The 144,179-nt window shown below is 42.6% G+C and overlaps 1 protein-coding gene and 2 non-coding genes across 3 annotated transcripts; 1 reads left to right on the top strand and 2 right to left on the bottom strand.

Annotated features, from left to right (window-relative positions):
* Window positions 1–65,311: 65,311 nt before the first annotated feature.
* LOC124554188 (poly [ADP-ribose] polymerase tankyrase-1-like) lies at window positions 65,312–126,649 on the bottom strand. Its single transcript, XM_047128260.1, has 3 exons — window positions 126,526–126,649; window positions 71,263–71,830; window positions 65,312–65,888 (listed from the first exon to the last, which is right to left on the bottom strand). Exons 2-3 carry the CDS (start codon window positions 71,817–71,819, stop codon window positions 65,387–65,389), a joined length of 1,059 nt encoding a protein of 352 aa, XP_046984216.1. The 5' UTR covers window positions 71,820–71,830; window positions 126,526–126,649; the 3' UTR covers window positions 65,312–65,386.
* On the bottom strand, window positions 77,885–77,959 carry Trnas-cga. The gene has a single exon. It is a non-coding gene; the product is annotated as a tRNA-Ser (tRNA).
* Trnas-cga lies at window positions 95,793–95,867 on the top strand. The gene has a single exon. It is a non-coding gene; the product is annotated as a tRNA-Ser (tRNA).
* Window positions 126,650–144,179: the final 17,530 nt, after the last annotated feature.

The following is a 144,179-nucleotide window of genomic DNA, read 5'->3' as shown; positions in this document are numbered from 1 at the left end:
TTGCATAGGATAGAGTAGCATGTAGAGCTGCACCAAACCGTCTCTGGACTGAAGACCACAACAACAACAACAAATAAAAACAGTAAGGAAGTTTCGAACATAGGGTTCAAACTCGAGAGCGAGCGACCGTAACCATTGTGTCACCATATCAACTGAGGTTATCGCGCGCTTGAAGACATGCAAATTATGCAGGAAACTTTGACCGTCGTTTTGTCAGAAACGCGCGAGTCTGTAGATAAGCCGAGACACTTGTTTGCTTATTTCGACTTCTCTTGCTCCGTAAGAGATTTGAGGAAAACCGAACTGTGGCACTTGCTAGTTTCTACTCGATAGTTTAATACATTCATCTACGTACGCACCTGCTGCAATACTTACTTCACCGAAACAGTAGTCCGTGAAATCAAAGTCCTCAGTCAGTACGCGACGCAGGTGATCTTCACTATCGACACTTCTGCAATCGACTGCGAAGGGAAAAAAATAATACGAAGGTAATCCGAAAAGTAAGGTCTCCTATTTTCTTATAAGTACATAGACCCGTTTATTTCTACAATGGTTTACATCAGTTTACAGCTTGAACATTTAGCTGTTTTCGACATAATCACCATTTCTGTAGATGCATTTTTGTAGACTGTGGCACTTTTTGTATGCCCATGTCATACCAGCTAGCCCCCATGCTGTTCAGAAAGTTATGACCTCTATTTTCACCTCGTTTGAATCGCTTTCCGGCCAAATGTTCTTTTAACCTAGGCAACAGGTGATAGTCACTGGGCGCCAAGTCAGCACTATAGGGTGGTGGGTGATTACGTTCCACTGAAACTGTTCCAGGAGAGCAACGGTTTGCCGAGCGATGTGTGGGCGAGCGTTGTCATGGAGAATGCGTACGCCCCTACTCAACATTCCCCTTCTCCGGTTCTGAATTGCCCGTTTGAGTTTTCTCAGGGTCTCAGAGTACTTGTCAGCATTAAGAGGGGTAGGACGTCAAACGGGCCGACTTGGAGCAGCAGAGGCATCACAGGAGATTTTAATTTCCACTGTCTAAACTTTTACAAATAAATTCATACAACATTGTCAGCATCACCAGGAAGGATTCAGGACTCACACTCATTGCAGTGGAAGTTCGAAAACATAGCAAAATAATTTTTTTTACGTGTGAAATTTCATCATTTTTTCACTTACTAATGGCTGCGTTTGTTGATATAGGTACACTTTTCTTCATAAGTTAGAGAGATTCTTCGATTAATTTTGCACAGCATACATACCATACCTACAGGTGTATGAAACTGTAGAATTTATTTAATTTATGAAAAAACGAATGAGCTGTTGTATTTTAAATTTCATGTTTAAAAAAAACACAAATTTTTGTGTTAATTACTTCAATTTTTACCACAGTTTTTAATAGATTTGGAAAATTCTAGAGTTTCATACACCTTTAAGTACGGTTTGTATGCTGTGCAAAAATGCATCGAAGAATCTGTCTTATTTATGAAGAAAAGTGTACCAATAGCAACAAACGCTGCCATTAGTAAGTGAAAAAATTATGAAATTTCACATGTAAAAAAAATTATTTCGTTATGTTTTACAACTTCCACTGCTAAGAGTGTGAATTCTGAATCCTTCCTGGTCATGCTGAGAAAGTATTATAAATTTATTTGTAAAAGTATAGATATATAGATATTAAGATATTAGGGTATGCAGATGATCTAAACATCATTAGCGATAGGAAAGAATCTGTAACAGCAAATGCGAATGCGTTAATCAAGGCTAGTGAAGATGTAGGTCTAAGGATAAGTGAAGACAAAACTAAATACCTGGTTACTACTAGAATGCCAACAGCAGTAGATCAGGAAATGTTAAGAGTTGGAGACATGCAGTTTGAAAAAGTGAACACATTTTAGTATTTAGGCGTGGACATCACTTCGAAAAATGAGATTGAATCCGAACTGAAGAAGAGATTACGGGCGGAAAATGCGTGCTACCTCTCACTGAATAGATTACTTTCATCACGGATATTGTCTAGGAATTTAAAGATTCGAATACACAAAACTATTATTCTACCAGTTATGCTGTATGGGTGTGAGAGTTGGTCTCTCACTGTGCAAAATGAAAAGCCGTTTCGAGTATTTGAAAACAAAATTTTGAGGAAAATTTTCGAGGCAAAAAGGGATGACATTAGCGGAGAGTGGCCAGAACTGCATAACAAAGAGGTTTATGAACTCTATTGAAGCCCTGACATAATCAGTATTATTAAATCACGTAGGCTGCGATGGGCGGGTCACGTAGCTCGAATGGATAAGGGCAGGGCAGCGCGCAGAGTACTGGTACGGCACCTAGAGGGAAAACGTCCTGTGGGGGGACCGAGGCGTAGATGGGAGGACAATGTGAAGGCTGATTTGAGGAGACTAGGGTATTGACGGTGAATGGAAGGAAATAGCCCAAGACAGGGACAGATGGCGAAAATACGTTGCTGCGGTAATGGACTCTCGAGTCTGCTATGACCAGTGGTAAGTAAGTAAGTAAGTAAGTAAAAGAATAGACAGTGGAAATTGAAATGTCCTGTGGTGCCTCTCCTGCTCCAAGTCGGCCCGTGTGACGTCCCCCCCCCCCCCCCCTACCCCTTAATTGTAGCCCCAGCGATTCAGCTCCGACGACGAGGTGAAAGAAGAGGTTCATAACTTTCTGAACAGCATGGCGGCGAGCTGGTATGACATGGGCATACAAAAACTGCCACAGCGTCTACAAAAATGCAGCGACAGAAATGGTGATTATGCCGAAATTAAATGTTCAAGCTGTAAACTGATGTAAACCATTGTAGAAATAAACAGATCTATGTACTTACAGATTATTCTCGTAGAAAGAGCACTGAAAGACCTGAGTCGAAACAAGGTCCCGGGAGTAGACAACATTCCATTAGAAGTACTGACGGCCTTGGGAGAGCCAGTCATGACAAAACTCTACCATCTGGTGAGCAAGATGTATGAGACAGGCGAAATATCCTCAGACTTCAAGAAGAATATAATAATTCCAATCCCAAAGAAAGCAGATGTTGACAGATGTGAAAATTACCGAACTATCAGTTTAATAAGTCACAGCTGCAAAATACTAATACGAATTCTTTACAGGCGAATGGAAAAACTAGTACAAGACGACCTCGGGGAAGATCAGTTTGGATTCCGTAGAAATGTTGGAACACGTGAGGCAATATTGACCTTACGACACATCTTAGAAGCTAGATTCAGGGAAGGCAAACCTACGTTTCTAGCATTTGTAGACTTAGAGAAAGCGTTTGACAATGTTGACTGGAATACTCTCTTTCGAATTCTGAATGTGGCAGGGGTAAAATACAGTGAGCGAAAGGCTATTTACAATTTTTACAGAAAGCAGACGGCAGTTTTAAGAGTCGAGGGGCATGAAAGGGAAGCAGTGGTTGGGAATGGAGTGGGACAGGGTTGTAGCCTCTCCCCGATGTTATTCAATCTGCATATTGAGTAAGCACTAAAGGAAACAAAAGAAAAATTCGGAGTAGGTATTAAAATCCATGGAGAAGTAATAAAAACTTTGACGTTTGCCGATAACATCGTAATTCTGTCAGAGACAGCAAAGGACTTGGAAGAGCAGTTGAACGGAATGGACAGTGTCTTGAAAGGCGGATATAAGATGAACATCAACAAAAGCAAAACGAGGATAATGGAACGTATTCGAATTAAGTCGGGTGATGCTGAGGGAATTACATTAGGAAATGAGACACTTAAAGTAGTAAAGGAGTTTTGCTATTTGGGGATGTAATGTCTCTTGCAGCGGACTCTCCGCGATATTTTCAGAAATTTTATAAATTATATAACTCAGTACATATCTCGAAATATCTCTTCTTATCTTACCGATTCTTAAACTTTGATATACGATGATTATCAATGCAAAGTAGTTTCAAGCCCTATTATTCCTTGGAGCGTCCATTTACTCCATGGAATAGCTTCTCTGCTATCTATGTTTTCTCTTATGAAAAGAATGATTGTGGGGAACGTCTGATTTACACTGGACGAACCTGCCGTTTTGTATGCTCAAATCATCCAGTTACTTCAAATAAACAGCCTAACACGGTCTTACCAGCAGATCTCCGGTCTTCCCCATGTGATCACCGAAAGTTAATAATTATTACAAATGTTTTCAGGCAATCGACTGACAATTTTCGTCGCACCGAGACTCCGAAATTGCTTCACTGCCATATGGAATTTAAGTTAAGCTCAATTTAATCAGGATAGAACAGTATTGAACTGTGTGAATGTGATAAGCCTGCTTTCTGAATGAAAATTCCCTTAACATACGCATGTTTTTACTATCCTGATAAGTGAAGCTAAATCAGGCCGGTGTGAGAGAGGTTTTTAAATTTTTTTAATACCACAAAAAAATTATTAAAGGGAGCAAAATAACTGATGATGGTCGAAGTAGAGAGGATATAAAATGTAGACTGGCAATGGCAAGGAAAGCGTTTCTGAAGAAGAGAAATTCGTTATCATCGAATATAGATTTAAGTGTCAGGAAGTCGTTTCTGAAAGTATTTGTATGGAGTGTAGCCATGTATGGAACTGAAACCTGGACGATAAATAGTTTGGACAAGAAGAGAATAGAAGCTTTCGAAATGTGGTGCTACAGAAGGATGCTGAAGATCAGATGGGTAGATCACATAACTAATGAGGTGATATTGATTAGGCTTGGGGAGAAGAGAAATTTGTGGCACAACTTGAGTAGAAGAAGGGATCGCTTGTTAGGACATATTCTGAAGCATCAAGGGATCACCAATTTAGTATTGGAGGGCAGCGTGGAGGGTAAAAATCGTAGAGGGAGACGAAGAGATGAATACAGTAAGCAGATTCAGAAGGATGTAGGTTGCAGTAGGTACTGGGAGATGAAGAAGCTTGCACAGACATCATCAACTTTTGTAGTCCTGTCTTCCTCAGTTGCGTGTAATATTACGGTATATTGATAATTTATACATATGGACCGTCTGATAGCAACTGAATAAAACACAATTTTAGTGCCATACGCGTTTCGCCTTTATTTTCTGTAAGGCATCATCAGTGGCAGGTTGCGTGGACAGTTTCTTACATATTACGCTCTTGTTGTATTTTCGGTGTTGTTCTTCTTCTTATGAACGCCAATTTGCGGTTTTTTCCACATTCCACAGCACTATGCACTGAACGCTTGTTTTAATGCAATGTTTTGGTTTCTTCCATGCGGCTTTTCGCGGATGATGCTGTAGTATACAGAGAAGTTGCAGAAACCAAAACATTGCATTAAAACAAGCGTTCAGTGCATAGTGCTGTGGAATGTGGAAAAACCCGCAAATTGGCGTTCATAAGAAGAAGAACAACACCAAAAATGCAACAAGAGCGTAATACGTAAGAAACTGTCCACGCAACCTGCCACTGATGATGCCTTACAGAAAATAAAGGCGAAACGCGTATGGCACTAAAATTATATTTTATTCAGTTGCTGTCAGACGGTCCATAAGTATAAATTATCAATATACCGTAAGCTTGCACAGGATAGAGTAGCATGGAGAGCTGCATCAAACCAGTCTCAGGACTGAAGACCACAACAACAACAACATACCGAAGAACCTTGCTTATTTTGCATGTCGCCCTTTGCTTGCGACACATCCATGTAACGGAAAGTTTAGTATTCTACTTGTTTATTTTGTGATAAAACTCATTAATACGATCTGCTTGTATTGTTGTCTAGTGATCCGAGAAAGCAGGTTTCCTAGACACGCCATATTTGACGATTAGGCGGGATTTAGCACTGTTCTTTTGGACACAATATATATAAATGGCCTAGTAGATAGTGTCGGAAGTTCCATGCGGCTTTTCGCGGATGATGCTGTAGTATACAGAGAAGTTGCAGCATTAGAAAGTTGCACCGAAATGCAGGAAGATCTGCAGCGGATAGGCACTTCGTGCAGGGAGTAGCAACTGACCCTTAACGTAGACAAATGTAATGTATTGGGAATACATAGAAAGAAGGATCCTTTATTGTATGATTATATGATAACGGAACAAACACTGGTAGCAGTTACTTCTGTAAAATATCTGGAAGTATGCGTACGGAACGATTTGAAGTGGAATGATCATATAAAATTGTTGGTAAGGCGGGTGCCAGGTTGAGATTCATTGGGAGAGTGCTTAGAAAATGTAGTCCATCAACAAAGGAGGTGGCTTACAAAACACTCGTTCGACCTATACTTGAGTATTGCTCATCAGTGTGGGATCCGTACCAGGTCGGGTTGACGGAGGAAATAGAGAAGATCCAAAGAATAGCGGCGCGTTTCGTCACAGGGTTATTTGGTAAGCGTGATAGCGTTACGGAGATGTTTAGCAAACTCAAGTGGCAGACTCTTCAAGAGAGGTGCTCTGCATCGCGGTGTAGCTTGCTGTCCAGGTTTCGAGAGGGTGCCGTTTGTGGATGAGGTATCGAATATATTTCTTCCCCGTACTTATACCTCCCGAGGAGATCACGAATGTAAAATTAGAGAGATTAGAGCGCGCACGGAGGCTTTCAGACAGTCGTTCTTCCCGCGAACTATATGCGAGTGGAACACGAGATGGAGGAAATTACAGTGGCACGCAAAGTGCCCTCCGCCACACACCGTTGGGTGGCTTGCGGAGTACAAATGTAGATGTAGATGTAGATGTAGACATGCCCGAAAGAACAGACAGCACGCACTGACAGACTTCCTCACAAACGGTAGAGTACGTACAGACAAGCCGAGACACATCATGTTAAACTTATTTTGGCTCCTCATATAATGAGCAACGGTGATAACATCAAGAGTGCAACGGGAATTCCACTGTTAAATGCAGCGGAGAGATCAGATAGGTGGAAAGAATACATTGAAAGCCTCTACGAGGGTGAAGATTTGTCTGATGTGACAGAAGAAGAAACAGGAGTCGATTTAGAAGAGATAGGGGTCCAGTATTAGAATCGGAATTTAAAAGAGCTTTGGAGGACTTACGGTCAAATAAGGCAGAAGGGATAAATAACATTCCATCAGAACTTCTAAAATCATTGGGGGAAGTGGCAACAAAACGACTATTCACGTTGGTGTGTAGAATATATGAGTCTGGCGATATACCATCTGACTTTCGGAAAAGCATCATCCACACAATTCCGAAGACGGCAAGAGCTGACAAGTGCGAGAATTATCGCACAATCAGCTTAACAGCTCATGCATCGAAGCTGCTTACAAGAATAATATACAGAAGAATGGAAAAGAAAATTGAGAATGCGCTAGGTGACAATCAGTTTGGCTTTAGGAAAAGTAAAGGGACGAGAGAGGCAATTCTGACGTTACGGCTAATAATGGAAGCAAGGCTAAAGAAAAATCAAGACACTTTCATAGGATTTGTCGACCTGGAAAAAGCGTTCGACAATATAAAATGGTGTAAGCTGTTCGAGATTCTGAAAAAAGTAGGGGCAAGCTATAGGGAGAGACGGGTCGTATACAATATGTACAACAACCAAGAGGGAATAATAAGAATGGACGATCAAGAACGAAGTGCTCGTATTAAGAAGGGTGTAAGACAAGGCTGTAGCCTTTCGCCCCTACTCTTCAATCTGTACATCGAGGAAGCAATGATGGAAATAAAGGAAAGGTTCAGGAGTGGAATTAAAATACAAGGTGAAAGGCTATCAATGATACGATTCGCTGATGACATTGCTATCCTGAGTGAAAGTGAAGAAGAATTAAATGATCTGCTGGACGGAATGAACAGTCTAATGAGTACACAGTATGGTTTGAGAGTAAATCGGAGAAAGACGAAGGTAATGAGAAGTAATAGAAATGAGAACAGCGAGAAACTTAACATCAGGATTGCCGGCCGCGGTGACCGAGCGGTTCTAGGCGCTTCAGTCCGAAACCGCGAGACTGCTGCGGTCGCAGGTTCGAATCCTGCCTCGGACATGGTTGTGTGTGACGTCCTTAGCTTAGTTAGGTTTAAGTAGTTCTAAGTTCTAGAGGACTGATGACGTTAGATGTTAAGTCCCATAGTGCTCAGAGCCATTTGAACCATTTTGAACATCAGGATTGATGGTCACGAAGTCGATGAAGTTAAGGAATTCTGCTACCTAGGCAGTAAAATAACCAATGACGGACGGAGCAAGGAGGACATCAAAAGCAGACTGGCCAAGAGAAGTCTACTAATATCAAATACCGGCCTTAATTTGAGGAAGAAATTTCTGAGGATGTACGTCTGGAGTACAGCATTGTATGGTAGTGAAACATGGACTGTGGGAAAACCGGAACAGAAGAGAATCGAAGCATTTGAGATGTGGTGCTATAGACGAATGTTGAAAATTAGGTGGACTGATAAGGTAAGGAATGAGGAGGTTCTACGCAGAATCGGAGAGGAAAGGAATATGTGGAAAACACCGATAAGGCGAAGGGACAGGATGATAGGACATCTGCTAAGACATGAGGGAATGACTGCCATGGTACTAGAGGGAGCTGTAGAGGGCAAAAACTGTAGAGGAAAACAGAGATTGGAATACGTCAAGCAAATAATTGAGGACATAGGTTGCAAGTGCTACTCTGAGATGAAGAGGTTAGCACAGGAAAGGAATTCGTGGCGGGCCGCATCAAACCAGTCAGTAGACTGATGACCAAAAAAAAAAATAATGAGCGAAGCTTCTGGGATATCAGATTGTGGCACCTGCCGTGCTCTCCTCGTAAGAACCGAGAAGCAAAGCTTCATTTACGCGAAACAACATTCCTGGAGGCGTGACAGTGGGTGTGTGCATTCTAGCGTTCCCTCGTGCGTGGTTGCAGCACCCCGCGTGTCGCCGCAGTGCGTCTTCCCTGGAGGAAACACTTGGCTCGCGTCGTGTGGCCGCAGCGAGCCCCGGCCACGCCCACCCGCAGTAATCGATGAGTGCGGCCGGCGCCGCCCACTAAACTCCAGCAGGTCAGCGCATGCGTCGCCTCGGCTACACACGTCCCGCCAAGGCCGCCGTCGCCTTCGCCACAGCCAGGCCGCGCCGGCCAGCGGAATCGATGCTGTATAAAAAGCCCGCCCCCACCATCTCTTTGTTGTTGTGGTCTTCAGTCCTGAGACTGCTTTGATGCAGCTCTCCATGCTACTCTATCCTGTGCAAGCCTCTTCATCTCCCAGTACCTACTGCAGCCTACATCCTTCTGAATCTGCTTAGTGTATTCATCTCTTGGCCTCCCTCTACGATTTTTACCCTCCACGCTGCCCTTCAATACCAAATTGGTGATCCCTTGATGCTTCAGAATATGTCCTAACAAGCGATCCCTTCTTCTAGTCAAGTTGTGCCACAACCTCCTCTTCTCCCCAGTTCTATTCAATACCTCCTCATTAGTTATCTGATCTACCCATCTAAAAATGGTTCAGATGGCTGTGAGCACTATGGGAGTTAACATCTGTGGTCATCAGTCCCCTAGAACTTAGAACTACTTAAACCTAACTAACCTAAGGAGATCACACACATCCATGCCCGAGGCAGGATTCGAACCTGCGACGTAGCGGTCGCGCGGTCCCAGACTAGCGCCTAGAACCGCTCGGCTACCCCGGCCGGCCTACCCATCTAATCTTCAGCATCCTTCTCCAGCACCACATTTCGAAAGCTTCTATTCTCTTCTTGTCTAAACTATTTATTGTCCACGTTTCACTTCCATACATGGCGACACTGCATAGAAATACCTTCAGAAACGACTTCCTGACACTTAAATCTATACTCGATGTTAACAGATTTCTCTTCTTCAGAAACGCTTTCCTTGCCATTGCCAGTCTACATTTCATATCCTCTCTACTTCGACCATCATCCGTTATTTTGCTCCCCAAATAGCAAAACTCGTTTATTACTTTAAGCGTCTCATTTCCTAATTTAATTCCTGCAGCATCACCCGACTTAATTCGACTACATTTCATTATCCTCGTTTCGCTTTTGTTGATGTTCATCTTAATCCGCTTTCAAGACACTTTCCATTCCGTTCAGCTGCTGTTCCACGTCCTCTGCTGTCTCTGACAGTATTACAATGTCATCGACGAACCTCAAAGTTTTTATTTCTTTTCCATGGATTTTAATTCCAACTCCGAATTTTTCTTTTGTTTCCTTTACTGCTTCGCTATAGACAATCCTAATACAAGCGAAGTAATAGAGTTGGCGCTTCTATTCAGGTCGCTAGCCTTGAAGCCTCTGTTCGACTGGCCCGTTGCTGTAGCGTTGTCGTCCTGGAGAGCTGTCGGTCAGCGAGCGACTGTCTGACACCTCCTTAAAGCCCCCTCTGTTCTATCGGTCCTCACTGGAATGCCGGCGCTTTGGCTTCACGCAGTAACAGACAGACACCGCGCATTCATACAACCGAATCGCCTCGATGGGCAACGAATCCACCACCTTCTGTGTTGACACACAATTCCTGTGGGAATTTCAAAGTCCCGAACACGGAGGACATGGACGCTGACTGCGGATAGGTGGGAAAGTGGATCGGCCAGGATATGTGTCGAGATAGTCCTCACAACTGCGATAAACAGTGTCTGGATGGCCGACTGGTTAACGCAGCTGCTTGGTAAGCAGGCGATACTGGGTTCCAATCGTAGACCCTACACACGTTTGCCCTCGTCGCCGCCGATTCCGCGTAATGTCCTGGTGCAGCTTATATCAGCAGTTTCCTTTCCTTTCCTCCCTCCCCCACCCATTTCAATTTACAGAGTATGTTAATGAGAAAATGACGGTCACAATTTTCGAAATTATTTTCGATGCCTCTTAGCACACGATAATGTCATTCGAAATTGTGGCACATTGGCCAGCATTCCGATCTCTTACTTTGGCCCATGTCTTAAACACTACTATTATGTTAATTCTTTTTTTTATTCCTTTCCTTTGCGCCCTAGTATCTGTGGTTCAGACACTGCCCATCCCTGTGAAACAATGCTCTGAGCAATAGCAACCTCCTGGGCTACACTCGTCAAGACTTTGCCTTCCTTCCAGTTTCCCAATGATTCCTCGCCATTTTAATCCATACGAATTCTGTCTCTGGGGCATATTGTAATGAAAAACACCACCACGGTGCACCGTAACTGCCCCCTGTGTGTCAGACACAGTCTCTTCCTATTCCTTCAAGTGCCTTGTATCGTGGGCCCATCTCGACTTGGCGCTATAGTCACACTGACATCACACCATGTGATGACCATTTGCCTGTGCATGACTGGAAGACATCTGGAAACATGCCCCCATACTTTCATTCGTTTCCAATGAGCAGTTACGTCACTTCATCTAAGGTGTCCTTGCATTCTTCTGAGCAGTGTAGTTCGTTCAAAGTAAATGATCAGTTTGGGATTAATTTAATCAGCGGTATCATACGTGTAATCCTATACCAGCTCTGTTCCAAAATGAAAGAAATCAAAATGTACAAAAATTTATTAACAACTTTAATAAAGTGAGTACACCCTCCTAGTACAAGGCTTCGGTTTTCAATCTTATTGTAATAATATTGTGGCATGTGAATTACTGTGTGCATAAAGAGGGAGAGGGAGAGAGAGGGACAAGAATAGTTTTCCTTTATTTTGCTTTTATATTGTCTTTTGGAGTCAAAGCTGTCATTGCAGGATGGCAGTAAGTTGACTATTTGAGTTTGAGTAGTCAAGACCAATAAATGAGACTTCACGAGAATAACTTTGTTGTGGCATATATTTTACACAGATTAGGGCTGTATCCTAAGATTCATTTCTACCATTTTGATAACATCATAGGTCAGTCAGAAAAGATCGGATTGGCAGGTTCGATATTCACCATAAATAAATTAAAAATATAACCATTCTAAACTCGAGGTTCCATTACCATGGTGGTATAAAAGTAATGGGAAGTTCTAGAATGGATGAAACCCAGTTCTGAAAAGTTAAATACTGCTTTAACTTTAGAAGCGAACTTTAAAAAAAAAATGTTCAAATGTGTGTGAAATTTATGGGACTTAACTGCTAAGGTCATCAGTCCCTAAGCTTACACACTACATAACCTGAATTATGCTAAGGACAAACACACACACCCATGCCCGAGGGAAGACTCGAACCTCCGCCGGGACCAGCCGCACAGTCCATGACTGCAGCGCCTAGACCGCTCGGCTAATCCCGCGCGGCGAACTTTAAAAGCTATGTATCACCTCTCACATCATGTGAAACTTGAGTTGATGTGCTGAATACTTTCTGTGACATTTCTAAACGTCAAAGCCACTTACACTGCATAAGTTAATGGAATATGTTTTTCAGTCAGTGTGTTTCGTGTAGTCAGTAGATGCATTAGAACATTCTCACCACTGATGCATTAGTACATGTGAAAACTGTTGCCTTCAGAAGTATTTCATGGTACAGTCTCTAAGCAGATAGATGTTACTACTGACTCTTGTAGACTGGAAGCCAAACGAAATTTTTACGTGTATTTTAGTTCCTACGGAAAGAGTGTCAGAGGAAGCCAACAGCAAACCATCTCCATTAGGATACGGCAGTGAGGGTCTCCCGCATCGTTCCCCTACGCTCTGTCAAGAGGCATGGGACTTCATTTCCATTTCCATGGAAAGAGTAGTGCCTCGCTATCCACCTTCCTGATACTTTGCATTAACTAAGATGGCAAACTAATGAATTCTTAACTTCCTAGGTAAGAGTAATGTCGTGTACAAAGGAATCAGTTACAAAAACTGTGTCCACTTGATTCTTGGGTATCATTTGTAAGTCAAGAACATTTACAAAATAAGATTAAATGAAAGATAAAAGATTCAAAGAAGTGCAGCACTATTCGTTGCATGTTTCTGTCTTTAGTTTCAAAATGCCACAAAAGTGATAAAAGAATACCAGCAGCAGTTCCGACTGAGGTAGTGGCTAACTCGAAAAAGAAAACTTACCGAGAGCTAGTTATAAAGTGATTGATCTTATGAAACTTTTATATTGTATGATTGAATGCAGAGATCATAGTGCATAAAAGTACTTACTACACTATATTAATTTTTTTTTCACCCTCGGTCCTGGTTTATTCGTTCAGCATGAAAGTGAAAGAAAAATTGTAGGAGGAGGTGAATTAAGAGGTAAACTTAAAAAGTATCTGTCTATACGGAATTAAACTACGATGTGTGTGATATGTTGTGTTGAATGTAGTTGGATGGACAACAAATATTGTAGCTGTGGTTTAGCAGCCTTCCCTTGTATTGGCTGTAATGATGAGAGACTGATAGTAACATAATGTGCCTCTAGCAAAAACTAAGGAGAAGAAGGCAAAATCCGTTTTTAGGCTTTACACTATATGGACTGAAGTATTATTATGAGTGGGTGAAATAATTTGGGCATATGTGCCTGGAGACTTTTTAGAAGTGGAGCGTCATATCACAACTGTTGTCATCTCAGGATGTGAGCAGTCGCCTAAATGGCGAGACTGTTGACAACTGCCACTTAGGCTAAGTCAGATGTCAAACTGTCATGATCACAATGCACATGCCTAAAGGCTAAAGTGATTACTCACAAATACAGGAAATAAAGGCTCTATTTCCGATTTTGGCAAAAATAAATTTATCAGGTGCAATCCTTAAGTATTGTTACATTAACTTCTACATTCCCACATTTCTTAGAGAGTTTCTGAAGTTCAAAATCTGTGAAATCTAACGCAATCATTTGTGCTTAGCCGGGCGGGGTGGCCGAGCGGTTCTAGGCGCTACAGTGTGGAACCGCGTGACCGCTACGGCCGCAGGTTCGAATCCTGCCTCAGGCATGGATGTGTGTGATGTTCTTAGCTTAGTTAGGTTTAAGTAGTTCTAAGTTCTAGGGGACTGATGACCTTAGAAGTTAAGTCCCATAGTGCTCAGAGCCATCTGAACCGTTTGTGCTTAGGAATACAGTACTTGTCTGTAGTGGATCTGGTTGCAAACGTATTCCTTAGAATTCTCACTGCATGTGCCTGTGAGGAGGCGGATGGGAGGGAAAAACATGAATGATGTAATTTGTGTAATATATAAGGGAACTTGGGGTTAGTTGTCAAACATGGCAGGTCATGGTTTTTTTTTTTTTCAATAATAAAGTAGAAAGATACTTACAGACCAGCGTCTAATTCACAATTTTAAGAGCATGCAGCTTTCTGTCATTCAGAATTCTTTTTAGTTGTTGTGATTTTGTAATATAATATTTTAACTACCATTTCCAGCCTCTAGTGATTCCTCTATTTTTGAAAGTGTTGCAAACTTCCCTGACTGTTTCTTTCCATTGTTTTTGGATGAGTCTGTGTATGTGTGTGGTGTGTGTGTGTGTGTGTGTGTGTGTGTGTGTGTGTGTGTGTGTGTGTGTGTGTGTGTGCGCGGGAGGAATGGGATTTGTGATCATCTGTTGGGCTGTTTGTCTATTACATAATCAATTGGTGAGAACAGAGGGTGGTTAGTCATATTCACATGGTCATTTAATTGTAGTTCCTTCCCTGCCTTTGTTTTGTATATGTGATTTTGCAATGGAAAGTTCAGGCTGGAATAGCAATATTATGAAAAGGATAGATGTGATTTTGCAGTGGAAAGTCCAGGCTGGAATAACAGTATTATGAAAAGGATAGATTGCTACTCGCCACTTAGAGGAAGCGCTGAGGAGCAGACAGGCATAAGAAAAAGACTGCTAAACGTTTGTGCTTTAGGACGAAAAGGGAATTTCCTTGTAAAGTTAGCAGGTGTCTTTCTTTACTTGTTCGGTTATCATATATTGTTCTCTTGTTGTTGGAGTGTTATTCACTTTTCTTAAATCTCCTGCAGAAGTTGAGAGGCTTGTTCCATATCTCCAGACTCTGATATGTTCTTTGTATTGGGTGTCAAATGTTTGCTGCCTTCCACTACACACTTTTCATTACATGTATTACGTTTTAATGGATGTATTCCTACTTTCTGGTAGATGTCCATCTCTGTTGTTTTTGCAATGTACTTTTAGACTGAATGATATGTCTTCATGTTTATACCTTGTTGTTCAAACCGGTTTGATTGAAAGACATGATAATTTTTAGAACAAATGTCAAAAGGCACCTGTTTCTTGACAAGAAAATTGTCACATATTAAAAAAATACATAAAAGAAAGTACTTATAAATTAAGTGAATATGACTAACCAATCACTGTTTACAGTAATTTATTATGTATTAGACAATCATCCTAATAAATGAACACCAATCCCACTCATCTCCTAAGTATTAGAAAGTACACAATCTCTCTCTCTGTCTCTCTCTCTCTCTCTCCCTTTCTCTCCCTCTCTAACATAAACATGTATACAGTCAGACAAAAACCAAGGGAAGGCGAGGACTAGAGACGGTGCCAATGCTAAGAAATCAGATAACACTGTAGGAACTGAAAACTGCAGGTAAGTTTTATGTTAGGAAACTCAATGACTAAACTAAGATTGAAGGTTTTCAACTGGTTTTCCACATGAAGAAAATCTTTGTTGTTTTCAAATAATGAATTAGATGTGACACACACAGTGGTTACGGTTACTACAAGCCACACCACAAGTTGGGAAACGGGGCGAAATTTCTAATAGTTTACTGTCGAGTTGAGATTTTCACACACAAATGTTTTATTCATATCTTACATAAACTAACAGTACGACAATAAACAACATTTTACACACGCCGCTAACGGCAATCAAATCATTTATAGCAATACAACAGTTAAAAAAATTTAAAGAACATTAGTAAACAGGCTACTAAAGTAAACACACAACTTTGTTAATAAAGTACGGTGAGGTAGTGAAGCTACCACCGCCATTAAAGAAAATTAAAGGTCTCAGCAAACACACGATTATTGGCAATAAAGGAATGGAGGAATTTAAAAAAGTTTTTAAACAAAAGTGTCCGGGAATATCATTAGAACATAACAGATATGACGGACCCGTGTAAGGCGGCCACAAATCACCCACTCAGGGATGCTCAGGCTAGGCAAAATACTGACCAATTTAAATACGCCCGTAAACACAATTGCCACTCTCAGGCTGGTCACTGCACCGACTTTTAGCCAGCGAAAACTTGTGATAAGATGGCTTAACTTGCTGACAGAATTAGAGCTAACCTCGTGCAAGGAAACATTACACCACACAGTCCTGAATGAGCGACCACATGATCAACCAACAAGAAGCATGAATTTACTCATAACACACGACAACATAGGGAAACAAACTGCTAAAACTGCACGTCGCATCGGGTAGTAAAGAGAGGAGGAGGAAAGATCACTGTCTTCAATTACACCGATGAAGGGGACAGGAAACCCGATCGCCGGAGGCCACAAGGCAGAAGAAACACTGGTTACGCAAACTTATTACTTAATGATTAAAATCTTCCACTAACTTAACTTGCAATTGTGCTCCAACAGGCAGTACACGACCTCCGATGGCCAGGATCCACACATCCGACTGCGCACGCGTCGCCAGCGTACCCGACACGCCACGGTCACGCGACAACACGCTCTGTCACCGGAGTTCACGTCTTCTCTGCAACGTTGACGCGTATTGACCGCTCCTTCATGTGGTGTCACCACCAGGCACCACACTCGCTAGGTGGTAGCCTTTAAGGGGCTCCGGTAAGGCTCAAAATCATGAAAAGTTCAATTTTTACTTTTTTGCGTTTTCTGAATCTGCAGGCTATTACCTTTTAATAGATGTATAATTTATTCAACTCCGAAGACTACAACTATTTTTAATTTTTTTTTTTTGAAATGTGTTCTACATGGGCGTGACCCACTGTGGCGCTGTTAAACTGCTGTCAAATGGTGTTATTATTAACGTCCGTGTTCATCAGGTACATTTTAGTGATGTGAGATAAAGTATGTGTTGTGGCTAACCTGTGATGGTTCAATATATATCGCTGGTGTGATTGTCGATTGTTTCATGTTTATTTACTCTGTCGTTATCTCGAAAATATTCGTAATTAATTCTGTTTCTTGAGTCTCTGTTTTGTTGAAGTATAATAACGAGTAACAGTAAAGTTATTAGAAATCCTCTGAAGGCTTTTAAGAAAAGGAGAAATGTTGGAAAGCCAAAGGTATGTGTTATTACTGTAAACAATAAAGACGATAACCAAGTGAGTGAACCTAACCTCTCAAGTACACTTGCCCATAGCAGTCAAAGTGGGAAAGAAAATACTTCACAGAAGAAGCTTGGTTCAATGAGTGAAAACTATGAATGTTTTATGGGCGAATCGGATGTGAATGAAATATTTGGTATGTCGGTTCTCAAAGGAATTTTTTCAAACTGTGTAAGATGTATTCATTGTAGTGAAGTTGGTCTGGAACTCTCCATAATAAAGCACGTAGGACTTGCTAGTGAAATACAACTGAAATGTGATAAGTGTTCATACATGACCACCTTTTGGAACAGTGTTGCAGTAACTGCAACTGAAGAAAATGGTAGCAAAATCTACGAACACAACAACGAGCGATGCTTGCTTTAGACAAGGAACGCCTTCGGGCTGCAGACAGGGCTGTAAAGAGTCTAGAAATACAAGCAACAGTAAACAGGAGGAGGAACAAGAGGAAGCTGGAGGAGGAGCTTGCAGAGGATGAAGATAATCCATCCTATGGACCTGGAATGCACTAAAAAGTTAATCCAATCTTTGTCGCTCGATTCCCAAAACTTTTATTTTCTCATACTAATTACATGTTTTCTAAGGATCTTCCAAACATATTTGTTTCAAACTTTCAGTAAATGTTACATAGTACCTTCTGCATAATTTAACACAGCCTTTTTCCAAAAAACTGTATATTTTTGAATATATAAATAAAAAATTGCAAAAAAATATTGTGAATTTTCATTACAATTGAAAAAAAATCATCTTTAATAACTGAACTAAAATTTTCTAAAATCCCTGTGTTAAGTTGTAGCCCATATTCCAATAAATAATCTGTAAAAAGTTCAACTTCCTACCTCAAATACTTTGTGAGGAAAGATGTAATTTATAAGCGTTATTTTAACATTGCAAGTATAGGGCGTTCCGGAGCCCCTTAAATCGGCCGCGGTCCGTTACTATACGTCGGACCCGCGTGTCGCCACTGTCAGTGATTGCAGACCGAGCGCCGCCACACGGCAGGCCTAGTCTAGAGAGACTCCCTAGCACTCGCCCCAGTTGTACAGCCGACTTTGCTAGCGATGGTTCAATGTCTACATACGCTCTCATTTGCAGAGACGACAGTTTAGCATAGCCTTCAGCTACGTCATTTGCTACGACCTAGCAAGGCGCCATATTCAGTTACTATGTATCCTGAACAGATAATATTGTGAATCATGCACCGTCAAGAGCGACGTTCATCATTAATAGATTAAAGTTGAAACTAATTACGTCCGCTTTCTGAATTCTAATTCCTTGTCATGTTCCAGACCTCACGTCAGTATAGTCCTTCCCTCCTCACGCCAGCCTGCGTGAGCTAAACGCATGCATTTCGGCATCCACTTGTAACACGGTGTTGGCTCTTCGGCCAACACAACACTTCATGTTAGATGTCTCCTTTTTAAACTCCAGTGTTGAAACGGAGGACTTAAAGAAGCTTGTTAACGTCCCACCAAGGTAAAATGAACAGCAACTACTCGTGGGGCGATTCTGTGTACAACCAACCCGCGGGGAGCTCTTCCGTCAACTCGCCCGCTCGTTACACACGACCGACACATATCACGAGGCGACTCGGTACAGCCGACCACGCCTGGTCCGCGCTGGCGAGCCACTCTGCCCTCCTCTGTCCACCACACTCTCTGAGCGCACGCCCCTACTTCCGCGCCACCACACGAAGTAACCACCGGTCAAAGATCTCACTTCCTTCATAGCAGTTTCTCGGACGCAAAAACGCAGATATCGATAGCAGATAGAAACGGCAACCAAGCAGCCACTTAATGACGGACAACATATCAAACAAACATGTCAGGGGAAGAAAACGAAAACCAGTGCGATCTAAATACAAGGTGTAGCACGAGTCGATACACGGCTCAGATGCTAGACAGTAAGTACCTCTCCCCTTTATTATTCAAAAGCTTTCATTGCCTGCTTTAGATCAATTACCGTAACGTGACAATGAAGAAATTCATGCTGAAAAGTAATGCCTCCAAACTTTTTATGTGAGAACTCGTAAAGCTTTTTTAAATAAAACAAACGTGACTAACATTCTACACCTTTATTCTTCATGCCTACGTATTTACAGCCTTCTGCTGGCTCTGAGCACTATGGGTCATCAGTCCCCTAGAACTTAGAACTACTTAAACCTAACTAACCTAAGGACATCACACACATTCACGCCCGAGGCAGGATTCGAACCTGCGACCGTAACGGTCGCGCGCTTCCAGACTGTAGCGCCTAGAACCGATCGTCCACTTCGGCCGGCCAGCCCTCTGCTGCTAGAGGGCTCCGAATTAAAGTGTGTAACATGACGGCGTGTAAGTTAACTACAGCAGTGCACCAGAAACAGCTAGCTTTAGTCGAGTTTCAAATTTGAACGGTTTGTACAGACATTGAGGTTCCTCTCCTTGAGCAAGACAATGCCAGAACACACACGGATGCTGCGATGTCTGCAAGAATCAAAGGCTTGCTTTCACTGTCACTGATCACCCTTCATACACCTGATCATAAACAACACCTTTGAGTATTTCATTTTGACAGTGCAGAAATGGCGCAACAAAGACAGACATTCTCCACTGACAGTATCAATGAACTTGGCTCCTGTTGAGAGAAATGTGTTCGTTACCAGATTGACTATGTTGAGAAATAAATAAGTAAATATGAAGATGAAGATATATAACGTCAAAAACATTTATTTTACTTAAGAAACCAGGATTTTCGCACACAAGATTAAGAGGCGTTACTTTTCAGCACACCTTTGTAATATACTGAGACTCACACAGAAGGTGCCTAATCTAGCTCTCTAAATAATTTTTTAAAAAATGTCAACATGCAGTATCTCTTTTTCCAGTAAACTACTTCAGTTATTTACAGCTGCTGCGAAAAATTGTTACTACAAAAAATTGTTAAAGTCATGAAAATTCAATTTGCCCAGCTTTGTATATTCTCAGTGTTCCCTACAATTTCTGAGTGATATGGCCCCACACGTTTATACAATATTCCAAAACAGAACGCGCGAGTGACTTTTCAGTGGTTTCCAATCTCTTTGTAGACTGACATTACTCTAGTAACCTGCCAATTAATTGAAGCGTGCCACCTGCTTTACTGCTACTTGACCCTTTATGGTTATTGCATTTCGTACCTTTAGAAACTGTCACATTCCAGGTATTTGTATTAGTTGCCTGTAACTGTTTAATGTAGTGATGAGACACCACCTGTTTGCATTTTTTAAGGTGCATAATTTTACATATCTATCCATTCAAAGCAAGTTACCCATTTTTGCACGACATTATGCTAATAACAAGACGTGACTGGACATTTGTGCATAGACATTTCTGCACAGATAATTTCATTGACTGCAAACATTCTGCGATTGTAACACACTTGGGTGTTAAAGCATCCTAAAATATCTGATCTTTCTCACTTCGAATCCTGCACAAAGTTCAGTAAACACAGGAATGAGATGACATACGCAGCTCCTGTCTGGGGATACGCAGCGTCCACACACCTGGACCGCCTCCAGACAATACAGAACAAAGTATTACGTATCATAAGCAATGCTCCCCGATACACACCGACAGCGGACCTTCACCGAGAGTACCGACTGGAGACTCTCCAGGAGGTATTCATAAAACTCGCCACACGACTGTACACGAAATCAAGTCACTCGAACAATCCTCACATCCTACACTTGGGCAACTACGATCACAACCATAGATGGAAACACAAGCGCCCAAAGACACTCCTTAGGGACTGACCATCTATGGTAACTTGGTAACTACGCAAACGACACAATGAGGCGAGCCCCTGCACTTCAGCCACTGACTAGCTTGCTAGCTGAGCCTCTGCCATGAGAACTGGCAATCGCAGGGAAGCCACACACGACTCACAAACAAACCCCCAACACATATCACACTGCCAGTCCCTTCAGGACCATCGAACTGACAAACCTACGACGACATGGCTATGTTACAGGAGCGGCAGCAGCAGCAGCAGCTGGCCCAGGAGACATCGCCGGCCCAGCAGGAGCAGCGCTCAACTCCTCGACAGGACTGATCATTCCGTGACAATCTGGCATCGCTTCTACGGTACTGATGCATGATACCCAACCACTAACACAACCTTACCTTGCACGATCTGTCGCAGATAGCAAGAAACCACTACTGCCCTTGCTACCCAACCTGACACTCTCGCGGAGGTTTTCTTTTCCTTTGGCACTTGCCTTGGCACTTTTTTCCCTCTGCCCTTAAAACCGCTCTTCTTTCAAGCTTGACTCTGTCGAGCTTTTTCGACCACTTCTATCACCCAGATGCGCCAGTATTAATGGGTAGCAACCCTATCCTGACGTACGGATAACATCGCAGTTCCTCGCTCCTGCGATCTCCTCGATGTAATTACTAACAATGCAGAGGTGACAGCAGACCTTTTGAGTTGGTCACCATGCTTTTGCGAGCGTGGAGGGGCTCACATCTAAAAAAAAACAAAAACAAATGAGCACTATGGGACTTATCATCTGAGGTCATCAGTCCCCTAGAATTTAGAACTACTTAAAGCTAACTAACCTAAGGACATGACACACATCCATGCCCGAGGCAGGATTCGAACCTGCGACCGTAGCGGTCGCGCGGACCCAGACTGTAGCGCCTAGAACCACTCGGCCACTCCGGCCGGCAGTGTGTAATCCACTGGAATGTACTCATGTCTATTGTCATAACATTAACCGCTCAGTTCAGGTACCCGGAGCAGAAACACATGAAAGCCACTGTTAAAACAGGCTGTTATAAGATTAGGTTAGTGCCACAGTTCTTTGAATTGGTACGAATCCATTCTAGTGGTTTTACTACTTATTTTCATGAGTGTATGTGTGACCGGTTGAGATGCCGCTTTCTGAATACTTCGTAGTACAATATGAAACGAAAAGTATCTACACTCTTCATATTTGTCAAACTGATTAGATGTGTCTCTCTCTCTCAGTTTCATTGTTCACACAGGTAATTGTCCAGTACACATTATCTGTCCAATAACCATCGTGACACAGCTGATTGATGTTCTTGTGACACAGTTCATGATTTTAGGACTATCACTTTCAAATAAATCACCAAGACTGAACTGTTGACAATGATATATAACACACAACTTCCATGGAAAGAATTTCAACTACTTCGGCCAAATTACTGTAGATTGAGTTGTCCAAGTGTGGCATTCACACTGCACAACATACACACACACACACACACACACACGCACACACACACACGAACACACACACACCATGGAAGCTAAGCTTCTACTAAGCACCAGAGGGAGGACTCAGTAAAGACATGCAGTATAGGCAGTGATACTACAGTATGCTTATGTCCCTGAGCAAAAATTTTCCGTATTGTGAAAGAGAACTGTAGAGAATAAGAAATAAAGTACCTCTGGCAGTGGAGATAGGAAGGGCTAGGAGCTGTTCCATGGATCCAGACCTATCTAGCATGTGATTACATTGTCATACCATGTAGTTTGACCAAAAACATATGAAAATACAGAGTTGTAACCCATGGCATGAGGAATCGGAGACATCTACAAACCTACAGTGCAGCCTGTTGCATTAAATAGTCATAATATTAATCAGTTTTAACGAAGAAAGAAAATGAAACAAAATTTTATATTCTTAAATTCTTGATAAAAGAGGTAAAAATGTATAAATGCTACAAAAGTCACATTATACGTCATTCCCAATGTTGTTGTTGTTGTTGTTGTTGTGGTCTTCAGTCCAGAGACTGGTTTGATGCAGCTCTCCATGCTACTCTATCCTGTGCAAGCTTCCTCATCTCCCAGTACGTACTGCAGCCTACATCCTTCTGAATCAGTGTATTCATCTCTTGGTCTCCCTTACGATCTTCACCCTCCACGCTGCCCTCCAATGCTAAATTTGTGATCCCTTGATGCCTCAGAACATGCACTACCAACAGGTCCCTTCTTCTAGTCAAGTTGTGCCACAAACTCCTCTTCTCCCCAATCCTATTCAGTATCTCCTCATTAGTTATGTCATCTACCCATCTAATCTTCAGCATTCTTCTGTAGCACCACATTTCGAAAGCATCTATTCTCTTCTTGTCTAAACTATTTATCGTCCACGTTTCACTTCCATATATGGCTTCGCTCCATACAAATACTTTCAGAAACGACTTTCCGGCACTTAAATCTATACTCGATGTTAACAAATTTCTCTTCTTCAGAAAGGCTTTCCTTGCCATTGCCAGTCTACATTTTATATCCTCTCTACTTCGACCATCATCAGTTATTTTGCTCCCCAAATAGCAAAACTCCTTTACTACTTTAAGTGTCTCATTTCCTAATCTAATTCCCTCAGCATCAACCGACTTAATTCGACTACATTCCATTATCCTCGTTTTGCTTTTGTTGATGTTCACCTTATATCCTCGTTTCAAGACACTGTCCATTCTGTTCAACAGTTCTTCCAAGTCCATTGCTGTCTCTGACAAGTCCATTGCTGTCTCTGACAGAATTACAATGTCACCGGCGAACCAAAAAGTTTTTATTTCTTCTCCACGGATTTTAATACCTGCTCCGAATTTTTCTTTTGTTTCCTTTACTGCTTGCTCAATATACAGATTGAATAACATCAGGGAGGGGCTACATCCCTGTCTCACTCCCTTCCGAACCACTGCTTCCCTTTCATGTCCCTCGCCTCTTATAACTGCCATCTGGTTTCTGTACAAATGGTAAATAGCGTTTCGCTCCCTGTATTTTACCCCTGCCACCTTTAGAATTTGAAAGAGAGTATTCCAGTCAACATTGTCGAAAGCTTTCTCTAAGTCTACAAATGCTAGAAACGTAAGTTTGCCTTTCCTTAATCTTTCTTCTAAGATATGTCGTAAGGTCAGTATTGCCTCACGAGTTCCTACATTTCTACGGAATCCAAACTGATCTACCCCCATGTCGGCTTCTACCAGTTTTTCCATTCGTCTGTAAAGAATTCTCGTTAGTAATTTGCATCTGTGACTTATTAAACTGATAGTTCGGTAATTTTCACTGTCAACACCATCTTATGATATTCTTCTTGAAGTCTGAGGGTATTTCGACTGTATCATACATCTTGCTCACCCGATGGTAGAGTTTTGTCTGGACGTTGGATATCCTCCCATAATATGTAGGATACTGATTGAAGAGTGTTGTGAAGAATTAATCTGAAATTTGGTGGTATCTAGATACATATAGGCATGAAACGACTTTTATAAAACAGCCAATTCTACAGTTGGGATAAAACTTTCATAGACGGACGATGAGTCTGGAGTTGCTCTGAAAATGTTAGGCAAACGCTCAATCATGTACTTGCGTGAACCACAGTGTGACGAAAGTCAGCGTGATGAGCGCATAATCACGAATGCCCAGTTTCCATGATTTCACTGACGGTACTTGAAAGCCAAATCCAGAATCGTTGTCCTTTCCACAAGTCGCATTACTCTATCAGTTTTGAGATTGTAGCTCGCTGTAAAGTAAGGAACTGAAATATTTTCTATAGGAAATATTGTCATTGAATACTGTGAAAAATGTCATTTAATCAAATTATTATTACTGTTCATAACAAAAACAATATGCACTTGTCGGCCGTCGTGGCCAAGCAGTTCTAGGCGCTACAGTCCGGAAACACGCGGCTGCTACGGTCGCAGGTTCGAATCCTGCTTTGGGCACGGATGTGTGTGATGTCCTTACGTTAGTTAGATTTAAGTAGTTCTAAGTCTAGGGGACTGATGACCTCAGATGTTAAGTCCCATAGTGCTCAGAGCCATTTGAACCATATGCAATTACTGTGTCACACCAAACTGGTGGCAGTATTTCTCATTTTTTAAGGAACATAATTCAGTTTCCTAGTGAACTTAGATCTGACGTGCATAACAAAACCTACAGCAGAACAACGCTCAACATTACGCAGTTTTGGGAAAGGGAAATTTCTGTCAAATTATGTATAACTTTCCTGTTATTTGGGCAACGGCCTTACCGCAGTGGATACACCGGTTCCTGTCAGTTCACCGAAGTTAAATGCTGTCGGGCGTGGCCGGCACTTAGATGGAAGTCAATCCAGGCTGTCATGCGCTGTTCCCATTTTTTGGGGTGCACTCAGCATCGTGATGTCAGTTGAGGGGCTACTCGACCGAATAGTAGCGGCTACGGTCACAGAAAACCATCGTAACGCCCGGGAGAGCGGTGAGCTGACCACACGCCCCTCCTATCCGCATCCTCAGCTGAGGATGACACGGCGGTCGGATGGTCCCGATGGGTCACTTGTGGCCTGAAGGCGGAGTGCTTCCTGTTATGTGTTACATTGTTCGTCGCCCTAGACCCGGTATCGGATTTCAGAAACATATAAAAGTAAGAGACGATAAGTAGAGGAGCCGGCCGAAGTGGCCGAGCGGTTCTAGGCGCGTCAGTCTGGAACCGCGCGAGCGCTACGGTCGCAGGTTCGAATCCTGCCTCGGGCATGGATGTGTGTGACGTCCGTAGGTTAGTTAGGGTTAAGTAGTTCTAAGTTCTAGCGGACTGATGACCTCAGAAGTTAAGTCCCATAGTGCTCAGAGCCCGTAAGTAGAGGAAACATAGGCCAGCTCACCATGCTACATATTGCCAATTCACAGGTCTCACCTGGTCATATGGCTCCAACTGATACCTTTCTACCCATTGCACCAATGTTAAAACTATTTCCATCATTCGTTTAATGTCTTCATTTCATGCTCTGTGCTTTATTCTGGCTTGAGCAATATCGTTCCATATATCATTTTTACTGATTCTAACCTTTATTCTAAACTGACAGAAAAAAATAAAGAAAAAAATAAAAAAGAAAATCGCAACAGCAAGAAGGAAGTGTGTGACATAAACGAACGTTGGTAGGCATGTTTCCACATCTGAAAGATGATGTCTGTTCCAACTTCGTGCGAGTTGAGTTGCAGAAGAGTGGTACTAGCAGCCCAACTATGGGGATGCAAATCAGGTTTGCTTTAAATACATGCCTTAACGGTCGTGAACGCTAGTTATGTTTGAGACTGCGTGTGGTGAGTTGATGTTATTCAGGAATGCCTTTAAGACAACAAAGACGCAGTTCTTCTTCTTCTTCTTCTTCTTCTTGCGTTACGGCCTCTGTAGGACCACAGGTAGCCCCTTCGTGGACTGCACTTTCCTCTTCTTCTCCCAGAAGCTCTTCATTCTTTTTCTTCTCCTCTCCCGCTCTTCTTCCGAGATCTTCAGTTTCCGTTTCTCCTGGCGGCTCCACTGGTGACATTCTAATCTTTTCCTGTATTCTTCTCTGTCATTGATCTCCGTCATATTTGTCGTTGTATATTTGTTCCTCCAATTTTCCTTTCCTTCGACCTTGATCCCCAATTCCGACCGGTCCTTCCGATGTTCAACAACTCACTCGGTTCCTGTCTTTCCCCTTGTCCTCCCTGTTGTTCCCCACACTCTCTTCGTCATTCTGTCCATACTCATCCTATTTACATGCCCAGCAAACCTTGCCCTTTTGAGTTTGATTTCCCCAGATATTGTTCTCATGTTCCAGTACAATTCTTTCCTAGGTCTTCGCATCCACCTCTCTCCACCTCTTTTGGGACCTAGTATTTTTCTCAGTATTTTCCTCTCTTCTTTCTCTAGTTGCTCTGCCCCATTTCTTCCTACTGTCATCGTCTCAGCAGCATATAATACTGCATTCCTCACTGTTGCCTTGTAGTGGCTTATCTTCGCCTCTGTGGATATACTCTTTTTATTGTATACCTCTCTCGTCATGCAGAAGGCTGACCTCATCTTCTTTATCCTCTCTGTTATTCCCTCCTTACTCCTGTTCCTTCCTGTTATAAATTCTCCCAGGTAATTAAACGTGTCCACCATTTGCACAGTGCCTTCCGGTGTTTCCCAGTTTGCAATGGGGTTTAATGTCTTTGACTTGTTATAGGCGATCCTCAGTCCCACCTTTCTGGCTACTTTACTTGTCGAGTTGTGTCTTTGCGTCTTCTTCCGTCTCACTTACTATTACTATGTCATCTGCAAAGGCTAGGCAGTCCACCTGAGCCCTGTTGTCCCTTTTGTCCCCCACATGGGTCTTTGGTGTTCCCATTTCCTCGTTTATTGCTCTCCACTGCCTGATCACTTCGTCCAGTGCTATATTGAACAACAATTGTGACAAAGACGCAGTTATCAACACCTCACTGAGTTACAATGAGGCCACGTAACAGGGCCGTGAGGAGCAATCTTGCAGGTATGTAGCCACTGTACGTAACTGGTGGCAGCAGTCGTCACGAGAATGTACGGTCTACATCTACATCTACATCCATACTCCGCAAACCACCTGACGGTGTGTGGCAGAGGGTACCCTGAGTACCTCTATCGGTTCTCCCTTCTATTCCAGTCTCTTATTGTTGGTGGAAAGAACGATTGTCGGTATGCTTCTGTGTGGGCTCTCTGATTTTATCCTCATGGTCTCTTCGCGAGATATACTTAGGAGGGAGCAAGATACTGCTTGACTCCTCGGTGAAGGTATGTTCTCGAAACTTTAACAAAAGCGCCGGCCGCGGTGGTCTCGCGGTTCTAGGTGAGCAGTCCGGAACCGTGCGACTGCTACGGTCGCAGGTTCGAATCCTGCCTCGGGCATGGATGTGTGTGATGTCCTTAGGTTAGTTAGGTTTAAGTAGTTCTAAGTTCTAGGGGACTGATGACCACAGCAGTTGAGTCCCATAGTGCTCAGAGCCATTTGAACCATTTTTTGAACAAAAGCCCGTACCGAGCTACTGAGCGTCTCCCCTGCAGAGTCTTCCACTGGAGTTTATCTATCATCTCCGTAATGCTTTCACGATTACTAAATGATCCTGTAACGAAGAGCGCTGCTCTCCGTTGGATCTTCTCTATCTCTTCTATCAACCCTATCTGGTACGGATCCCACATTGCTGAGCAGTATTCAAGCAGTGGGCGAACAAGCGTATTGTAACCTACTTCCTTTGTTTTCGGATTGCATTTCCTTAGGATTCTTCCAATGAATCTCAGTCTGGCGTCTGTTTTACCGACGATCAACTTTATATGATCATTCCATTTTAAATCACTCCTAATGCGTACTCCCAGATAATTTATGGAATTAACTGCTTCCAGTTGCTGACCTGCTATTTTGTAGCTAAATGATAAGGGATCTATCTTTCTATGTATTCGCAGCACATTACACTTGTCTAAATTGAGATTCAATTGCCATTCCCTGCACCATGCGTCAACTCGCTGCAGATCCTCCTGCATTTCAGTACAATTTTCCATTGTTACAACCTCTCGATATACCACAGCATCATCCGCAAAAAGCCTCAGTGAACTTCCGATGTCATCCACAAGGTCATTTACGTATATTGTGAATAGCAACGGTCCTATGACACTCCCCTGCGGCACACCTGAAATCACTCTTACTTCGGAAGACTTCACTCCATTGGGAATGACATGCTGCGTTCTGTTATCTAGGAACTCTTCAATCCAATCACACAATTGGTCTGATAGTCCATATGCTCTTACTTTGTTCATTAAACTGACCAGACTCTGGACGGCCGTGCAGAACTACTGACAGGGAAGTATGGGTCCGGTGCACCGTACTCCATTTACAGCATCAGTTTTAGCAGCAGTTGGCACCAAAGTCACAGAAATAAGTTTTAAAAATCGATTACTTCAAGGACACCTGCAAGCCAGACCCAAGACCGCTGCCATTTCCGACTTGAGTGGTGTGAAGCGACGGCTCATTGGAGGGCAAGATGGAGACCTGCTGTTTCCTGCGATGAAATCTTGCTCTGCCTTGGCGCCAGTGATGCCCATGTGTTAGTTACGAGGAGACCAGTTGAGGCCCTGCAACGGACCTGTCTGTGCGCTAGAAACGCTGGGCCTACACCTGGAGTTATCGTCTGGGGTGCACCCCAACTGCAAATTTGTACATCAGTCTGGTGATGCGACCCGCTGTGCTGCCATTCATTAAGAGCGTTCCAGGAGATGTTGGTGTTTTCCAACAGGATAATCCTCGCCCACAAACCGCTGCTGTAACCTAACCCAACATGCACTACAGAGCGTCGTCATGTTGCCTTGGCCTGCTCGATTACCACATCTGTCTCCAAACGAGCACATATGGGACGTCGTCGGATGACAACTAGAGTGTCATCCACAAACAGCATTAACCCCCCTGTATTTACCAACCAAGTGCAACAAGCAGATAACTCCATCCCATAGACATGTGGCCCCTGTACAATGTAATGTCTGCACGTTTGCATGCTTGCATTCAGCGTTCTGGCGGTTACGGTGGTTATTAAAATAGTTCAAATGGCTCTGAGCACTATGGGACTCAACATCTGAGGTCATCAGTCGCCTAGAACTTAGAACTACTTAAATCTAACTAACCTAAGGACATCACACACATCCATGCCCGAGGCAGGATTCCAACTTGCGACCGTAGCGGTCGCGCGGTTCCAGACTGAAGCGCCTAGAACCGCTCGGCGAAACCGGCCGGCGGCGTTTATTAATGTACCAGCATTTCACATTTGCAATGACTAATCTCGTGCTGACATTAACCTGTCATCTTTCAATGTTAATTACATACTTTACCTAGACAAATGTACGTATTCTAGAAATTTCATTAGCCTACGTTAATTACGAGGGTCAGTCAAATGAAAGCCTTAAATATTCTTTTTAAATAATATTTATTGTGCACAAGTGATACAAAGCTGCAACACTTTTCAACATAATCTCCGCCACGCTCAATGCAAGTCCTCCAGCGCTTACAAAGTGAATAAATTCCTTTAGAAAAAAATTCTTTTGGTGGTCCACACAACCACTGATGCACCGCATGACGTACCTCTTCAACAGAACGGAAGTTCTTTCGTCCCATTGCGTCTTGGAGTGGTCCAGACATATGGAAATCACTTGGGGGCAAGGTCTGGTGAGTATGGTGGATGAGGAAGACACTCAAAATGCATGTCTGTGATTGTTGCAGCTGTTGTACGGGCAGTGTGGGGCCTTGCATTGTCATGTTGCAAAAGGACGCCTGCTGACAGCAATCCACGTCGCTTTGATTTGATCGCAGGCCGCAGATGATTTTTTTAGGAGATCTGTGTGTGATGCACTGGTGACAGTGGTCCCTCTAGGCACGTGATGCTCCAAAATGACGCCTTTTTCGTCCCAAAAGAGAGTCAGCATAACCTTCCCTGCTGATGGTTCTGTTCGAAACTTCTTTGGTTTTGGTGATGAGGAATCGCCGAAGAAGTTCTTCACAAGCATCAACACGTCGTTCTCTCATTTCAGGAGTCAGCTACCATGGCATCCATTTTGCAGACACTTTGTGAAACCGGAGCACATCATGCACAATGTGGTGTGCTGACCCATGACTAACCTGTAAACATGCTGCAATGTCATTCAGTGTCACTCGGCGGTTTTCCTTCGCTATGGCTTCAACTGCTGCAATGTTCTGTGGAGTCACAACTCGTTGCGCCTGACCTGGACGAGGAGCATCTTCCACTGAAGTCACACCATTTGCGAACTTCCTACTCCATTCGTAGACTTGTTGCTGTGACAAACATGCATCACCGTACTGAACCGACATTCGTCGAGGAATTTCAATAGGTTCCACACCAAACCGAACAACAGAACGCTGTTCTTCCCTGGTGCAAGTCGCAAGTGGGGCGGCCATCTTTATATTGATACTGCGACAGTATGTCTGCATATGCACTGTGCTGCGACCTACGAGCCATTCTGCACGCTGTTTGTAGCACGCTTACCTAGTTACAGGATAACGACGCGAAATTTCATATTGTTATTACAAATTCAAGGTTTTCACTTGACTCACCCTCGTATTTTGTGGTATTGCGATATTTTTCGTCAGTGTACTTTCTTTGTTAGTCTTCACATATCTGCTACACATGTCACAATGCATTGCACAAAAATCTTGTACATCTGGTTCTTTGTACCTTTCGATACATTTTCACTTCCTACCTTTCAAATTTTTGCAGTGATCAACAGTGTGACGATATTGTGGTATGCTCGTTGATATCAGACTATGAATTACCGGTACCTAGTTTGTCTGTATCTATATGGTATACTTACATATCTTGCCGGCCAGAGTGGCCGAGCGGTTCTAGGCGCTAGAGTCAGGAACCGCGCGACCGCTACGGTCGCAGGTTCGAATCCTACCTCGGGCATGGATGTGTGTGATGCCCTTAGGTTAGTTAGGTTTAAGTAGTTCTAAGTTCTAGGCGACTGATGACCTCAGCAGTTAAGTCCCATAGTGCTCAGACCCATTTGAACCATTTTGAACTTACATTTCTTAAGTGGATCCTCTAAAAAGTGTGGTGCACCTGTTTAGTAATTCGTATGCAGGAGACTACTGAAATTTTTTGTAGGGCATTGCCCCAATCTTTTGAATCCTTGTAGAGCAGACTTGACAGCAGACAGTAAATGACATATAATGTGTGTGGCAGTTATCCTAGTAGGTGAAGCCGGCCGGAGTAGCCGTGCGGTTCTAGGCGCTTCAGTTTGGAACCGCGTGGCCGCTACGGTCGCAGGTTCGAATCCTGCCTCGGGCACGGATGTGTCTGATGTCCTTAGGTTAGTTAGGTTTAAGTAGTTCTAAGTTCTAGGCGACTGATGACCTCAGCAGTTAAGTCCCATAGTGCTCAGAGCCTAGTAGGTCAGAATTCTGTTGGGAGAAGGGTGGCAACTCGAGTGATCAGGGAAGGGCCTTTCCACAAGACCCTCTTGTGTAAATAAAGAGCGCCGGTATTGAAGGTAAAATGTGCGACGCTTCTGCTGGCTGCTCTCTTTATCAGTGCAGAGCTTTTTCTGTTCTGTTCAGGTCTATATGACCAGAAATTTCGTTAATTATTATTTAAATAACAATATCACTTTATAAAATTTGATAACTTTTTCTGGAAATGCAAAGTTTTAAAATATTTTAAGTGATTTGTTCATAAACCTAAACAGTTGCACATGTAACTTTTGTGTCATAGTGACCCGGCGTTGGTTACTCTGACGTCAAATACGTTCTGGCCGTCTCTCAGATTTTACAGTAGTAAAGAGTCTCGTTGTTTATACTTGGTCTCAACACTCAACAAATCAGCAAAGGCAGTGCGTTTACAACAATAGACTTGTCATTAGTACTTCTCAGCTGTTCTAATTATCGATTGTTTCTACTCAGTTTAAACTGTGACATGGAATTCTCTATCCTTTGTAATCAGTGTGAAGTGCGACATCATCGACATCACTGACTGATGCTGAGTTGGAAGAACCAGTAAATACCTTAACAGATGAAGGACCACTTTCCGATTTCCGAGATCATCTCAGTAATGCACCTAAAAAAGAATTGTATGACGTCAACATGTTCAAAATAGTATACAGACTTCTGTTTCTAAAAACTGGAACAAAGAATGGCAGTTGCAACCACCGGCACACCATGGCTGCCTCCATTCTTCAAACATCATCAAGAATACTATGAGAGTTACCAGGTATGCAAGTGGCCGAATAAGTGATGTAAAAAGGTCATTTGAAGTAGTATTGTGTACAATGCTTCAGAATGTCATTATAGAGATGTCAAACATTGAGGGTCGATGAGCTTATGGTCAATAATGGACAAACATCGATGTTTCTGTTTCCCACACACGCTTGGGAGTCATTCATTGCGCTAGTATATTCATCACATGTCGAATGTACAAAAAGTTTGGCGGACATGGATACTGGGGGGGGGGGGGGGGGGGTGATATTTTGATCAACCATATCCTTTGAAAATATTGCGTCTTGCAATCTGATAAGAAATCCAGAAGAGAGGAAAGACGATGTGCTGGTAAACTTGTCACAATGTGTAGTATCTGGACTAAGTGGTTAGAAATCCTTCCCAAACTAGACAGGATGGAAAAAAATTGTGTCACGAAGTTTTATCCCTGGATAGCTGATGCCAGTAGGAACCTAAGTTACTAATGTTGTAAACGTCGACAACGCACCATTTTCAAACTACGGAAACTTGGCGCCAGACGCTCCGATTGGCTGTGGGATTGCCCTGTTGCCACTCGTCGCTATGGTTGTCGGTTCACCCATACAAACATCTGTCGCCTCGTCACTGCTCCAACGTGATACGCACATGTGTCGAATAGGTATACCTGTTTGTCTCTACCTCACGTCAGAGCACACACACATCACCTGCGATTTAGTCATACAGTAAGCATGGCGACAAAACATTCGTTTGAAGAACAACGAGATAAGGTTTTTGTTTATGAACTAGCCGAAGGTAATGAAGCTCGACGGTTGTATGAGGAACGGTAGCCAACAGCCCACCACCCACACCTCCAAACGCTTACAGCAGTTCACCGTCGACTTGGTGAAGCAGGCTCATTAGCGGGATATCATGGTGATGCTGGAAGACCTCGAACACGACGGGATGCTGCATTTGGAGAGTCTGTTCTCAGGCACTTCGAGGAAGCATGTACGACAATATCTCGAGTGGCTGGACACGACTCTGGGATGGCTCATTGGTTAGTCTGGGAGGTTTGGAGGGATGGCAGGCAGCATCCATTTAGTTCCCACCTGTCAATCAGTCCTGTGCACGACTATGAACACAGGCTAGCGTTTTACCGGTGGATTCTGTGAAGTGTTGCACGAGACCCGACTTCCCCGCCATTGTGAATTCCACCGACGAGTGCACCCTCCATCGGGATGGCCTTTACAACGCTCAACACGTTCACTACTGGGCAAGGGGAAATCCTCATGTCACATGCGTCCAGGGAAACCAGGAACGATTTTCGCTCAACATTTGGGCAGGCATTGTGGGTTGGCCATCTGATTGGACCAGTCCATCTACCTCCTCGACTTACCGAGACAAATTACCTTCACTTTTTGCTAGAAACTCTACCTGACTGAAAGATGTTCCCCTGGAGATACAGCTACACATACGGTTGCAACATGGTGGGACACCCGCAAATAACATTCGGGCTGTGCACGGAGATGTAAATGAACTCTTCGACAGCGGGGTTATTGGCATGGGTGCTCGTAGGACATGGCCTCTTCAATCACCAGACCTCACGCCACCGGACTTTTACCTGTCGAGATTCTTCAAGGTTCTAGTTTACCTACCCAGACGCGAACCACCTAGAAACGAAGAGTAATTAATAGATCGCATTCACCATGCCGTTAACCACATCAGGGCAGTGCCAGGAATCTTTGAAAGAGTTTGACAAAACACCGTTCGGTGTTACCAAGCTTGTGTTCCGTCGGAGAGTCACCGAGCAACTGCTTTAAGTGAACAATGTCCTAGCTACAAAAAAAGGACCTTTCTAGGGCCGACACAATTTATAAAAGACAGTGTATGTGTATGTGGGGATTCGCCCCCAGGCCCCGAGAGTGGAACGCCGGCGCGCCACCACCGAGCGTGCGGGCCGCCTCGGATACATAGCGATCTCTGGCAGACAAAGAATTCGCGGTTCTGCGTTGTCCAGAGCATCCGGCAACAGGGCAATCTCGCGGCCAATCGGAGAACGTGGCGCCAAGTTTCCGTACCTTCAAAATTGTGCGTTGTTGACCTACACAACATTAGTAGTTTTGGTTCCTACTGGCATCAGCTACCCAGGATAAAAATTTTGTGACACAGTTTTTCTCCACCCTGTATAATCTAGGGAAAACGAGACCATCGACGAACAGTTAGTAGCATTCATAGGCCGCTGATTCAGATCTCTGTTTGTTTTAGTGGCTAACATGATCAGAGAGGTATTGCTTACACTGCTTATATGCAGTTGGTCACAAACTATTTCTGAATGCAAGGACTCTTTGTATGTGAAAGTTTCCTTGTAATATCAGAATTTCTTCACTCTGATAACTTTCATGCCTTGTCCCAAGTTGGATCGTACATGTCCACGCTATATCAGGTGTTCGGCGAAGGTAGAATTACTATTTTCTTCCTTCCAGCTTTTTATACAGGGTGTTACAAAAAGGTACGGCCAAATTTTCAGGAAACATTCCTCACACACAAAGAAAGAAAATATATGGACACGTGTCCGGAAACGCTTACTTTCCATGTTAGAGCTCATTTTATTACTTCTATTCAAATCACATTAATCATGGAATGGAAACACACAGCAACAGAACGTACCAGCGTGACTTTGTTACAGGAAATGTTCAAAATGTACTCCGTTAGCGAGGATACATGCATCCACCCTCTGTCGCATGGAATCCCTGATGCGCTGATGCAGCCCTGGAGAATGGCGTATTGTATCACAGCCGTCCACAATACGAGCACGAAGAGTCTCTACATTTGGTGCTGGGGTTGCGTAGACAAGAGCTTTCAAATGGCCCCATAAATGAAAGTCCAGAGGGTTGGGGTTAGTAGAGCGTGGAGGCCATAGAACTGGTCCGCCTCTACCAATCCGTCGGTCACCGAATCTGTCGTTGAGAAGCGTACGAACACTTCGACTGAAATGTGCAGGAGCTCCATCGTGCATGAACCACATGTTGTGTCGTACTTGTAAAGGCACATGTTCTAGCAGCACAGGTAGAGCATCACGTATGAAATCATGGCGGTGAATCGAGGAAGTAAAGTACATACTGACGAAACTAAAATGAGCTGTAACATGGAAATTAAGCGTTTCCGGACACATGTCCACATAACATCTTTTCTTTATTTGTGTGTGAGAAATGTTTCCTGAAAGTTTGGCCGTACCTTTTTGTAACACCCTGTATATTCTATATGTCTTGTTTTGAAGTTCTTTCCTGTATTCCTGAGATACACTGATTCACATTCGTGACAAAGTAACTGGGTGAGCCACTAACTATTGCCACCAAGAATAACTCCGAAAGTATGATAGTAGCTGAAACGCTTGTGGGACAGATGTTATGACGTTGGTTTTTTGTTCCTAGGAGGGGTCGCGTCAGAGATATGAAAGTCAACTTTTTTTTTAGTGGAATGTTATAGTTTGGCTATCGAGACAATGATTTCATCTAATGGGATGCCACAGCTATTTTCTGATAGCGGCTATCGAGACGAATCCAATGATGTGTAACAGTAAGGTCTTTGAAGGTCAACGAAGGTCAAAAAGGTAGCATGAACGTCCATTTATAGAAAGTTTTCGAAATGATGACCATTGGTATCAATGCAGTGCTGCAATCTTCTAATCATGGACTGAGTGGTATTCCTCATCACATCGGCACTTATCGAAGCACATGCTCTGGTAAATCTCTCTCGCATATCGTGCAAATAGTAAATATTCGCCGAATATGGCGTATCCATCTAACGTGCCATTGACATGTAAACAGTGTTCGACGGTTTCGAAATACAATACTAATAGGAACAGTAAGACTACTATCGTCGAATCAAGCGAATGTGAATGATGTATTCCTTCGAAAAACAAGTCGATATGCTTCTCGTTTACGTAGAATGCCAACGAAATTCAGTGAGAACCAGAGACTTTTATCCTCAGCATACTCACCTTACACGTCGTACATTTAAATATCGGTATGGTAAATTGAGAAAAATTGGATCTTTAACGCATAGGAAACATATCTGGCAAACATTTTAAACATGGCTGCAGCAGCAACTGTTAAAATTCTTCACAATAATGGATGACAGCCAAAAACAATTGCAGGATAAAATTTTTTATTAAAATTCTTGACCAAGGTTTCGGTACATATAAATATACCTTCATCACAAGTAAAACTTCTAAAATTACATCATGCAATGGAGAATAATAAAACAATTATGCCAAAGGCGTCGTCAGTAATTAAAACATCATCTCTATGCTGTACAAATGGAGATGATGTTTTAATTACTGACGACGCCTTTGGCATAATTGTTTTATTATTCTCCATTGCATGATGTAATTTTAGAAGTTTTACTTGTGATGAAGGTATATTTATATGTACCGAAACCTTGGTCAAGAATTTTAATAAAAAATTTTATCCTGCAACTGTTTTTGGCTGTCATCCATTATTGTGAAAAATATCTGGCAAAGGTTACTAACGAGGAAACGGAAATTGGTACTCTTGCCACTGTGGTTTGACATCCTTTGAGTTACTTCGCGCCAAATCGCAAGGGAATCTGGCATGAGCCAGAGTAGTGTTGTTCGTGTTCTGCATCGCCATCAATATCATCCTTACCATAACAGTCTCCACCAAGAATTAACTGGTACAGATTGTATGCGGCGCATTTAATTTTGCCGACGGGCTCAACTTGAGATTCAGAGGGAATGACACATTTATTAATTTGATTTTATTTACTGACGAGGCTAAATTCAATAACAATGGAAATGTTAATTTGCATAACATGCATTATTGGGCAACTGAAAATACATGCTGGCTGCGACAAGTTGTACAGCAAAAACCGTAGTAGGTGAATGTACGGTGCGGGATTCTCAAGGACAGAATTATAGGCCCCTATTACATCGAAGGAAATCTGAATGGTTGGAAGTACACCACATTCCTGCAAGAAATATTAGGTCTGTTATTGGAAGAAATATCTCTAGGAACAAGGAACACAATGTCGTATCAACACGATAGGTGTCCGGCACATTTTTCGCTGATGGCTAAAATTGAGTTGCAGAGACAATTTCCAAATCGTTGGATTGGACGCGGAGGAGATATGTCGTGGCCGGCTCGTTCACCAGACTTGACGCCTCTGAATTTTTTCTTGTGAGGATTCGTAAAAGGCATTGTTTATAAAGACGCTCCAACTACACCTGAAGATATACGAGAGAGAATTGTCAGAGCACGTGCTTCGATGTGTGCCGATGTGATAAGAAGTACCACTTTTAATATATTATGTATGGGATCTAAAATTTAAAAACCTCTCTCACACCGGCCTGATTTAGCTTCACTTATCAGGATAGTAAAAACATGCGTATATTAAGGGAATTTTCATTCACAAAGCAGGCTTATCACATTCACACAGTTCAATACTGTTCTATCCTGATTAAATTAAGCTCAACTTAAATTCCATAAGGCAGTGAAGCAATTTCGAAGTCTCGGTGCGACGAAAATTGTCAGTCGATCTCCTGGAAACATTTGTAATAATTATTAACTTTCGGTGACCACATGGGGAAGACCGGAGATCTGCTGGTAAGACCGTGTTAGCCTATTTATTTGAAGTAACTGCATAATTTGAGCATACAAAACGGCAGGTTCGTCCAGTGTAAATCAGACGTTCCCCACTGATCCCGTGCAACACAGCGTAGTAAGCAGACACTGTCAATAATAATAATCCGTTAAATAATACGCGAACACACTTACTTTAGTTTAGTTAATGTATTAAATTTCTTCTCATACAGAATCTCATCAAGATGGCGACTAGCTCAGCAATACATACATATACATCCTTCTTTCACGACTAATCGGCAAGAAGTCCTCTATTCTTTTTCCTAAGAGAAAACATAGATAGCAGAGAAGCTATTCCATGGAGTAAATGGACGCTCCAAGGAATAATTGGGCTTGAAACTACTTTGCCTTGATAATCGGTAAGATAAGAAGAGATATTTCGAGATAAGTACTGAGTTATATGATTTATAAAATTTCTGTAAATATCGCGGAGAGACCGCTGCAAGAGACATTACACACTCAATCCATGATAAGAAGATTGCAGCACTGCATTGATACCTATGGTCGTCACTTCGACCACCTTCTGTAGATGGACGTTCATGCCACCTTTGTTACCTTCTTTGACCTTCAAAGACCTTACTTTTACACATCACTGGATTCGTCTCGATAAATACCAAACCATAGCATCCCATTTAAAAAAAAAAAAAAAACAAAGTTTACGTTCGTATCTTTGTCGTGACCGCAACTAGCAACAAGAAACAAACGTCAGATTATGGCGCCCATTGTCCCATGCAACTTTTGTCCCACAAACTTTTCAGCTGCTATCATACTTTCGTAGTTATTATAGGTGACTCACCCAGTATATCTGCATCTTGGTATTTATCTGGTTTGTCTGTTGTTTGTTAACGTGATAGGCGCGTGTTTCCTATTCTGTAGGCAATGCGTAATCCCTGCTTTTTTTATGTATTCGCTATCCTGTGTGTTGCTTTGCGTTTGTACGTCAAAGTGTAAGACTCTTTTCTTCCGTTAGTCATGTTATGGGCGTTAATGTTTTGTTTTACTGTGTGCGGTATCTGTGAGGTTCTGTGGTGTTTGTATACTCTGCTTGTTTTCATTTTTCCTTGTGTTTTTGATTTTTTGGTTGAGTATTTTAACCATTGTTTGTGGCTGTGAGCTGTACTGTTTGTAATTCTTTTTCATGGTTTTCTTTGGTGAGTGGAATATTATTTAGTCTGTGTAACATGTATCGTAGGGCCGTTAATTTTCGATTTTTCAGGTGGTTGGACGAAGCATGTATAATTGTATCTGTAGCTGTTGGCTTTCTGAAGATGTGAAGTGTGTGCTTATTGTTGCCTCTTGAAAGGTGGCTACACTGAGCCACAGCGCCAGAGATCGCTAGAGAGCATTGTTCCGCCGCCTCCACTTGCAACGACAACTGTACATATAATAATTTTTTTTCTTTATGAATTTCAATATATTAGTGTGAACAATGTTTGAATTAATTTCTTTCTCTTTTCGTGTCATGTTAAAGAAACTGTGAACAACTTTTGAAATGAATATTATTATTTATGTTAGATTTCAAATAATGTGATAATCAAAAGAAAGTGTACTTAATGTTAAAACTATTGTAAGATGTGGAAATTGTAATTTAAACACTTGGTCCATACGTAGGTAATGCATTAGGATATGTGTAGTAGAAAACCTGTGGTGAATACCCTACCTGTAGGGGAGCGGGAAAAGGCGAGCGCGGGAAAACGCACACTGGGCGCGGTTAGGCACAACGGGCTGAGTAGTCAGTCGGAGGCGAGCAGTCAGTCGGAGGCGAGTACCGGTCAGAGGAACACGTACTGTACCGAGGAGGCTACCCAGGAAAAGTGGATTCCATTGAGCCTCGGATGAAACGATTCCGACGACTACTTGGCATGGCTATATTCTGAGGCACAAAATTGGAAAGATTACGACGCTAAGAAGATGGAAAGTGCCGACGTAGTGTGAGCCTTGGGCGCGCTTGTATGTGCGCCGTGCTGCCCGCTATCTCGCTGCCCGCCAACCGCCGCACCGACTTGCACAGGTCAAACATTTATTTCATCTTTAGAAGTGTATCTGTGTGGACCAGTGTCGAAAATGTTTCTAACTGTTCAATAATAACGTGACTTTTACCAGAATTGCCTTAGCAATTACTCTTCCTTATCACTAACCTAGACAGGATCCTTACCTCGTATTGTGCAACCCGAGTATCCTGAACTGAAAGTTTAAAAATTAGTGGTAATACGGATTATCAGTAGATCAATCTATGCTATAAAGAAATTTAAAAGTTCAGGGTGTTATTGCAAATGTTGGTAAAGAACAAAAGTATGACTAAATCGGAAGAGAGTTTTTTGCATTGAGTTAGTGATGTTATTTAATTAATTTGAGACAGAACTAATGACAGTTAAATTATTCAGAAGTAAGACAAAAGAGTAGTTATCCATAGATTGATAATTTTGAGTGTTGATTTGCCTTTTGGTACTTAACAGTTTCAGTATAACGACCATAACAGTTTTAGGCCCCCCCCCCTTTTCTCTTGTACATTCTTTCAAACCTTGAAATGTGCTGATCAGATTCGACCAGTAAAGTTAAGTTCTATATTAATCCTAAGTGTATTAGTGTTGTTTCCCAATTTTAATAGTGACATTGTATGTGTGCTTTCAAAACTGCTCATTCTAGGACAATCTATGCCCGATTTCAGTCTGATCAATATACAAAATGCAGTTCGTAGTAATCGTTGCTGTGTAGTGTTGTGTGAGTTTATCGCGTCCAAATTAGTACAATAACAGATAGATTTGGTTCAGTGGATTTTTCTGGTTCCAAACTTTGCCATATAACGCATCATTACTACGTGTTACTATGCTTGTACATGCACCCACTTGTACAAGGAAAAACTCATTCATTGCCTAAGTAGGCTGGCGACCGAAGTATTAATCGTTGTTAGCATCAACTGTGTGTACTTCTTGTCCATGTGAACGAGCAGTTATACTTTACATTTGCTAGATGCATCACTGTAGTTATTGACTAAGTACAAGTCCGATCTTGCTTATATTAGGTACACGCGGTCAACTTATGTACGAAAATCCTTGTTTATAAGGTGAAGCCCGTGAACTTATTACAGTACAGGCTTTATACAGCTAACGTACGTCCGAGAGCGGGCGGTAACGTTACAAGTGGCTTCCCGGTGACAGGACTCGAATTGCAATAAAATTTAGCAAAGTAAATTGCAGTGTGCATCAAGTATAATAGTGCGGTGTAATTGGCATTTAGTATGGACAGAAATATAGACAGGGTAGATGTGCCGAGCGAAATGGAGAATGCGGCTGGCAGTAGCAGGAGTTTACGCGGCCAGATAACAGATGGCGTTAGCGAAAGACAATTGGCGTACATACAATACCATGAACACGTTAACGAACAGATTGAAATGTTGAGTTCATCTCGAACACAGCAAGGGATAAAACAGGAAGAAGAGGGTGACTTTATAGATGATAGTGGATACGTGAATGAATCCACTGACATGTTTGATTCTCCACAGATAAAGAAAAAATCGAAAGAAACTTCTGAAGTAAAATCGGACCACACCGATCACGTAGAACAAAACAGTGTGAAAATTTTAAGCATGAACGATTTATTTGAACAATTAACTAAACAAATTGTAGGACAGAACGAGCAGCTTCAAACACACGTCGGTAGTCAGGTTGATCAGCTTAAAACACACGTTGCCGATCAGCTCAAAACACAAAATGATCAGCTTAAAACACACGTTGCCGATCAGCGCAAAACACAGAATGAGCAGCTTAAAACACAAAGTGATCAGATTAAAGCACAGGTCGAAGGACAGGGAATTAAAATTAGTAAACAAATAGAACAGGTAGAACAAAAAATGGGTAATTTAAGTGCTGTGGTAAATAATATGAAATTTGAAATTGACACTATTAACAAAAATGATGTGTCGGCAGCTGGGCCAACACCTTGTAGATCGAAGTGGCTTAATGCACGCTAAACTAACGCAGACGGGCGTGAAGTACTGGAACAGGATAAGTAATTAATGCTATGAAGAAAAGTACGTAGCTGGAATAATACCTAACTTTAATATTTTCTTGTACATGTAATACAAATGAATCTCTCTCCAGATATGGATTAACTGCGCCTTGCTAGGTCGTAGCTATGGACTAAGCTGAAGGCTATTCTATCTGTCTCTTGGCAACTGAGAGGAAGGCTTCGTACGTCTAGTCGCTAGCAATGTCGTCCGTACAACTGGGGCGAGTTCTCCTCAGTCTCTCGAGACCTGCCTTGTGGTGGCGCTAGGTTTGCGATCACACAGTGGCGACACGCGGGTCCGACATGTACTACAGGACCGCGGCCGATTTAATCTACCACCTAGCAAGTGTGGTGTCTGGCTGTGACACCACAAAAAATATGGGTATTATGCAGGAGGAAATTGGTAACATTAACAGTAGATTCGATGTTGAAATTCTCAACATCCAAGAGAAAGTAGAGCCACTGGTTGAAACAAAAGTAGACGAAAAAGTTTTCGGTCTTAAAACTGAGATCGTAAACGAATGTCAACACGGAATATCACGATTGGAAAAGGTAGTTTTAGAAACTGAAAGGGATTTAAGTAAAAAAGTAACCGGATGTGTTCAAAACTGTGAACAAAATACTACGAAAATTCAAGGCAGAATTTTCGATCTGGAGAGCCAAATTAAAGATAGGCCTGGTGTTGTCTATAATGGCACACCAATTACGAAGCTGTTAGAAGGTGAGGAACGCTTCGATCCCGCCAAGAAACATAACGGATGGCATCCGTTAGATTTTATCAAAAATTGCGAGAGAGTATTTCCTGAGCACTTGTCTGATCAGGAAAAGATAAACATTGTAATTAGCGCCTTAGCAGGTGATGCTAAGCGCTGGGGAATAAATTTAAATACCGAACGAATGACGTTCGAAGAATTTAGGCAGAAATTTACGGAAGAATATTGGTCTGAACAAAAGCAGGACCATTTATGGCGGGAGTTAATCATGGCCAATCAGCATGATAACTGGGGCAGAAATTCTTTGAAAGATTTCTGTGAATATTGGTACCGAAAATTGACACATTTGAGAGGGCGAAGATCAGATTCGGAAATTATCTGGGAGCTATATAAAAAGCTTCCAGAAGATTCAAAGAGGTATGTAGGAAGCAATCATCGCAGCTTCCAAGCATTTCTCGAAAGAGTCGAAGACGAAGATCATTGGCGAGAAAGTCGTGCCAATTATCAAAATTTTGGTAACCGTAATAACCGAAACCAGGACGAACGAAATGACGGCGATGGATTTCGCGTCAATGTAATACAGAGAGGTAGAGGTAGAGGTAGAGGCCGACGAAGTTGTCCAGGTCGAGGTAGAGGGTATACCGCGCAAAATCATAACGACGCAGGAAACTAATTTCCGCGAACGTTGCGGACCAAACGGAAGCGGACAGTACATACCGGCCCCGATTTAAGAAAAGATACCGGACCGACAGTAATGTAATGAGACAGGTTAGAGACAGGCGTGGAACGAAGCAACGTGCCGTTGCGAAGCAAGCGTCAGGTGCGAGCAATGAGTCATCTCCGTCGCACAGAGCACTACATGTTAACAGGCGAGTGGAGCATCAGAGGGCAACGGCCCAGCCTAGCAGAACAGCTGTTCTGAGAGAAGCCGCTAGCAAGGCGGCAGCAGTAGGGACGAACATAGCCGTAAGAGCTAATGAAAATTTTACGAGTGATAATTCCGTGGCAAAGGAAACGATAAAGAAAACTGTGAATACACAGAGAGGTGCGGTTAGCAGTGTTTGCAATGAGATAAAAGGCGAGGATGAATTGGCAGAAGTAACTGATTGGCGTGTGCAGATCGACGATCTGTACAAGGGCCTAAAGCAATGTGAGTGGGAGGATTTTAAGAAGGAGTATGAAGCGAAGAAATTAGTTAGTGGAAAAAGAAATAGTAGGGACGTCGATAAGGTGGCGTGGCCCGAATTTGAAGAGGAGAGAATAAATAGCGCCGCGCAACATACGCGTGCCGCCGATAGGAGGGATTTGGAGGATGAAATCCTCAGTATTGACGAAGGAATAACTTCTGCTAACAATCCGCCAATAGTACAAACTGCTACCGAGAGGCACCGTGGAGAAGGGGCAGATGATTACCTGAAAATAATTAAAGTCCACGAGGATTACACTGAATATGAAGTCACAGTGGATGTGAATAAAGCTGATGATGAGGCCGTTTTGCCAAAAGGGGAGATTGAGTTGAATTCCAAGCCTGACGAAAATGCAGAAGGAGAACTTAGTGCCTGTCTTAGAAAAGCCTTTATGTTAGAACCTGAAAGCGATCCAGAATGGTCGGATTCCGACGATAATTCAGATGATGAAAGGTACGCAAATACAGACAAAAATGAATATACTAACTTTCCCTATTGTTCAAAAGTAGCGTACTTAGGTGAAGCTGGTGCTGAGGAAGAGAGTAGTGATGACTCTAGTGAAGATGAATTTTCAGGTGTGAACGAAAGTGAATATACTTTTACTGACAGAGGGTACGAAAAAATTAGTAAAATTTTACCAATGCAAGATACAGAAAGTGAAACTGGGCCAAAACCGAATGAATTATTCAGTAATGTAACACAGGGGCATAATTTGCAGGAACCTCCAGAGGATACTATACTGGGGCAAGCCTTAATGAATGTTTTGAAGGAGTATGAATTACAGGAACAAAAAGAACCACCTGATAAAATAATAGAAGAACAGGAAATGTTGTGCCTTGCTAAAGACTTTGAAATTCCAAAACCCAAAAAGCCACCTGATGAAACAAAACGTTGGCAAGATCTGAATGGCTTAGTGAAAGATGTAGAAAATAGGAGGCCTAAAAAGCCACCAGACTTAAGTGACTGTTTTATGAACCCTAAAAGACTGCCTTGTTAATAAAGAGACTGGGGGCAGGATGCTGTATTTGTATATATTATTAGTATTATGCATGATTTTATTATTACTATATCTCAGTGTTACCTGAAAGTGAATTATTGTTTTGTTGATTTAGAGTCTGGGGCAGATTTATCTTGATCTTTGAAGGTGTCATGAACATAGTACAGCATGAAACTACAGGATTTCCACCGGAAGAAATTTTGTTAGGCAGAAATAGTAAAAGTTTAATTGAAGAAAAACTAGAGTTTCCACCTTGTACAAGTTTGGGATTGGATCAAAAGAAAGAATTGGTGATAAAAAGGGCAAAGCAAAAAGCTGAATCTCGATCTAAAAGACACAATAAAAATTTAAAAGTTTCAAAATTTAAAATTGGAGATTATGTTCTTTTAAAAACTCACGAAAAGTCTAGTGAACTAAACCATGAAATTTCCAAATTTAAATATATTTATAATGGACCATATATAATACAGAATATTCCACACGATAATGCTTATTACCTGATCTACCCAAAATCCAAAAAGCCTTTAGGTGTAAGAAATATTGTGGGTCTGAAACTGCATGTTCCTAGAAAGGAGTGAATTTAGAACGATCAGAAAACAATTTACAGTAATAGTGCTGTATCTTATGCTGAAATAGAGTTATTCCAAATGTAACTAATCTTTGTAAATGTATGTGTACCCTTGAAAGTGTGCTAATGTAGTTATGTGAGTTTCAGATTACCAATTGTACTGTAACTGTAAAAATGTATGGAGAAAGGGACTGAAATGAAAGGATAAATGCTATCAGCCAGATAAAAGATGGGACTGTCAAAAGTGAAAATGGGCAGTGTATAAACCATGATATGAAGGACTGCCAAATACCAATGAGGGCAGATAAATAGTCGATGGAAAATTGTAAATGTGATCCAGGAGATGTGACAATAGGAAGTAAAAAGGACTGCCCAAAACGCAAAATAGGCAGCAAATATGTGTAGTTAATTTTCTGAGTATATGTATGTGTGTTTTATTTAGTAAGTAAGGAAATGGACTGCTATTCAAAGCAAGCAGCGATAAATTATCTTATAGTGTGTACAAAATATGCAATTGTTTTTGTAGTTAAATGTTGGTATTCCAGAATTTTAAATTATTTCTTTGAGAAAATTAGACAAATCGATTAAATTGCTATTTTGGTAATATTAGTGTTGTTTCCCAATTTTAATAGTGACATTGTATGTGTGCTTTCAAAACTGCTCATTCTAGGACAATCTATGCCCGATTTCAGTCTGATCAATATACAAAATGCAGTTCGTAGTAATCGTTGCTGTGTAGTGTTGTGTGAGTTTATCGCGTCCAAATTAGTACAATAAGAGATAGATTTGGTTCAGTGGATTTTTCTGGTTCCAAACTTTGCCATATAACGCATCATTACTACGTGTTACTATGCTTGTACATGCACCCACTTGTACAAGGAAAAACTCATTCATTGCCTAAGTAGGCTGGCGACCGAAGTATTAATTGTTGTTAGCATCAACTGTGTGTACTTCTTGTCCATGTGAACGAGCAGTTATACTTTACATTTGCTAGATGCATCACTGTAGTTATTGACTAAGTACAAGTCCGATCTTGCTTATATTAGGTACACGCGGTCAACTTATGTACGAAAATCCTTGTTTATAAGGTGAAGCCCGTGAACTTATTACAGTACAGGCTTTATACAGCTAACGTACGTCCGAGAGCGGGCGGTAACGTTACACACTGGCAGTGATTATTGAGATGTCGTAGTGGGCAGTGCTTGTCGAGGACTCGTAGTAGTCAGTTCGTGTTGAGATGTGCTAGTAGGGAGTGCTTGCTGAGATGTGATACTGAAAAGTTCTTGTTGAGATGTGGTAATAGCGAGTCGGTGTGGAGATATATTGTAATGATTAGAGTGATTTTGGTCAATATATGAAGGTAACGAAACGTGATTTATTTTTCATTATTTCCATGTTTTAAATAATGCGTCATTACAGGTTCAGTCAACAACGCATCTGGCTTGTGTTCTTGGATTAGAGTGCAATTCTGGTTTTCTTGAGTAATTATGGTATTTCTATTTCCTTTAATTAATTCAGTATAAATGATATTTAAAATTTCTTGTGTTGTTGAAGAAGAAGCGTGCCAGATGCGTACGTTGAGTCATACTTCCACACACAGAACAGTTACACTTGTGCTTTGGTTTCGTAGGTTTTATAGTTGCTGGGGACTTCATTAATTAATTGTGTTAATGAAAATTTCCATTTCATTCTTTGTTGTTGTTCTATGCAGTCAGATAGCGTAATAATACTAGTCAGGGCCAACCGTTTACGAGACTTCGTAATCGGACAGACAGCTACTAAAGCAAAAATTAAAATTATTTTCATTCAATTTTAATTAAGCCCCCATGCACGTGGCGACCGCTGCTTCGGATCGTCCCTTGGAATTCTTCTGATTGTAAAAATAGTAGACAGTAGTATTGTTGTAGTAATTTGTAGTTTAGTAATTGTTGTCTATATTGCATGTGTAGATTTGGTAATTGTTCGTTAATCGTGTTTGAGGGAAGCATTTCATGTGAATGATATTGTTGGTGATAAAGTCTTATTGTGTGTAATTTTCATAAAGTGACGAGTTTTGTATGTTGTGTAAATGATTACGCGATCGATGAAGAAGGCAAAAATGATGGATAGTCAGAATGACGAAATTGTTGACATGGCGAATTCGCCAACACAGGAGAACGATATGATGAATAATGAAGTGGAAAACAATGTAATAAGTCGAGAAAATAGTCCGGAACCATTTGAAAATTTTTCTCAATCAGAAAATTCACAGAATCCGAGATTAACGACAGAAGATTCTGGAGTAGTATCGAACACAGATAGCTTTACAGCTATGACGAAGGAAACTGGTTTTGCGGGAAATGTTAGGGGCGAAAAGAATTTCGAACCGGCTATTATGGAGCAGTTGATGGGTGCAATATTAAATTTGGGATCACAGTTACGATCTGAATTAAAAACAGATAGGGAAACAATGGGATCTCGGTTAGACTCACAAGTGGAAACAATGGAAACACGGTTTGACTCACTGGGATCACAGTTACGATCTGAATTAAAAACAGATAGGGAAACAATGGAAACACGGTTAGACTCACTGGGATCACAGTTGGGATCACAAATAGGAACAATTAAAGCAGAGATGGAAACAATGGAAACACGGTTAGACTCACGAATAGGGACATGTTTCAAAAATATGAAGGATGAACTAAAGAAAGAAATCAGAGAAGTACAACCGACTTTGAATTCTCACAATAATAGATTAATTGCAGTAGAGATTAGACAAATGGAACAGGATAGAGAACAGGAAGAAAGAGATCGCGTGACAGTACAGAAATTTTCAGAGTTAAATTTACAACGTGCAAAAGATAAGGAAGAAATATTTGAGAGAATCGAGGAATCCGTACCAAATGACAGATTAAATAACCTAACACAACAGTATGAACAGTTAACTACCAAATGTGTCAACACTGAAACCCGAGTCGCGACACTTACGTAAGACATAAATAAACAGAAAGAAAAAATGGTGACCTATCGGAAAGAGTTGAGGAGATTTCAGATAAATTGACAAATCTTAGTTTACATGGGGACAGAGATTCGGATGATACAGCTCCATTGCCATTTGCGGAAACTGAAGAGTACCAGAACATAAATAAACATGTTGAAAATCAGGGAAAATTTAATGAACGTGTTAAAAGGGAAGTTGAGGCATTACGAAAGCAAGTCAAACAAATTGAAGGCGAAATCGTAGGAAAAGACAGCAGAAGAAATTTAGAATCACAGATGGCAGAGGGCTTTGAAGAAAATAATTTGTTTCATTTACGGGATGCAACAAGAGAGCGCCAGGCGCGTGAACTTGACAATAATCGACATTCGGACTGGGCCAGACGCGGTAGGTCTTTGTCGCCACGAGGCGAAAACTTTGACTATAAACACTTTTTGACTGTTCGGAAATTTAAGATCTTCCGCAATTCTAAGAATGACATACATCAATGTGCATGGTTAGATCAATTTATGTACGCACTCCCACCAAATTGGCCACTAAGTCACAAACTGGAATTTATGTGTGGATATTTAGAAAACGAACCGGCGACGCGGATGCGCGCACTCATTAGAGATTGTAATAATCTGAATGATTTTTATCATGCATTTCTATCGGCATATTGGTCCGAAAACACACAAGACAGAGTCAAACATAGTCTGATTATGCAGCGTAATTTCAAACAGTCTGAGTTCCGCACGCCGGCAGAATATTTTGAAGACATGATTCGAAAGAATCAGTTCCTTTCCAACCCTTACAGCCCGACTGAATTAATTCGCATTTGTTTAACTAAGCTGCCACAATCCATAAGACAAATTGCTTTAGCCGGAAGATGTAAAGACGACATTGAGACTTTTAAGACTTTGTTACAAGAACTTGAGTATGACAACGACGATGGGACTTCCTGTAATTTTTTCAGTAACAGTAATTACAATAGATTTTCAGAGAAAAGGGATAGAGGTCGGAACGGACGTTATAGCGGTAATTTTGAGAATGACAGACGTAACAGACAGGACAATAGATACCAGCCTTATGACAATAACAGACGTTCTATCAGAAATTACACAGACAATTATAATAACGGTAATTCCTACCGGAATGATCAACCATACGGAAACAGTAATCGGTATCATCAAGGTAGAAATTATTCATACAATAACAGAAATTCTTACTACAGAAATAACCAGGGTAGTAGATACAACAATAATTTCAGAAATGACAGTCGAAATTACACAAGAAGTAGTTATGCAGACAGACAGGAAAACAGAAATTTTAATAACAGACACAACCAAGAATTTGCATCTAACAGACAGGAAGGACCTAATTGGCATCCTCCACGTGACAGAACTTCAGAGAGACAAGTGCAATTAGTAGAAATTGATCCGCGAAATGACGCGAATAATCAAAGACGTGACGCATACAATCGACAATGACTAGCAGCTTCGGCTTCTGGCAGCAATATAGACGGTTCAGAAAGTAATGACACTTCGACTTTACACTACGTACGCCGGAAAGACATGAGAGACATTTTGTTAGACGAAAAGGAAACTAATGTAGACGCATTTTTACATCCTGTTATTGAAGTATGTGTGGGTAAGAATAAGTTCACTGCAGTTTTAGATTCTGGGAGCCCATTGAACGTCATTAGTGAATCAGTTTTTCATATATGTGAAAGAACTATTGCCTGTCCTGTGTTACCTATTTCTAAAACAACAATTCGAGGCGCTATTTCTGGAAAAGGTGTGGAAGTTAAACAACAGACCAACCTAAATTTCATTTGTCAAGGATTCGAATTTTCTGCTAATTTTATTATTGTTCCATTACTCAGTACACAGATTATATTAGGTATGGAGTTTCTTAACACACATAAGGCAATTTTGAACTTTAAAGAAGGAAGTGTGAATTTGACTGTTGCCGGAATGCCGAAATGTTTGAAATTTTTCGAGTGTTTAGCAAGATCTGAATCAGATACGAAATGTTTAAGGTTTCTTACTTCCGATGTTTTTGTTGAGCATTATGACGACAGTGTGTTTATTCATGACAATGACAATAGATACAGAGACGGGATGGAGGATATAATTAATAGCGAAGAATTAATTAATGAAAAGGTTAAGAAAGCTGAAGTGCCAGATGACGTTGCAAGAGAAGAGCTGCACCACATTTTGACTTCACATGCTACAGTGTTTAGTCATCACACAGGAACTATACAAGGCTTACAATATTTATTTAAAGTAAAAGAACACACACCATTTCGAGGAAAAACGTACGCAATTCCTTTGGCTTACAGAGACAAGGTTAAGAATGAACTTCAATACATGTTAGATCAGGGCATTATTGAGCCAGCAGTCAGTCCTTATACCAGCCCATTACACTTTGTTCTTAAAAAGGATGGGTCAATTCGTTTGGTTCTGGATTCCAGACAGATAAATAATATCATCATTCCTGAAACTGACCATCCACAAAATTTAGATGAACTTCTTCAACATTTCCATGGAATTAAAGTTTTATCCACGATTGATATGCGCGCAAGTTTTTGGCAAATAGAACTCCACCCTGATTGTAGAAAATATACTGCCTTTTTAGCCTTTGGTAACTGTTACCAGTTTCGGAAATTACCGTTTGGACTTACTGTATCTTCTGCAGCATTTATTCGCAGTTTAAATGAAATTTTACCTGTTTATCTTCGTGACAATATTACTTCTTATGTTGACGACATTCTTATTGCTAAACGTTCTTGGAGTGAGCACAACAAAATTTTGGATTCATTATTACGTATTTTTGCACGAGTTGGCATGACAGTGAACTTGGAAAAATCAGAATTTGGTCGTTCTCAGGTGAAATTTCTCGGTCACATTATTTATACAGAAGGTATTCTCCCTGATCCAGAGAAACTAGACGCTATTGGCTCTGAGCACTATGGGACTTAACATCTATGGTCATCAGTCCCCTAGAACTTAGAACTACTTAAACCTAACTAACCTAAGGACATCACACAACACCCAGCCATCACGAGGCAGAGAAAATCCCTGACCCCGCCGGGAATCGAACCCGGGAACCCGGGCGTGGGAAGCGAGAACGCTACCGCACGACCACGAGCTGCGGGCTAGACGCTATTCGTAATTATGCTGTTCCTACCACAAAACGTGATATTCGTAGTTTCCTTGGTGTCTGTAATTTTCTTATACGCTTTGTTAGATTGGACAATTTGGCCACACCTCGTTTATGTGAACTATCTGGAAAAAATTCTAATTGGTGTTGGGATGAGGAAGCTCAATCAGAATTTGAACAACTTCGTGATGCTTTAGTTGCTGCTCCACTTCTTTCACATCCGGATTTATCTAAAGATTTTTGTTTGGCGACGGACTCATCATACAAAGGCCTAGGTGCACATTTATTTCAAGAGATAGAAGAAAACGGCGTTGTAGTACAGAAGACTATTGCATTTGGAAGTCGTGTTCTCTCTAAATCCGAAAAGAATTATTCGATTACGGAACTTGAAGCTTTGGCTGTGGTTTGGGCTTTCACAAAATTTCGCACATTTTTGTTTGGTAGACATACTGAGGTTTACACCGATCACCGAGCTCTGGAATTTCTTATGTCAACAAAATTAACTCATGGCAGATTGTCACTATGGGCGCTGCACCTACAGGAATTTGATTTTAGTATTGTTTACATACAGGGATCTTCAAATATTGTTGCTGATGCTTTATCACGTGCGCCTATGGGTTTGAAACAAAGTGCTGAAGAGGACTGCAAGGAAAACAATTATTGTTTGATGTATATTCAAGCTGTTGCGTTTGAGAACTTTATTTCGTCTTCGCTCCAGGACATCGCTAAGGAGCAAAATAAGGATCCAATCTGGAAGGACATTAAGGACAAGTGGAGGAGAAAGGAAAGCGTAGCGATTAGACAGCATTATTTAGTTCGCAATGATATTCTTTTTAAACGAAAATCGGTCGACAACTATGTTTGGTTAGTTTGTATTCCTGATGAGTGGGTCAATAAATTGATTTGGTACACACATTTCAGTTATGTGCACTTTGGTCCCAGAAAATGCTTTCATAAATTACGAGAAAATTGCTACTTCAGTAATATGGAAAAACGTATTCGATCTGTTCTTGCCAAATGCAAATTATGTCAAAAGGCTAAGCCACCAACTGTTTCTCACAGAGCACCGTTGTTTCCTATCATTCCAGCGAAATTAAAGGACATGGCTGCAGTCGATTTGTTCGGTCCAGTGGTTCGTTCTACTAATGGTTTTGCGTACATTTTCGTAGCAGTGGTATTGCCATCAAAATATGTGTGTTTTACACCTTTACGCAAAGCAACAGCTCGTTCAGTATCTAATGCTTTCATCAAACATTTTCTTAAAGAAGTGGGTCATGTTGATAAGGTTATATCAGATAATGGATCACAGTTTCGCTCTAAAATTTGGCTTCATACTCTACGGCGTCGTAAAATTAAACCAATTTTTATTTCACTTTTTCACCCTCAGTCTAACGCTTCAGAGAGATGGATGAAGGAAATCAATAAATTGTGCCGTCTTTATTGTCATCAGAATCACAGAACTTGGGATCAGTATCTTCATATTTTTCAAAACGTTCTGAATGAACTTCCTAATGACTCAACTTCTTTACCGCCTCTATTGATACTAAAAAATAAAGTACCAACAAATCGCATTTCTGAAATCGTTCCTTTTCCGCCTTCACGGAAACTGCGGCATTCTGAAGTTGTCAACCTGGCTCTACGAAATATTGCGTCTGCGGCTGCAAGAAGAGAGAAATCAGCTAAACGTCCTGGTCGTTTAAAAATCTTGTCAGTTGGTCAAAAGGTGTTAATTAAGTCTCATCGTTTGTCTCATAAAGGAAAAGGCTTGTGTCGCAAATTTTTTCTGCTTTATAACGGTCCATATAGAGTTCGCAAAATTATTCATGATAACACTGTTGAAGTAGAAACTCTTAAATCTCGACGCTCTAAAGGAATACATCATATATCAAACGTTGAAATTTTTGTGGAATGACATACTTGTGAGAAACTAACAGCTATACGTAAACATGGAGAGAGTACAAGGATACCGCGCTGTGTTCTGGCGGCGGCACATACTCAAAGCAACAGTCAGTCTGCGCGCCGCACAAGGCAGTCGTTGACCGCAAACAATCACTTCCTACGTCACGCGCCTACAGCTGATCGAGCGCTCAGTGCGAATGCACTGACAGACGTAAACAAATACACAGTCTAATTTCTCCGACTAAATTCTGTATAAAGCTATAAGGACTTCATAAATTATGTTATTAACGTTCAGTATTTTTCAGGATACGGTTGTATAAAGTATTTAAGACCTTCAGGTAAATTCGGTGCGTGTCCGACGTTAAGACGACTTGCTATCGAGAAAATTTCAGGAAGAATGTAATTTTGAAAAAAAAAAGTAATAAACTAAAAAGGGTAACTATTAATTGAGTTTATTTTTCAGGTAACATATTTCCACTTAGGTACGTACTTTAGACGTAATTTGCTGCTTGCGATTACGTGACTCATACTTTGTGCTAAATTTTATGTTCTATGAATTTACTTGTGAAGCGACGTGCTTGTGTACATTTACTGATTTTGACAATTATTGATTAATGAACAGTGTTATTACTTGCGTATATTATGCATCGCTTGGCTGCTATGCTTTTTCACTGATGTCATATTTTTTTATTATGTGCCTGCTGTGCTTATTTATTTAAATTATAATTGCCACCTGATTAGTTGTGCTGTTATGTATGTAGGTTACACTTTGTGATTTATCTGCTTGCGCCTTCATGTTTACTTATTAAGACTACATATAAACATTTATTTGCTTATGCTGATATGATGCTAATGACTTGTTTATCACGTAAGATATATGTTTGCTGCTTTTTGTATGGATTACATATTTACACACTTCTGTTTTGTTGTCATAACTACTCTTCAATTTAGAATATGGCAATGCTGATGTACAGTGTACAAACATGGAGTTTAGGTTACACTGTGGTATTAATTACACTGTTCGACATGGGATCTATTTCTGATATTAAAGTATGTGCTTCTAGACCATTTTACCGTGGGAAATTCAAATATGTAAACAAAATATCGTTGTCAGGGATACTTTTTATGTAATACGTATATATATGTATATTTACAATTCATGGCAAACACAGAGACGTTATAGAGAAATACGGTTATGTTGCCGCATCCAGTAGTGATAGAACGTGATAATTTCTTGTGCAACAGCAGGTGGGAAGAATCAGACATCATTAGGTTACCGCTGCCACACCTATGTCATTAAGACCACCTGAAACATCTCATTAACTCGAACGGCGACAGCCGGTCGCTGCCTCGGCAGTAAAGCTTCACGCCTCCTAGGGGCAGTTGCATCGAGTTTACAACAGTGGTGTTAGCCGCAATTTGTGTCAGTCTTAACAAGTGGGTGTTTCGGCTGACAAGTGACTGTCTGTCATATTTCTGATCACGGTTGAATTTTTTAGTTCCTGTGTGTAAACTGATTGAGCCTGGTGCTGAAGGTAAAACGACTGCTTGTTTTTACACATCAGCGTTCCTCTAGTTCCCTACTATTAGTTTAATACAGGTGTATTACCAAAGTGGTATTTTTAAATTTGCAGAAATGCCACGTCATCGTGGATGTCGATATAAGCCGGACAACTTCTGCTACATCTGTGGGAAGTTCACTTTTGCCAGAAATAGGAAGAAAATTTCTTCACTCATAAAGAAAGCATACAAACATTACTTTGGAGTAGATGTAGGAGACCAAGATAAAGAATGGGCACCACATTTTTGTTGTGCTACATGTTACTGCAAACTAATTCAGTGGTGGAAAGGTAAAGAGAATGTGGCGTTGTTTGCTGTTCCCATGGTATGGAGGGAGCCTAAGGACCATGTTACTGATTGTTATTTCTGTCTAAGAAAAATTCAGGGTTTTACAAGCAAAAAGTCGAAGAGGCACATTGTTTACCCAGATCTGCCTTCAGCGAGAATGCCAGTTCAGCATTCCGACAACCTTCCAGTACCTTCAAGAGCTCGAGGTCAAATTCCGAGTGACAATGAAATAAGTAGTACTGAAGAAATCACAGATGATGATTCTTTATATCACTGCACAAGTGAGTCATCGCCACATTTGTTAACACAGGCAGATTTAAATGATTTAGTACGTGATCTAGGACTAAGTAAACAAAAGGCGCAGCTGCTTGGTTCAAGATTACAAGAGTATAATCTACTGTGCCGAAGTACTAAAATCAGTGTGTTCAGGCACAGAGAACATGCCTTTATTTCTTATTTTTCAACTGACGAAGCACTGACATTTTGCAATGACGTTGCTGGCCTGATGAAAGTGCTGAACTTCACTTATATTTCATTGGAGTGGAGACTTTTCATAGATGCATCGAAAACAAGTCTGAAGGGTGTTTTGCTCCATAACGGAAATAAAATACCCTCTGTTCCAGTATCTTACGCTAGTTTGACAAAAGAGAATTACGAATTCGTACAAAGGATGCTAAATTCATTAAAATACAATGAACACAAATGGAAAATATGTGCAGATTTCAAGGTAACTGCTATGGAACTGGGAATGCAACAAGGCTACACAAAGTATGCCTGTTTTCTTTGCGAGTGGGATAGTCGAGACCAAAATTCTCACTACGTGAAAAAGAAATGGCCTAGGCGAAGAGGGAAAGTTGGCGAAAAGAATGTACAACGTGAAAGTCTGGTAGCTCCTGAATATATACTACTTCCACCGCTTCACATCAAACTTGGCCTGATGAAACAATTCGTGAAGGCCATGGATCCAACAGGCTGTGGGTTTGCATATCTAGCTACCAAATTACCCCGTCTTTCAGCTGCAAAAATAAAGGAAGGTGTATTTGTGGACCCACAAATCAGAGAGCTGCAGAAAGATGCAAATTTTGAAGCATGTTTAACTGATAAAGAATAAACCGCATGGGACTGTTTCAAGATGATGTCGGAAAACTTCCTCGGAAGAAGAAGAGCTACTAACTACAAAGCAATGGTGAAATATATGATCAAAGCATATCAGGACTTGGGGTGCAATATGTCTTTGAAAGGTACATATGATGGACTCTCATCTGGACTACTTCACAGAGAGTTGTAGTGACGTATCGGATGAACATGCGGAAAGATTCCATAAAGACATTTCTACCATAGAAAGGCACTATGAAGGGAAGTGGGTACCTTCTATGTTAGCAGATTATTGCTGGAATATCATTCGCGAGAAGAAAGATTCACAATACAAGAGAAAAAAGTGATGTGCATTACAAGGCAGTGGCTCATTGTTTGTCAATTTTCTGTAATTTCTCATGTCAAATAAATGCTTCAAAGTGTATACACAAAGGTTACTGTGTTATATGTTAGATCCCACCCTCCATTAATGTGATGAACTTATAACATCATAAAGATGTGCATTTGTTTGTCGAATTTCACCTCACGTTTGCTGCACTATATCAGAAACTGAAAAGAGAAATAAAATTGCGATTACTCATAAACTATCCCTGACAGAGAAAAACCAAAAACAGTTTTCAATTCAGCACTCAAATTACAACTAGGATCACAATACTTTTTATCAGAAATAGAAAAAAAGGTTTTTTTTGTAGAACAGTGTTATAGATTGTTCGCTTGGCAGAGCCTCGTTGTAAGAATTGTGCTGCATCCACTTGTTGACATTCTGTTCTCTACTGGTATATTTACTCGCTATTGCATGTTTTGCTTACGCTTAGTGCCTTATATTTTAAGACAGGAAAAAGAACTGCTATAATCCAACGAACGACATTAGTACAAGAAACTTCATAGAAGTCACATGAGCTGGAGGTTTTATGGAAGCTGTATAAATTTATGCTAATAGGAAGGAAGCTAACAACATGACAGACCAAAACTAGGTTTAGACCATTGACAGTATTACACTGCATTTTCGTGAGCAATTGAAATAGGAAGTGACACTTGACACAAAAAATACTCCACATGTTTGCTTCTGCTATGATTCTTGAAGTGGTGTACACACTGTGAAATATTATGATCATTCACACTCCGTAATCGTACTTAATTACTGAGAGTTATTCGAACTAAAGTCTGTTAGAGGTCATGTATGCATTTCTTTTATTTAATGATGGACAAGGAACCAAAATGTATCTTATAATTTATAATGGGTAGAAAATTTGGGTCAGATGGATTACACAGAGGTTGTGTGTGGACACTGTGTCTTCAGATTGCATGGATACTGAATTGAAGTTGCACTAGGATTTTATCTGTACTTGTTCGAGGAGACTGACTAGAGGAAACAGTTGTTATGAAAGTGAAAGAGGTATTATTGAAGTATTAAGATTAAGTGATGATTATTGGAGTTTGGTGGATAAGAGGTAAAGTAAGTGAGGAGCATATTTTTTTTGTTGGTCCATATGGAACAAGGAGGATGAAGATGGCATACTAGAACACTCAAGTAGAAGGAAGATAGTCTATACACACACTTTGTTAAATCACTAAGCAGTATACACTTTTTTTTTGAAGAGAGGAAGTATTTGCATATCTTGGCTCACTGACAGTTGTTCAGCAACAGTACAATTTGATCTGGCTTGGCAAACATTGGTCTTGACATGATGACTATGACGTTGACTAACTATTATTGACTGTTATACATTGCTGCCACTACTACTTGATACACATGATGAACATAAAATTTTGACAGAATTGCATTTACACAGTTAACACTATTCAATTACACAGTAGCACTAATGTGGATGAAAGATGAGTGAGTGTGTTTTGTGTGTTTTCCTTTTATAATCCCAGAGAAGTGATCCCAACCTATCTCCTAAATATTATTTCACTTGTTTGTTGTGGCTTGCACTGACACCCATAAATATTATAGGTTAACTGTTATTGTGTAATGTAATAGTTAATGTAACAATTACCTGATATCATTTGTGTGTTTATTATGATTTGTATGTTTAGTGTAAGAGCATTGATAATAATTTGTTAAAGAAATTGTATGTGCATTCAAACTATTGTTCATGACTGAACTGTCTCAGTAGTTATGGTGAATAGTATGGACTGTTACTTGCACTTTTTCTACATGATTGGTGCCACAAGGACATGTTTAATTTCTGCTGATGAACAGTGTGATTCGTGATAGTGATAGTCCATAAAGACTGCGGTCAGCACCTGGTCAACATTACTGGGTGCCACTGATGGACTGCTTCTACCGAAATGATGTCACTTGTTGCTGTGTGCACCTGCTCAACATTGCTGGTGCCGCTAATGGAACTGCTTATACTGAAATGGTGTTACTTGTTGGTGTCTGCACCTACTCAACATTGCTGGGTGCCACTGATGGACTCCTTCTACTGAAAAGATGTCACCTGTTGATGTCTGCACCTGCTCAACATTACTGGGTGCCACTGATGGACTGCTTCTACTGAGATGATGTCACTTGTTGGTGTCTGCACCTGTTTAACATTGCTGGGTGCCACGGATGGACTGCTTCTACTGAAAAGATGTTACTTGTGGGTATCTGCACCTGTTCAACATTGCTGGTGCCACTAATGGGACTGCTTATACTGAAATGGTGTTACTTGTTGGTGTCTGCACCTATTCAACATTACTGGGTGCCACTGATGGACTGCTTCTATTGCAAAATTGTTACTTGTTGGTTTTTGCACCTGTTGACCATTGCTGGGTGCTACTGCTGGAACTGTCAACTGCTTATTCTTGAGCTATGGAAAGCGTTTATGTGAATATTTGTATAAACTGATTTTTTGTGTATTACTGTTTGTGAAAAGTTATGAGACTCTTACCTGCACATATTCGTCATTGCTGACGCTATTGATTGAACTGTTTAACCACATAATACTTGTGTAAACTGTTATGTAAAGTCACATGTATGAAAGAATTTGTATTGCTTACTGTATTTTATATATTAGGTTATTGAAAGGTCAGTGCAAAGCCAAAATTTTATCTAGTTACATGATATTTACGTATTAATATTATCTTTTATTTTTGTCTGTATTTTTTTGACGAATTTGGTGGTATTTTCACCACCAATGCTGGCAAAAATACCATCAAATTCTAGCTGTGGAGGAAGGGCATATGAAAGGTGGCTACACTGAGCCACAGCGCCAGAGATCGCTAGAGAGCATTGTTCCGCCGCCTCCACTGGCAGTGATTATTGAGATGTCGTAGTGGGCAGTGCTTGTCGAGGACTTGTAGTTGTCAGTTCGTGTTGAGATGTGCTAGTAGGGAGTGCTTGCTGAGATGTGATACTGAAAAGTTCTTGTTGAGATGTGGTAATAGCGAGTCGGTGTGGAGATATATTGTAATGATTAGAGTGATTTTGGTCAATATATGAAGGTAACGAAATTTGATTTATTTTTCATTATTTCCATGTTTTAAATAATGCGTCATTACAGGTTCAGTCAACAAAGCATCTGGCTTGTGTTCTTGGATTAGAGTGCAATTCTGGTTTTCTTGAGTAATTATGGTATTTCTATTTCCTTTAATTAATTCAGTATAAATGATATTTAAAATTTCTTGTGTTGTTGAAGAAGAAGCGTGCCAGATGCGTACGTTGAGTCATACTTCCACACACAGAACAGTTACACTTGTGCTTTGGTTTCGTAGGTTTTATAGTTGCTGGGGACTTCATTAATTAATTGTGTTAATGAAAATTTCCATTTCATTCTTTGTTGTTGTTCTATGCAGTCAGATAGCGTAATAATACTAGTCAGGGCCAACCGTTTACGAGACTTCGTAATCGGACAGACAGCTACTAAAGCAAAAATTAAAATTATTTTCATTCAATTTTAATTAAGCCCCCATGCACTCTCTTTACTGTTATATCCAAAAAATGTATTTCCTTTTGTGTTTCTTCCTCCATGGTGAACTGAACATTTTTATGTATATCGTTAATGTCTGCATTAACTGCTAGTTTGCCTACCATACAGATTATTTCATTCACATATCTGTATCAGTAAACAATTTTGTATCCTTTCTTTGTGATGACTGTATCAAAGATTGTGTTTTCTATGTGGTTGATGAACATGTTTGCCAATGTTCCCAATATTGGGTATCTCATTGGAAGTCCATCTTCTTGTAAGTAAAATTCTCTTTTTAAATTGGAAGTAATTTTGGGGTGTGATTGCTTTGAGAGCTTCAGTTATTTTATTAATATTGTCTGCAGCTAGTTTTTTGTATGTCAGTAAGTTTTCTTTAATTAGTTTTAGTGTGTATTGAGGTATACATGTTCTCTATGTTGAAAGGGTGTCATTCCGTTTGTGGAACGTGTAAGTCCTTTATTTGTGTTGAGTTCATTTGTTTTTCCCTGTTGTTGCATTATCATTTTGTTCATGTGTTTTGCCACATGGTATTATGGTGTGTTCACGAAATTAATAACAGGCCTCAACGAAATCAGGCCTTTGTGAACCTACGATTCACTTCTGAATGTTGGTGCCTTTGTCTTCTTTTGTGTGATGTGTTGATTCTCTTTATCTGTGGATACGTGTTTGATGTCTCTGAGGTTTTTTTATGTATGTCTGGAAATATGCTGTTGTACCAGATTTCAATTTTTTAGTATTGTTAGATGAAACCTTTGGTTTTCCCTATATATTGTCCTTTATTGATCAGTACTGTGTTGTTCCCTTTATCAGCTCTTGTGTCTATGATGATGTCTTTCTTTGACATGCTGATTATGTTGTTTATTTCACTAGTTCTCGTGTTAGCCCAATATTTATTGTGCTATTTTCTTGTTTCACTTCCTCTGTCAGGATGCTTTCCGTTTCTACAATCAGAGTTTCTAGGTAGCAGTTAACTATTTTTGTTCTGATCTGTTTGAGCCCTTCCTCTAGTAGCTATGATTCTTTCTCTGTTAATTCTGAATCTGTGTGTTTTATTGGTTTCCGGTGACATTTGTAGTGGTACAGGTATTGTACTTTACAATGCTTTTCTTTCTGGTTGTTTTGTTAGTGAGTGTTCCGATGTTTCGTTTCTCTCTGTTCTGTGTATACTGCAGTGTTCTTGTTGTGGTGTGATAAATTTTTTGTATTATTTTGTTCATTACCCTTGAGTTATTAATACATGGTGATAAGTCAAGATAACAGCATGTAACATTCTATTAAGCATGAATTTCTTGGTATAAAGCGACTTGATTTCAATATTTAGCCAAGTGTTTTGTGCAAATGATTTCAGTCTTTGTGTTGCCAAAGAGTTTAAATGGTTCAAATGGCTCTGAGCACTATGGGACTTAACATCTGTGGTCATCAGTCCCCTAGAACTTAGAACTACTTAAACCTAACTAACCTAAGGACATCACACACATCCATGCCCGAGGCAGGATTCGAACCTGCGATCGTAGCAGTCGCGCAGTTCCGGACTGCGTGCCCAGAACCGCTAGACCACCGCAGCCGGCCGCCAAAGAGTTGTTCTGACCTTTGCATTGATATAACTCGGAATTATTTACTTTGCAAGTCTGATTGATTCCAATGTTTCAGATGGTCTTATGGAGTATTCTCGACAAAAGATAAACACACAGCAACAATTGGCAAACTACACACTGTAAACACACACGTGTTGATCACAAAATGAAAAGTGCAAGATATCTAAGTGATGTGTTGTAACAAATATGGCTGAAAAACACCGTAAATCGGCCAGCTGGAGCATGGGAACTAATGAACACATCTCCAGGACCACATATATGATCTAAAAGCACTGTAAATCGTAAGTAACACCGAACGATAATTTCACTGCACGAAATTTGTGCTACGAAAGTTGATTCTAATCTGAAAAACAAGAGAAAATGTAACATAGTAACATACTGTAACTACTACATAATAGCTGCGTGTAGTAGCCGTGTGGTCTAGGGGAACTTGTCACAGTTCGCGCGACTCGGAGGTTAAGAGTCCTGCCTCTGGCATGCGTGTGTGTACTGTCCTTAGCGTAAGTTAGATTAAGTAGTGTGTAAGCTTCGGGCTCGATGACCTCAGCAGTTCGGTCCCATAGTACTTACCACAAATTTAAAAAAAAAATTACTGCATAATACACTTATTATATGTACAAAAATAGATTTAAGCGTCAGGAAATCGTTTCTCAAAATATTTGTATGGAGTGTTGCCATGTATGGAAGTGAAACGTGGACGATAAATTGTTTGGACAAGAAGAGAATAGAAGCTTTCGAAGTGTGGTACTACAAAAGAAAGCTGAAGATTAGGTGGGTAGATCACATAACTAATGAGAAGGTATTGAATAGAATTAGGGAGAAGAGAAATTTGTGGCACACCTTGACTAGAAGAAGGGATCGGTTGGTAGGACATATTCTGAGGCATCAAGGGATCACAAATTTAGTATTGGAGGGCAGCGTGGAGGGTAAAAATCGTAGAGGGAGACCAAGAGTTGAATACACTAAACAGACTCAGAAGGATGTAGGTTGCAGTAGGTACTGGAAGATGAAGAAGCTTGCAAAGGGTAGAGTAGCATGGGGCATATTTTCATCTCACGGGTTATGCGAATAAACAGAACTACCGTTACTGGGCAAACACAAATCTTAATGGCGTTCATGAGCGCCCTTTGCACGCTAGTAAAGTGACAGTATTGTGTTGTGTGGTGTTTCATCACATGGGACTGTCGGACCGTATTTTTTCGCAAATGAACAGGGAAAAACAATAATTGTCAATGCCAATCGTTACGTGGAGATGTTAGGAACTTTCGTTACACCTGCATTGAACAACCGGTTTCAACAAGACGGAGCAACATCACACACTGCACAGTGATCAGTGGCATACGTGCGAGAACTGTTTGGCAGCCGTGTGATCTCACGATTCGGTAACACTCCCTGGCCCCCTATATCGCCAGATTTTACCGTTTCTGATTTTTTCTTGTGGGGCTACCTCAAGAGAAAAGTCTGCACGACTCGACCAAGAACCCTGGATGAGTTAAATCACAGAATTCAAGATGCAGCATCCCAGCTGATATGTAGCAGTGGACAATGTGGAATCTCAACAGCATATATCACGAATGTATACTACTGGCCAATAAAATTTCTACACCACGAAGATGAAGTGCTACAGACGCGAAATTTAACCGACAGGAAGAATATGCTGTGATATGCAAATGATTAGCTTTTCACACAAGGTTGGCGCCGGCGGCGACACCTACAACGTGCTGACATGTGGAAAATTTCCAACCCATTACTCATACACAAACAGCAGGTGCCTGATGAAACGTTGTTGTGATGCCTCGTGTAAGGAGGAGAAATGCGTACCATCACGTTTCCGACTCTGATAAAGGTCGGATTGTAGCCTATCGCGATTGTGGTTTATCGTATCGCGACATTGCTGCTCGCGCTGGTCGAGATCCAATGACTCTCAGCAGAATATGGAATCGGTAGATTCAGGAGGGTAATATGGAACGCCGTGCTGCATCCCAATGGCCTCGTATCACTAGCAATCGAGATGACAGGCATCTTATCCGCATGGCTGTAACGGATCGTGCAGCCACGTCTCGATCCCTGAGTCAACAGATGGGGACAACAACCATCTGCACGAACAGTTCGATGACGTTTGCAGCAGCACGGACTACCAGCTCGGAGACCATGGCTGGGGTTACCCTTGACGCTGCATCACAGACAGGAGCACCTGCGTTGGTGTACTTAACGACAAACCTGGGTGCACGAATGGCGAAACGTCATTTCTTTGGATGAATCCAGGTTCTGATTACAGCATCGTGATGGTCGCATCCGTGTTTGGCGACATCACGATGAACTCACATTGGAAGCGTGTATTCATCATCGCCATACTGGCGTATCACCCGGCGTGATGGTATGGGGTGCCATTGGTTACACATCTCGGTCTCCTCTTGTTCGCATTGACGGCACTTTCAACAGTGGACGTTACATTTCAGATGTGTTATGACCTGTGGCTCTACCCTTCATTCGATCCCTGCGATACCCTACATTTCAGCAGGATAATTTCTGGATACAGAAAATGTTCGACTGCTGCCCTGGCCAGCACATTCTCTAGATCTCTCACCAACTGAAAACGTCCAGTCAATGGTGGCCGAGCAACTGGCTCGTCACAATACTCCAGTCACTACTCTTGATGAACTGTGGTATCATGTTGAAGCTCCATGGGCAGCTGTACCTGTACACGCCAACCAAGCTATGTTTGACTCAATTCCCAGGCTTGTCAAGGCCGTTATTACGGCCAGAGGTGGTTGTTCTGGGTACTGATTTCTCAGGATCTATGCACCCAAATTGTGTGAAAATGTAATCACGTATCAGTTCTAGTATAACATATTTGTCCAATGAATATCCGTTTATCATCTGCATTTCTTCTTGGTGTAGCAATTTTAATGGCCAGTAGTGTATTTGTACAGAAGGAAGCTGTCAGAGGATCGTAGTTTTTTAAAAATGATAAATGCCATGAATGTTTTGTAAATGGCAAAGTTGTAAGGTTTCAATTACTATTAATGAAATTTCTTTCCTTCATCACGTTTAGTTTTATTGGATTGTGGAAATGATCCTGTTTTCTGTGTCGCCCTGTAGCTCGTAAATTTGGGTACAAAGAATGACTGCTGGATTAACTTTTTTGTATTACTTATTTTAAAAAAATAACAAACTTAGGTATAGAAGCAGTTTTAGTCTTGCTCCAGAGTTATCTGTTGGAATGCTTGTTTAATCTCAGCATGTCTACCAAGTGCAGGTGGTTCTTCTGCCTGGCGATGTCCAGCGCCGTTTCCCCGCAGTCAGTCCTCACCCGCCTGTTAGCCCCCGCTTCCAGCAGCACCGCCACCGCTTCGGTATTGCCACTGGATGCTGACTCGTGCATTGGCGTCCACCCCCATTTATTCTTGACGTTGGGGTCGGCAGAATTGGCCAACAGCAGACGCATCACATCCACGCAGCTATTGAACGCGGCCCGGTGCAGAGGCGTGGTCTGATACTCGTCTCTGGCATCCACCACGGCTCCAGCTGCTACCAGGCACCGCGCCACCTCCAGGTGCCCATTGCACGCTGCATAGTGCAAGGGGGTCCACCACCACCCACCCCTAGCTGCCACGTCCGCCCCTGCCATGAGCAGCTCCTTCACCTCCGCCACGGCGCCCACCTTAGCTGCCTCCATCAGCCTCCTGTCCTTCTCCTCTGCAGGAAGCCTTCTGTCAAAACAAAGAAATTCTCACACTTTTCTCCAAACACACACTTCTGATAAACTAAATTATAATGGAAGCTGAACTGTGACCAGTTATAAAAACACGTATGTACAATGACAAATTAAAAATATACAGTACTCTCCTATGATACAGATCACTGGGAAAGTATTTCTGCATATTGAGGTTTGGATATATACTTGCATCATGATCTCCAAGTACTCACACTCTTCATTAAAATTTTTACATTCCACATCTCAAGAAATTCATTTGTCATTTTGAATCCTAAGAGTAAGTTCACTTGATCTCAAGATGCAATTGTTAAACAGTCATTCCCCCTGGTGAAATACATGCTGTGTATGTCTGTGTGTGTGTGTGTGTGAGTGTGTGTGTGTGTGAGCTGACGTTTGTGGCAGAACGGTTCTAGGCGCTTCAGTCAGGAACCGCGCTGCTGCTACTGTAGCAGGTTCGAATCCTGCCTCGGGCATGGGTGTGTGTGATGTCCTTAGGTTAGTTAGGTTTAAGTAGTTCTAAGTTCTAGGCGACTGATGACCTCAGAAGTTAAGTCGCATAGTGCTCAGAGCCATTTTGAACCACATCCATGCCCAAGGCAGGATTCGAACCTGCGACCGCAGCGGTCACGCGGTTCCAGACTGAAGCGCCTTGAACCGCTCGGCCACCGCAGCCAGCTAAAAATAAGTTTCTGTTTTTGTATACTTGTGATAAAACTAAAAAAGGAGAAATGATCTTTTACAAAATAATGTTGTGAAGTTCGCGTTTTTGAAACATACATTCTTATATTCAAACCTGGAAAACCACAAAATTTGTGCTACTGTAACAGTATCACTTTCTCCCTTTCATATCATGAACAAATTGAGATTGTATTTGTGTACAGCCAAGCAGATGGGAACAGTAGAGCAGCAGTACGGCTATACCAAAACAATAACCCTCACAGACACTAACCACACCACATAACATTTTAAGCTAGTTTTGGGTGTTTGTGTGATCATGGGTCCTTTCAGACAGACGAATGTGCAGGGAAACTGAGGACTTTGCATAGACCAGGTCTGGAGGATACTGAAACTAACCCTTGTACAAGCTATGGGCAAGTGCTCTCCAACATGGTGTAAGCCAAAGTACAATTATGTATATCCTGCATGACAGCTGTTACTATCCCAATTGCGTGCAATCCCACAGGGGCCACTTCGCACATTTGTTGGGATGTGGATGTTATGCAGCTCTGTGATAAGCTCCAGCATGACTTCTTGTCGTTGCATCCACATACTCGTATATACCTGCAGTTGGCTCCTGGGTAAGTGTAAAGCGATGCAAGAACTGTACATGTCCTAAGTTTTTACCTGTTCAGTAAAATTAAAGTTTGGCTTCTATACCTCTTTGTAAACCACTCATTTATAATGTTCCCATAATGAGAGTGATTTGGCAAACAAATTAGCTACATATTCTCTGAAGAAAGTGTTTCTGCTTATTCTGTTTTCATTTATGGAGGATACATAAATATTAAATAACAACAGATCCTGTAGCTATACCACTAAGGCCCTTCAATCATTTCAAACCGAGTGTATTACATTTTACTCCATATCTAGATAAAGTTGTGTACCCAACTGTATCGCCTACATTACACAATGTGTCATACCGAAATTTTTATTTTTTATCAGATTTTACTTTCTATAAGGAAATTATAGCTCACTCTGCTGTGTAAAACTAGTCTTTAAAAGTCTATATATTTTCACTTATGACGTGTTACTTTTTTATAAGGTCTTTTATTTGTCCTCAAAACCATCTGATGTCCACCAAAGAGAGACCCCTTCACTTTCTTTGACCTGCACGTCTTAGTTCTTATTGGTTATTGGCAAACATACCTAATAGTACTCTGTCTCGAGACACATTCTGCTTTCCAGTACGGTTTTCTTATTCTCCTTACCAACGAACTTTTGGCCACCTTTTTTTTAAGTGCTCTTCTAGTTGACTTTTTTTCTGCTCTTTTATTTCCTCCTCGGATTGTTCCCTTGTCACTTTTTAGTAACCTACTGGGAATGCATCCTGAATGATGTCCTCTCTCTTTAAATTGGTGAAACTGTAGTGATGTCTGTATTGTGGCAGACACACATTGTGGCAGCGTGCATGGAACGTCTGCTCTTAATTACACACACTGATAATGCATCACATTCCTATGTAAGCTTATTACGCTAATACCACATCGAGTTTTAATATCCTCCTGCGCCATCAGGAACACTAACCCATGGTTCCCCACTTTGGTGGGCTGTTTGTGAAAGCTGTGACTGTCATGCTTTAGGCCGCTGACCTGTGGAGAGGTCCACCTGTTAGCTTTAAGGTGTCGTTCTGGCTGCTAATTGTGTACTGTGAGACGTGATATCGGCATAGTGATATGCCTCAAGTGTAAAAACTGCAACAGGTCAGAATTTATAGTATGACAACACCACAAATGGAAAATGATAGATACATGACTGCCATCCTTGTATGGTACCACAGCATACTCCAGAGTTCCTGGTGCTGGTAAAGAATGACAGTTCCTGCTCATATTCTGTTTCTGTTTAAGCTGCATTGCTGTCTTATTGGTAGAAGCAGCGAAGCTACTTTTTGTACAGACGTTTGCCTCGTGCAACCCAAGAGCTGAGCACTCTTCTACTGGCCCGCAAAGAGCACAGGTCACTGTTATATACTGAACAGTTGGAGCTATTAAAATCTTGATTCATTCATGATCTTTGTTATCTAACTTATTTGCTAATAACCACAGAACAGTTCAATGTAGTGATCCATCGAACCAGTTATGAAAAGGCAATGAAAGCATTGAGAGCTACACTAAATGATCAAAAGTATTCGGACACCCCAAAAAAGATACGTTTTTCATATTAGGAGCATTGTGCAGCCACCTACTGACAGGTGCTCGTTATCAGCGACCTCAGTAGTCATTAGACATCGTGAGAGAGCACTATGGGACGCTCCGTGGAACTTATGGACTTTGAACGTGGTGAGGTGATTCGGTGTCACTTGTGTCATACGTCTGTACGCGAGATTTCCACACTCCTCAACATCCCTAGGTTCATTGTTTCTGATGTCATAGTGAAGGGGGGACGTGAAGGGACACGTACAGCACAACAGTGTACAGGCAGACCTCGTCTGTTGACAGAGAGAATGCTGACGGTTAAAGAGGGTCATAATGTGTAATAGGCAGAAATCAACCCAGACCATCACACAAGAATTCCAAACTGCGTCAGAATCCACTGCAAGTACTATGACAGATAGGCGGGAGGTGAAGAAACTTTGATTTCATGGTCGAGCAGCTGCTCATAAGCCACACATCACGCCGGTAAATGCCAAACAACACCTCGCTTGGTGTAAGAAGCGTAAACGATGGACGATTGAAAAGTGGAAAAACGTTGTGTGGAGTGACGAATCACGGTACACAATGTGGCTATCCGATGGCAGGGTGTGGGTATGGCGAATGCCCGGTGAATGTCGTCTGCCTGCGTGTGTAGTGCCAGCAGTAAAATTCGAAGGCGGTGGTGTTATGGTGTGGTCATGTTCTTCATGGAGGGGGCTTGGACCCCTTGTTGTTTTCTGTTTCAGTATGACAGCACAGTCCTACGTTGATGTTTTACGCACTTTCTAGCTTCCCACTGGGGAAGAGCAGTTCGGGAATGGCGACTGCATCTTTCGACACGATCGAGCACCTGTTCATAAAGCACGGCCTGTGGCGGAGTGGTTACACGACACTAACATCCCTGTAATGGACTGGCCTGCACAGTGTCCTGACCTGAATCGTATACAACACCTTTGGGATGTTTTGTAAAGCCGACTTCGTGCCAGGCCTCACCGACCGACATCGATGCCTCTCCTCAGTGCAGCACTCCGTGAAAAATGGGCTGTCATTCCCCAAGAAACCTTGCAGAACATGATTGAAGGTATGCCTGCAAGAGTGGAAGCTGTCATCAAGGCTAATGGTGGGCCAACAACATACTGAATTCCAGCATTACCGAAGGAGGGCGCCACGAACTTTTAAGTCATTTTCAGTCAGGTGTCCGGATACTTTTGACCACATAGTGTAGAGAATTGCCGTAGCCGTAACAGAGATACACCAAACAGAAACTCAGTAGTAAATATTGTAGCCTTGACAATAACAAACAAAAACACACATACACACAAAAAATGTTTAAATGTGTGTGAAATCTTATGGGACTTAACTGCTAAGGTCATCAGTCCCTAAGCTTACACACTGTTGTTGTTGTTGTTGTTGTTGTTGTTGTCTTCAGTCGTGAGACTGGTTTGATGCAGCTCTCCATGCTACTCTATCCTGTGCAAGCTTCTTCACCTCCCAGTACATACTGCAAACTCCACCCTTCTTAATCTGCTTGGTGTATTCGTCTCTTCGTCTCCCTCTGCGATTTTTACACTCCACGCTGCCCTCGAATGCTAAATTTGTGATCCCTTGATGCCTCATAACATGTCCTACCAACCGAGCCCTTCTTCTTGTCAAGTTGTGCCACAAACTCCTCTTCTCCCCAATTCTATTCAATACCTCCTCATTAATTATGTGATCTACCCATCTAATCTTCAGCATTCTTCTGTAGCACCACATTTCGAAAGCTTCTATTCTCTTCTTGTCCAAAGTATTTATCGTCCATGTTTCACTTCCATACATGGCTACACTCTATACAAATACTTTCACAAATGACTTCCTGACACTTAAATCTATACTCGATGTTAACAAATTCCTCTTCTTCAGAAACGCTTTCCTTGCCATTGCCAGTCTACATTTTATATCCTCTCTACTTCGACCATCTTCAGTTATTTTGTTCCCCAAAAAGCAAAACTCCTTTACTACTTTTAGTGTCTCATTTCCTAATCTAATTCCCTCAGCATCACCCGACTTAATTCGACTATATTCCATTATCCTCGTTTTGCTTTTGTTGATGATGATCTTATATCCTCCTTTCAAGACACTGTCCATTCCGTTCAACTGCTCTTCCAAGTCCTTTGCTGTCTCTGACAGAATTACAAGTCATCGGCGAACCACAAAGTTTTTATTTCTTCTCCGTGTATTTTAATACCTACTCTGAATTTTTCTTTTGTTTCCTTTACTGCTTGCTCAATAAACAGATTGAATAACATCGGGGATACTTACACTCTACTTAACCTAAATTATCCTAAGGACAAACACACAGACCAATGCTCAAGGGAGGACTCAAACCTCCGTCGGGACCAGCCGCACAGTCCATGACTGCAGTGCCTTAGACCATTCGGCTAATACACACACACACACACACACACACACACACACACACACACACACACACACACACACCATCGGGAAACACAGAGGAGTGCCTTGTCTTGTCTTTACCTGATTTCTTCACGTTGCTCATTGAGTAGCCGATTCACTTCACCTGTTTCTTCAGGCTGCTCGCGTTCCGCATCAGCCCAGCCCTGCGTGGCGAACACCTGGGGGTTGGACCATATGAAGCTGATGGCAGCCGACTTGAGGGTAGGACAAGGGTGCCTTAGAGCGAACACAGCTGTGTCCGCTGCGTTCTCCACTGTCAGTCGAGCAGCCAGCTGCTGCTCACAGTCGGCCTTCAGCCCCAGCAAGCCGTACTTGTCTGCAGCCGCCAGGAGCTGAAGGCTCATGCTGGATGGCTGTGGAGACTTGAGCGTGTAGCAGTAGCCCACCACCAGGCACAGGACTGGGCCCTCCACGTCGCTGATGGTGACCACGCCACTGCTGGCCTCCAGCGTGTCGTGGCGAAACATGGCGCCGAACACGGGGCTCCTGGCTGCCAGGACTGCCCGGTGCGCCACCAGCCGCATCTCCCCCGCCACCAGCACCACGATGGCGCCGTCCGAGGCGTCCAACACTGCAGCCAGGTCCTCGGTTACGGTGTCCTCAGCCTTGGTCTCCATTGAGGATGATTCTGAAACACGGCACCACTGAGCAGGCCTTTGCCCTTTCACAGCACCCTCAGCACTTTTACAAGGCAGAGGAAAAGCTTTGTCAAGAAACAGATTTTAAAAGCCGGCCGGACTGGCCAAGCGGTTCTAGGCACTTCAGTCCGGAACTGTGCGACTGCTACGGTGGCAGGTTCGAATCCTGCCTCGGGCATGGATGTGTGTGATATCCTTAGGTTAGTTAGGATTAAGTAGTTCTAAGTTCTAGGGGACTGATGACCTCAGATGTTAAGTCCCATAGTACTCAGAGCCATTTGAACCATTTATTAATCCTTGCTGACTCACACAGTTAATAGCTGCATTTCTTCTATAGCACAATAGCTGCATTTCCCTTATTGTTTAGCCGGCTGCTGTTGCCGAGAGGTTGTAGGCGCTTCAGTCCGGAACCGCGCAGCTGCTATGGTTGCAGGTTCGAATCCTGCTTCGGGTATAGATGTCTGTGATGCAAGGGTGTACCCAGGATCTGAACTGGGGGGGGGGGGGGCAGGTGATACTAGTATCAGGAAACAAGGACTCGAGACAACATACAGCACCTCTTATTTAATAAACAGTAAACCAGTGGAAAACTGCTTTTAATAAAAATTTTAAATGCAAGAATGCACTTGTACAATCCGAGAAAACGTGCAGCATTTCTTATTAAATAAAACAGTAAACTAGTGAACAACTGCTTTAAATAAACATTTTAAATATAAGAACAGTAGCATAGCGAGGTGTGCCCGGTTAGACTGCGGGCTCAGCAGAGCGATGCAGAACACTGCTGCACGGTAGCTCCGAGTTTTGTTTCGAGCGATCGTTGGATGCGATTTCTTGCGATGGACATCGAAAGTCCCATATGTACGTCAACATCCCGTATTGTGGGATCAGAAAAAAAAAAAACACTGCCACGACAGAGGTCTGGTATGCCAAGCTTGGAATGAACTGTATACCTACAAAAAAATAAAATAAATAACTACCAAAAATACTACTGACAAGAAACGCATAATCTTTGGTATATTATCATATTTGAGTCAAGTACAAATTTTATCATTTTAATAAATAAATCATAGCCCCAGTAGTTACAGAACTCAATAAACGATTTATGAGGTAAATTTGCAATAATGACAGTTGACAGGTTTTGAACACCTCTCCTCATCCTTCTTGAAGCTCCACTCTTTGCTTCTGAAAACATGCTCCAAAGCGCTGTTTCCGATTATGTCCTGGTAAGAACTCAACTGAAGGGAGATTTTGGGTCTACCTTTATCGATTAAGATGTTGTAAAAGAAGGAGATGTACTGAATAACAATGTCTTCGTGTTCTAAAGGAGTTTTTTTTTTCTCTGGGAGAATATGCAACTTGCTCGTCAAAAATCCGAACGTGCGTTCCACTAGCACTCTAGCCGCCGATAAGTTTTTTGTAAATAATCTTTTTTCGTCACTTAGTAACAATCCAGAATATGGACCCATTAAATTATGCAAGTGAGCAAGGGCTTCAGGCAGCCCTAATGGGGCTTTTACTGAAGTGCCCGGTAGTATTTTCCGCGATGGCCAGTTTTGTGGAACGTTCTAAAAATTATTTTATAAATCGCTTGCACTAAATGTCTCGCCATCTACTGTTTGTCATAACCTGCCCGTCAAATGCTATTAATCTACAGTTAGCGTCACCTGTAACTAAAAAATTAATAGTTTGGGAGCAGAAAAGCATTTTGCATTTAAATGTAAGAGGCGAAACCATGTTGTTCGTTAGAAACTTCACACAGTCATGATCCCTTACTGCCTACAAGTGAATACGCTGTTCCTTGGCGACATAACATACCTGCGAGTAGCAGAGCGGATTGCTTATCGCTCAGTTTATTATTTCTATAAACTTCCCTGCAGACAGTAACGTGCCGAAGACGAAAAAATTACTCCCGGATCTGCGTGAACGAGTTCGAATATCTTCTGGGGGGGGGGGGGGTACGCCCATGCTGTGATGTCTTTAGGTTAGTTAGGTTTAAGTAGTTCTAAGTCTAGGGGACTGATGACCCCATAGCGCTTAGAGCCATTTGAACCTTATTATTTCAATATCCTCATTATGCACCTGACCAGTGACATCCTGATTATATACTGCATCACCATAGAAGTGTCAGAAACCTCATTTCTTTAACTTCTATACACATTCCAGTGTTACTTGAACATTAAGTCTTTCAAAATGTTGACGTAGGACAATACTAACAAGAGACAAGTGTTTTACTAAGCGACTTCTACTCTATCTTGACATTTAGGAAAACAACGATATTTTGCGACTGGAATCTGTTGTTAATTGCTACTCCCATATGTTGCACGCAGGAGCTGATTCACGAAGCTTACTGGTCATATGCTACCAAAGTTTGGGAGGGAGGGGCTAACTGAGAAACATTAGCTCTGGGAAACTGCTACAGTCAGACAAATTACTCCTCAACATATTCAAACATGACGACGACCGACCATGTGTACACGAAATGTTGAGTGAATCATTGTGAACATGCCATCCATTGTACTAAGACGATGCAATCGTTCCAGAAGTAGACTCAGATTATCACAGCTTTTGAGATGATACTGATAACAGGGTATTACTTATTGAGTTACTTCTCCATTGCAGCACCACAACCTTTTGCTTGCCCAACACTCACTCCCAATTCATACAGACACAATACCAGCATAGACTCTTGGGGGGGGGGGGGAGGGGGGTGTCGATACACTACTAAGTAACTGGTCTTCCTATATTTTACTGGCATGACTCACTGTTCTTGGTGGTCATCAATGACTGTTGTCAATTAGCATATAACCACCGACTCCAATGTTTAAAAACCAGATACCAGAATCTTTAAACAAACTCTGTACAGTGTCAATACAAATGACACAAATTAAATTCCAATAAGAGGATTTCCCATTGGGCGTGTCAGGGAGGCATCCTGGAGATTTCTGGTGGAGGCAATGGCAATCAGAGTGCAATGTGTGACCCACTGCCATCAACACTTTCCCCAAACACAGTGGTGCGCATCTAGTCCGTCAAACAACAGTTCTACAGTTATAAATTCATCATTTACATTTGGTCTTTCCTCGTGTGTAGCACTTCTTTACCATACCCTTCCACTGTGTTTCCTTGCTAATTATAGAGCTGTCACATATAGTCTTAAAGATGTCTAAGGTCATAAGAGGTCTCACCGATTGTATGAGCAAAGTGGAATGACCTCAGTATATCATAAACATTAAGGGTCATTTTACAACTAACTACAATATTAGATGTAAAAGTAAGTCCTATGCATACCATACATCACTATCTAGGGATGAGAGTGGCGTGTTATACTGCACAAGAAAAGTGTTCTTCTGGGACACTCTGTAGTAATCTTTCTCTATTTCTAAGTGGACATGTGATGAAGACCATTTAGATTAATGACTTTTTTGGGGTGAAAATATGTAGTTTGGTAACAGCTGCGTAAAATATATTGCAGGTAGTTAGTAGACTTGAGACAGACATCGTCCAAATATACAAAACAGAGGTAAGAGTATGATGTTAGTGATTACTACTGCAGTTTATCTGCGTATATGGACTCAGCGTCGCAAGTGTCACGTGACCTTGATCTGTACTGGAGATCTTTACTTCTCCAGCGTATGGGCAGGTAATTGTATTCTGTGGGAAGTTAACATAATTGCTTTGGTTGAAGTGTTAGGTAGAAACAGTAGGTGAGTAGTACTGTAGAAGCAGCAGTAGCTTGTTTCACAGTGGCGATTTTTATCCTTATATACAAATACAAACTGCCGGGAAGAAACCGCATTACCAGGATGGAGTTGTGTGACATAACGAAAATTGTTAGCCGTGTTCCTACATGGTGTCTAGTACACACATCGCACCAGTCACATAAGAGTGGCGCTAGTAGCGCAACTATGAGGATGCAAATCACTCAGACTCCGTCTGAACAGGCCTTGGGAGGCCAAACGGTACCGACCGGGCGCCGTGTCATCCTCAGCCCACACACATCACAGGATGGGGATATGGAGGGGCATGTGGTCAGCATACCGCTCTCCCGGCCGTATGTCAGTTTACGAGACCGGAGCTGCTACATCTCAATCAAGTATCGCCTCAGTTTGCCTCTCAAGGGCTGAGTGTGCGGCAGACCAGATGGTCACCCATCCAAGTGCTAGCCCAGCCCGACAGCGCTTAACTCCGGTGATCTGACTGGAACTGGTGTAGCCACTGCGACAAGGCTGTTGGCGATGCAAATCAGGTTTGCTTTAAATACACGTTGTAACGGTCGTGACGGTTAGTTACATTTTAGACTGGAAATGGTGAGCTGGTGTAAGAATGACTAAGGCGACAATGACGCCATTATGGACACCTCACTGAGGTTGAACGAGATCATGTAATAGGGCTACGAAAAGCTGGACGTTCCTTCCACGATACTACAGAAAGACATGGCAGGAATGTAGCCACTCTGGCAGCAGTGGTCATGAGAATGTGTGGCCAAAAAAACATTGGGCTCTGGATGGCCACATGACACTTCCGAAGGGGAGACCATCGTGTTCAGCATTTGGCTCTAGCGCATCTGCAGCAACAATTGAAATTGTTGGCACCACAGTGACACAACCAACCGTTACAAATCGGCTACTTTAAGGACAGCTCTGAGCTAGACGCACTGTAGCGTGCATTCCGCTGACCCCAAACCATCGCCATTTGCGACTTCAATGGTGTCAGTGAGAGCTCATTGTAGAGATGGTTGGAGGTCAGTTGTGCTTTCTGAGGCGGCCAGTGTGGCTGTGCGGTTCTAGGCGCTTCAGTCTGGAACCGCGTGACCGCTACGGACGCAGGTTCGAATCCTGCCTCGGGCATGGATGTGTGTGATGTCGTTAGGTTAGTTAGGTTTAAGTAGTTCTAAGTTCTAGGGGACTGATGACCACAGATGCTCAGAGCCATTTGAACCATTTTTGTACTTTCTGATGAAAGCTGGTTCATGAAAGCTGGTTCTGCCTTGGCTCTGTGCTGGTCAGAAGGAGGACACTTGAGGCCCTGCTATCAACCTGTCTTTATGCTAGGCACACTGGACCTACACCTGAGTTATAGCCTGGAGTGCCATTTTGTGTGACAGTAGGATCACTCTTGTGGTTGTCTCACGCACCCTGACTGCAAAACTATACCTCACTCTGGTAATTGGACCTATTGTGCTGCCATTCACGAATAGCACTCCAACAGGACAACGCTGACTCACATACCGCTGTTGTAAGCCAACAGTCTCGCAGAATCGGCATATTGACTAGGCCTGCTACATCACCAGATCTCTCTCCAACTGAGCACATATGGGTCACGATCAGACGACGGCACCAGCAGCATCCACAAAGAACATTACCCATCCATGTACTGACTGACCAAGTGCAACAGGCACACAGTTCTATCCAGCACCTGTGCAACACAATGCATGAAAAATATGCATGCTCACATCCAACATTCTGGCGGTCACACCGCTTATTGAGGTTACAGCATTTTACATTTTCAATGGGTTATCTCGGTCTTGCACTAACCTGTGATCCTGCAATGTTAGTCAAATACAAACATCAAAAAAAATGTCTTGCATCATCACGGTTCCGAGAGTTCCGAAACCTGTACAGAAAATTGGAACAGAGACCAACTTGATCATTTCCACCCTTTTTATTGCTCATGAAAACCACACATACAGCGAGACCTTCAGAGGTGGTGGTCCAGATTGCTGTACACACCGGTACCTCTAATACCCAGCAGCACCTCCTCTTGCATTGATGCATGCCTGTATTCGTCGTGGTATACTATCCACAAGCTCAGTATTTCTGTGTGGGATTTCCAACAATTGGTTGAGTCTAGTTGTTGCACTCCGCCGGGAAAAAGGAAATCTGACACTTTATTTGGAGGCACCAGATGACGTTCCCCATCTCAGTGTATGAGGTGGACAGAGTATTCTCATTTTCGACTTTTCCGCACAGCAGCGTGCCTCGCTTCACGCGGGGTGGGATCGGCAAACAACTTTTTAGCGAAACTTCCTGGCAGATTGAAACTGTGTGCCGGACCGAGACTCGAACTCGGGACCTTTGCCTTTCGCGGGCAAGCGCTCTACCAACTGAGCTACCCAAGCACGACTCACGCCTCATCCTCACAGCTTTACTTCTGCCAGTATCTCGTCTCCTACCTTCCAAACTTACCTTCCAACGGCACACAGTTTTAATCTGCCAGGAAGTTTCATATCAGCGCACACTCCGCTGCAGAGTGAAAATCTCATTCAGGAACTTTTTAGCAAACTAGCGGTGGCAGAAAATAGCTTAACTGGATTAAATAACAGGTTACTGAGTACTCACTTTTGGCGAAATAACCTGTTTCACCAGTGCCAGGTAGTTATTCCGACAACAAAAAATGGTTCAAATGGCTCTGAGCACTATGGGACTTAACATCTGTGGTCACCAGTCCCCTAGAACTTAGAACTACTTAAACGTAACTAACCTAAGGACACCACACACATCCACGCCCGAGGCAGGATTCGAACCCGCGACCGTAGCGGTCACGCGGTTCCAGACTGAAGCACCTAGAACCGCTTGGCCACACGGGCCGGCATTTCGACAACAGCCAATTGCGCGCACGTCATCTGTTATGTCAACTTGAGCACACGCCATTACCTCCCCTCTGGTCTCGCTCTGTCTTACCACGAATAATGAATGCCCTGACCACGTTACCTTCGCAGTACCACGGAAACAGCTGGTGAGTAACTGCAAATACTGGGTGCTGTCTATTTACCGACGAATGTACTTCTAGTTAGGTCTAACTCTGTTTGATCATGAATAAATGACAATGACGTTAAGATCTACATCTACGTGATTACTCTGGTATTCACAATAAAGTGCCTGGCAGAGCGTTCAATACACCACGTCCAAGCTGTCTCTCTACCGTTCCACTCTCGAACGGTGCGCGGGAAAAACGAGCACTTACATTTGTCTGTGCGAGCCCTGATTTCTCGTATATCATCGTGATGATCATTTCTCCCTATGTAGGTGCCTGCCAACAGAATTTTTCGCAAACTGGTGATCGAAATTTCATGAGAAGATCCCGTCGCAAAGAAAAACGCCTTTGTTTTAATGATTACCACTCCAATTCACGTATCATGTCTGTGGCACTATCTCCCATACGTCGCCGTAATACAAAACGAGCTGCCCTTCATTGTACTTTTTCGATGTCATCCGTTAGTCCCATTTGATGCGGATCCCACACCACACAGCAATACTCCAGAAAAGGGAGGACAAGCGTGATGTAAGCAGTCTCTTTAGTAGACCTGTTCCACCTTCTAATGTTCTGCCAATGTATCGCAGTCTTTGGTTGGCTCTACCCACAATATTATCTATGTGATCGTTCCAATTAAGGTTATTTGTAATTTAAATCGCTAAGTATTTAGTTGAATTTACAGTATTCAGATTTGTGTGACTTATCGCGTAATCGAAATTTAGTGGATTTCTTTTAGTGCTCATGAGAATAACTTCACTCGTATCAATTGCCACTTTTCGCACCATACAGATATCTTATATAAATCATGTTGCGATTCGTTTGGTCATCTGATAACTTTACAAGACGGTAAATGACAGCATCATCTGCAAGCAATCTAAGACGGCTACTCAGATTGTCTCATATGTCGTTACTATAGATCGGGAACAATATAGGGCCTATAACACTTACTTGGGTAACGCCGGATATTACTTCTGTTTTACTCGATGACTTTCCGTCTATTACTACGAACTGACCTCTCTGACAGGAAATCACGAATCCAGTCGCACAACTGAGGCCATACTCCGTAGGCACGCAGTTTGGTTAGAAGACGCTTGTGAGGAATGGTGTCGAAAGCCTTCTGGAAATCTAAAAATATGGAATTAATTTGACATCCCCTCTCGATAGCACTCATTATTTCATGAGTATAAAGAGCTATTTGTGTTCCGCAAGAACGATAATTTCTGAATCTGTGCTGACTATGTGTCAATAAATAGTTTTCTTCGAGGTACTTCATAATGTTCGAATACAGCATATGTTCCAAAACCCTACTGCAAATCGACATTAGTAATGTGAGCCTGTAATTCAACGGATTACTACTACTTCCCTTTTTGGGTATTGGTGTCACTTGAGCAATTTTCCAGCCTTTAGGTACGGATCTTTCTGTGAGCGAGTGGTTGTATATAATTGTTAAATATGGAGCTATTGTATCAGCATACTCTGAGAACAACCTGATTGGTATACAATCTGTACCGGAAGCCTTGCTTTCATGAAGTGATTTAAGCGACTTTGCGACACAAAGGATATCTATTTCTATGTTTCTCAAATGGCTCTAGGTACTATGGGACTTAACATCTGAGGTCGTCAGTCCCCTACACTTAGAACTACGTAAACCTAACTAACGTAAGGACATCACACACATCCATGCCCGAGGCCGGATTCGAACCGGCGACCGTAGCCGCCGAGTGGCTACGGACTGAAGCGACCAGAACCGCTATGTTTCACATCTTGGCAGTTATTCTTGATCGGAATTCCACGGAAATAACTGCCGGAATAACTGGTTATTTCCAGAGGTACGTATAGAAATACTAATGGTTGCTGGTAACAGTAATATTGGACAACTGGTATCTGTAGAGCAAATATTTTCTTTTCTCAGCTCCACGATCCCAGAACATTATACCACACGACAGGATTGAGAGAGAGTATGCCAGAACTCATTTTTCCAGGCCAACACAGTGAAAAACATTTCTGAGGCCTGAAAATAAAAGTATGTTAGCAAGAATGCTTGGTCTCAGACTAAAAGTTAATACGTCGTCAACTGAAACAGTTTTGCGAGCAGTTTTTAAAACCTTACTCAAACCTTTATCATTGTACTCTTACAAGGGGAACCAGCCAAAGGTCGCTCTAGGACACGGACGAAACTTCGCAAATAATGAGACCGTCTGAACGGTTGCATAGTGATTAAGAGGTCTAGCTGGTGTCCAATGCTGCTCTCCCTTCATATTTTGTTGTTGAGGATGTACGTGACGTGAATATTGTTGTGGCATCGTGAAATACAGTGAAATTATCGACAACTGAAGTAATTGTTTGAGATCTTATTAACAGATTTTATCATTACAGAATTTATATCATTTTATATTCTATCGGTAACTGAAAATAAAAACAAAGTCTAATATTTCAATTTTTGCTTCCATTTCTGCTTTTTACCTGTAGATAACCATTGCCTTCCCTATGACCACAGCAGTCATAAAGACATTGAAAGCATAACAGTTTTGAACACTACGGGCAACGTGCGAAGTCGCATATGTCGCGGTCGTATTTTTTTAGTCTGTCAACTGAAAACCATTAGGAAAATCAACATCGTTAACGCTAATAAATACCTCGCGGTTAGGCGTTAGTTTCGCGGCAAACCACAACGCATACAAAGGCATTTTCTCGAAAGCTGGAGCCAGAATCTGATGAGGGATCAAAGGGTATACTGTGACTCCATCGCTCCTACATGTCAGCTACCTTTTGCTGTGCGATGAGAACAGGGCAGTAATCAGCGAATGTAACTATTCACCTGTCGTCGCAGGGTTGATACAATGGCGTCCACTTTAGTCAAATTACTGTTAACGAACACGTCAGTATTCTGATTTTATAGACACACAGGCCATCGCGTAAGGGAGTGGAAGTTCTAGAATGTGTGTGTTTTATTTTATTTTTCAATTACTTTCAATAGTATTAAGTTACATAAGATTAGTAATCAGAATGAAATTTTCACTCTGCAGCGGAGTGTGCGCTGATATGAAACTCCCTGGCAGATTAAACCTGTGTGCCGGACCGAGACTCGAACTCGGGACCTTTGCCTTTCGGCGGCAAGTGCTCTACTAACTGAGCTACCCAAGCACGACTCACGACACGTCCCCCTAGCTTTAATTCCGCCAGTACCTCGTCTCCCACCTTAAAAACTTCACAGAAGCTCTGCTGCGTACCTTGCAGAACTAAAGTGCGCGTCATTTATGACGGCGGCCGAGTTTAGGTTCGTTCTGCGCATCTGACATCACAAAACACAGTCAGCCAATGAACAGGAACGACGTTGCCAGAGCTCGACTGCAGTGCAGAGCACAGATGAGTGTCTTCAGTTTTAGAAACGTTCAGTCATAAATAAAGTAATTGAACAAAAGCAATGTCTTGATAGCAGACTTTCTTTTATAGAAAGTTTGGAAAAAGCATTCTTTATACCGATTGCTTCATAATCAATTAATTAATTAAACCAAACAAGCAATAAGCCTCCTAATTCAGGCGATAGCAAGGAAAGGTGTTTGTATCATTCCCACAAACCGCTTTTTCCGAATAAAGAACAGCGGTACTTGTTTATTTCCTAATGTACTTCGACCAAACGTGAGTAATTCATAATCATGCCAGCAGTGTTTGTCGGTATTTTGCGTGATATTTTAAAGTCCTCCGGGAGATGTACTGAATGACTAGCTGTGTTAGCGTAATGACTGCCAGCACGGTAGCTCAGCGTGTTCGGTCAGAGCGCCGGTTGGCCTCTGTAATTAAAAAAAACTGAGTCGAAGGCTCAACCACCGAACTTGAACAGGATGTCTTGCGACGTCCGCAACGACCAAACACAATGATTAAAAAAAAAATTTAATGATTAAAGTGTAGGGTTGGTAAGCGAAACGTTCTGAGTTCAAACATTGATTGGTGCTTAATATTTTGTTTATTTAAAAACAATATCGAAGTGTCTTACTTCATGAATTTTATTCGTTTGAACGTAATTTTTGGAAATTTCTAGTGGCAACTAAAATCGACCATACGGAAAGTATACGCTACCGACTTTTACCTCTGCAAACTCTTCAAAATTTCGTGCAATGGTTTACTACATCTAATGCTGCACAATAACTGCGTTGAACATCGAAACAAAATTAAGTCATTTATGGGGGGAAGGTATCAGTCAAGATGATGTTTAAAAATCAAATTTTTGGGCCAAATAGTTTTTGTGAAATCGAACGATAAAGTGTGTCAAAGCAGTATGAACACCATGTGTCTGCACAGGCGAGCAGTGCAGTGATGACAAAATCGCGCACAGCACGGAAAGCGGGGAGCACGTCTTTGTAGCATCGAAAGGGTTAATGCGGCCGTGGTGGCTTTACTTCATAAACTGCGCGCTCCCCCCTAAACGTAAGTTTGCGAACTATACTACGGCGCTGCTTCTCTTGGTGCGAACAACTGGCAATGCAGCAATCTCCCGCGTCTGGGCGGGCATGCGCGAAGTTAAAAGAATTGAACTATAGCACTCCTGGAAGAAAGGATATTGCGGAGACATGGCTTAACCACAGCCTGGGGTATGTATCTAGAATGAAATTTTCACTGTGCAGCGGAGTTTGCGCTGCCGATACGAAACTTCCTAGCAGATTAAAACTGCGTGCCGCACCGAGACTCGAACTCGGAACCTTTGCCTTTCGCAGGCAAGAGTTCTACCATCTGAGCTACCCTCGCACGAGTAGGAGACGAGGTAGTGGCGGAATTAAAGCTGTGAGGACGGGTCGTGGGTCGTGCTTGGGTAGCTCAGATGGTAGAGCACTTGCCCGCGAAAGGCAAATGTCCCGAGTTCGAGTCGGTCTGCACACAGTTTTAATCTGCCAGGAAGTTTCAAGATTGGTAATGTTTAGGTTACAAGCAACATACTATGAAAGCTTTCACGACCGGATGACATATCTTCTGGTAAACCTTACGGGATGTAAGGTCGTGGTCCATGAAACTCTTCAGCTCCTAACGTTTCGTCCAGAGCTGCGCTAGACATCTTCAGAGGGGTGTTTCTCACCGGAGGAGAAACACCCCTCTGAAGATGTCCAGCGCAGCTCTGGGCGAAACGTTACGAGCTGAAGAGTTTCATGGACCACGACCTTACATCCCGGAAGGTTTACCAGAAGATACGTTACAAGCAACAGTCGATATCCCAATAGCATTTGGCCGGCCGTTTTGACCGAGCGATTCTAGGCGCTTCAGTCCGGAACCGCGCTGCTGCTGCGGTCGCAGGTTCGAATCCTGCCTCAGGCATGGATGTGTGTGATGTCCTTAGGTTAGTTAGGTGTAAGTAGTTCTAAGTTCTAGGGGACTGATGACCTCAGATGTAAGTCCCATAGTGCTTAGAGCCATTTGAACCAATAGCAATGAAATGAACCTTAGCTGCTTACAGGCGTTGATATACGTCAACGGGGACAGATGAAAATGTGTGCCCCGACCGCGACTCGAACTCGGGATCTCCTGCTTACATCTTTTTTTGTTAAATCTCATTTTGTTCGTTTTCGTTCGTTGTATGTGCTCGGGGCGGACGTCGTAACACACCCGTTTAAGTTCGTCTTTGATCGGTTAACTCAGTTTTTTTATTACAGAGGGCTGCTAACCTTCCATCTGAGCCACCGAGGACACAGAGGATAGCGCGACTGCAGGGATTTATCTGTGGCACGCCTCCCGCGAAACCCACATTCTCAACGTATTGTCCCTGACTACATTCGTAGTGCCCCCGCCCATCTGTACTCATTACTCGCGGCGCGTTGCCGATTCCCGTAAGAGTTCGGGCACTGTATGGGCATTCGTACAGAAGAAGAAGATGGTCAAGTGGCCGGTGAGCCTTAACTATGTATTTACTAAGATGGTATCTGTTCTTTCAGACATGTAAGCAGCTAAGGGTGTCCATTTCATTCTAATTTCATTCTAACGAGCTGCTTGGTCACCGATGGTATCTGTTCTTTCGGACATGTCCGAAAGAACAGTTACCATCTTAGTAAATATGAACCAACAACATTTGTTTCTTTGCCCCTCTCGGCTTATGTTAAAGACATTTTCAGAATTTTTGGCCACTTACGGAGGCAACGGCCTTGTCGCAGTTGATACACGGTTCCCGTAAGATCGCCGAAGTTAAGCGCTGTCGGGCGTCGCCGGCACTTGGATGGTTGACCATCCGGGCCGCCACGCGCTCTTGCCATTTTTCGGGGTGCACTCGGCCTCCCATCATAACGACCGGGGGAGCGATATGCTGACCACACGCCCCTCCTGTCCACATCCTCAGCTGAGGATGACACGGCGGTCGGATGGTGCCGACGGCTCACTTGTGGCCTGAAGACGGAATGCTATGGCTGGTGCTGGCGGCTCCGTTTTCCCGTGGAACCACGATTGTACACAGTATAATCACACAGTATACGATGGTGTTACGACGAGAAACCCGAAGAGCCGTCAGCACCAGCCATAAGGGGCCAAAAATTCTGAAGATGGCATTAACATGAGCCGAAACCGGTGAATAAACAAATATTATTGCGATCTCGACTGTTGATTTTAACCTAAATATATCACCAGATCGCTTACTCCATCGACAATGTTGTCTAAATTTATGAAATTTGTGATGGTAAAATATTTTTTGATCTTTCAATCAATGCTAATAACATAAAATTGTATAACACATGTAATGATAGAACATTTGAATGGGATTTTAACTTCATTTTTCTGTTACAGTATTGCAGTGCCTGTGTTGTTAAGGAGATTTTTTTTTTTTTTTGGTGGGATTTAAGGGCGCTCAACTACTGAGGTCATTAGCGCCCAGTCACAGTTGTTAGAGCACATGGAATCTAGTAAAACTCAAGGGGAGGGGGGGACACCATAAAGTACTGACAAAGATGCAGATAAAAGACGTAAAAAAGTTACATGTCTTTGGACAAGCCAGTAAAAGTTATAAAACGCAGAACACGAGCAGCTGCTCGAGCGTCATCGGCTAAAATATCCGGTAAAGTAGATGGCAGGGACAGGACAACACGAGATTGACTAAAGCGGGGACACGACAATAAAACATGGCGCACTGTTAATGCTTGACCACAAGGGCACTGCGGGGCTGGCTGGGTCACCGGAGAGCAGGTAGCGGTGGCTGTTAATAAGAAGAATGGGATGGTCCCCCTTGCATCTTTCCTCTTTACAAGGCGGGCACCGCAATATCGTATTTATCAGCCGAGACCTGGCAACGACTTTCAATTACAATCTCCACCCCTACGTGGGCTTAACGTTGCGTGTGTACGAGTGCGGGCTGTGAGGTTAAGGGCGACCGCTCTCGTAAAGCCGAAAATCCGGGTTCGAGTCGCGGTCAGGCACACATTTTCATTGTCGTCATTCCCTTACACAGCTGCTGGTTGTTCGTATTTGCTACTGCGAATGGGTTTCACTTGTATAAGAGGAGCGTTTTTGAAGCAAGTGCCGTTCTGAAATTAAAAAAAGACGTGCTAAGATATCTCAATAATTTTATTTTTACATGAAAGCCTGTACCTTGACCTACATTTCTACATAATTTCCGTCAATATTGAGGCGTTTGTCATTACATTGTACCAGTTTTTGAGTACCCTCCTCATAGAAGTCTGCTGCCTGACTTGTTAACCACTGCACCACCACTGTTTTGACTTCGTCGTCGTCGTCTTGAAGACGCTGACCGCCCAGGTGTTTCTTCAAGTGCAGGAACAGATGGTAGTCACTGGGCGCAAGATCGGGGCTGTACGGAGGTCACATTCAGCCAGAAAAGTGAAAAAAATGGTTCAAATGACTCTGAGCACTATGCGACTTAACTTCTGAGAACTTAGAACTAATTAAACCTAACTAACCTAATGACATCACACACATCCATGCGCGAGGCAGGATTCGAACCTGCTATCGTAGCGGTCGCTCGGTTCCATACTGCAGCGCCTAGAACCGCAAGGCCACTCCGGCCGGCAGAAAAGTGAAGTTTAAGCAAACAATTTCTGCCCAGAAAATCACGTGCACAGTTCTTTGGGACAGGAAAGGAGTATTCCTTGTGGAATGTTTGCCTCGTAATGAGACAATCAATGCAGCATCTTACTGTAAGACACTGCACAATCTGCTCCGTTCAATTCAGAGCAACCGACGTGGCAAGTTGAGCAAGGGCATCGTTTTGCTGCAAGATAATGCCCGTCCGCTTGTGGCGAATCAGACCAAAGATCTCATCACATCTTTTCGATGGGAAACTAGATTATCCTCCGTACAGCCCCAATCTTGCGCCCAGTGACTACCATCTGTTCCTGCACTTGAAGGAACACCTGGGCGGTCAGCGTCTTCGAGACGAAGACGAAGTCAAAACAGACACCGACCTACATAGGGAGGAACGATCACCACGACAAAATAAGGGAAATCAGAGCTCGTACGGAAAAATATAGGTGTTCATTCTTTCCGCGCGCTAGACAAGATTGCAGTAATAGAGAAATGTGAAGGTGGTTCGATAAACCCTCTGCCAAGCACTTGAATGTGATTTGCAGAGTATCCATGTTGATGTAGACGTACGTGCTAGCGAGAGAGACATTCCTAATTGAAGACATCAAATTTCGATGTATGATGCCACACACCAAGGCTTATAGAAACCAAGTGAAGGTCATGGAGCATTAACGAGAAAAAGTATGGTCAGAGTTCTATGGCACCGAACCAATAACGAACCGCTCATGAACAGCACCGAACTTGGAAGTGTGACATGTCGTAACTAGAATATCTACTCACGGCTTTTATCATCTTATTTGCAAAAACAAAGTTTATCACGACTCAACCACAACATGTGTGTGTGAACTGTGTAACGAAGCCTGTGAACGATATGACACAGAACTGTGCTGTAAAAGAGTGAAATCTATAAATAAATACGCAAAAAATGTAAATTGGAAATGTAAAATGTTAAGCAAAACAGCTGTATTTTCCTATTTGGCTTTAATTTTATTAAATAAAATACTTTGTGTCTGACCACAGCCACTAATAGAATATCAACAATAATAATAATAATAATACTGGCTGGTCAAATGGTCAAGAGCACTATGGGACTCAACTGCTGTGGTCATAAGTCCCCTAGAACTTAGAACTACTTAAACCTAACTAACCTAAGGACAGCACACAACACCCAGCCATCACGAGGCAGAGAAAATCCCTGACCCCGCCGGGAATCGAACCCGGGAACCCGGGCGTGGGAAGCGAGAACGCTACCGCACGACCACGAGATGCGGGCAATAATAATACTGTGTACAGCACTATAATAGACCCTAAGTAGTTACTGCTGTGACGTACTGTCAGTTACTTCATTTATCTGTTTCGAATCGAGTAAAGAAGGAATTTCTGGACTACGGCAGGTACTGTCTACAACTTGGACAAATCCTTAGGATTTGTTACGTATATGTCTCATTTTTATCATCAGCGACGTACGGAACAAAGCGTGATATATGTGTATAGTTGATGGACTATTTGAAGACGCTGTAACCTTCACCGCATTAATGCTACTAATTGAGAAAATGTAATTATTGATAACTTATATAATCAGTATTAGAGTCTTATAGAATTGTAATAGCAGTAATGATCTTTTCAAAATAATTTAGTTTCTTGACTGAAACAAAATCGAATATTTTGGTTTTTACCCCTCGGAAAATTTCGTTTCACTCCTCAGTGGGGTAATTATTTCCAGGTTGCGAACCCCTGCCGTAGACACTTTGCAAGCGCCCATAGTGTTACTTAACTGGAACTATGTCTGTGACAGACACAGCAGTAAATAAATGTGTCTGGTAACAGAAATATACAAATTATTAAGAAACAAGGCTCACTGAGGCGAGAAAACCGGAATTTAGTATACTGTAAGTAATAATCGAAAATCCGGTTACGTGCGAGTAAGGGTGTCAACAGAAGGCAGAGGCGGCGCAGGTACTAGGTAATGTTTAATTGCACTCAGGGGTAATGATCTAAGAAAGGCGGGGGAACCGCTGCTCTACGGAGTCGTGAACAAAAGCACGATGAGCCGTTGGGCGCAGCGTCTGATCTGCAGCGTGCCAGCTGACAGCACACACGAGTGGCTTCTGCACCGTTGGAACGTGCGGACAGTCTCATTCGAGGTGATCGGCGGATCACAATCAGACACCTCGCTGCACAAATAGACGTCTATATTTGTAGTGCTGACACACTCGTCCACCAGTTGGCGTACTCGAAGGCGAGTGCCCGCTGAATTCCTCGCCACCTAATAGAAAACCGTAAACAGCGAAGAAGGACCATCTGTGCGGAACTGCTTGTGCGCTACGGGGCTGATCTTGGAAATTTTTCTTGCCGCACAGTGCAACAGGCGATGAAACCTGGGATCATGACTTTGAGCCGAAAACAAAACGGCAATCTACACCTACGTGATTACTCTACTATTCAGTAGTGTAAAACACTAAGATTGACGTGTTTCTGAAGTCAAGATTCCATCATCAGAATAATAAAAAGTAAAAGAACCTGTTAAAACTCGCTAAAATGGAACATGCACCAGGCACAATAAAATTGATGATAAAATTAAAACATCGTGGCTACTTTCCTTGTTGCAGCCGTGTCTTCCAAGGTGCATCTCCACATAGTCGTCAAAATATAAAAACTCTAAAATGGTGTCGCCTATGGTGTTCAACATCTAACCACATGGCTCTCCCCTCTATCGTCGTAAACCGCCCGTGCGTCTTTGTTGAATCACACACCACGTAGCCAAACACGACACTGAAACGCGAGTGAGCTCACGCGCCAGTAAACAAGGGAGTCACAGAGATGTCTATACAAACAGATAGCGTATACATGTTCCAAGGACCTCATGACATGATGGTATCCTAACAATTGCTAAAAATGTAGTTACTAAAAGAAACCAGTGAAATGTTTGAAAAAGTTATTTGTATCACCAGTTAGCTGATTACACGGCTGCAACAAGGGTAGTGGCCACGATGTTTTAATTTTATTATCAATTTTATTGTGCCTGGTGCATGTTCCATTTTAGCGAGTTTTAACAGGTTCTTTTACTTTTTATTATTCTGATGATGGAAGCTTGACTTCCGAAACGAGTAAATCTTAGTGTTTTACACTATAAACAAGTGGTTGAGCCGATATATTTTTTAACATTAAAAATGCCTTTGTTTTAATGATTGCCACTCCAATTGACGTATCATGTCCGTGGCACTGTGTCCAATCTTTCGCGATAATACAAAACGAGCTGCCCTTCTTTGTACCTTTTCGATGTCATCCGTCAGTCCTACCTGATGCGGATCTCACACATCACAGCAATACTCCGGAATAGGGCGGAAAAGCGTGGTGTAAGCAGTCTCTTTAGTAGTACTGTTTCAGCTTCTAAGTATTCTGCCGATGAATCGCACGCAGTCTTCGTTTAGCTCTACCCACATCATTATCTATGTGATCGTTCCTATTTATGGTATATGTAATTGTAATCGCCAAGTATTTAGTTTAATTTACAGCCTTCAGATTTGTGTGAGTTATAGCGTAATCGAAATTTAGCTGATTTCTTTTAGTACTCGTGTGAATAACATCACATATTTTATTTATTCAGGGTCAACTGCCACTTTTCGCGCCATAGAGATATCTAAATCATTTTGCAATTCGGTTTGGTCATGTGATGACTTTACAAGACGATAAATGACAGCATCATCTGCAAACAAGCTAAGACGGCTACTGAGATTGTCTCCTACGTCGTTAATATAGATAAGGAACAATAGAGGGCATGCAACACTTCCTTGGGGAATTAAAGCTGCGAGGACGGGGCGTGAGTCGTGCTTCGGTATCTCAGATGGTAGAGCACTTGCCAGCGAAAGACAAAGGTCCAGAGTTCGAGTCTCTGTCCGGCACACAGTTTTAATCTGCCAGGAAATTTCAATATTCGTAATGTTCAGGTTACAAACAACAGTCGATATCCGAATAGCATTTGTTTATTTACCCCTTTCGGCTTATGTTAAAGCCATCTTCAGAATGTTTGGCCCCCTGTGGCTAGTACTGGAGGCAACGGCCTTCTAGCAGTGGATACACGGTTCCCGTAGGTGCAACCAAATTTTTATTGTTGCTGTTGTGGTCCTCAGTCCTGAGACTGGTTTGATGCAACTCTCCATGCTACCCTATCCTGTACAAGCTTCTTCATCTCCCAGTACCTACTGCAACATACATCCTTCTCAATCTGCTTAGTGTATTCATCTCTTGGTCTCCCTCTACGATTTTTACCCTCCACGCTGCCCTCCAGTACTAAACTGGTGATCCCTTGATGCCTCAGAACATGTCCTACCAACCGATCCCTTCTTCTAGTCAAGTTGTGTCACAAACTTCTCTTCTCCCCAATTCTATTCAATACCTCATCATTAGTTATGTGATCTACCCATCTAATGTTCAGCATTCTTCTGTAGCACCACATTTCGAAAGCTTCCTTTCTCTTCTTGTCTAAACTACACTCCTGGAAATGGAAAAAAGAACACATTGACACCGGTGTGTCAGACCCACCATACTTGCTCCGGACACTGCGAGAGGGCTGTACAAGCAATGATCACACGCACGGCACAGCGGACACACCAGGAACCGCGGTGTTGGCCGTCGAATGGCGCTAGCTGCGCAGCATTTGTGCACCGCCGCCGTCAGTGTCAGCCAGTTTGCCGTGGCATACGGAGCTCCATCGCAGTCTTTAACACTGGTAGCATGCCGCGACAGCGTGGACGTGAACCGTATGTGCAGTTGACGGACTTTGAGCGAGGGCGTATAGTGGGCATGCGGGAGGCCGGGTGGACGTACCGCCGAATTGCTCAACACGTGGGGCGTGAGGTCTCTACAGTACATCGATGTTGTCGCCAGTGGTCGCCGGAAGGTGCACGTGCCCGTCGACCTGGGACCGGACCGCAGCGACGCACGGATGCACGCCAAGACCGTAGGATCCTACGCAGTGCCGTAGGGGACCGCACCGCCACTTCCCAGCAAATTAGGGACACTGTTGCTCCTGGGGTATCGGCGAGGACCATTCGCAACCGTCTCCATGAAGCTGGGCTACGGTCCCGCACACCGTTAGGCCGTCTTCCGCTCACGCCCCAACATCGTGCAGCCCGCCTCCAGTGGTGTCGCGACAGGCGTGAATGGAGGGACGAATGGAGACGTGTCGTCTTCAGCGATGAGAGTCGCTTCTGCCTTGGTGCCAATGATGGTCGTATGCGTGTTTGGCGCCGCGCAGGTGAGCGCCACAATCAGGACTGCATACGACCGAGGCACACAGGGCCAACACCCGGCATCATGGTGTGGGGAGCGATCTCCTACACTGGCCGTACACCACTGGTGATCGTCGAGGGGACACTGAATAGTGCACGGTACATCCAAACCGTCATCGAACCCATCGTTCTACCATTCCTAGACCGGCAAGGGAACTTGCTGTTCCAACAGGACAATGCACGTCCGCATGTATCCCGTGCCACCCAACGTGCTCTAGAAGGTGTAAGTCAACTACCCTGGCCAGCAAGATCTCCGGATCTGTCCCCCATTGAGCATGTTTGGGACTGGAAGAAGCGTCGTCTCACGCGGTCTGCACGTCCAGCACGAACGCTGGTCCAACTGAGGCGCCAGGTGGAAATGGCATGGCAAGCCGTTCCACAGGACTACATCCAGCATCTCTACGATCGTCTCCATGGGAGAATAGCAGCCTGCATTGCTGCGAGAGGTGGATATACACTGTACTAGTGCCGACATTGTGCATGCTCTGTTGCCTGTGTCTATGTGCCTGTGGTTCTGTCAGTGTGATCATGTGATGTATCTGACCCCAAGAATGTGTCAATAAAGTTTCCCCTTCCTGGGACAATGAATTCACGGTGTTCTTATTTCAATTTCCAGGAGTGTATTTATAGTCCACGTTTCACTTCCATGCATGGCTACACTCCATACAAATACTTTCAGAAACGACTTTCTGACACTTAAATCTACACTCGATGTTAACAAATTTCTCTTCTTCAGAAACGCTTTCCTTGCCATTGCCAGTCTACATTTTACATCATCTCTACTTCGACCATCATCAGTTATTTTGATCGCCAAATAGCAAAACTCCTTTACTACTTTAAGTGTCTCATTTCCTAATCTAATTCCCTCAGCATCACTCGACTTAATTCGGCTACATTCCATTATCCCCGTTTCGCTTTTGTTCATGTTCATCTTATACCCTCCTTTCAAGACACTGTCCATTCCATTTAACTGCTCTTCCAAATCCTTTGCTGTCTCGGACAGAATTACAATGTCATCGGTGAACCTCAAAGTTTTTATTTCTTCTCCATGCATTTTAATACCTACTCCGAACTTTTCTTTTGTTTCCTTTACTGCTTGCTCAATATACAGATTGAATAACGTTGGGGAGAGGCTACAACCCTGTCTCACTCCCTTCCCAACCACTGCTTCCCTTTCATGCCCCTTGACTCTTATAACTGCCATCTGGTTTCTGTACAAATTGTAAATAGCGTTTCGCTCCCTGTATTTTACCCCTGCCACCTTCAGAATTTGAAAGAAAGTGTTCCAGTCAACATTGTCAAACGCTTTCTCTAAGTCTACAACTGCTAGAAACGTAGGTTTGCCTTTCCTTAATCTTTCTTCTAAGATAAGTCGTAGGGTCAGTATTGCCTCACCTGTTCCAACATTTCTACGGAATCCAAACTGATATTCCCCGAGGTCGGCGTCTACCAGTTTTTCCACTCGTCTGTAAAGAATTCGTGTTAGTATTTTGCAGCTGTGACTTATTAAACCGATAGTTCGGTAATTTTCACATCTGTCAACTCCTGCTTTCTTTGGGATTGGATTTATTATATTCTTCTTGAAGTCTGAGGGAATTTCGCCTGTCTCATACATCTTGCTCACCAGATGGTAGAGTTTTGTCAGGACTGGCTCTCCCAAGGCTGTCAGTAGTTCTAATGGAATGTTGTCTACTCCTGGGGCCTTGTCTCGACTTAGGTCTTTCAGTGCTCTGTCAAACTCTTCACGCGGTAACACATCTCCCATTTCATCTTCATCTACCTCCTCTTCCATTTCCATAATATTGTCCTCAAGAACATCGCCCCTGTATAGACCCTCTATATACTCCTTCCACCGTTCTGCTTTCCCTTCTTTGCTTAGAACTGGGTTTCCATCTGAGCTCTTGATGTGATGGATGCAAGTGGTTCTCTTTTCTCCAAAGGACTCTTTAATTTTCCTGTAGGCAGTATCTACCTTACCCCTCGTGAGATAAGCCTCTACATACTTACATTTGTCCTCTAGCCATCCCTGCTTAGCCATTTTGCACTTCATGTCGATCTCATTTTTGTGACGTTTGTATTCATTTTTGCGTGCTTCACTTACTTCATTTTTGTACTTTCTCCTTTCATCAGTTAAATTCAGTATCTCTTCTCTTACCCAAGGATTTCTACTAGCCGTCTTCTTTTTACCTACTTGATCCTCTGCTGCCTTCACTATTTCATTCCTCAAAGCTACCCGTTCTTCTTCCACTGTATTTCTTTCCCCCATTCCTGTCAATTGTTTCCTTATGCTCTCCCTGAAACTCTGTACAACCTCTGGTTCTTTCAGTTTATCCATCTCCTTAAATTCCCACCTTTTTGCAGTTTCTTCAGTTGTAATCTACGCAATCAATTATGTTGAAAAATAGGGTTTAGTACCCCAAATAGTGGGGAATAATGCGGTGTTTTGGAATCTTGAATGAAACCAACCTGGTTTCAGAAATAAGAGCATTGCATTACTTACTGAACACCCCTCGTAAAACTCATTTTTGCTCTTAACGTTCCATGTTTTAGTCCCATCTATTGAGACTGATCCCCACTGCTAAATACGAGGTATGTACACAAAGTCAGTTCCGTTTCGTTATATAAAAGAAACGTGTACAGATACAGAAAAAATATTTATTGTACAAAAATCTACAACTTTTAAACTACTTTTCTACATAGCTTCTGAAATTTTGTAGGTATTTGTCATAGCGTGGCACAACTTTTTGTATGCCTCCTTCATAGAAGGTTGCCGCCTGTGTATTCAAGCATGTGGTAACATGTTCTTTCAGCTCGTCATCATCGTTTAAGTGTTGACTGTTGTGTTGGCAGAAGAGCCAACACCGTCTTACGAGTGGAGACCGAAATGCACGCGTTTTAGCTCACGCAGGCTGGCGTGAGGAGGGAAGGACTATAGTGACGTGAGGTCTGGAACATGACAAGGAATTAGAATTCAGAAAGCGGACGTAATTAGTTTCAACTTTAATCCATTAATGATGAACGTCGCTCTTGACGGTACATGATTCACAATATTATCTGTTCAGAATACATTCTTGAAGATACTAATTATAGTAACAGAATATGGCGCCTTGGAAGGTCGTAGCAAATGACGTAGCTGAAGGCTATGCTAAACTGTCGTCTCCGCAAATGAGAGCGTAATTTGTCAGTGAACCATCGCTAGCAAAGTCGGCTGTACAACTGGGGCGAGTGCTAGGAAGTCTCTCTAGACCTGCCGTGTGGCGGCGCTCGGTCTGCAATCACTCATAATGGCGACACGCGGGTCCGACATATACTAGCGGACCGCGGCCGATTTAAGGGCTACCACCTAGCAAGTGTGGTGTCTGGCGGTGACACCACATTGACCACCAAGGGCAGATTTTAGGTGTAAGAAGAGATGAAAGTCGCTAGGAGCGAGGCCCAGGCTGTACGGGGGATAATCAAACGCGTCCCAGTGGAACGCCCGTAAGAGTTTCCAAAATGAGATTTTCACTCTGCAGCGGAGTGTGCGCTGATATGAAACTTCCTGGTAGATTAAAACTGTGTGCCCGACCGAGATTCGAACTCGGGACCTTTGCCTTTCGCGGGCAAGTGCTCTACAAACTGAGCTACCGAAGCACGACTCACGCCCGGTACTCACAGCTTTACTTCCGCCAGTACCTCGTCTCCTACCTTCCAAACTTTACAGAAGCTCTCCTGCGAAACTTGCAGAACTAGCACTCCTGAAAGAAAGGATATTGCGGAGACATGGCTTAGCCACAGCCTGGGGGATGTTTCCAGAATGAGATTTTCACTCTGCAGCGGAGTGTGCGCTGATATGAAACTTCCTGGCAGATTAAAACTGTGTGCTGGCGGAAGTAAAGCTGTGAGTACCGGGCGTGAGTCGTGCTTCGGTAGCTCAGTTGGTAGAGCACTTGCCCGCGAAAGGCAAAGGTCCCGAGTTCGAATCTCGGTCGGGCACACAGTTTTAATCTGCCAGGAAGTTTCATATCCCGTAAGAGTTGTTTGGTCACATTCACCGTGTGAGGTCGGGCATTATCGTGGAAAAAAAAGAACACCTTTGACAGCAATCCTCGGCGCTTGTTCTGTATTGCGCGGCGCAATTTCTTAATGGTCTCGTAGTAAACATGTGCAGTGATTTTTTTGCCTGGTGGTAAGAAATCAAACAGAAAAATGCCTTTTCTGTCGCAAAAAACGGTGCACATGACTTTTTGAGGTGTCAAGATTTGGTTAGGCTTAACCTTCGCTGGGGATGAAGTGTGCCTCCATTCCATTGATTGCCGTACGAGACCCAAGTTTCATCCCCCGTGACTATCCGAGAAAGAAAACCATCGCCTTCTTCATTGTAGCGTGTCAAGAACTGAAGTGCATTGCTCATCCGTTGTTTTTTGTGTTGTTCAGTAAGAATTTTGGGTGCCCAACGTGAGCACAGATTTCGAAATTTTAGTTTTTCAGTAACAGTTTCACGAATTAGTGATCGTGAGATTTGCGGAATTTCCATAGCAAGGGCACTAAGTGTTAACTTACGGTTGTGCTTAATCCTCTCTTCAGTTGTGCGAACCAATTCATCAGAAATCACAGACGGGCGTCCACTTAGTTCTTCATCGTGCACTTGATCACGTCCTACATGGAACAGTCTGACCCAGTGGGGAGGGGGGGGGGGGGGCGCAAATGGCCTGCGCATATCGGCGAATATTTCGTCCTTTTGCGCATGACGTCAGCATAGAAGCACGTTGTGTCGAGGCGCCAAAAGAGCTTCTTTTCGTAGTGTTGTGTAAGTAGGCTGTTTAGGTTTTTATGTTGGTAACGCCACGTAGTGCTCTGTATAAGAATTGCTGACTGCACTGTGTGCAATCTGTGGCTGGCTGGACTCATTGTTGGATTATTCACTAGTAGACATGGGCAAACTGAAACGCATAACTGTTTCGAAACAAATGAGACAATACAATACAATCTTTCGAAACAGTGAAACAGTTTGTGTTTCCTAATTGTATAGGCCTACACATTATATCATATTGAGTGTCCTCTGTATAAATATTGCCATAAAGACACAAATGAGGTGCGATAGCGCCAATAATATCGCAGAAAGTATGAAACTTTCACTTGGGTGTTTTGGCAGATTCGTATTTCCTGCAGCAGATGCGCTGCTTTCGAGTCCTGTGACTTTCATATTTTCCAGTTGGCTGAGGTCGGAGTTTGTATGTTTGACATAACAGGTGTTGCCAAACTCGTCTCCCTGTATTCGAGTGCCCAATTTTGATAGGTTTTATGAGTGGTGATCTGTATGTGCTCTTGAAAAGGCATATCATGGGATATAATTTATTGAGATAACATTCTGGGAAGCGAGGCACTGAATTAACATTTATGAGTGTGCCACTCACACTTTTCTTACTCACGGTTAAATTATCCATTTGTTTCGGTATGTTTCCTTGAAGTATAACATCCAGACTAAAATTTAAAACAATTCATACGGTGTAATGCCTTTGTGATACCTATATCATAGCAGATTTACACCACTTACAATTCTTGTTAAGGAAGTTTGTTTGATGTACAGGTATATGGAGTTCCCTCAAGTACTCACAACAGGCAGATATATTATAATTTTATTACAAACTTCCCCTGGAAATCAGAGATAAAGTTACGTTGCTGTCGAAATGCAATTTTTATAACAGTATCTGAAAATTAAAAACAAAAGTATGAAAGTTCTGTTGTTGATTTTACTAAGAATTATCTATGATCAATACACAAGATGCCTATATTGTGTAATAACCAAACATAGCGCATCTACAACACACAAACATATACTTACATAAATGAGATAATTATTCTCGAACGCACAAATAAATAAACAAACTCAAAAAAATTAAACTCACTGAATGGTGAGCAAAAACGTAAGTGTCTTCTGCGTGCAACAAATCTGAGAAAAATATTCTTGCAAGGTAGCTACATTCGAATCCTGCCTCGGGCATGGATGTGTGTGATGTCCTTAGGTTAGTTAGGTTTAAGTAGTTCTAAGTTCTAGGGGACTGATGACCTCAGATGTTAAGTCCCATAGTGCTCAGTGCCATTTGAACCATTTGGTAGCTACATTTAAGATTTAGTAGACTAAGCAAAATACAGTCAAATACAAAGCAGTGCACATTGACCAGAGAAGAACAAAATGATCAGAAATTTTACTGTTTCATTTCTGAGTAGATTTACTGTACCTGTTCTAAGTTGCAGTTTAGAAATATCATTTTTGATACTTTTTGCTTGAAAGACGGGATCGTGTGTCTGTTATTGTTTGCCCCTGCTTTGAAAATATGCGCTCACATGGAACAGAGGTGGCCATAACACAAAGACGTCGTTTCATTATTTCAAACAGCGTTGGAAACAACACATGATTTTCTTTCCGCCACAGCAATGGATCTTGTGATCCGTGTATCAGTGGCACCTACATATATTTATCAAGCTCGACTATACTTACAGCACATGTATGTTATAAGAGATGTGTAATTTAACTGAATGTTTTTCATACTTTTATTATTTTGAATAAGAATAGTGCGCGTTATCGTATTATTTGTTGGTGTTTATAAAGCAAATATTACACCATTTCGGAATAGGGCAGTCAATTAGAAACGAAGCTTTGTTTTCGGAAACCTTAAGCTTCGTGCTGTTGTGTGTCAAAAAGATTTCGACACACTTCAAAGTGTTTCATGAAGTGAGATGTTAAATGTGTTTCAGTATCTGTACCGTGCCCGAATCTTGTCCGAGACAGAGCGGAATGAAACGTCACTGTTTCGAAACAATTATGTCCCTTCCAACTACAGGTGGACTGAAACAGCCTTATTTTGAAACAGCGATACAGTTTCTGTGTCTGGCTCGAGATCGAATCTTGTCCGGTTGTCCGAGACAGGGGCGAAATGAAACACCACTGTTTCGAAACAGTGAACCACAGCCGTTCCGAAACACTGAAACAGTTCCACGTATCGATACACTGTATCGAAACATAGATAAACAGTGGCCAAGTCTATTCGCTAGTGTAGTGTTGGACTGCTGGACGTGAACAGCGAGTAGCGTTGGGCTGTTGGAGGTGAGCCGCCAGCAGTGGTGGATGTGTGTGGAGAGAGAGAGAGGGGGAGAGAGAGAGAGAGAGAGAGAGAGAGGCCAGAGGTCACTATAAGCGGACGATCTGGACGTGTGTCCGTCAGAAAAAGGAAATTTGTAAGTCTGGATGTCATGAACTGATTTTATATATATATATATATATATATATATATATTTCAAGATTTTAAGCATGGCTGCAGCAGCAACTGTTAAAATTCTTCACAATAAAAGGATGAAAGCCAAAACTAGTTGCAGGATAAAAAATTTTATTAAAATTCTTGACCAAGGTTTCGGTACATATAAATATACCTTCATCAGAAGTAAAACTTCCTGAACAGAGAGACACAGTCATTAGAAAAGCCATATCAACGAAAGTGAGAAACAGAAGCTTAAGTAACGGTGAAATTACCAAAGTAATACGGGCACAAAATCTTTAGTACTTACTAAAATTACATCATGCAATGAAGAATAATAAAACAATTATGCCAAAGGCGTCGTCAATAATTAAGACATCATCTCCATTTGTACAACATGTGTAATGGGCACAGGGTCAATGCGAACAGTTTAACACCATTACTTCGCCTGTGAACGATTGAGACACGAGTGTGAAAGCACTAGGGCAGATGGTTTCGCCGAGAGAGGGCACTTGTATGTGCCAGACTCGAGCATATTAAAATCCATGAATACATACATAAGCGCATCAAAAATTATTAAAGGTTGTGTTAATTCAAACTCTGTCTTAATAAATAAAACATATCAGGCCAATTAAAGACATTTATGTAAAATAGAAAATATAGAACCAATTTACCTGTGTCCTAGTGTCAGACGGATAAAGCTTGGGCTTGGAACATCTAACGAGAGAGGGCACTAGTGTAATGCGCGAGAATCTCGCGTAACGTAGGCGGTGAAATACATACTAGCGAAAACAACCAAAATGTTATAATAAAACGAAACCATCTGTCATTATGAATATAACATAGTAGTCATTTAACCAACCATACACATTGAAATTCATAACTAACAAACATCAAAATACGTAGAATCCCAACAAGACAGGAAAAGCGCATTTCACCGGCATCAACAAGCAAGAGAATAACTACTAGTCAGCCAGACTATATTACATTAAGGCAATGAGGGATTTGAAACTGTCTAAAAAAGCTGCACCTGTTCATTAAGAACAAATCCATCTTTTAGAGACAGATGCTTGAAAATCTCTAATTCTTCGAGCAAGTTTAGTTTGTAACCTTTATTAGCTTCATGAAGCAGCTCCACGTCGTCCAGTTCACATGGCGTGTGCCGTAAGAGCCACAGATGTTCAGCAAAGGTGGAATTATATACGTTTTCCCCATTTTTACCTAACATGTGTTCTTTATACCTAACTTTAATGGGTCTACCTGTCTGCCCTATGTAATAGTTTGGACAGTCGTTACAAGTAATTTTGTATACCCCGGACTTAGTGCTGAGTTCTTCTCGTGCTCCAATATTATGAATTACTCTACGTTTCAAGCTATTATTTACGGAAAAGGCAACTCTATAACCGTATTGTTTCTGTAAAAGTCTTCTTATCTTATATGAAACGTTCCCCAAAAATGGAATAGAAATAAAGTTATTACTCTCATACTTTTTTGCCCTGTTATCTCCTAATGTAATTTTAGTAAGTACTAAAGATTTTTGTGCCTGTATTACTTTGGTAATTTCACCGTTACTTAAGCTTCTGTTTCTCACTTTCGTTGATATGGCTTTTCTAATGAATGTGTCTCTCTGTTCAGGAAGTTTTACTTCTGATGAGACCGAGCGAGGTGGCGCAGTGGTTAGACACTGGACTCGCATTCGGGAGGACGACGGTTCAATCCCGCGTCCGGCCATCCTGATTTAGGTTTTCCGTGATTTCCCTAAATCGCTCGAGGCAAATGCCGGGATGGTTCCTTTCAAAGGGCACGGCCGACTTCCTTCCCCGTCCTTCTCTAATCCGATGAGACCGATGACCTCGCTGTCTGGTCTCCTTCCCCCAAAAACCACCACCACTTCTGATGAAGGTATATTTATATGTACCGAAACCTTGGTCAAGAATTTTAATAAAAAATTTTATCCTGCAACTGGTTTTGGCTGTCATCCTTTTATTATATATATATATATATATATATATATATATATATATATATATATACTCATGGAAATTGAAATAAGAACACCGTGAATTCATTGTCCCAGGAAGGGGAAACTTTATTGACACATTCCTGGGGTCAGATACATCACATGATCACACTGACAGAACCACAGGCACATAGACACAGGCAACAGAGCATGCACAATGTCGGCACTAGTACAGTGTATATCCACCTTTCGCAGCAATGCAGGCTGCTATTCTCCCATGGATACGATCATAGAGATGCTGGATGTAGTCCTGTGGAACGGCTTGCCATGCCATTTCCACCTGGCGCCTCAGTTGGACCAGCGTTCGTGCTGGACGTGCAGACCGCGTGAGACGAAGCTTCTTCCAGTCCCAAACATGCTCAATGGGGGACAGATCCGGAGATCTTGCTGGCCAGGGTAGTTGACTTACACCTTCTAGAGCACGTTGGGTGGCACGGGATACATGCGGACGTGCATTGTCCTGTTGGAACAGCAAGTTCCCTTGCCGGTCTAGGAATGGTAGAACGATGGGTTCGATGACGGTTTGGATGTACCGTGCACTATTCAGTGTCCCCTCGACGATCACCAGTGGTGTACGGCCAGTGTAGGAGATCGCTCCCCACACCATGATGCCGGGTGTTGGCCCTGTGTGCCTCGGTCGTATGCAGTCCTGATTGTGGCGCTCACCTGCACGGCGCCAAACACGCATACGACCATCATTGGCACCAAGGCAGAAGCGACTCTCATCGCTGAAGACGACACGTCTCCATTCGTCCTTCCATTCACGCCTGTCGCGACACCACTGGAGGCGGGCTGCACGATGTTGGGGCGTGAGCGGAAGACGGCCTAACGGTGTGCGGGACCGTAGCCCAGCTTCATGGAGACGGTTGCGAATGGTCCTCGCCGATACCCCAGGAGCAACAGTGTCCCTAATTTGCTGGGAAGTGGCGGTGCGGTCCCCTACGGCACTGCGTAGGATCCTACGGTCTTGGCGTGCATCCGTGCGTCGCTGCGGTCCGGTCCCAGGTCGACGGGCACGTGCACCTTCCGCCGACCACTGGCGACAACATCTATGTACTGTGGAGACCTCACGCCCCACGTGTTGAGCAATTCGGCGGTACGTCCACCCGGCCTCCCGCATGCCCACTATACGTCCTCGCTCAAAGTCCGTCAACTGCACATACGGTTCACGTCCACGCTGTCGCGGCATGCTACCAGTGTTAAAGACTGCGATGGAGCTCCGTATGCCACGGCAAACTGGCTGACACTGACGGCGGCGGTGCACAAATGCTGCGCAGCTAACGCCATTCGACGACCAACACCGCGGCTCCTGGTGTGTCCGCTGTGCCGTGCGTGTGATCATTGCTTGTACAGCCCTCTCGCAGTGTCCGGAGCAAGTATGGTGGGTCTGACACACCGGTGTCAATGTGTTCTTTTTTCCATTTCCAGGAGTGTATATATACTTTTGAACACTATTAAGGTAAATACCGGGTGATCAAAAAGTCAGTATAAATTTGAAAACTGAATAAATAACAGAATAATGTAGATAGAGAGGTACAAATTGACACACTTGCTTGGAATGACATGGGGTTTTACTAGAACCAAAAAAATACAAACGTTCAAAAAATGTCCGACAGATGGCGCTTCATCTGATCAGAATAGCAATAATTACCATAACAAGGTAAGACAAAGCAAAGATGATGTTCTTTAGAGGAAATGCTCAATATGTCCACCATCATTCCTCAACAATGGCTGTAGTCGAGGAATGATGTTGTGAACAGCACTGTTAAGCATGTCCGGAGTTATGGTGAGGCATTGGCGTCGGATGTTGTCTTTCAGCATCCCTAGAGATGTCTGTCGATCACGATACACTTGCGACTTCAGGTAACCCCAAAGCCAATAATCGCACGGACTGAGGTCTGGGGGCGTGGGAGGCCAAGCATGACGAAAGTGGCGGCTGAGCACACGATCATCACCAAACGACGCGCGCAAGAGGTCTTTCACGCGTCTAGCAATACTTTTTTTTGTTCTAATAAAACCCCATGTCATTCCAAGCATGTGTGTCAATTTTTACTTCTCTATCTACATTATTCCGTGGTTTATTAAGTTTTCAAATTTATACTGACTTTTTGATCACCCAGTACATTGTTTGTTCTCTATCAAAATCTTTCATTTGCGAACTATGCCTATCAGTAGTTAGTGCCTTCAGCAGTTAGAATCTTTTATTTAGCTGGCAGTATTGGCGCTCGCTGTATTGCAGTAGTTCGAGCAACAAAAATTTTTGTGAGGTAAGTGATTCGTGAAAGGTATCGTTATTCTTAGCCAAGGCGATTCTTTTGTAGCGATTATTGAAAGTCAGATTGCGCTGCGCTAAAATATTGTATGTCAGTGTAGTGATGATCAGAATAAGTAAAGAGCAAACTATCTAAGTACGTTGAGTTTTACACAGCTGTTTCTGTATCAAATAACGTAAGAGTTTTTCCAGCACTGTCATTCTTAATTTTCAAAGGGGAAGTTTCAGTCGTTGTGCTTTAGTTTGTGGTGTTGCGGTGTTTTGCAAAAGTTTTGCTTCAAAATGCCTGGGTGTGGTGTAACAGTGTATCTGTCGTACAGCAAAAATACATAAGGCACGGATATAATTTATTATTCGGTCCCAAAAAACGTTAGAGTGCAGAAGGTCTGGATAATGAAATGCCACCGAAAAGATCGCTTCAATGTTGTTACGTCAACTCTTTGTTCATTACATGTCACATCAGATGATTATCTCCGTGACTCGCGAGCAGAACTTCTTAATCTACCGCCGAGTGTTAGTGGAAATTCGGGCGCTGTTGACATAGTTTCTCCGAATAAGGCAGACAGGTTGCAGGCAAGAAAGACAATGAAAAAATCAATTGAGCACCTGGCTACTGTGTCTCCGAAAAAAAGAAAAATAGACCAGTCAACAGCGACAGATGACTGTGACACTGATAGTAAACACAGCAGCGATCTCTGTAAACGTATAGAAGAATTAGAATAAAGGAACCGCAGACTGACAGCTATGTGTACAAACCCCAGGTATAGTGAGAAGTGCTTGAAACTCAAAGTGAAAGCTTGTGTGATAAAATAAAATATCAAAAAAAATGTCAAAAGACGCAAGTGCACGAGAAAGTAACTTAAATATTAGGCAAATTGTTTTCAAAAACTGCTTGTTGAGTGGGAAGAAACGAGCAAAGTGCCAAAGGGAAGATATTTGTAAAGCGGTTACACTTCCTGCTGTGCCTAGGACGTGTTATTCGTTTTTAAGGAATAAGGTCGGTTTCCCACTTCCAGGACTGTCAACAGTTAAGAGATGGACGTTACGCTTTCCTGGTGTATTGACAGATGTTTTGCAACTAAAGAAAGTCCACTCATCCGTATTGACAAAAAATCGAACGCGTGTATATATATATGTGTGTGTGTGTGTGTGTGTGTGTGTGTGTGTGTGTGCGCGCGCTATCATTCGACGAAATGAATGTAGATAGCAGTATTATTTATGATCCTGTTGAAGATTTTCTTGTAGAGCCACACAGTAACGTGCTATTTGTTATGGTACGTGGTTTGTTTTCTGGATGGAAGCAACCCATTCACTATGATTTTGACACACAAATAACAGCTGATTGATTAAACAATATTGCCTGCTCTGTACAAGATGATGTTGCGGTGGTGTGCGACCTCGGAACAACAAATGGATCTGTGTGGAAAGATTTTAATGTGATAGAAACAAATTCCTGCTTTGCCAATCCGCAGTATGAAAAGAAACGACTAGGTGTTTTCAGATGTTCCACATTTGTTAAAATTAATGAGCAACCACTTTCTGGATGACGGACAAAAGCCTCCAAGTGGGAAAATTGTTAATAAATCGATTATAGAAAGCCTGCTCGCATTAGACAGGAGTGAAATGAAGTTGTGTCCTAAACTGTCACAGCTTCATCTCAGTGTTAAGGGGAGAGAGCTTCAAACGGTTTATTTGGCAATGCAACTTTTTTCGAGTACCGCAGGTAAAGCCATAGAGTACCTAATGCCTAAAGAAGAGGAAGCAAAAAATTTTTTTCAGTTAACAAACGACGCATTTGACATTCTGAATGCTCGGATATACAACAAGAACGCGTTATCATGTGGTTACGGGATACATAAGGATGTTCAAGAAAGAATATTTAGAGAACTGTACACGTGCGCCGAAAAAATTCGCATAGGCAATACAAATCACTTGCTCCCATTCCAGAAAGGCATAATGACAACTGATCGGTCATTATTTGGACTGTTTTCTGACCTTCAGCTACTACAAATGACATATATTTTAACTGCAAGATTGAACCAGGATGCACTGGAAAAATTTTTCTCGCAGGCCAGAGCAATTGGTCATTTGCGTTTGAACCTTTCTCCAACAGAAGTAACATATCGATTACGGCTGTTACTGCTGGGGCACAATTCTCACGATATTCCTCTGTCAAATGACACATTCGTAGAGGCAGATGAGTGTAACGGATTTTTAACGTCACATCTGGTCACAGGAATTTTTCCCGACATGAGAGAAGCACTGCAGATGATAGAAGGTGAAAAAAAAAGCTACAAGATATAAATTTTCCTCTTTAACATACACCAGAAGAATCTGCTCTCAAAGAGGGATCTACATCTACATGGATACTCTGCAACTCACACTTAAGTGCCTGGCAGAGGGTTCATCGAACCACCTTCACAATTCTCTATTATTCCAACCTCGTATAGCGCGCGGGAAGAATGAACACCTATATCTTTCCATACGAGCTCTGATTTCCCTTATTTTATAGTGGTGATCGTTCCTACCTATGTAGGTCGGTGTCAACAAAACATTGTCGCATTCGGAGGAGAAAGTTGGTGACTGGAATTTCGTGAGAAGATTCCGTCGCACCGAAAAACGCCTTTCTTTTAATGATGTCCAGCCCAAATCCTGTATCATTTCTGTGACACTCTCTCCCATATTTCGCTATAATACAAAACGTGCTGCCTTTCTTTGTACTCTGTCAGTCCTATCTGGTAAGGATCCCACACCGCGCAGCAGTATTCTAAAAGAGGACGGACAAACGTAGTGTAGGCAGTCTCCTTAGTTGGTCTGATACGTTTTCTAAGTGTCCTGCCAATAAAACGCAGTCTTCTGTTAGCCTTCCCCACAACATATTCTATGTGTTCCTTCCAATGTAAGTTGTTGTCAATTGTAATACCTAAGAAATTTGTTGAATTAACGGCTTTTAGATTAGACTGATTTATCGTGTAGCCGAAGTTTAACGAGTTCCTTTTAGCACTCATGTGGATGACCTCACACTTTTCGTTATTTAGTGTCAACTGACACTTTTCGCACCATTAAGATATCTTTCCTAAATCGTTTTGCAGTTTGTTTTGATCTTCTGATGACTTTATTAGTCGGTAAACGACAGCGTCATCTGCAAACAACCGAAGACGGCTGCTCAGATTGTCTCCCAAATCGTTCATATAGATAAGGAACAGCAAAGGGGCTATAACACTTCTTTGGGGAACGCCAGAAATCACTTCTGTTTTACTCGATGACTTTCCGTGAATTACTACGAACTGTGACCCCTCTGACAGGAAATCACAAATCCAGTCACATAACTGTGACGATATTCCATAAGCACGCAATTTCACTACGAGCCACTTGTGTGGTACAGTGTCAAAAGCCTTCCGGAAATCCAGAAATACGTAATCGATCTGAAAACCGTTGTCAATAGCACTCAACGCTTCATGTGAATAAAGAGCCAGTTGTGTTTCACAGGAACGATGTTTTCTAAACCCATGTTGTCTGTGTGTCAATAGACCGTTTTGGTCGGCCGGTGTGGCCGTGCGGTTCTAGGCGCTTCAGTCTGGAACTGCGTGACCGCTACGGTCGCAGGTTCGAATCCTGCCTCGGGCATGGATGTTTGTGCTGTCCTTAGGTTAGTTAGGTTTAAGTAGTTCTAAGTTCTAGGGGACTGATGACCACAGATGTTTAGTCCCATAGTGCTCAGAGCCATTTGAGCCAATAGACCGTTTCCTTCGAGGTAATGTTCGAACACAATATATCTTCCAAAATCCTGCTCTGCAGAAGGATTCCGTTACCTGGCTGGCTACATTGTATATCGTGCAAAGAACTGTGACAACACACTGGGAACGCCTTCTGGTGATATTTTAAGTCCTCCAACAAATGAAAATTATGGTTGGAATAAAGCCCTATCTCGCAGTGGGCTTACAGTTCCAACAGATGAGTGGCTACAAAAGATGTCACAGTTTTAACTAATTTTTAATGAATTTAATGGATTGGATAGTATTTCCAAGGAAAAAAAATATAGTGGAAACAATATGCACTGCTGTCCAAACTACAGGGTGTTTCAAAAATGACCGGTATATTTGAAACGGCAATAAAAACTAAACGAGCAGCGATAGAAATACATCGTTTGTTGCAATATGCTTGGGACAACAGTACATTTTCAGGCAGACAAACTTTCGAAATTACAGTAGTTACAATTTTCAACAACAGATGGCGCTGCGGTCTGGGAAACTCTATAGTACGATATTTTCTACATATCCACCATGCGTAGCAATAATATGGCGTAGTTTCTGAATGAAATTACCCGAAACCTTTGACAACGTGTCTGGCGGAATGGCTTCACATGCAGATGAGATGTACTACTTCAGCTGTCCAATTGTTTCTGGATTCTGGCGGTACACCTGGTCTTTCAAGTGTCCCCTCAGAAAGAAGTCACAGGGGTTCATGTCTGGCGAATAGGGAGGCCAATCCACGCCGCCTCCTGTATGTTTCGGATAGCCCAAAGCAATCACACGATCATCGAAATATTCATTCAGGAAATTAAAGACGTCGGCCGTGCGATGTGGCCGGGCACCATCTTGCATAAACCACGAGGTATTCGCAGTGTCGTCTAAGGCAGTTTGTACCGCCACAAATTCACGAAGAATGTCCAGATAGCGTGATGCAGTAATCGTTTCGGATCTGAGAAATGGGCCAATGATTCCTTTGGAAGAAATGGCGGCCCAGACCAGTACTTTTTGAGGATGCAGAGACGATGGGACTGCAACATTGTGCTTTTCGGTTCCCCATATGCGCCAGTTCTGTTTATTGACGAAGCCGTCCAGGTAAAAATAAGCTTCGTCAGTAAACCAAATGCTGCCCACATGCATATCACCGTCATCAATCCTGTGCACTATATCGTTAGCGAATGTCTCTCGTGCAGCAATGGTAGCGGCGCTGAGGGGTTGCCGCATTTGAATTTTGTATGGACAGAGGTGTAAACTCTGGCGCATGAGACGATACGTGGACGTTGGCGTCATTTGTTCCGCAGCTGCTACATGGCGAACGGACACCCGAGGCCGCTGTTGGATCACCTGCTGCACTAGCTGCGCGTTGCCCTCTGTGGTTGCCGTACGCGGTCGCCCTACCTTTCCAGCACGTTCATCCGTCACGTTACCAGTCCGTTGAAATTTTTCGAACAGATCCTTTATTGTATCATTTTTCGGTCCTTTGGTTACATTAAACCTCCGTTGACAACTTCGTCTTGTTGCAACAACACTGTGTTCTAGGCGGTGGAATTCCAACACCAGAAAAATCCTCTGTTCTAAGGAATAAACCATGTTGTCTACAGCACACTTGCACGTTGTGAACAGCACACGCTTACAGCAGAAAGACGACGTACAGAATGGCGCACCCACAGACTGCGTTGTCTTCTATATCTTTCACATCACTTGCAGCGCCATCTGTTGTTGAAAATTGTAACTACTGTAATTTCGAAAGTTTGTCCGCCTGAAAATGTACTGTTGTCCCAAGCATATTGCAACAAACGGTGTATTTCTATCGGTGCTCGTTTAGTTTTTATTGCCGTTTCAAATATACCGGTCATTTTTGAAACACCCTGTAAATACCCGGAGTTTTCTTCACTACATGTCAGAACACGACTTTTCATTCGTATGCGGTTCCTCAATGTTGTTGTTACTGTTGTGGTCTTCAGTCCTGAGACTGGTTTGATGCAGCTCTCCATGCTACTCTATCCTGTGCAAGCTGCTTCATCTCCCAGTACCTACCGCAACCTACATCCTTCTGAATCTGCTTAGTGTATTCATCTCTTGGTCTCCCTCTACGATTTTTACCCTCCACGCTGCCCTCCAATACTAAATTGGTGATCCCTTGATGCCACAGAACATGTCCTACCAACCGATCCCTCCTTCTAGTCAAGGTGTGCCACAAATTTCTCTTCTCCTTAATTCTGTTAAATACCTCCTTATTAGTTATGTGATCTACCCACCTAATCTCCAGCATTCTTCTGTCGCACCACACTTCGAAAGCTTCTATTCTCTTCTTTTCCAAACTGTTTATCGTCCACGTTTCACTTCCATACATGGCTACACTCCATACAAATACTTTCAGAAACGATTCCCTGACACTTAAATCTATACTCGATGTTAAAAAATTTCTCTTCTCCAGAAACGCTTTCCTTGCCTTTGGCAGTATACATTTTATATCCTCTCTACTTCGACCATCATCAGTTATTCTGCTCACGAAATAGGAAAACTCATTTGCTAATTTAAGTGTCTCATTTCGTAATCCAATTCCCTCAGCATCACCCGATTAATTCGACTACATTCCATTATCCCCGTTTTGCTTTTGTTGATGTTCATCTTATACCCTCCTTTCAAGACACTCTACATTCTGCTCAACTGCTCTTCCATGTCCTTTGCTGTCTCTGACAGAATTACAATGCATAGGCAAACCTCAAAGTTTTTATTTCTTCTCCACGGATTTTAATTCCTACTCCGAATTTTTCTTTTGTTTCCTTAACAGCTTGTTCAATATACAGATTGAATAACATCAGGGAAAGGCTACAACACTGTCTCACTCCCTTCCCAGCCACTGCTTCCCTTTCATGTCCCTCCACTCTTGTAACTGCCGTCTGGTTTCTGTACAAATTGTAAATAGCCTTTCGCCTCCTGTATTTTACCCCTGCCACCTTCAAAATTTGAAAGAGAGTATTCCAGTGAACATTGTCAAAAGCTTTCTCTAAGTCCACAAATGCTAGAAACGTGGGTTTGCCTTTCCTTAATCTTTCTTCTAAGGTAAGTCATAGGGTCAGTATTGCCTCACGTGTTCCAACATTTCTACGGAATCCAAACTGATCTTCCGCGAGGTCGGCTTCTATCAGTTTTTCCATTAGACTGTAAAGAATTTGCGTTAGTATTTTGCAGCTGTGACTTATTAAACTGATAGTTCGGTAATTTTCACATCTGTCAACGCCTGCTTTCTTTGGGATTGGAATTATTATATTCTTCTTGAAGTCTGTGGGTATTGCGCCTGTCTCATACATCTTGCTCACCAGATGGTAGAGTTTTGTCAGGACTGGCTCTCCCAAGGTTGTCAGTGGTTCTAATGGAACGTTGGATTCATACAGACAGACATTATACACGCCGCAACACGGTGCACGTGTGCTATTGCTGCTGACCAATCATCGCATTTGTATTTTGTTTCCATACGCTTTATTCTTATGACAAACGAAGTATACACTTCCGCTCCTAAGACCACTTTACGGTGTGTCATGGCCACAGGAGCGTGTTGTTTACGCGCGTCTGTTACGTAATTCACTCCGCCATTCTAGAGCACTACTGCCTGTTGAATGGGGCTGGTCAGAGTACGCCATCTGCACGCTGCTGCTGCCTGCAGACTTCTGCGGTCACGCGGCGCGCACGCGCTGGGTTGCATTTTGTCGGCGTGTTTTTCACGCTGGACACTGGACACACGAATGAAAAAGGCGCTGAGTTTTTATAATCCGTCAGCCTTCCAGCAAGAACATAGAGAAAATATCTCTGGAGTGAGCATTCACATGCGCAGAACAGATTTTGTGTTGTCAAAATAATTGCCGGTCTGGTCACGTGTTCTCGGGACGTCCTGTGTTTGTCCGTATAGCGCCCTATATATTTAGAATGTCACTACATCCCTAGTACAGACGGATTCTTTTCGTACGTGTCGTGGATTATTTATATATGTTGCGCAGACATTTTAACAGTATCCATTTGATACCGGGAATAAACCAGCTATCTTTGCGATAGGTGTCACAATTCAGATGCACTCTATTTTTGATAGTTTTCGGTATGATACGGCATTTTATACAGCGTGTTACAAAAAGGTACGGCCAAGCTTTCAGGAAACATTCCTCACACACAAAGAAAGAAAATATGTTATGTGCACATGTCCGGAAACGCTTACTTTCCATGTTAGAGCTCATTTTATTACTTCTCTTCAAATCACATTAATCACGGAATGGAAACACACAGTAACAGAACGTACCAGCGTGACTTCAAACACTTTGTTACGGGAAATGGTCAAAATGTCCTCCGTTAGCGAGGATACGTGCATCCACCCTCCGTCGCACGGAATCCCTGATGCGCTGATGCAGCCCTGGAGAATGGCGTATTGTATCACAGCCGTCCACAATACGAGCACGAAGAGTGTCTACATTTGGTACCGGGGTTGCGTAGACAAGAGCTTCCAAATGCCCCCATAAATGAAAGTCAAGAGGGTTGAGGTCAGGAGAGCGTGGAGGCCACAGAATTTGGTCCACCTCTACCAATCCGTCGGTCACCGAATCTGTTGTTGAGAAGCGTACGAACACTTCGACTGAAATGTGCAGGAGGTCCATCGTGCATGAACCACATGTTGTGTCGTACTTGTAAAGGCACATGTTCTAGCAGCGCAGGTAAAGTATCCCGTATCAAATCATGATAACGTGCTCCATTGAGCGTAGGTGGAAGAACGTGGGGCCCAATCGAGACATCACCAACAATACCTGCCCAAACGTTTACAGAAAATCTGTGTTGATGACGTGATGGCACAATTGCGTGCGGATTCTCGTCAGCCCACACATGTTGATTGTGAAAATTTACAATTTGATCACGTTGGAATGAAGCCTCATCCGTAAAGAGAACATTTGCACTGAAATGAGGATTGACACATTGTCGGATGAACCATTCGCAGAAGTGTACCCGTGGAGGCCAATCAGCTGCTGATAGTGCCTACACACGCTGTACACGGTACGGAAACAACTGGTTCTCCCGTAGCACTCTCCATACAGTGACGGTCAACGTTACCTTGTACAGCAGCAACTTCTCTGACGCTGACATTAGGGTTATCGTCAACTGCACGAAGAATTCCCTCGTCCATTGCAGGTGTCCTCGTCGTTCTAGGTCTTCCCCAGTCGCGAGTCATAGGCTGGAATGTTCCGTGCTCCCTAAGACGCCGATCAATTGCTTCGAACGTCTTCCTGTCGGGACACCTTCGTTCTGGAAATCTGTCTCGATACAAACGTATCGCGCCACGGCTATTGCCCCGTGCTAATCCATACATCAAATGGGCATTTGTAAACATTGCACTAACTGCAAAACCACGTTCGTGATGAACACTAACCTGTTGATGCTACGTACTGATGTGCTTGATGCTAGTACTGTAGAGCAATGAGTCGCATGTCAACACAAGCACCGAAGTCAACATTACCTTCCTTCAATTGGGCGAACTGGTGGTGAATCGAGGAAGTACAGGACATATTGACAAAACTAAAATGAGCTCTAACATGGAAATTAAGCGTTTCCGGACACATGTCCACGTAACATCTTTTCTTTATTTGTGTGTGAGGAATGTTTCCTGAAAGCTTGGCCGTACCTTTTTGTAACACCCTGTATTATTACAATGCCTGACGTACATTTTTGAAGTGATAGTCTTGCAAAACGACTTGCCAGACGCTAGTACTTTTGCAAGTGTCCGAAAAATACCGAATTTGCCTCACATTAGTGATTATATCCCTGCTAATTCGTCCTTTTTTTCTGCTATTTCTGCGTATTTATTTTCTCATTTTTGCAACCTAAAGCACAATGTTTCTTACTGGTGACACTTTGAAGTGTTTATTTAACGCATTTTACGTACTTGCTGCCAGTTTATTAAATAAATAGTAGACTGAGTCAGAAGGGGGAAAAAGGGCGATCGGAGAATAAATGTACTGTAAAGCAAATACAGTTGGTCTTGTAACAATCAACGTACATAACAACATTAAGGGAAGTGGAAAGTGACACAAATGAAACAGTTTGGGGACATGTTTACTAATATTTTACGCTTCTTAATCAAATGGCGAAGAAAATAAATTGAAGGCAAAATACAGCAAAGAAGATGAATGTGTACTTTGATTAGCTACACTATTGTGTTTTTTATTTGTTTTGTGCAGAAAATTTATTTAAGCTGAATGCAGAAATTGGTAGTAGGTGCTGTGGAAAACTAAAAATAGTTGCTATAGCATCTACCTTCAGCCACACACGTCCAAATTTTTGTCTTTCTAAACATTCCTCTTCAAAGTGTTTTGAACATACTTTGGAATATTTTGTGGGGACAAAATTACTCCTCTTCATTTTCTGGAGCCACGTCTTTACTCATTGTTCATCCTTCGGGAAACTAAAATATAAATCACACATAATCATTCTCCTTGTCCTAGACACACTTAACATGGTCTCCTACTGTAACTTTATAGTAAACAAAAGGTTTGGACACACATGTTATAGGAAGACAACTACAGACTCCCACTCTATTGAATTTAACTGTCTCCCGTCTTTCAAATCTATATACATAATCGACAAGTCACTGATAAATGTATGGAGGATAGTATTTGCTGAAACAACTAACCATTCCCTTTCCTGTTCCACTAGCAAATTTACGAGAGGAAGCGATTGTTTGAATGTTTTTGTAAGAGCCGTAATATATCTTATATAGTCATGAAATCGTAGAAAATCGTAGAATCAAAGCCTTAATTATAATGCGTCTCGAATTTTTTAAGCATAGTACCAATGAAAAGTTACTATCCCTCCTTTCGCATATTTTTCTTTCCATCCGTAGCAACAACGGTAATTCACCATAGCTATTACACTATCAACAAACGGTGAAAACACAACAAAAACTCTTGATAATATAAACTTCAAACGCTGAGGAAAGCACACACGCACAGCGAAGTCCCGGAGACACTTGACAATCCTGGTTTAATGGTGACAACATGCCCAGAACGCAATGCTCGCCCCAGAGATATTTACTCTGAGCTAGAGCGGCGGGTTTGGATGACTAAGAATCTGTTGCCTGCATAGCAAGTACAGCAAGCAATCGGTGATTTACTTACATTCCGTTCGCGTGCGTTTTTTCATTATTTCCATTAATAATTACTGTATTTCGTATAATTAAACGTGTTTAGTACAAAATTAAGACAGTGCAGACGTGTCTGCGCAATGTATCGCCACTGATATGACAAGCGGAGTAGTCGGTATAACTTCGTGGAACACCCTGTACGCAAGTGTTGCTTGTGGCAGGTGGGAACTATGCAGTTCGACGTTCAGTTTGCTGACTTCACTGCAGCCTTCTCGTTGTGCTTTATATGACGTACCGAAATGGATCGTCTGGACAGCGAACTAATTATCATGGAAGCGCAGAAACACGCATGTATGCACGACGCACGGGACGAAGAGCATACAAACAGAGAGAGAGAGAGAGAGAGAGAGAGAGAGAGAGAGAGAGAGAGAGTTGTGGTGAGCAGTTACAGCAGTCGTTTTGGCAGAAAGGTGGGATAGTCTGACAGAAACAGAAGTCAGATCTTTGCGAGCACTGCCGGCCGGTGTGGCCGTGCGGTTCTAGGCGCTTCAGTGCGGAACCGCGTGACCGCTACGGTCGCAGGTTCGAATCCTGCCTCGGGCATAGATATGTGTGATGTCCTTAGGTTAGTTAGGTTTAAGTAGTTCTAAGTTCTAGGGGACTGATGACCACAGATGTTAAGTCCCATAGTGCTCAGAGCCATTTGCGAGCACTGACAGTAAATATTTTAGTAGTATCTATAAACAGTGTACACTGAAATGTATTCAAGAATAAAATGTCAACAATTCCATTTTTAGACTAAGAAAACTAGTCTTCATTCGAGGAATTTAGCGCAACGATATTGTCGTGGTACACGTCCTGGAAGGGAGCAAAAGTAATCAACTCAACAATCTCTGATACTTTTGCTGCTATTATTCCCTTTTGTTCTATATGCATGTCAGCGTTTCATCAAAATTGAAGCCGTCTTCCAGTAGTTGCTTTGTGACTACTTTGTGAGTAAAGTAGAACCACGTGTTTATCAGTAACTCTAAGATCATCAATCTTAAATGGGAATGTGCGTGAGATTATAACGTCTCGTCTTGACAATATTTTTCAATATAGCAACTTTTCTTTATGTTCAACCCACGTGGGGTGTATTTTGTGAGACCAGTACTATGTGCTTATACAATTGTTTGACCCATCAGGTTAATAGTAAGACAATAGTAACCAGCTCGAAGTTTTTCTTTTGTAAATTGCGTTTCGGTGTAATTTATTTTAATTATCAAAATTATTGTGGAGTTACACTCTTTGTGTAAATCAAGTTGACCACGTGAAGCATGTGGTGTAATCATCAAAGTAGCCCTCAGCTATTCTTTTTGGGGAAGATTTCACAGAGAGTTAGTATGAATTTAGTATACCAGTGTGTGGTAATTTCATGACGGACAGGATTGCGCTACGAACGTAACTTCTTTGGGTGAAAATTGAATCGGTTGGTTGTGGTTAATTTCCTCTTGCATATGTTTCAACATCCGTCGTGTGTTATTTTATGAATGCAGTGTTGTATGCAGTCTCCCAATCTTGGCTCCATATTTGATGTGTTCTGTAAGATTACAAACTCACATTTTCACAATACTAAGTAAGGCACCAGTTTAGTTATGAATCAAGTTAATATGGTGAAATTTTAACGGAATAATGATCAATGTTAAAATAAATGGCCAAATATAAACTGATTTATTTCTTTTTATTTAAATTCTCTTTATATATCACTGGTTGTCGTAAGATGACTATTAAAAGATTATAATTAATGTTAGTCTGGTTGGGAATTTGGTAAGCAAGACTGGATACCTGGTGCAACAGTTGCTCAGTAATGCAAGGTTAACTTCCCCAGATAGCCCACAGCTTTTAACCCGCTTTTACTGTCTTGAATATCAGCACCGCTTTCAAAACAACTTAATGCATCAACATTACAATGGAGGGGACGAAGAGGGGGGCTTGCCTCCACCCAGGAGTACAGAGCTTTTATTCGTAACAGAATTCTGACACAATTGTAATTTTCGTGATTCTGCAAAACCTCTCGTTTAGCCAACTGTAGCGTTATGTGGCTGATAGCAGAGAAATAAAGTGGCGCACGAAAAACCGGCCCGCCAATTACGCAGGATTTGTTGACGGCTACGAGCAGAATAGATAAACATGTAATAATTAGGCAGTGAGGAAATAACAAATAAGCTAATGGAAACAACAACTTCGAAACAATAGATGACGATTGGTAAGCGACAATGAGCTGTCTAGTACTCGCGGCCGATTTTTCGTGCGCCTCCCTGTAGCAATGAAATATTATTGTAGAAGTTATTGTATTCTCTTTACAAAATGTGACACCAGACATTTGATTGTGGAATGCGGACTTCATTCGGTTGTTAAGTCGGTCTGCCTTCCATAACATTCACCATGCTCTTTTACCTTGGATCAAATAAAGACAGAAACTGGCCACCTCCTTTGCATGTGTAATAAAAAAATCTTGCCTTTTTAGAAGAATGTCTTCTGCGGTTTATCGACATAGGAAGTAAGCTGATATGCTGTTTTGTTACCTGAAAAGATGTATGTATTACATACCACGTCATTTTATGTAATTTACGAAACTATGAAATACAGTTTAATTACCGGTCACGGACGCTGAATAGAATACGAAAAGAAACAGAAGTTCAGAGTTCAAAAAAGGTATGAAACAGATCTAGAATGGGCGTGCGCAGCGAACGAAACTAACAACTGTATACTGAACTAGCTATGACGAGATGTTGCCACAACTTTCACAGACGCACCGCTGACGGGATTTCCCTACGCTCCACGCTGCGCCAGTAATCCGCGTGGCCAGCACCGACCAGTACCTTGACTTCTGCGTAAATTACGTCACACACGCGCGTGGAAAAACCCGCTCAGGCCTAGTGGGGCACCAAGGAAATTGCGAGCTGCACATGTGCGTCAGCCATGCTGTTCCATATTTCCCTCCCTTGCGACGAAATAGAGAAAATGGAGAGAGGGAAAGTATGAAATGATGTATAGACTGGATAGTTAGATAGTTTTTGAACGTAAAAGAAAGAGGAATAACATGGAAATAGAAAGAGCGGATGGTATTCTAGCAGAAGAACCACAGGAGGTTTTGAACAGATGGCAAGAATATATTGAATGTCTGTATAAGGGGGATGAAATGCAGAGCGAAATTAAGGTTGAAGCGGAGCAATATGTGATGGAAAGGGATTTACCATCTTGGAAGCAGAAGTAGAAAAGGCGCTGGAAGGAGATGAAGAATAGGAAGGCATGTGGAATAGATGATTTGCCAGCAGAACTGTTGAAGAGTCTGGGAAACAAGGCAAGAAAAGAAATAGTCTAGCTCTGTAACGAGATATATGACAAAGGGGAATGGCCTGAGGACTTCGCTGCAACAGTTATGATACCAATAGAGAAAAAGAGAAACACTAAAAAATGTGAAGAGCACCAGACCATCAGTCTAATTTCTCATGCAGCTAAAGTCTTGCTGAGAGTGTTGAATAGAAGGTTGATTGGCAAGCTGGATAGAGGGATTGCAGAGGAGCAGTTCGGATTTTGAAGAGGAAAAGGAACAAGAGATGCTACTGGCCTGCTAAGAACTATAGGGGAAAGATATATGGAAAAGGGTAGAGAAATCTTTGCTGTTTTCATAGATTTGGAAAAGGCGTTTGACAGAGTTCAGTGGAACAAGCTGATGGATATCTTGAAGAGGAAGGAGTAGATTGGAAAGAGAGACGACTGATACAGAATCTATATTTACACCAGAAAGTAAGGATAAGGATTGGAAATGAAATGTCGGAAGGAAGCAGCATTGGACGAGGTGTTAGGGTTGTTGCCTTTCCCCACTGTTGTTTAACGTATACCTTGAAGAGATTATTGCGAAAAGTTTAGATGGGAAAAGAGGAATATGTATTGGCGGAAAGAGAATGTATAAGATTTGCTGATGACATGGTATTAGTGGCAGAAAGTGAGCGGACAGTGAATACCATGCTCAAAGATGTGAATGAAGCTTGTGAGGAATATGGGATGCAAATAAACACAGCAAAAACAAAGAGTATGGTCATCAGTACAAGACGCAGACTGTCCAATATTAAAATAGGACAATCTACCATTAGCCAAGTAAGTGAATTTAAATACCTCGGAAGCACAATAACTGAAGACTTGAGATGTCACCAGGAGGTAAAAGCTCGAATTGCCATAGAGAAGGAGGCATTCAACAGAAAGAGGAGACTTTTATGTGGCAAATTAGATAAAGGACTAAGGAAGAGACCTGGCAAATGTTTTGTCTGGAGTGTGGCACTACATGGGGCAGAAACATGGACACTGAGACGAGAGGATGAAAAAAGGTTAGAAGCATTTGAGATGTGGATGAGGAGGAGAATGGAGAGAATAAGCTGGATGGAAAGAGTGAGTAATGAAAGAGTATTGGAGAGGGTTGGTGAGAGAACATGTCTGCTGAAGGTTGCATGAGAAAGGAAAAAGAACTGGTTGGGACATTCATTGAGAAGGGAGTGCTTGATAGCAGATGCTTTGGAAGGATTGGTTTGTGGGAGAAGACTGAGAGGAAGAAGGAGATACAAGATGATAGACGACATAAAGGGAAGAGGAAATTATGCGGACCTGAAGACGATGGCAGAAGACCGGACAGGCTGGAAAACTACCATGTGAAAACCTGCCTTTAGGCAGAACACTGATGATGATGATGATGATGATCCTCCCCCCCCCCCTCCTCCGCCCTGAAACCCTACATCCAGTACGATTCCACCTGTTTGGCCGCATTGCGTCATCTCCAGGGTCAATGCCCTACGTCTTCCGGCCTTGAGCTGGTGACATCCGTCAATGCCACGTGCCTCCTTTGACTATTTTTCTTTCATTTCACAATTTAATATCATGACACTTAACGGTCTTAGTGTATAACAGCCTACTTCATGAAAAAGAATGACAACTCAAAATGGTTATGTTTTGAATGCAACAAAACCTCAACATCGTAATGGCAGAAAGTTTTTCAGTGTCGCCTAACATAAGAGAAAATGCACTGAAGTGAACTCTTTGAAAACGAAAAACCATGCACTGATAAGCCAAGGAAACTGGTACACCTGCCTAATACAGCGTCGGAATCCCCGCGAGCACGCAGAAGTGCTGTAACATGGCATGGCATGGCATGGACTAAACTAGTGACTGGAGTAGAGTCTGCTGGTCCACTGACACCATGAATCCTGCAGGGCTGTCCGTAAATTCGTAAGAGTACGAGAGGCTGGAGATCTCTTCTGAACAGCACGTTGCAAGGCATCCCAGATTTGCTTAATAATGTACATGTCTGGGGAGTTTGGTGTCCAGCGGAAGTGTTAAAAAAATGGTTCAAATGACTCTAAGCACTATGCGACAACTTCTGAGGTCATCAGTCGCCTAGAACTTAGAACTAATGAAACCGAACTAACCTAAGGACATCACACACATCCATGCCCGAGGCAGGATTCGAACCTGCGACCGTAGCGGTCGCTCGGTTACAGACTGTAGCGCCTAGAACCGCGGAAGTGTTTCATCTCAGAAGAGTGTTCCTGGAGCCACTCTGTAGCAGTTCTGGACGTGTGGGGTGTCGCATTGTCCTGCTGGAAGTGCCCAAGTCCGTCGGAATGCACAATGGGGCTGAATGGATGCAGGTGATCAGACAGGATGCTTACATACGTGTCACCAGTCAGAGTCGTATCTGGATGTGTCAGGGGTTCCCTGTCACTCCAACTGCACACGCCCCACACCATTACAGAGCCTCCACCAGCTTGAACAGTCCCCTGCTGACATGCACGGTCCATGGATTCATGAGATTCTCCGCATACCCGTACACGTACTAGACTCGTCCGACCGGGCAACATGTTTCCAGTCAACAACAGTACAATGTTGGTGTTGACGGGCAGAGTACCATCATCATCTTTGTTGAGTGTCTCATTTCCCCTGGTGTGTAGACAGCACCTGTGCCAAACTGTTTACCAGACTATCATTACAGCTTCGCAGTGAAATCAGTTAGTGCTTACCACGGAAATCAGTGTTTACATGTTTAAATATGCCCTCTCTTTCACCGTGACTGTCTCTCCTCTCTCATTATCTTTTACTTTCGCTCAGCACTTTTATCAAATTTGTTTTACGTTTACTCTGTCCACTGCCTCCGAATGTGTTGTTCCTCATACTGTCGATCTAAGTGTTTTGTTTCATGACCTAATATAATGTGTTTCTTGCTTCCCCGTGCTTAGACATAATATGTAAATAGTGTGGTGTCACCGCCAGACACTACACTTGCTACGTGGTAGCCTTTAAATCGGCCGCGGTCCGTTAGTATACGCCGGACCAGCGTGTCGCCACTATCAGTGATTGCAGACCGAGCGCCGCCACACGGCAGGTCTAGTCTAGAGAGACCCCCTAGCACTCGCCCCAGTTGTACAGCCGACATTGCTAGCGGTGATTCACTGACAAATTACGCTCTCATTTGCCGAGACGATAGTTAGCATAGCCTTCAGCTACGTCATTTGCTACGACCTAGCAAGGCGCCATTATCATTTGCTATTTATCTTGTGATTCATGTACCGTCAGACCGATGTTCATCAATTATGGACTAAAGTTAAGTATTCCAGAAGCTACCTACTTTTCTTGCTACTATAACGTCCTAGTCCTATTCCAGACCTCACGCCAGCCTGCGTGAGCTTAAACGCGTGCCTTTCGGCTTCCTCCTAGTGGCTTGGCTGTCTTGCCACGCCACAACAAATAGTTGAAATACCACATCATTTTAAAGCTGAAAGTTTTTTTTTAATATATAGTGAAAACCAGGAAATATCCTGCATCCATGTGCTAGTAAACCTGTAAAAACAATACACAGAACCATAACTGCCCATACCATACGAAAAAAAGAAAAATAATTATTTGCTCTCCATCCCATTTATGTAGGCCTCAAAATAGAAAACATAGACGACACAAAATATCACTATAGCCAAACTAGTATTCTGAGTGAAAAGATATTACTATTGTTATTGTTTTTCTTTTCTTTTGTGTAATTTAGCTCCTTATTGCGTTCAATCTTTTCTGATTTCGTTCTAGTTACACGTATAAACGGCTGCTCTCCTTTTCACAAAAAGCTATGTTATTGTGCTAAACTGAATAAGCAAGCACTAACGAACGTTGTTCGAGGGACACTCACAAATTAAAGAGACCCACGAAAACAAAGACCTGGACACTAGCAAGAGAGATCAATTTATCGTACTGAAAAACGTAACACGTATGGTGTTTTGTAAAACGTAATTTGTTATTCTGTAACAAAAAGTATACACACGTTAAAAAAGAAAAAAGATCGAAGTCCTCATTTTTTTTCCTAAAGGTAATTTTTTTTCAACATAGGTCCTATTATTTCAGATATATGGCATTTGAAAGATAACATAATAAAAAAGGCACGTGCACTTGCGCGAACTTTACTTAAATGTCCAATCGTATTTGGCTGTTTGCTAGTTTTGATTATTACAACAAATATTATATTAATAACCATCGATAAGTAAATGATCAAACGTATCATGTTTTCCTTAAAATGTATACCTATTGTGATTTGCGAAATCCCTTACAACTTCAAGGCACACAGAGCTGTTTTGCGCCATGATGCTTTGACCGGCAGACACTGTGATCGGCGCTATTGGCCAGTTAACTAGCGTAGCTAATGTAACAAGAACGAATAGTGACACGTGCGATTTTTTTTAAGTCTCAAAATTTATGTTAAAAAATATATCGGCTCAACCACTCGTTTATAATGTAAAACACTAAGATTGACGCGTTTCGGAAGTCAAGCTTCCATCATCAGAATAATAAAAAGTAAAAGAACCTGTTAAAACTCGCTAAAATGGAACATGCACCAGGCACAATAAAACTGATAATAAAATTAAAACATCGTGGCTACTTCCCTTGTTGCAGCCGTGTCTTTCAAGGTGCATCTCCACATTGTCGTCAAAATATAAAAAACTCTAAAATGGTGTCGCCTATGGTGTTCAACATCTAACCACATGGCTCTCTCCTCTGTCGTCGTAAACCGCCCGTTCGTCTTCGTTGATACCACACACCACGTAGCCAAACACGACACTGAAACGCGAGTGAGCTCACGCGCAAGTAAACAAGGAAGTCACAGAGATGATACAAACAGATAACGTATACATTTTCCAAGGACCTCAGGAAATGATGGTATCGTGCCAATTGTTAAAAATGTAGTTACTAAAAGAAACCAGTGAAATGTTTGAAAAAGTTATTTGTATCACCAGTTAGCTGTTCATTCAGTGTGTTCTGATCATCCACGCTATGTATCGTAATTTCCAGCTGTTCTAGTAGATCCAGCTTTTTCCTTTGTCCTGTCTATGTAAAATAACGAGATCCTGATCTGTTCCCAACATGGGGTGTCCCGTTTCCCAAATATGCGTGGCTACAGCTGACTTTTCGAAATTATTAAGCCGGAAAGCACCGCTATGTTCTTTGTAACGTACTTTAAAGGACCTACCAGTTTGGCCTAGATAGCTTGCCTTGCACGTGTTACACTGAATTTTATAGACCCCAGCTTTCTCATATTTATCGCTTTCCTGCTGTAAATTATTTCTTAGTTTAAATCGCTGCGTATTATTTGTCTGAAAAGCGGTATCAACTTTAAAAGGTTTGAAAATGTTAGCCACTTTTTGTGAAATATCACCGAAGTAATATTTTTTGCGGTATTTTTCCTTGCATTCGCGCGCTGTTTCTGTCGTATTAATTTATTGACAACGTTTTGGTGATATCCGTTAGCTCTGGCTAGTTGTTTCACGATGTTCAGCTCAGTCATTCTGTCTTCTTCATTCATAGGGACTCTAAAGGCTCTCTCTATCAAAGATCTAAAAGCAGAAAGTTTCTGGCTATTAGGATGGCGGGAATTATTTTGAATCAACACATCAGTTGTGGTTAGTTTCCTAAATATTTTAAAAACATGCCTACCATTTCGTTTCCCAATACTTAGGTCGAGAAATTGCAGTTCACCATTTTTCCTCTTCTTCCACAGTGAATTTAATTTTTCCGTGTAACTCGTTAAATTTATTTACTGTTTCTGCGACTTCTTTTTTCTTTTCCATTAATAAGAAGCAGCGTATCATCTACATAGCGTTTGTAATATACAATTTTATCCACGGGATGTTGCGGGTTAACGAGGAGTCTTTTTTCCAAATGATTTATAAAGATGTCTGCTGTGGTTCCAGATATACTGGAACCCATAGCCAGTCCATCTTTTTGCATATAACATTTATTGTTAAAAGAAAAATAATTATATTTCAGAACGAATTCTAACAGTTCGATGAATTCGACTATTTCTTGCTGAGACAGTGTTTTGTACTTAAGTAAATTTTCTGTGACGACCTTAACGGGCTCATTTACCAGCACATTCGCATAAATTTTCTCTGCCTCGTGATGACTGGGTGTTGCGTGATGTCCTTAGGTTAGTTAGGTTTAAGTAGTTCTAGGGGCTGATGACCATAGATGTTAAGTCCCATAGTGCTCAGAGCCATTTGAACCACATTCGCATAAAGGTTTTTAATGTCTAGAGATACTAGGCGGGCCGTGTCAGCGAGTTTTAACAGGTTCTTTTACTTTTTACTATTCTGATGGTGGACGCTTGACTCTCGAAATGCGTCAATCTTAGTGTTTTACACTATAAATAAGTGGTTGAGCCGATATATTTTTTTAACATTGACATTCACAACCACGACCTCTGATCCAGAATGGATAAAAGAAAAGCATAAAATTTATATTTTTACTGCGAAAATGGAGGTGATAAACCGATTCTTCGACTACTGTAGACGATGAATGTCATGAAAATTCAATGCATAATGCATTTGCTAAACGTCATTTAAAAATTTCCTTCGTGGGACCTTACTGATATAGAAGCATCAGCTACGATTTTCTGTGGATGCAATGCCGATTCCAGAAAAACTTCATTGGTGTACCGGCGAGGTGCTGGGACTAAAGATACTTATTACTGCATGAACTTTTATTGACGACCTCATTCATTCCGCCGAAGCATATGAAAGTCTATTCTGTGGAGCCGAAAAATTTCCGATGGTGAGGATAATGACCCAGTCGAAAAGAAGGCCAAAGACAAGTATATTTCGTTGGAGACAGGAGTAGCGAGACTGGCAAAAGAACACGTCACGTGTTACCTACAAACTCTACAAAGCTCATGCAAAAACACCTATTAATGTTTTCATTCTCTGCCCTTTCAAATATCGTATGTGAAGTAATATGACCAGTGTTGCAAAATATATGCAATAAAAAAAAATGTTGGCCGCTACTTGATCCAGAGATTCACGGATTTCGGAGACTGGGCGCTAAATAAACGCTTGACCGCCGCCACCTTCCTGGCCAGAATGGCAATGCACTGGCACTTGTGTGACGCGCTAAAACTTCACTTGCGACATTCTCGAATTTTTTAACGAGGAGAGGTCCCCAGCGGTGCGATAGACTCCTTGAAATATACGGTGATTTAGGTTAAGATCCCACTTGCCATACCGCAGCCATTCACCCTGGTGGGCCCTCGGTTGCGAGTAAATGACGAAAAAATAAAAACAATGAAATTTTGTGTGACACTCAGTAACAATAGTAACGCAGCTTTACGTAATGTGGTCGCGTGTTATAATGGACAGGATAACATTTACCCAGGCAAGAGGTCGTGGGTTCGAGTCATGTCAGCTGCACTAATTTTTTTTATTTCTAAATCTTTATCGAAATTACTTCGATCATTATTGTTATTCGATTAACTGGTTTAAATGAAGTTTTCATTTCTATTCCTTTGTCACATCATTTTAATCACTGCAAAAACTTTTTCATTTGTTTCATTTTTTCTTTATATCATTATTGTTCCAATCGTAATTTTTGTGAATATGATTTCAATTATATTTAACTCTTATGATATTCAATTATTTGAAAACTCGAATCTATTGGTTGAAAAACAGTAAACGAAATAATCTATTTACATTTGTACAATGATGTGAAATACCTATATTCGTTAAAAGATGTGCGTTTTTCTGCACAGTAATTGTCATACACAGATTTAATGCCTAAATACCTATTGCTCTATGGACAAAATAAAGCATATGAAAATTGAAATGAAGGACAGGTTTATAAGCGAAACGGAATTCAAGCAAAATGATAAATAGACATAATGAACGCAATAATGTGGACAAAAAAGCAGGGTGATAAAAGCAATTTCAACAAAATTAATACATAAAATTGTTGAAAAACACATGAACAAAGATTTCAAGCGGGCAAAGAGCGACAGGAAGAAAAATGACAGCAAGTGACAGCAAGCGAGTGGATATTATGATTAAATTTATGTGACAAAGGAATGGAATTCAAAAATTGCATTTAAACCAAATAACTGAATAAAAGTAATGATCAGAATCATTTCGATAAAGATTTAAAAAAAAAATGAATTTGGAACACCTGACGAGATTCAAATCCACAACCTCTTGTATGTGAAGCTGCCATCCTATCCATTATACCACACAACCAAGCTATGTAAAGCACGTATTTTAGCGCTATTCAGTGTCACACAAAACTCTGATTTTTTTTTTCTTTCGTTAATTACTCGCAAGCGAGGGCTCACCGGAGTGAATGTCTGCGTGTGTGATACATGGAATCTTAAGCTATATCAGCGTATAGGTAGTTTCGAAAAGTCGATCGACCGTTAGGGACCTCTCCTTGTAAGCAGTACGCCTTATTAATTACGAATTACGTTGTCCTCCTAGCGAACTACTAAAAGTGTACAACGTTTGGAGTGATAATGATGATGTTTTGTTTCTGGTACGTTCAACTGCGCGGTCATCGGCGCCCGTACAAATTCCCATTCTTTCCGATCTCGCCACTGTCATAAATCATGATGAAACAACACAAACACCCGGGCGGAGAAATCCCCCAACCCGCGCAGGAATCGAACCCGGGACGACGTGATACAGAGGCAGCAACGGTACCCACTAGACCGCGAGCTGTGGACTTAAACTAAATCCGTGATCCGAACGTCGTGGCCGCGCTTTGTGGCATGTAAACAGGACGTTCTATCATTTCGCGGCTAGCCACTACCAGCAACGTATCGTGCAACAGTCGAGAGTACGCATAAGTTTCATTTCTCGTAAATATGCTCCCGGAATCAATGAAGGTGGTGAGTAACGTGATGGATCGGCGCTCCTACCTGGCGTGTACGCACACACATACACACACAAAAATCTGTTATCCTGTAGAGACGGAACCCAGCGCTGCCTGTTCTGCGACGTCCTCCCGCTGCCACGCCACGCAAGTGACTGTTCCAGAACTGTAGCGGCAGCACCTCTGCGGTCACATGACTCGCCCCGCCCTCCCCCCCACGAGTCTTGGACTGCTGGAGGGAGAGAGGTGGCGGCCGAACGGACACGGCCTGACCGCTTCTTGCAACATTTCCTGTAATAGGAGGTTTGTCCGGAAAATACGTATATTAGTTGAATAATAACTTTATTTTACAATTATTCAGGTATTGCAATATCGTCTCCTTCAACGTACTCGCCCTGAGACGCGATACACTTCTGCCAACGCCGTTTCCACTGTTGAGAACATTGCTGAAAGTCTTCAGTTGTGATGTTGTTCAGTTGCCGTGTCGTTTCCGCCTTGATGGCTTCCACATCTCCCAAGTGCCGACCCCGAAGCACCATTTTGCATTTCGGGAACGTGAAGAAGTCACACGGGGCCGAATCGGGTGAATAAGGCGGGTGGTCTGTCACGGTGATTGAGCTTCGGGCCAAAATCTCGCGCACGACGAGCGGGCGCATTGTCGTGATGAAGGATCCACCTGCCCCCTTTTGACAACTCCGGTCGAACTCGGGCCACACGAGCTCCGAGACGTGTCAGAACTTCAACGTAAAAATTTCCGTTCACTCTCTTGCCGGGAGGCACAAATTCCTTGTGAACAATGCCCCTAGAATTGAAATGTCCCCTTAAAAAAGTTAGTGAATGATTGTGCTGGTAAACCTCTTACGTTATTTGATTTTCAAGCAGCTGAGCAGAACTGAACGTACTCAGACATTTCGCTCTTGACCAATTCTGATCAACACTAAACTGACACACAATATTTTTAGCGCAACGCAATCTAACTTTCAATAATCCCTACAAAAGAATGGCCCTGACTAACATTAACCCATAAATTCACAAATCACTTACCTCACAAAAATCTTCATTACTCACACTACTGCAATACAGCGAGCGCCACTACTGCCAGCTAAATAAAAGATTCAAACTACTGAAGGCACTAACTACTGATAGGCATAGTTAGCGAATGAAAGATTTTGATAGAGAACAAGCAATGTAATTACCTTAATAGTGTTCAAAAGTCATACTATATAAATCAGTCCATGATACCCGATATTATAAATTTACTCTTTCTGATGGACACACGTGCAGATCGTCCGCTCTCAAAACTCCGCCATCTCTCTCCCCACATCCACCACTGCTAGCGGTTCACCTCCAACTGCGCAACGCTACGCGCTGGTAACAGCCAACTGCCCAACACTACAATAGCATATACTCCGACAATGCATACCAGCCACAGACTGCACACAGCACAGTCAGTGATTTTCATATAGAGCGCTACGAGACGTTACCAACATAAAAACCTAAACAGCCTCCTTACAGAATCAAAGAAAACAATCAACATTGTCTTCACATTGGACCTTGATTTTCGCGATTTTTTTGTTCTCGGTTCTCCTGCTAGTTTCCATTCCTTGCTTTGAGATTTGAGCTCCACATCGAATTCGTAAAACCAGGACTCGTCTCCAGTGATGACTGGGTTGAGAAAGTCCCCTCGTTCCTCTGCTTCCAACCAATCCTCACACCACTCGACCCTCTTTGCTTTCTGTTCTGGCGTCAAGAGCTTCGGTACGATTTTCGCGCACAATGTCTTCATTTCAAGTTTTTGTGTCAGGATTTCGTGAACGATTGTTTTGGGGATTGACAGCTCGTCAGCAATCAATCTGACTGCCAATCTACGGTCTTTAAGAACACAAGCCCGAATTCGTTCAAGATTTGCATCGGAACTCGATGTCGACGGGCGTCCTGGGCGAGGGTCATCGTTCACCCCTTCGCGGCCATCCCGGAACTTTTTTAACCACTTGTTCACGGTTGGTTCCTTCAGAGAATTGTCCCCGTAAACCCGTTTCAAACACTCGAAAATCTCACGACCATTCTTGCCTAGCTTTGCAAGAAACTTGATGTTGACGCGCTCTTCCTCAATCAGAGAGAGCTCCATGCCGACGGCAGGTGAAAAAGGGTAACTGTCAACAAGCTGCCGCACACTCCCACCTTCACGCAGAGTGCTCTGACTGGAACTGAGCGTTGATGAGATTGATTACAGCAGTACTCCCACCTGGCGGTGACTGCAACTTGTAACATAAAAATGGTTCAAATGGCTCTGAGCACCATGGGACTTAACATCTGTGGTCATCAGTCCCCTAGAACCTAGAACTACTTAAACCTAACTAACCTAAGGACATCACACACATCCATGCCCGAGGCAGGATTCGAACCTGCGACCGTAGCGGTCACGCAGTTCCAGACTGAAGCGCCTAGAACCGCTCGGCCACAACGGCCGGCTGTAACATAAAGACATTATTCAACTTTTATACGTATTTTCCGGACAAACCTCGTACATCGACTGATAACTTCCTGCGAAAGCACTTACACACAAGCCCAACGAAGGCAAACGAACAACAGTGATTGGATTTGGCCGGGCGTTTGTCAACAACGCATTGGCGTTCGGTCCGTCATCCTCACCAAAGCAAAGGCTCGGGACTAGGCTGTTGCAAAAATACCGATGTATCGACACTCTTCCGAAATGTAATGTAAAATAGTGGCGTCGTATCTACTCCAGACGTATCGATATGTTGTTGTTGTGGTCTTCAGTCTCGAGACTGGTTTGATGCAGCTCTCCATGCTACTCTATCCTGTGCAAGCTTCTTCATCTCCCAGTACCTACTGCAACCTACGTCCTTCTGAATCTGCTTAGTGTATTTATCTCTTGGTCTTCCTCTACATTTTTACCCTCCACTCTGCCCTCCAATACTAAATTGGTGATCCCTTGATGCCTCAGAACATGTCCTACCAACCGATCCCTTCTTCTGGTCAAGTTGTGCCACAAACTTCTCTTCTCCCCAATCCTATTCAATACCTCCTCATTAGTTACGTGATCTACCCACCTTATCTTCAGCATTCTTCTGTAGCACCACATTTTGAAAGCTTCTATTCTCTTCTTGTCCAAACTATTTATCGTCCATGTTTCACTTCCATACATGGCTACACTCCATACAAATACTTTCAGAAACGACTTCCTGACACTTAAATCTATACTCGATGTTAACAAATTTCTCTTCTTAAGAAACGCTTTCCTTGCCATTGCCAGTCTACATTTTACATCCTCTCTACTTCTACCATCATCAGTTATATTGCTCCCCAAATAGCAAAATTCCTTTACTACTTCATTTCCTAATCTAATTCCCTCAGCATCACCCGACTTAATTCGACTACATTCCATTATCCTCGTTTTGCTTTTGTTGATGTTCATCTTATATCCTCCATTCAAGACACTGTCCATTCCATTCAACTGCTCTTCCAAGTCCTTTGCAGTCTCTGGCAGAATTACAATGTCATCGGCGAACCTTAAAGTTTTTATTTCTTCTCCATGGATATTAATACCTACTCCGAATTTTTCTTTTGGTCCTTTTACTGCTTGCCCAATATACAGATATATCGTTACCGAAATGGCCATACCGAGTGCTGATATTTTTATTTTATATTATATTTTTTCGCAATTTTCTTTAAACAGTTGAAGCTGTTCATTTGAAATTCTAGTAGGAAATAAGTTTCCTTTCACTGTGTGAAGGAGTCTTACTACTTCTTGAGTTCCCAGAATGAGATCTTCACTCTGTAAAGCTGTGTGCGCTTTATATGAAACTTCCTGGCAGATTAAAACTGTGTGCCGGACCGAGACTCGAACACGGGACCTTTGCCTTTCGCGGGCAAGTGCTCTACCGTCTGAGCAACCCAAGCACGACTCACGCCCCGTCCTCACAGCTTTACTTCTGCCAGTACCTCGTCTCCTACCTTCCAAACTTTACAGAAGCTCTCCTCCGAACCTAGCAGAACTAGCACTCCTGAAAGAAAGGATATTGCGGAGATATGGCTTAGCCACAGCCAGGGGGATGTTTCCAGAATGAGATTTTCACTTTGCAGCGGAGTGTGCGCTGATGTGAAACTTCCTGGCAGATTAAATTCCATGTCTCCGCAATATCCTTTCTTTCAGGAGTACTAGTTCTGCAAGGTTCGCAGGAGAGCTTCTGTAAAGTTTGGAAGGCAGGAGACGAGGTACTGGCAGAAGTAAAGCTGTGAGGACCGGGCGTGAGTCGTTCTTGGGTAGCTCAGTTGGTAGAGCTCTTGCCCGCGAAAGGCAAAGGTCCCGAGTTCGAGTCTCCGTCCAGCACACAGTTTTAATCTGCCAGGAAGTTTACTTCTTGAGTTTTCGTCACGTCCAATATTCCTCTTTGAGTGTGTGAATGCAAGAAGAGAGAGAAAAGATTAACACGATTTTAGTAAACTGTAGGAGCATCTAAGAAAAGGTCCCAGATTTAGCATCGCTTACTGAACGTTATAATGCACAGATAGTATTGGGGACAGAAAGCTGGTTGAAACCACACGTCAATGACAACGAAATCCAAAGTTGAGATTGGGATATTTACCGTGAGGATAGGTTATTCGCCAATGGTGTCGGCGTGTTTATTGCAGTAAATAATGCGATGAAATCTAGCGATGTTATCACGGATTGCGAATGTGCATTAATCTGGGCGAAGTTGAGTATCAAAGAACTATTAAAAATGGTGATCAGATGCTCTTATAGACCACCTGGGTCAGGATCTGTAGCTGTAGAGCGCTTCAGACAGAACTTGCAGAATATCATTTGTAATTTTCCTGATCATGCCGTTGTAATAGGGGGTGACTTCAACTTGCCACGTAGAGATTGGGAGTGTTATGCCATCAAAACTGGTGATAGAGACAGGGATTCGTGTGGTATTGTTCTGGATGTCTTGTTCGAAATTTACGTTGAGCAGGTAGTTAGAGAACCAAATTGAGAGGGTACCGTCTTAGACCTCCTGGCAACAAACAGGAATGAAATTATAGAATCAGTTAACGAAGAGGAAGATATCAGTGACCATAAGGCTGTGACAGCATCTATGACGACTGGTCGTACAAGGAATGTTAAGAAAGGAAGGAAGATATATTTGCTCAGCAACGGTGAGAGGATACAAATTTCAGGTTCGGTGATGAGGACGAAGATGTGGAGAAGAAACGGAAAAAATTCAAAGGAATCGTTCAATATTGTTCAAATGGTTCAAATGGCTCTGAGCACTATGGGACTCAACATCTTAGGTCATAAGTCCCCTAGAACTTAGAACTACTTAAACGGCCGGCCGCGGTGGTCTCGCGGTTCTAGGCGCGCAGTCCGGAACCGCGCGACTGCTATGGTCGCAGGTTCGAATCCTGCCTTGGGCATGGATGTGTGTGATGTCCTTAGGTTAATTAGGTTTAAGTAGTTCTAAGTTCTAGGGGACTGATGATCACAGCTGTTAAGTCCCATAGTGCTCAGAGCCATTTGAACCATTTGAACTACTTAAACCTAACTAACCTAAGGACATCACACACACCCATGCCCGAGGCAGGATTCGAAGCTGCGACCGTAGCGGTCACGCGGTTCCGGACTGCAGCGCCAGAACCACTAGACCACCGCGGCCGGCCGTTCAATATGCCCTAGACAATTATGTTCCGAGTAAGGTTTTAAGGGACGGGAAAGATCCACTATGGTTTAATGGCCGTGTTAGAAAAGCGCTACATAAGCAAAGAGCACTTCTTCTCAGATTGAAGAGAAGTAAAAACCTAGCTGACAAACAAAAGCTGAACGAAGCGCAAATGAGCGTAAGGAGAGCATTGAGAGTAGCGTTCAATGACTGAAAGTAAGACGTTGTCAACCTATCTGACTAAAAACGCTAAGAGATTTTGGACGTATGTAGAATCAGTAAGTGGGTCAATATCATCTATTCATTCTCTCAGCGACCACATCGGCACCGAAACGGATGATAACAGAGAGAAGGCCGAAATACCGAATTCGGTCTTCCGAAGTTGTTTCACCACAGAAGATGGTAACATTGTCCCTCTGGAATGGCAGACATTGAGGTAACCGATCGCGGAATTGAAAAGCAGCTACAATCGCTTAATAGTGGAATGGCTTCCGGACCACATGAGATACCTATAAGATTGCATAAAGATAATGAAAAAGAAATTGCTGCCCTTCTAGCAGTAATTCAGCGTAGATCGCTTGAGCAACGAAAGGTGCCTAACGACTGTAAAAAAGCGCAGGTCATTCCCGTTTTTAAGAGAGGCCGTACGACGGATCCACACAATTATAGGCCTATATAGTTGACGTCAATCTGTTGTAGGATTACGCATCATGTTTTATGCTCAAGAATTATGACATTTTTGGAAAATGAACATCTCCCCTATAAAAGTCAACATGAATTCCGCAAACAGAGATCCTGGGAAACTCAACTCGCTCTGTTCCTCCATCAGATCCACAGCGCAGTGGACAACGGCACTCAGGTTGATGCCGTGTTCCTTGATTTCAGTGAGGCATTTGACACCGTCCCGCACTGCCGTTTAATGAAAAAAGTACGGGCTTACGCAGTATCTGAGCAGATCTGCGATTGGATTCAAGATTTCCTTGCAGATAGAACTCAATACGTCGCTTTTAACGGAACAAAATCGACAGATGTAAAGGCAATATGCGGAGTACCACAGGGCAATCTCCGACGTCGCTGCGGCCGGAAAAAGATCCTGCAAAGAACGGGACCAATGACCACTGAGGAGAATCGTTCAACGTCACAGAAGTGCACCGCTTCCGCAAATTGCTGCAAATTTCAATGCTGGGCAATCGACTACTGTCAGCGTGCGAGCCATTCAACGAAACATCATCGATATGGGCTTTCGGAGCCGAAGGCCCATTCATTTACCCTTGACGACCGCAAAACACAAAGTTTTACGCGTCGCCTGGGCCTGTCAACTCCGACATTCGACAGTTGATGACTGGAAACATGTTGCCTGGTCGGACGAGTCTCGTTTCAAATTGTTTCGAGTGGATGGACGTGTGCGAGTACGGAGACAACCTCAAGGATCCAAGGACCCTGCATCTCAGAGGGGGCTGTTTAAGCTGTTGGAGGCTCTGTAACGGTGTGGGGGGAGTGCGGTGAGAGTGATATGGAACCCCTGATACGTCTAGATACGACTCTAACTAGTGACACGTACTTAAGGATCCTGTCTGATCACCTGCATCCATTTATGTCCATTGTGCACTCCGACGGACTTGGGCAATTCCAGCAGGACAATGCGACAGCCCACACGTCCAGAACTGCTAGAGAGTGGCTCCAGAACACTCTCTAAGATAACACTTCCGCTGGCTACTAAACCCCTCAGGCATGAACATTGTTGAGCATATCTGGGATGCCTTGCAACCTGCTGTTTAGAGGAGATCTCCAACCCCTCGAACTCTTACGGATTTGTTCGCAGCCCTGCAGGACTCATGGTGTCAGTTACGTCCAGCACTACTCAGACAATAGTCGAGTCCCAGCCACGTTTTGTTTCGGCACTTCTGCGTGCTCGCAGGTGCCCTACACGGTATTATGCGGGTGTGCCTATTTCTTTGCCTTTTCAGTGTGTATCCCTCCAAGCGCCTAACCTTTTCAATTTGTTTTTACAATTGCAGTCTGTAGGCTCCTATAAACATCCCCTCTCGCAATAAAACCATCAGCCTTAATGCTGTCTCAGTTCCGCTCAGTACTGCAATATTTTTAGACACAGTAAACACATACCCGTTCAACGGGCACAGCAGATCGCCACGGAGCTGACGAACACTGGACAAGGCGTCCACCCTAGAGGATGCGTCCCCAAGCCCAACTCACCGGCACCCCTTCGTTGTCACTGCTCCCAATCCGAACTGCAACCAAGGCCAAGCACTCCGTTGGCTCTGATCTGCCGACGCAAATCCGATTTTGGCTAACGAAGCGGTCATTGCGTTCGTTGAGGTTCGTTGGTCAAGTGTGCACCCGCCATGACCGAACACTGCATTACAAGTGAGTCGCTCGGTCCTCCATATCGCTGCTCGTCCTCTTAGTCTTCGTCAGTGACGACACGAGCCACGTATTGTAAACACCAGATAGTGGTGAACCAGTAGCTTCCGTCCTCCCACGGTTCTGAAAGGCGTTCCACACTGCATCGCATCGTCGACTGCCTTGCGGTGTGGTCTTCGCTAATGTTTGACTGGATCGATGAATATTTGACTAAAACAAGAGAGTACTTCATACTGTGCATGTTTTGTGTTGTTTTTGTTGTGTCCTTAAATCCTAAGACAGGTTTGATGCAGCTCTGTATGCTACTCAATCCTAAGCAAATCTCTTCATCTCCGAGTAACTACTGCACACTGCATCCTTCGGAATCTGCTTGGTGTATTCATCTCTTGCTATCCCTCTACGATTTTTACCCTCCACGCTTCCCTCCAGTACTAAATTGGTGATCCCTCGATGTATCAGCACATTTCAAAAGCTTCTATTCTCTTCTTGTCTAAACTATTTATCGTTCATGTTTCACTTCCATACATGGCCTCATTCCATACAAATACTTTCATAAAAGATTTCCTGACACTTAAATCTAAATGTTAACAAATTTCTCTTCTTCAGAAACGCTTTCCTTGCCATCGCCAGTCTACATTTTATATCCTCTCTATTTCGATCATTTACTGCGCAAATAGCAAAACTCGTCTACTACATGTTTTACAGAAACGAAAATAATATTGGGCACGCTTCAAGGAACGCTAATACGACCGTTGATATTCTCAGCATTCGTAGACGACTTAAGAGGTAGAGTCAGATAAACTATAAGATTGCTCCGCGACTATGTTGTTGTCCCCAGGGAAGCATCGTTATTGGACGATCCAGAGGGAAAGTTTGGAAACAATTTTCACTTTGTGTAATAAATGACAGCTCTCTTTAGATGCCACTAACAAAGAGAAAGTGTCCGATAGGATGTGATTGCAGGATCATCTTTAGTAGGTATCCATGTGTGAACATAGAGAGTCACTTCTAAGTGACGATCTGAAACGGACTAGTCGCGTAAAATTAGTGTTAGTGAAAGCGAATGGGAGACTTGGATTGGTTGTAAGGGCTGTGAGGAAGCATGGTGCATCTGTAAAGCGTCTTACTAGTGCGACTGCCCCAGCCAGCGTTTGGAGTTCGTATCAAGCAGATGACGACAGACATCGAACGAATTCAAAGACGCGCTAATATCATCGCAACAGGTTGGTACATCGGAAGTCTAATACATAAGGTCAAGAGACTTTTATAGGAAACTCTGGAAGAAAGACGAACCTCTTGATAAATTGAAATAACCTGAGTTCCATAGGAACTGCGCGACTGTTCTGCTGCGGCCAATATACTGGGTGATCAAAAAGTCAGTATAAATTTGAAAACTGAATAAATAACAGAATAATGTAGATAGAGAGGTACAAATTGACACACATGCTTGGAATGACATGGGGTTTTATTAGAACCAAAAAATACAAAAGTTCAAAAAATGTCCGACAGATCGCGCTTCATCTGATCAGAACAGCAATAATTACCATAACAAAGTAAGACAAAGCAAAGATGATGTTCTTTACAGGAAATGCTCAATATGTCCACCATAGCTGTAGTCGAGGAATAATGTTGTGAACGGCACTGTAAAGAATGTCCGGAGTTATGGCGAGGGGTTGGCGTCGGATGTTGTCTTTCAGCGTCCCTAGAAATGTCGGTCGATCACGATACACTTGCGACTTCAGGTAACCCCCAAAGCCAATAATCGCACGGACTGAGGTCTGGGGACCTGGCAGGCCAAGCATGACGAAAGTGGCGGCTGAGCACACGATCATCACCAAACGACGCGCGCAAGAGATCTGTTGGACATTTTGTGAACTTTTTTTTTTTTTTGTTCTATTAAAACCCCATGTCATTCCAAGCATGTGTGTCAATTTTTACCTCTCTATCTAATTTATTCCGAGGTTTATTAAGTTTACAAATTTATACTGACTTTTTGATCACCTGGTACATCTCCCTAAGGGATCGTAAATGTACGAGAGTAAGTCAATTATTATCAGCAAATTAGTTATATTTTTGTTTATTTTAGTAGTACTGCCATTTTACGTTGATGACGCAGTCTTTGTTTATTTGTTGTTATATCTTTGCAGTTTTCAAGCTGCTAGGTTAGTTTCATTATCGCTGTCTGTTTGCAGCAAAGAAGAGCTGTTATATTGCTAGAGAAGGCCGAAATGCACGCTATAAGCTCACGCAGGATGGCGTGAGGTCTGAAACAGGATACGTAATGAATGCTATAAAGAAAAGTACGTAGCTTCTGGAATACTTAACTTTAATCCATCATTTGTATACATCGTTCTTGATGAGACATGCTTCATACGATAACTATCAATTGCTATGGCGCCTTGCTAGGTCGTAGCCATTAACTTAGCTGAAGGCTATTCTAACTATCTTCTCTGCAAATAACCGAGGCTTCGTCGGTGTTGCATCGCTAGCTAAGTCGTCCGTACAACTGGGGCGAGTGCTAGGACGTCTCTCGAGACCTGCCGTGTGGTGGCGCTCGGTCTGCGATCACTGACAGTGGCGACACGCGGGTCCGACGTGTACCAATGGACCGCGGCCGATTTAAAGGCTACCACCTAGCAAGTGTGGTGTCTGGAGGCGACACCAGAAGAGCAACGTTCAGTGATCCGTTTTTTGTGGTCGGAAGGCGTATCAGGGGCCGAAATTCATTGACGAATTTCGGCACTGTACGGGAGCAGTGTTTTGTCAGAATGGAGTGTCTACGAATGGATTGAAAAATTCCGAAATGGTCGCACAAGTGTTACACACGATGAAGGAGCCGGACGACCGTTTACCGCCACAAATGAAGAAACCGTTGAGCGTTCACGTGAAGTGATTCTCTTAGACAGTCGATTAACTATTGACGAAGTGGCACATCGGCTGTAAATTAGTCACGGTTCTGCTTACGAAATCATCCACAATAGACTTGGGTTTGTGCAAGATGGGTCCCAAATCAATTCATACAGCTACATAAACAAATGCCCTAGGACATCTGCAACAAACATTTGGATCGCTATGGTAACGAAGGGGAGAACTTCTTAGACAGGACCATTACTGGTGACGAAACATGGATCCATCATTACGAGCCGGAGAGTAAACGGCAGACTATGGAATGGAAACAAATTCGCCGGGCAAGAAAAAGTTTAAGACGTAACCGTCCGCAGAAAAACTGATGTTTAAGATTTTTTGGGATGCACAATGTCCAGTACTGGAGCATTATGGAGAAAGGGGCCCAACAATAAACAGTGTACGTTACAGTGAGATGTTTACTGCCAGGCTAAAGCCTGAAATTCGAAGCAAACGCCGACGATTGCCGTCAAAAGGTGTTGTGTTGTTGCACGACAATGCCCGTATGCATACTGCTGCCCACACTGCTGAAACGCTCCAGAAACTCAAATTTGAAAGTACTGGATCATCCTCCACATAGTCCTGATCTTGCCCCTTCTGACTATCACTTGTTTGGCCCACTCAAACAGGTTTTAAGGGGACGTCGATTTGCCTCGGACGAAGCAGTGAAAGAAGCGCTGCATTCGTGGCTCGCAGTTCAACCGAAAACCTTCTTTTATGATAGCATCATGAAGCTTGTATAACGATAGACCAAGTGCGTCGACTCGCAAGGGGACTATGTCGAAAAATGGTGTTCTTATAAGTTTCCTATTTGATTACAGTAAAATTTTATAACTACTTTGTGGATAATAATTGACTTACCGTCGTAAAACGACATTCATTTGGAGACATAGATAAATATGTTGGTAGGCAATTTGCACTCGCTCAATACGCGAATGCAATAAGAGAGGAAATCGAGAATATTGGATCGAAGTGCTCTCCGCTGTGAATTGTCGACGTGCGTTTGTCAGATCTACTGCAGGCGTGACTGGTTCTGTTGTGCTCCGCGTGGCATATGACACATTCAATAGCTCATTGCGGACTGTACAAGGGAAGCGATAGAGAAAGCATTCCACATTGAATTTCGGCAATGTTCTGTAATGGTTCACATAACCCAAGACTAAAACGACACCGAAACCAGAAAATGATATAATTTCTCGCCAGTAGCTCCAGAACCATATAGTGTAATGCTTACTGAAGCCGCAGTATTTCCCCTTGCACTCTGCGCAGCTAAATCTGCAGCTGAGTGCCATTCGAGACAATTGTTTCTAGAAATATGTGAGAATTCTGAAATAAATAAAAACCCTACTACGCCAGTTTCAAGGTGGAGGCGGACAAGTGCCCCCCTTTGGCCTCCCTTGTGGACGCCAACTACATTCACATGTGAAAGAGACTTTTCATACTTTTCAGTAGGCAACAGTTATTTGGGTTAACGTTGCGTGGTTTTGTACACACTGCCTACCAGAATTTTATTTTCCTATGCCATAGTCAAAAGTTTAAACTCTCGTGTTCCAAGCTGCTACTCCAGCCGGGTGTAAAATGAATGTGCGCAACGGAAAATAATAAACGCTAAAATGATGATTTGGCCCTGTCTGACTACCCCCTGAACAAGATCTCAGGATCTCTTAATTCTATAAACTACAATCTAAACATAAATGAATGATGAAGGCAACTAATCCTACTAAATGATAAACCTTGTTGCTGATTATATTTTTATTGTAGATTAAAGAAAGTTTACATTTCCTAAGTAAAATTACTAATCAATTGCCCAAATCTGCCCTATATTATGACTGCGCGATGTAATATCAATAGCGCTTAATGACTGACACCATCTACGTACCAAACACTAGAAGACACTACTTTCAAAGATGATCTACGGTGGCGTGGAACCTCAGTGGAAATAAACTAACGTGATCACAGCTGTTTAGGTTTTATAGCCCTAATAGGCCGAAGCAATTTGCGATATCACCGTACGTACTGCGTCCGGTGCGTCGCAGTCATGTTTCTCGGACTCTTCTGCGACGATGGAAGAACTCCAGCCACAAACTCTCTCAAACACTAGGACTGCAGAAGGCGGTCCTCTGACTAGTACACTCTAATACACTGCTGGCCACCGTAAATGCAACACCCTGAAGGAAGCATCCGAATCAAGTGAAATTTACACCATGGGTTTGCAGCGATGAGATATGCAACTGATTAGAATTTCAGCGCAGACGCACATCACGCGCGCCTGTGGCGCCACCTCATAGCGCCATTTAAGGCTTGGCGATTTCGACGAGTGTACGTTCGGCACGTGTGTTTACCTTGTGGTTGTTTCACAAGACGATCAGTTATGCCTCGTAGGCAACAGCGAACATCGTTTGATCAAGTATCCGAGTTCGACAGAGCAAGGATAGTGGCTTACCGAGATTGTGGATTATCATACAGAGAAATCGCTAGTCGTGTTGGACGAAACCAAACAACTGTAATGCGGATATGTGACCGTTGGATGCAGGAGGGTACGACGGACCGACGTGGTCGATCGCATTCACCTCGGTTCACCACTGCATGTGCTGATAGGCAAATTGTGCGCATGGAAGTGACGGATCGCTCAGTGACATCCCGAACCATAGCACAGCACATTGCGTCTGTAACGCATTATCCAGTGTCTGCGCGTACCATTCGCCGCCGTTTACAGCAATGTGGTCTGTCCGCAAGACGTCCATTGCTTCGTCTAGCATTGACGCAGAACCACAGACGTCTCCGTCGCCAATGGTGTGATGACAGACGGATGTGGACGGCAGAATGGAATGAGGTTGTCTTTACTGACGAGGCACGCTTCTGTCTGCAGCACCACGATGGTCGGATTCGAGTGTGGAGACACCGTGGAGAGAGGATGCTGGACAGCTGCATTATGCACCGCCACACTGGTCTTGCACCGGGTATTATGGTATGGGGCGGTATTGGATATTACTCTCGCACGCCTGTAGTACGCATTGCCGGTACTTTAAATAGCCGGCGCTACATATCCGAGGTGCTGGAGCCATATGTCCTTCCTTACCTTCAGGGCTCGGCCACAGCCATATTTCAACAGGATAATGCGCGACCACACGTGGCACGCATTGTCCAAAGGTTCTTCGTCAATAACCAGATTGAAGTGCTTCCCTGGCCGGCTCGCTCTCCGGATCTTTCGCCGATAGAAAACATGTGGTCCATGGTTGCTCAACGAGTGACCCAGATTACATCCCCAGCTGCCACACCAGATGATCTTTGGCAACGTGTGGAAGCTGCTTGGGCTGCTGTACCCCAGGAACACATCCAACGTCTCTTTGACTCAATGCCGAGACGTGTGGCAGCGGTGATCTCCAACAATGGCGGCTACTCTGGCTACTGATTCTGGAGGAACCACATGTCACAGACGTCTGTAAACGTAATCATTTGATACTTGGTCAACATGTTATCTACAAAATAAATTTTGTTGTGCTACCTCTTGTCTTTCTTGGTGTTGCATTTACGGTGGCCAGCAGTGTACTTCGTCTCCTCTCTGTGTTCTACAGACGAGAAACGCGAACTCCCAGCCACAAGGACGGAGTTCAGATAACGTCTCAACGCAAGTATAGGCAGAAGTGCTCTTAAATCACTGAACGCTGCGTACTCAACGACGAATTCCAACCTGGAGGTGAAGTCCAGAATTGTATAGGTTCGCAACAGTACAGTGCGTAACTGGTCTGTTATAACTATAAACACTCCTGAGAGCAGAGACAGCAAGTCCGCCTGTACCAACAAAGCTGATACTGAGCGACCGTCACACATGGACACTCACAACGGAAGACCTTGTCTCTCCACTGCTGGCTCCCCACCATCGTAATTCCGAAAACGAATCATATTTCCGAAACGACGGATTATTCTCTCTCTCTCTACAGATTCTTCCGAACGCCGACTAACCAAATTCTAATCTTTTGCCATGCAACGCGGAAAGTTTGTGAGGGAAAACCTATACTCGTACAATGGTACGCTTCTGCATGGTTTCCGAGGCGCCGATTCTTTGTTCCTCTCACCTGCGTCCAAGATTTTCATAGTTTCCGTAGTATAATCCTTCCGGTTCGGCTAAAAACCGGCCGGTCGCGACTCTATTGTGCTCGAGCGCTTAGGTGCTACGACGTCTGTCTTGCTACTTCCTGTGTTTAAGCAGCACCAATAGACCCGTGTGAGTCTTCCACCGAGGGCTTGAGTTCCGTCTGCTGTCGTTCCAGTCTCTACCAGTATGATAATAAAGACACTCCATCACCTTTCATGCAATAAGCGTTTACAATTATTTACAAGGCGTATGTGACAATGTCAGTTTCCCTTAAACATTCATATATACGATGTACTATCTATCAAATAATACCTAATGTGGTTGTAGATCACGACAAAGTATGTGGATGAGTGCTTGTAAGGTGCGAAATTATAGCCACCCTACAGTGTACAAGAGAAGGTATACACTAACGGAAAAAAAATCGCAGCATCAAGAAGGAGTTCTGTGACAAACCAAAGTTTGTAGGCGTGTTTCTACGTGTGAAAGACGATATCTATTCAAATTTCACGCCAGTCGCGCGAGGGTGCCGCCAGCAGCGCCTCTATGAGGATACAAATGAGGTTTGCTTTAAATACTGTCAAGAGCATTATAACCTTTGAGATTGGATGTGGTGAGTTGATGATAGTCAAAAACGCCTTTAAGGCGACAAAGACGCCATTATCACACCTCACTGACTTTGAACGAAGTCGTGTAATAGGGCTACAACGAGCTGGATATTCCTTCCGCAACAGTGCAAAAAGACTTAACACGAATGTGGCCACTGTATACAGGGTGCTACGAAAAGGTACGGCCAAACTTTCAGGAAACATTCCTCACACACAAATAAAGAAAAGATGTTATGTGGACATGTGGCCGGAAACGCTTAATTTCCATGTTAGAGCTCATTTTAGTTTCGTCCACCTACGCTCAATGGAGCACGTTATCATGATTTCATACGGGATACTCTACCCATGCTGCTAGAACATGTGCCTTTACAAGTACGACACAACATGTGGTTCATGCACGATGGAGCTCCTGCACATTTCAGTCGAAGTGTTCGTACGCTTCTCAACAACAGATTCGGTGACCGACGGATTGGTAGATGCGGACCAATTCCGTGGCCTCCACGCTCTCCTGACATCAACCCTCTTGACTTTCATTTATGGGGGCATTTGAAAGCTCTTGTCTACACAACCCCGGTACCAAATTTAGAGACTCTTCGTGCTCGTATTGTGGACGGCTGTGATACAATACGCCATTCTCCAGGGCTGCATCAGCGCATCAGGGATTCCATGCGACGGAGGGTGGATGCATGTATCCTCGCTAACGGAGGACATTTTGAACATTTCCTGTAACAAAGTCACGCTGGTACGTTCTGTTGCTGTGTGTTTCCATTGCATGATTAATGTGATTTGAAGAGAAGTAATAAAATGAGCTCTAACATGGAAAGTAAGCATTTCCGGACACATGTCCACATAACATATTTTCTTTCTTTGTGTGTGAGGAATGTTTCCTGAAAGTTTGGCCCCACCTTTTTGTAACACCCTTTATAATTACTCGCAGTAGTGGCCACGAGAATGTACGGACGGAAAGGGACCGGGCTGTGGTCTGTCACAAGGCGCGAGGAAGACCATAGAGTTCGGTGTATGGCTGTGGAGCACCGTACTGCATCTGCAGCAGCAAGCACAGCAGCACTTGGCACCAGAGTGGCACAACGCACTGTTAGATTTCGTCAAAGACAGCTCCGAGCCAGATGCTCTGCAGCGAGCATTCCACTGACCCCAAACCAACGCCGTTTGCGATGTCAGTGGTATCATCATGGCCAGAATGGAGGTCTGTTTTGTTTTCTGATGAAAGCCGATTCTGTCTCGGTGCAGGTGACGGCCGTGTGTTGGTTGGGATGAGGCGAGGTAGGCAGCAACAACCACTGTGCCTGTAGTTCAGACACAGTGGACCCACACCTGGAGTTACGATGTGGGTTGCAATTTAGTATGACAGCAGGAACATTCTGATGGTTTTTACAGGTTCTGTGACTGCAAATTTGTTGGTCATTCGACCTTTTGTGCTGCCATTCATTAACAGCACTCCAGGCGGGTTTCCAACAGGATAACACTAGCACACCTAGCACCTTTGTAACCTGAAGTGCTCTATCGAGAGCCGACATGTGGCCTTGACCTGCTCCATCACCATATCTTTCTTCAGCCGAGTACATATCGGACGACAACTCAACCACAGACAGCAATAACCGTTCCTGTACAGTCTGACCAAGTGCAACAGACATTGAACAACATGCCACCAAACAGCATCCGGCGCCTGTACAACACAAGGCATACCCGTTTGCATGCTTGCATTGAACTTTCCGCCAGTTACACCTCTTATTGATGTACCACAATTTCACATTTGCAATAGCTTGTCTCTGGCGTACATTAGCTTGTGATCCGGAATGGTAACAACTTACCTCAACGACTGTACCCCCATTATATTAATTTTAGCACTCTACATTACAAGATGTATGAGACAGGCGAAATACCACCGGCTTCAAGAAGAGTATAATAATTCCAATCCCAAAGAAAGCAGGTGTTGACAGATGTGAAAATTACGGAACTATCAGTTTAATAAGTCACAGCTGCAAAATTCTAACACGAATTCTTTACAGACGAATGGAAAAACTGGTAG

This window comes from Schistocerca americana, chromosome 11, assembly GCF_021461395.2.
Source record: "Schistocerca americana isolate TAMUIC-IGC-003095 chromosome 11, iqSchAmer2.1, whole genome shotgun sequence".
Classification (NCBI taxonomy): Eukaryota; Metazoa; Arthropoda; class Insecta; order Orthoptera; family Acrididae; genus Schistocerca; species Schistocerca americana.
This window is presented reverse-complemented; position numbering and strand designations above follow the sequence as displayed.

What these genes read in the sequence shown, in the direction of transcription:
- LOC124554188 (XM_047128260.1), bottom strand. Translation starts at nt 71,819, where the DNA reads ATGGAGACCAAGGCTGAGGACACCGTAACCGAGGACCTGGCTGCAGTG. An exon ending in GAGCAACGTGAAGAAATCAG is followed by an intron (nt 65,889 to 71,262) that starts GTAAAGACAAGA and finishes TTGTTTTGACAG; the next exon opens with AAGGCTTCCTGCAGAGGAGA.